The sequence below is a fragment of the Bemisia tabaci genome, chromosome 10 (assembly GCF_918797505.1).
Source record: "Bemisia tabaci chromosome 10, PGI_BMITA_v3".
NCBI classification, from domain to species: domain Eukaryota; kingdom Metazoa; phylum Arthropoda; class Insecta; order Hemiptera; family Aleyrodidae; genus Bemisia; species Bemisia tabaci.
In genome coordinates, this window is record NC_092802.1 from 13,764,320 (window position 1) to 13,908,498 (window position 144,179).

The 144,179-nt window shown below is 38.8% G+C and overlaps 5 protein-coding genes and 3 non-coding genes across 10 annotated transcripts in view; 3 read left to right on the forward strand and 5 right to left on the reverse strand.

Moving 5' to 3' along the window:
- LOC109044658 (uncharacterized) overlaps positions 1–11,219 on the reverse strand; it is a 33,011-nt gene extending 21,792 nt beyond the window's left edge. Inside the window, exon 1 of one of the 2 annotated variants that reach the window (XM_072305182.1) lies at positions 10,694–11,219. Coding sequence is in view for 1 of the 2 variants with exons in the window: in XM_072305181.1 (XP_072161282.1) it covers positions 890–947 (58 nt within the window). In the remaining variant the exon portion in view is untranslated. Of the gene's footprint in view, positions 1–889; positions 1,118–10,693 lie in introns of those variants that run through there. The other variant, XM_072305181.1, reaches the window with a different exon arrangement.
- A 10,567-nt stretch (positions 11,220–21,786) lies between these two features.
- On the reverse strand, positions 21,787–28,507 carry LOC109044703 (uncharacterized). Its single transcript, XM_019062536.2, has 4 exons — positions 28,169–28,507; positions 25,566–25,721; positions 24,776–24,934; positions 21,787–23,458 (listed from the first exon to the last, which is right to left on the reverse strand). The coding sequence occupies exons 1-4, from the start codon at positions 28,392–28,394 to the stop codon at positions 22,842–22,844; spliced, it is 1,158 nt and encodes a 385-aa protein (XP_018918081.2). The 5' UTR covers positions 28,395–28,507; the 3' UTR covers positions 21,787–22,841.
- A 9,962-nt stretch (positions 28,508–38,469) lies between these two features.
- On the reverse strand, positions 38,470–38,541 carry TRNAD-GUC (transfer RNA aspartic acid (anticodon GUC)). Its single transcript has one exon. It is a non-coding gene; the product is annotated as a tRNA-Asp (tRNA).
- Positions 38,542–39,167: 626 nt separating this feature from the next.
- Positions 39,168–74,981, forward strand: LOC109044701 (nose resistant to fluoxetine protein 6). The gene is made up of 13 exons (XM_019062533.2): positions 39,168–39,900; positions 42,701–42,933; positions 44,310–44,527; positions 47,140–47,231; positions 48,655–48,851; positions 57,596–57,750; positions 58,553–58,724; positions 64,470–64,678; positions 67,846–67,987; positions 69,907–70,096; positions 71,305–71,450; positions 73,113–73,234; positions 73,572–74,981. Exons 1-13 carry the CDS (start codon positions 39,576–39,578, stop codon positions 73,618–73,620), a joined length of 2,250 nt encoding a protein of 749 aa, XP_018918078.2. The 5' UTR covers positions 39,168–39,575; the 3' UTR covers positions 73,621–74,981.
- On the forward strand, positions 45,011–45,082 carry TRNAD-GUC (transfer RNA aspartic acid (anticodon GUC)). Its single transcript has one exon. It is a non-coding gene; the product is annotated as a tRNA-Asp (tRNA).
- Positions 48,170–48,241, forward strand: TRNAD-GUC (transfer RNA aspartic acid (anticodon GUC)). The gene has a single exon. It is a non-coding gene; the product is annotated as a tRNA-Asp (tRNA).
- Positions 74,982–76,380: 1,399 nt separating the features above from the next.
- On the reverse strand, positions 76,381–88,002 carry LOC109044702 (coiled-coil domain-containing protein 102A). Of its 2 annotated transcripts, none has more exons than XM_019062534.2 (10): positions 87,472–88,001; positions 86,524–86,780; positions 85,541–85,715; positions 83,854–84,093; positions 83,301–83,526; positions 81,881–82,106; positions 80,566–80,772; positions 79,753–79,949; positions 79,160–79,237; positions 76,381–77,432 (listed from the first exon to the last, which is right to left on the reverse strand). In XM_019062534.2, exons 2-10 carry the CDS (start codon positions 86,746–86,748, stop codon positions 77,336–77,338), a joined length of 1,671 nt encoding a protein of 556 aa, XP_018918079.1. In that variant the 5' UTR covers positions 86,749–86,780; positions 87,472–88,001; the 3' UTR covers positions 76,381–77,335. The 2 variants fall into 2 exon arrangements, with proteins under 2 accessions (XP_018918079.1, XP_018918080.1); XM_019062535.2 differs by lacking the exon at positions 76,381–77,432 and adding an exon at positions 77,472–78,035 and having other exon boundaries at positions 87,472–88,002.
- Positions 88,003–94,888: 6,886 nt separating this feature from the next.
- On the reverse strand, positions 94,889–102,878 carry LOC140225643 (uncharacterized). The gene is given in 3 exon segments (XM_072305215.1): positions 94,889–96,880; positions 96,882–100,317; positions 101,697–102,878. Coding segments are annotated over 3 exon segments (5,730 nt in total). The 5' UTR covers positions 102,055–102,878; the 3' UTR covers positions 94,889–94,944.
- Positions 102,879–144,179: the final 41,301 nt, after the last annotated feature.

A 144,179-nucleotide genomic window follows, 5' to 3' on the forward strand; every position in this document is an offset into this window, starting at 1 on the left:
GCTTTTTCTATGTAAAAAAATAGATTTTTTAAAAATTTGGTGGGCCTATTTTAGAAAACACCTCAATTTTCTCTATCGTGCACAGATTTTCCGAAAAATTGACTTTTCTGCTGTGAAAGCTTGAATATTTCTTAGAGACTTTAGATTTTTCTACGGGAAATCGAGCTGACGCAAAAAATACTGAGATCATTTCATTTCCGCGATCAGGGCTAAAAATTTGCCCAGTATCAGTCGACACATTTAAGGAATATCTTAAGAACTAAAACTTTATTGACCAGTGTAATTTCATGCACACTGCGTTAAAGTACTTTGAGATTCGCAAGATGAATTATCGAAAAATCGAGGGTCTAATTGCACTAATCGTATGACTGGGGCCGATATTTTTCTCTAAATTGTGAAATCATGAAAGTAACAGTTGACGAGTAACGCTGGAGACGCGAAGCACCTCGGGGGTTGGACTGCAAAGCGGTCAGGGAACGCATATTCAAATAGTATGAGGGAAAATATTCGATTCGTCAACTTAAATGTTAAATGATTTTAATATTTCAAAAATAGCTAATATGACGGAATCGTTTTCACTTATTCTATGTATTCAAAATCCCGGTTCTAAATATAATGTAAGTGAAATAAATAAATTGGCGGACTCTCATTTCTGTTTCATTATGAGTTCCTCTTCTACGACTTTCAATCCTCCAAAATGGTGATGTTCAGAGCACGAGGTTTTGTGAACTTTAAAATGTTTTTACCCTCCATCTTAAATTTGAAAACGATTTACAACAAATGGAATCTCCTCTCGTGTGAAGAAGTCATCCCACTTTGAACTTACACAAATTAATGAATCAATAAATCACAGATCAGAGGGACTGAACGTTTGAAAATACCCACCAACCTGTGAAATGATGAGACAGAATTTCGAGCAGGAGAAGGAAAATCTGTAAAAACTTCATAGCGTTACTCGAGACTGAAACATACTGAGGTTTGTGCGTCAAATTTCGAGCAAGAGAAGGAAAATCTGTAAAAACTTCATAGCGTTACTCGAGACTGAAACATACTGAGGTTTGCGCGTCAAATTTCGAATGAATTTCGAAACAGTCTGGGTTCAGGGTGTAAACCAGCCTACCGGTGTCATTAATTTGACATTGTTTGAAAATGCGTGCCTGAGAAATTTCTCTGAGCACGCACAAGACTGAGAAAATATGAGACATGGCATCATAGTCCCGATGCTATCATTCTTACTGCGCAACTCCTCTCTTTACAAACTTTTGCGGGGCTGGTTCATGTTGTTGTTTTTTTATGATCATTCGTTATATTTCTCAAATTTACTTTGGCAAACATTCCGTGTCAGTATAATTTGGCGCTGAGCGCTCCAAGCAGTACCATACCGGTGGCAGTCACGTATTCTGCCATGCCAAGGAAAAACGCCGTATGAGCCTCCAGACTATGCAGAATTTTCTTCGAGAAAAACTGAATTTCCTGGGAAAATTGTAAATCTATTCCCCCAAAATTTCCAGACAATTTTGTACGCAATTTAATCTAAAATATCTGAAAATTTCAAGGGAAAAAATGCTCAATTTGCGTCAAAAATACACGTTTCATCAAGGGAAATTCGGCAACTCTCGAATGTTCATACGGCGTTCTTCCTTAGCACGGCAGTATTGTCATTAGGTATGAATGTACTACACGCGCTTCAACTTGCGTTACTAGCGTACTTTCTATCATCACGCATTGATCCATCACCAAAAATTGACCGTGACACTTTTATCACGAAGCAAAAAATGCAAATCATTTCCCCTACAATTTTTCCTCTCGCGATTCGTTTTCCCACTCAATGATGCCAGCTGATGAATTGAAAATAGGAACGGAATTCGGTCCTTATTCTAGGTATTGATATGAAAGCGAGGACAGTGTAACGGTTTTCATCTTGGCACTGACCGCGAAAAGATGCTGTCCATCCTTATCTTGAGGGATGGTTGTCTTACGGTGGGTTTTTGGTTTCTACGGCTCTCGTGTGTTGGTCACCTGCACCGTTTGTGCCACTTCGAACGCTTTCTCCGGAGACCACTCAACTCCATAACGATCGATTCACGGTTGTCGATCGAATCGGTGTCGATCGAATCACGTCGATCGACTCACGTTTTCATTTTTCGATCGATTCATATCGATCGAAGCGACACCGATTTTTACAATAATTTGTCGATCGATTCGTGTCGATCGATTCTCGTTTTCATTTTTCGATCGATTCTTGTCGATCGGTTCTCGTTTTCATTTTTCGACACCGGTCTTTTAATAATTTGTCGATCGAATCGGTGTCGATCGATTCGCGTTTTCATTTTTCGATCGATTCATGTCGATCGAATCCATTCCCTCCAAAACCAGCCAGCTGTTGCTGAAACAGGAGCGCCCAATGTAATTCCGAATAAGACTCCCGTTTAATTTCTTCACAAGCACAATTTGGTTCATACTGGACGTGCCGGTAGAGAACCCATGCTCGTAATTGAACTACACTTCATCGTGCGGTTTTCCAACCGCAAACAATGAAAACATCGAATCACAAAAATGCCTTCAAGTGTCCTTGATACCTCACGCACATCCGCGGAGTTAAAATATTTGTATCAACCGGAAATTGGCACATGGGGCCAGATACACCTGCCAGCTAGCCGCGCTTCTCGACCCGGAAAGTAGGATCCGATTCAGTGGCGTGGCGTGAATTGCGATGTATCGAATGTTATGCCATTTAAACCTGTGGTAAAGAATCGATTATCAAGGTGTTCGCTGCGAACATCCTGTTTATTGATCCTTTTCTATGGGTTTAAATGGTATAAAAATCGATATGTAGCAAAGCACGCCACGCCGCTGATCCGATTCTATTTCGAGCGAGTTACGGGCGGCGAGCTGCAACCTGATTGGCTACGAGGATAGCCGAACACGGCCGAGGACCTTCTCGCCGCTCAAGAAGCGCGTCTAGCTCGCTGGTGTACTGCCTTTTTAAAGTAGCAAGAGCTGCATGCGACCAGAGACAAGAGACCCTCCACTGGCCTCCCAGCGACAGGTGGAAGCTTTTACTTTCGGGGTTTCAACAATTCCTTATGGACAATGGACCACTAGACAAGGTACGAGTTAAAGGATTCTGATACATGTTTCTAAACCAGAATTTCACGTAGAACACGATTCGAGCAGCAAAATTTACCGAAATCAACTCCTAACAAAGATATTAACGTTTTTATTTCACATTGGTTACGAGGAATTTGAACTGCCCGCTCACAAGAAACTCAAAGCTCTACGTGAGTCAAATCGTGCACTACAACGGTTTCAGCAAGCTCCTCAATCGAGCAATGTTCATTTCCCACCATGTGCTGTTCAAACTATAAAAAACTTGCTATAGCTGAGCCAAAGCGTCAAGATTGAGGTTGCTAGATTTTTATATCGCAGAGACTGTCATGATAAACGTTTAGCGCGCGATGTGAATCACGCAGAGCATTGAGTTTTCATGAGCGGGTGGTTTAAATTCACGCATCAAGAATCATTAAATATCTGCGTAAGGAGTTGATTTCGGTAATTTTCGTTGTGCGTATCGTGTTCTACGTAAAATTTTGGTCAGGAAACATGTATCAGAATGCTGAAATTCGTACCTTGTCTAGTGGTCCATTATTAGGGAGCAACAGTCATCACGCTAGTTTCGGCTGTTTCGGCTGTTGACATACCTACATGGTCGATGATGAGCTTCGGATGACGTCATGAGCCAAACAACTTTCCCAAACGTCGGCCATTTTCGGCTTGTTTGCAAAACGAAACTGCCAACACGTTGTTGAACATCAACCATGTAGGTAAGTCAACAGTAGAATGCTGAAGTCCCGAAAGTAAAAGCTTCCACCATGGCCAAGATACTAGTGGAGGGTCTCTTGTCTCTGCATGTGACTCTCCAATCGGGAACGGTGAAAACAACGAATCACAAAAATGCCTTCGAAAGTCGTGATACTTCACGCACATCCGCAGAGTTAGAATATTTGCATCACCCGAAGGATTGGACATATTTCTACCAAACAGAACTACATGCAGGTGGGAAAAATAAGAATGTGCTCGTTAGTCGATTACCTTAAGAATGAATGGGAATCATACAACGCCAGTGACGTCAGCGGTGACGACCGAGCCGAAGGCATTAAATCCTAAGCTCTGTCCGCTCTAGACATATATGCCCACGGCTCATGAGTCCCGCAGACAGTTGGAAGTATTTCTGTGAAATGGAACTAAGCGCCAATGGAGGAGGAAGGTAGCGAGGGGGCTGGGATTGGCGGCGGAATCGGGCGTCGGGCTCGTTCCGTCCGATACTCGCAATGCTTTTCCATGGCGCTTGGTTCCGTTTGACAGAACGCGCTATCCGGCATTCTAAATTCCTCAAAAGATACTCAAATGGACCACTAGACAAGGTACGAATTCAAGCATTCTGATACATGTTTCTTAACCAGAATTTCACGTAGAGCACGATTTGCGCAACGAAAACTAATGAAACAAACTCCAAACGAAAATATTAACGTTTTTATGTCACATTGGTTACGAGGGATTTGAACTGCCCGCTCACAAGAAACTCAAAGCTCTACGTGAGTCAAATCGCGCACTACAACGGTTTCAACAAGCTTCTCAATCGAGTAATGTTCATTTCCCATCATGTGTTGTTCAAACTATAAGCAATTTGCTACAGCTGAACCAAAGCGTCAATATTGAAGTTGCCAGATTTTTATATCGCAAAGACTGTCATGATAACGTTTAGTGCGCGATGTGAATCACGCAGAACATTGAGTTTTCATGAGCGGGTGGTTTGAATTCACGCATCAGTAATCATTAAATATCTTAATTAGGAGTTGATTTCGGTAATTTTCGTTATGCGCGTCGTATTCTACGTGAAATTTTGGTTAAGCATCATGTATCAGAATGCTGAAATTCGTACCTTGTCTAGTGGTCCATTGGCGCATAGTTCCATTTGACAGAAATACGTCCGGTTTACACATAGTCCCGTTTTCTGAATTGGAAAAGCGGGATTTAACACCCTGCGAAACGGACCCTGGCATCCTGCCAACTGTATGTGGGGCTCATGAACCGTAGGCATGTGTCCAGGGCGTTGTAGACGGGGCTCATGAGTTATTGCCTGGGATCGTCGACCATCGGCTCGGTCGTCTCCGCTGACGTCACTGGCGCTTTATAATTCTCTTTCATTCTTAGGGCCCTCGACCAACGAGCCCACCCCATGTCTCCCACTTGCACATAGTTCTGTTTGGTAAAAATCCGTCTAATTGAAATAGCTTATAGTAGCAAGAGGCGCATTTGGCGCTGCGACCGAAACAAAATAAAAACATCGAATCACAAAAATGCCCTCAAAAGGTACTTTACAGAAATCCGCGGAGTTGAAATATGTGTATGACCCGGAGAATTGATATACACTGGAAAAAAAAAAACACATTGTATCTAGAGTCCAGACTCTTGAAAACATTGACAAGAAAAAATACTCTTAATTCAATCAGATTTTTGCTTAAATCCGCTCAAATTAAGAGGCTTGGTTCTTGATTTAAGCAAAAATCCGATTGAATCAAGAGTATTTTTTCTTGTCGATGTTTTTAAAGAGTCTGGACTCTAGATCCAATATGTTTTTTTCCAGTGTTGCTGCAAGTATTAAGAACTCTAATTATTTCACGACGATTTCTTTTCCTGTGAAAGTAAACCTTGAAAGTGCCCTCAAGAACACGAGATACTCCAGGTAAAAGGTAATAAGGTACCTTCGGCGTTCCTTTCGTTCCACCACTTAAACCTGAATTTTCCCGTCCAAAAAAAGAGATAATGGACCACTAGACAAGGTACGAATTTTAGCATTTTGATATATGTTTCTTAACCAAAATTTCACGTAAAACACGATGCGCAAAACAAAAATTACCAAAATCAACTCCTCACAACGAAATTTAATGATTCTTGGTGCGTGAATTCAAACCATCCGCTCATTAGAGCTCAATGCTCTACGTGATTCACATCGCGCGCTAAACGTTATCATGACAGTATTTGCGATTTAAAAATCTGGCAACCTCAATCTTGACGCTTTGACTCAGCTGTAGCAAATTGCTTATAGTTTGAACAACACATGGTGGAAAATGAACCTTGCTCGATTAAGAACCATGCTGAGACCGTTGTAGTGCGCGATTTGACTCACGTAGAGCTTTGAGTTTCTTGTGAGTGGGCGGTTCAAATTCCTCGTAACCAATGTGAAATAAAAACGTTAATATCTTCGTTAGGAGTTGGTTTCAGTAATTTTCGTTTTAATAATCGTGTTCTACGTGGAATTCTGGTTAAGAAACATGTATCAGAATGCTTAAATTCGTATTTTGTCTACACGGAAAAAATTAAATTGCTAACTTAACAATTCAATTGCTAAAAACAGTGACTGCAATGTTTCAATGTAGATGTTACAGCAAAAAAAATGCTACTTTAACCACCCCCGTGTTTAAATTAGCTTAGAATAGTGGTTAAAGTAGCATTTTTTCGTTGTAAAATCTACATTGAAACATTGCGATCACTTTTTTTAGCAATTGAATGTTGAAATCAGCAATTTAATTTTTTCCATGTAGTGATCCGTTATTTGAGGTGAAAAAAATTTAGAATTTACTGAGTTTGTCTTAATTGAGTTCATTATTGTAAAAATTAATTTTAAAAACAATGATCAGAGATCCAATTTAAAATTGTACAAATATCCCATCATCCAAATCGTCACCCAAGTGTGGCCTTTTTACCAAGGTCGAATGCCGACCCATTGGACGCAACGGTGGGCTGCTTCCAGGGGTTTTCCGTGGGCTACCCTCCGGGCTCTTCCATGGGCTACCCTCCGGGCTCTTCCGTGGGCTACGTCCTGGGCTCTCCTCTTCTTTTGCACCTTTGGAAGTGTCACGTTTGGTTTTTTGGTATGCTCTCGCCGTCTTTATTCTCTCTTCTTCTTTCATATCCTCATCGAATACCACGCCATGCTTTGCAAAACTCTTCGCCACCAAGGAATGCATATCGCCAGTCCCAAACCGTGTCACACGTTTCTTATGGAGGAGGTTAAAGACTTCTTTCGTTTAGAGTTTCCTACTCCGCTCCTGATAGTCTTCGGGATTCAAACCCCAAAACCTGATCGATTCGGTAAGCTCTCCCGACAACTTGCACAAGCACTCTCGACTGAGGGGGAGTCTCTTTTTTATTGGCTCGCCATCCGCGATCGCATAGCTATTAAGTGTCCTCTTATCTTCGAAGTAACCATAACGATCCTCACAATATCGCCGACAGCTCCACGTTTTCGTTTCGACTCTCCCTTTGGAAAATTTGAAATTATTAGCCAGGAATTACAAATATCTTTATCATTTTTAACAAGGAAAACGACAGATTCCTGAAATCATCGTTCTTCGGACAAAGCACGAATCAAAACACCTTACGAAACGTCATTTCCCGTAAATTGCACGTACAGGGTGAATAGACAAGAGGAAAATATGAAAACCAACTGTCAAATGAAATACTGACGTACATTGATTGATTGCCTTGCAGATATTATTTGTTTAACCAAAACGTAAAGTTAATATTCAACAAATTAGGCAATAAAATGCGGGCATTGGCAAGAAATTTTCTTATCTTCTTTATTAATTTTGGAAAATACTCATACTTCTACAATGACACTAGGAAGCATATCAATGAACACGCTATAATGCTTTACATCCTGCATCACTACTAGTCCCTGGTAAAAATTGGCAGTAGAATCTGTGTTCCAAAATACCACAGACCTACGGCCGGCTGTAAGATTTTCGATAGCTTCTATAGCCGGCTACACAATTTCTTATAGCCTTTTATAGCCGATGGCGATTAAACAAGTCACAGGCAGGCGATAAAGTGTATGCTAAACGTCACCAATTACGGATGCTAGGACTTGGTGAGTTTTTGGACCACTGCTTTCTTTTTGTGCCATAGTATCTTGATTTATTTTGCGAGGAAAGCTCCGTACTTTTGATGGATGCCTGCCATTCCTAATATATTAGAGCGCCTTCGGTTTCGTATGATACTGTGCAATACCTCTGGTGTGAAATAGTTGCTTCAATCGCCGTGGTACGCTGCGGTGCGGCAGGCGGGCAGCCAGCGCGGAACGCGCATTGGCGCCTACAAACCCAACAGGGATACTTCACGCGTTGCGCAATGCGTGAAGTATCCCTGTTAGGTTTGTAGGCGCCAGTGCGTCGCCGCTCCGCCTTGTGTTAGGCTCTAATATTTAATCTGGCGGAGTCAGCCTTATTCAACTCATGATTTTGAAATGTTTGCACATCCTGTATGGATTATTCTCGTTATAATTGATGAAAAAAAATATGTATTAAAGGAAAATATAACGTGTATTTTGTAAATATTAAGGTGATTCCGTGCAAACTGAAAGATTTACAAAGCACACGAATTTCTACACAATTTCTTATAGCCTTTTATAATCGATGGCGAAAAAGCAACAGCCAGGCGATAAAGTGTAAAGCCCGGCGATAGGAACTATAGCCCAGCTGCAAGATTTTTCATCGCTTCGTATAGCCCGGCCGTATGATTTTCTCCGCATTCTACAGCCAGCTATATGATTTTCTGTAGCATCTTTAGCTGGCTACAAGAATTCCTAGGGCATTTTGAAACGCAGCTCTTATCGCCAAATTTTACCAGGGTCCCGCTTGTGTTTTTTTTTTTTTCGGTGCCAAAAAACGCTTGTTTTCGGAACATTATTGAGCATCGGAAAAACATAGAATATTTCCGGTTTCAGCAGCAACATGTAAGTGATTGTAACCCCATCGAAAACTGCGTTGTTTTAAAAATTGTCGGGTCCGTCCAAAATACGCTGGGCGAATCAGTTTTAAGTGTTGATATGTGGCTAGATCACGCTATTACTTGACCGCAAATAACCTTGAACAGTATCAAGAACAGTATTACTTGCGCTATATATGGATTACATTTTACATTAAGGAACCACTAACTCTGGCTCTTCCATAAAAGCATGTATTTGCACAGGGAAACCAGTGGCATACATGTTGTTTCTTAAATGAGCCAGAAATAGTGGTTCCTTATTGCAAAATATAATCCATATGTAATCCTACATAAGTTCAATTTCCCCGTCTTAAATTAAAGTGGCCTCGACTTTCTCTACCAAGCACCAATTTTTGGAGCATTGATGGGTCTAGGAGAAAAAAAAGAAAAGTCGATTCGGACTTAGGAGAACTGATCGAATGTTCATTGTTAGGCTGAGCGATAATCCTCTCTTCTCTCGCTTACCTCCACTTTTTCATTTTCTTTTTGTGCTCTTTTAATAAAATTATAACATCTATGAATTGAAGATTTGGCCACGGACCGTCTTCTAATAGTTTCCTTTATTTGTGCATTTACATAAAAGGACTCTCGCCGGGCTTTTGTCCATTAAGGTTCAAAGAAGGCGCACGGAGGCCGAACAATATCTACATCATACACATAGAATACCATAGAGTAGCAATAGACTGGAGCGCCGATGCCGTCAATCCATGGACGAGCCATTCCGAGCCCCATGTTCGCCGAAAGTGTGAACCAATTGTGAACTAAACGGCATTTTTTAACACAGCGGCTTGTGGAAGAATCGCGGGTTGCGAGTGGTTTTCGGGATTTATTAATTAAAATCGGTAATTATTTTCGCAGATTTTTGCAAATTATGCTGAAGAAAGTCCTAAAAAAGTGAAAAATGTACGAAACTCTCGGTTTTTATGAAATAAATTTTACACGTGTATTTTTTGACGGAAGCCCGGAGCTGGGACTCCGCGCACAGAGCATCGTCAATCGCCGCACCCTAGTCTCAGGAGTAATATAAACCAAACAACCCGAAAAAAAAGACATTATTGGCGCGCGGCGCTCTGTACATACATTGGTGCATAGCGATTCTATTGTGCTCTATGGTCACGAATGGCAATATGGAGGGAAACAAATATATACAAATATTTAGATGAATGCCTCATAAGTTGAGTACATCACGATTGGAAAACTTTAAATATTCATAGAGAACACTTCATGCACAATTATCACAAATTTGAAAAATACCTTTCGAATAAAGGCAATGTTTTTGCGACATAATATGAGTCAAAATAACCTATAATTCTTTTTTTTTAATTTTTATTTTTGCAGTTTATTCGGATTCTATTCTAGTTTAGGAATCGTCAGCCATCTATAGACAAAAGTTTAACGTAGAGATTTTTACTTTTTTAATTGTCAGTAGACATCAGGGGGATCTTGGCACATCCATACTCCGGCTTTCAAATTTTCAGGGAATAGGGTCAAGTAGAATCTGTTTCTACAGATTCACTCGTCAGTTTCGTGAAAATTTGTCACCACCACTGGGATTCAAGCCCGGGACCTATTAGTGTAGAGTCCGACGCACTGACCGCTAGGCCAACCTAACCGGCAACCTATAAATCATGAAAATTAAATTTTTGGCGCTAACTATTCCCCGTCTCGGAACAAACGAGGAATTTTGTCGATAAACCACTTCGAGGAACGAACCTCTTTTCTGCGCAAATCGGCACCCTATCGCCAAACAATATGCCAAATCCTTGCGGCGCCGTCTGAAGTTGTATTTTGATCAGTTGAAGAGCCTACACAAATTATTGTAGTTTGTCTAGAATAATACAAATTACTAATCACGGTTACTTACAAACTTCCTGATCTTCCTTTTCTTTTTCAGCCGCTTCTTTTTTTCTCTTTTTTTCCTTGATAAGGGCATCGAATTCACCTGTTGTCATTCTTTGGAGGGAGCCCTGTCTCAGGCCTGCATTCTTCATAGCCTTGGTCAAAAACGTGAGGGACCTGCTTAACGTCGATTTTTTTCGAGGAACTGTGGAGAAAAGGCAAATAAAAAACATCCCTAAAAAGCCAAACTCAGCCAATGAGGGAAGCTATATTTTGACAAAATTTGTAATAAAAAACTAATATTTCTACCTCATCATTAAATCACCTATCTGCTCGCGGTATTGAACGGCACATAATCTGTTTCTGAAATTAGACAGAAATAGTAGCTCATGGCCGCAAAATGTATCGTCCACTTGGATGACCGAAAAAACTTCAGAGACAGAATATGTGTCATTGGTTTCCCCGTGCAGATGTAATTTTGTAAATTTTTAAGTGTGGCTCCATATCACTAACTGCACTTTTGTTTTAATACGCCACATTCTGGAACGATACAATATGAGTTATTTTCAATTTTTGCGTTTTGCATTTAAAAAAAAAAAAAGAAATCCTACCAGAAATGGGCACATTTACTGCCGGAAGGAGGTGCGTTCATTTGCCAAGCGAGAAGGCTTCAAAAAGTTGAATATCTAGTGATTTGGGGGTATATTTTCTCGAATACCTTAAAATTTTGATCGGAAAGCTTAAAGACATACTCATTGTATCCCTTGATTTGATGTACGGTTGACTCAAGTTTGGTCCAGTTTTCTCATAAAATTTCTGCATTTTCTTCCCGGCAAATATGGCAAAGTTGGGCATTACTGCCTGATGTGTAGTCAAATTCTCGGAGGCCACTCTTATTTTGATTAAATTGAGTGGCATTAACAGGAACAACTGATGTTCTGCAGAAATATCCTCAAATCGTTAAGTTCTCCTAAATTGGCGGTGTAACTCCTTGGAAACTCGAAAATGATGATAAAGGCTGTAGTATGAGGTTTTTTTTTTTTTTAATTTGGGAGGTGCTTTCAAGATTTTTTAATAACTTCATCGTTCTTATCGTACAATTTGCCATCGGGATCAGTTATCCAATTGCAAATTCCCGCACTTTGTAACAAGCCCATTCTTCGGCCTCTACGGAGTTGCGATTTGTTTTACCCCTGAAAAATGTTTTTTTCTAGAGCTGGTTTGGTTTTGGAATCTTGGATCCACCGGTTCATTTACCCTGTGGCGGCCTCTCAGCGTCATCAACAAGCGAGCCTTCAGATATGTGTGATGCTCCATGAAAGGTGGCTGGGGATTTTTTTGTACGGAAGGAGAAGCCCGAAAATAATATATCTTTTCCTCTAGAAATAGAGCCTGATAAACTAGCAGCCTCTGGAATGTAAAATGGAAACGTCGATGCGAAAATTAATGATAAGAGAGTTGACAGTGAGACAGGGAAAGACTGCCGTGTTAAGGAAGAACGCCGTATGAACATTCGAGAGTTGCCAAATTTCCTTTGATAAAATTTTTATTTTTGAGGAAAGTTATGAATATTTTTCCTCGAAATTGTCAGGAAATTTGGGAGAAATTGCGAACAAAATAATCTGAACAATTGGAAGGAAAATATTCATAAGGTTACCAGGAAATGTGTGTATTGTCAAAAGAAATTTGGCAACGCCTGAGGGTTCATGCGGCGTTTTGCCTTACCACGGCAGAAGAGCTCACCCTAGTTCTAAAAAAGTAGGTAAAACTGACCCTCGGCATGGTAAAATGGTGTGCCATTTTTGTTCTATGGAACATGGGTCATTGGATTCTAGATTCATAAGGCAAAAACCTAAAAATAAGGAACTAAGAATGAAAATAAAATAAATAAACCATTTTTCAATACTAAAATTTGCGTCCGCATTTGAAGCTACCGAAACGGGTCAAAATGGCCCGCGTTGAAACAACATCGGTTTCCAAGAAATTGGACTTTTACGAAAAAATTTACTCATACAAAGAAATCCTGGAGGAAAAACTGAAAAATGCAACCCTCTTTCTAAAGAGCAAACAATGTTATTTTAATGCGATTTGGTTGTTTACGTAGACAAAATTAGTTTGGTAAGATTGGATTGGGAGCAAACCTTGAGAAATGCTTCCTCGTCAAAATTTCAATCAAAATACAGATCGAGAATTTCCAAAATCAACGCATATTACACTCATGTTGGTCGACTCTTAGTTCAACTTTCCTCTTGAAAACGAGGAGAGAAGCAGATGCGTGGTGGTATAAATTGAATTCCTATTTATTTATTTATTTATTTATTTACTTATCTATTTAGCTATTTATTTATTTATATACTTGTCAATTTAATCAGTCCAACCACATATACGAATAAATGCACTAAAACGGGGTACATGCTTTGAATAAAAACAATAATTTGACAGGACGTTACGGGATTAACATGCCTTTTCTCAACCGCCGATAAAATAAAACAAAAAAATAAAAACCACACATGTATGAGCGACCGCTTAAAAGTGATGCAAGACTACTTTAATTATTTAAATATATATTTAGAAAGTTACACAAACAAGTCAGTTTTAAAAATTTCAAGACACACATAAAGTATTCAGTACCAAAGATATCGTGATTATGAAATGGTATCCATTCTTCAAGTTTTGCCAAAGGCGTTTTCTTTTTTTGATCCCATTGCCCTTGTAAAGACACCGGTAAGATATTCCCCCTCCCTTTTGAAACACGTAAGACTAGTCTGACCGTCCCCAGTCCATTATTCAGAAAATAACGTAGAACGTCTAAAACGGTACAAAACATTATCTTTCAAAATTTGAGGGTACGTAATAGCTGGGTTCGACCTTCCACCCCTCCTTTCAAGTAGCGTAAGTAATACTTGAACAACCCCTAAAGGAAGGACTTGGCACCCTGCGCTAAGAAAACGTACCTCAGCCTGGAGAAAATTTAGACTTTCCCTCCAAAGTTCTCATAGAGACAAAATTGTTCGTTTTCATTTTTTTGCGGATTTTTCAGTGTCTATATTGGATCAACTAATCTTTTTGGATTCTGAAAATAAATACTATCTATTTGACATTTTTTAAGAATATGCAAAACAATATAAATCTTAGAATATTTGACGATAAGTGTCGAAATGACTAAAACAGTTAACTAAAAGTTGACTAAAAGTTGTTAACTTGAGTTTTAAACAGTAACCTTTGAAGTTAAATGAATTAATTAATTTTAGTAAGTTCATAACTTAAAGATTTAGTTAAAATACCGCAATAATATTAATTTGTCACATTAAAGTTAGACCATAAAAAATCTAATCTTTGAAGAAGAATAGACAAATAACTCAAATAATTCTCAAATTACGCTTTAATTGCAGAGAGACAGGCGAAAAGAGATCATAAATGAGAAAATCTTAAACCAACCTGCGAGATCATGAGATATAATTTTGAACAGCAGGAGGGAGTAAAATCCTACTAAACTTTGCGAGAACTTCATAGCACTAAGTATCCAAAAGTGAGCACTGGGTAGGTTTGAAGGTTGAGCCTCGAAAAGCGGGAGAACAAATTTGAGTTTAAAACGTATGTCGAGCCTCCCTTTCTGCACGAAATGTCGTCAAGGATTAAAAGTGAATCGTTAAGGAGGAATGGCATGCGCTTTAACGCTTCATTACATCACGGAAAGTTTAAAAACCAGAGTCCGTAAGAGCAAAAAAATGAAAAAAAAAACGTAGCTGAATGGAAATAATTACATCGGCACAGAGCAGTTCGCGCACGATCAAGTTTCCAATCTCTCATCCGAGGGATTTTATTTTTCCTTGTGCATGGGGGTGACGGTTTCGTCATGAGCGATTTGAACAAAAATCGTTCTGAAAAACTTTCTGAATATCTTTCCCTGAGAATTCCATCGCGGTATAGATCGATTTCTCTGAAAGTTCAGAGGAGGGAAAGTTCCTATAGGTGCTCCAAAATCCAGAATTTATCCGCAGATAAATTCGATAAAATCCGACCATTTCACAGAACGCGTCTCATGAAGACGGGGACTATAAACTGTCCGATTTTTTGTGATTAAATACGTTTCATATTTGAAATCGAGTTTGCGGGGCAAAGTGCTGATTTTTGGCACGGAAATGTTTGTCTGTATATTGCTTCAACCTTATAATGACACTTTAAAACACGTTCGTTCAACATTATTGTTTAAGTTAGTAAGTTGATTTTTATTTATGATGCCGACGTAGCGTTGTCTTGGAGAAGTAACTTTTTTTAGCATTACCGTGTAATGCGATTACAATCGTTTTGCCGAAATGTTTTGCCTTGCCAGATTTCGTGTTGACAAACCCGGTTATTTTTCATGTCGAGTTGACTTTTTGTACTCAATTTGACAACCAACCCTGAGAGTCTCGTTTCCTCCATCGAAAAACGCTGGCATTTTGTTTTTGCATTTTAATTCGGCGAATTTATTTTTTCGTTGAAAAATAGTACCGTTGCGCGTTTTTTTGTGCGCGTAAAAAAATATACTCTTCGCATTTTTAAGAGAGATAATTCGTAGAGATTCCCTAAAAAGATACTCTGACTTACAATAAAAACTCTGTAAAAGAAAAGTAATCTGGTTGATGCACGCGCCTCATCAACAGATTGTGTTGGAGTTCACTGCTTGTTATCATAGTCAAACCTACATTTCTTAATCGCAGATCCATTGAGTGGAACCAAATCGTTTGGTCGGTAAGACCTAGTTTGATCCAGGCACGAATCCAGAAATTTGTAATGTAATTAGACGCATTTCGAGGTTTCAGTGACGCAGATTTTCCATCAATGTCTGCAGAAAAATTACGTTTCCTTTTTGAACTTTCAGCAAAAAATGCATATGTGCATTCAAAAAGATCCTGAAAATTATTGAAATTTTAACTCTATTTGGACGCATTTCGAGGCTTCCGTGACGCAGGTTTTCCATCAATGTCTGCAGAAAAATTACGTTTCTTTTTTGAACTTTCAGAAAAAAATGCATATATGCATTCAAAAAGATCCTGAAAATTATTGCAATTTTAACTCTATTTGGACGCATTTTGAAGCTTCCGTGACGCAGATTTTCCATCAGTTTCTGCATAAAATTTACCCTTTTTTTACACAAAAGTCTTTCGAATTGTTACATTCAACAAAGTTGGAAAATCTCAGAAATCTCAACTCTATTTGGACGCATTTTGAGGCTTTTCTGACGAAAATTTTAGGAATAAGAACATGGTGTTTTCATTTGAGACTCTCCATTAAAACAGATAAATATCTTCGACGGTCTCAAACTTCTTCTTTTCTCGCACTTTCTCATCTTCTGTCTCCTCTTTCCTTCTCTCTTTTCCCCCTTTTTTGGCTTTCGCCCCCCCTCCCTGGATACTTGCCTGGTTTGATCGTGCGAACTTGAAAAAATCCTGTTCCATATTGCCCAACCCCATTTTGCAACATTCCTCCGTCAAATTCTGTCTGTCAGAGCCGTCAAGCGGTCGTGCAGTCAATATTTTTCATCACGATTAGATGTCATATTGCAAGCCCTGCGTGAGTATTTGATGGTGACATTATCTACGTCACTGAAATGTTGAACCTGAGTGCCGCATATTAACATTTAAATTTTGCCTAATGTCCTCCGATAAAGTATTTGTTTTGGGGGAAAGTTACGGGTATTTTCACTTAAACCTCTCCGCAACGCTGGGTTGTCATTAATGAAATTCTCAACAACAAAAAAACCAAAGAAAAAATTACGGGGTCTCCTTTCGAAATAATGTTTTTCTATCAGAGGATGTGGCAACTTCCATTCGGCATATACCTAGGCCCATATGACATGACAGATGACGTCTGAACGCTTTTAAGTGACCCGCCAACAAGAACCCCCAGCATTTCTGAGAATAAAATTTCAAAAAAAAATTCAACAGAGAATGAATTAGAGACCTTGAAAAAGTTCCATTAGACGTCAGAAATATGAACAGAGTTACAAGTTTGTGTTCCTCAAGCTCAAATCTCTATAACTAGAAGACCTAACAAAGGATCTAAGTAATAGTGGAGGTTTGACATAATGTGGAATCTTTAAAAACTTGAAGTTAGCAATAGACGTGCAATTTTCAACATTTGTTTCGTTAGTTTTCTCGTAAAATTTACGATGAGAAGTATCGTTTAAAATGTATAAATAAACATCAAAACTTGCAATTTTAATATCGGTCTGCATCTCTTGGCGGCTTATTCAACTGCGCGCCGGCCGAGGACTCGGGGGTGACTCTTGCAGGTAAATTACATAGAGTTTCTAATTAAATGCACGTGGAGCGATGCCATCACTATGAGCTCTCTTTCCTCTGACATTTAATTTTTTGTCACAGTTCCTTATATCGTTTTGCTGAGCCATTTCACTGATTTTTACAGCTATCTGAAAGTCATAGTCCCTCGATGAGCTCGCTTTATTCTCATTTTGGAAAAATGGCGCAGGTTTTTTACACAAAGCGATAAAGATGCGTACTCTACTATCGAATAAATATTGATGGCTATAGTGCAAAACCGCACTTATCGCATTGTTTCAGAGTTTTTGGTTCTTCTTCATTTATTTATTTAATTATTTATTTATTTACTTATTTATTTATTTGTTTGTTTATATATTTATTCTATTTACTTATTTATTTATTTGTTTATTTCTTCATTTTTTTAAAAAAAATTTCAGGAGAGACAAGCCCGCCAATTTAAAGCTTGAAATTTAAACAGAATATTCTGCTCATAAAGAAGGAATATCAAGGAGGTTTCTCAGAAATTATGTAAAAACATAACAAAAACAATTATAAAAAAACATAAAACATGTTAGGAGATCTGCTTCGTCACAATCGGAGATATGTGCGCTTTCGCTTTGTGGCCGTCAAAATGTTCATTTTATTCACAGTTCTCTCTAAAGATCTACCGGGCCAATTTTAATGATGCAGCTGTCGATAAGAGATAGTTCTTTAAGGGCCGTGCATAAATTACGACACACACATAAAGGAGAGGAGGGGTGGTCTATATAGCGGTGGGTGACGGGCCCTGGTCAAAATTGGCGATAGGAGTTGCGTTTCAAAATACCATGGGAGTTCTTATAACCGACTGAAGAAGGCGATAGAAAATCATATAGCTGGCTGTAGAAAGTGGAAAAAATCATACGGCCGGGCTACACGAAGCGATAAAAAATTATACAGCCGGGCTATAGTTCCAATCGCCGGGCTTTACACTTTATCGCCTAGCTGTTGCTTTTTCGCCATCGGCTATAAAAGGCTTTAAGAAATTGTATAGAAATTCGTATTCTTTGTAAATCCTTAAGTTTGTAGGGAATCACCTTAATATTTACAAAACGCACATTATATTTTCCTTTACTACATATTTGTTTTCATCAATTAAAATGATAATAATCCATTCAGAGTGTGCAAACATTTCAAAGTCATGAGTTGAAACACACGCTGACTCCACGAGATTAAATATTAGAGCCTAACACAAAGCGGAGCGGCGGCGCAATGGTGCCTACAAACCTAACAGGGATACTTCACGCATTGCGCAATGCGTGAAGTATCCCTGTTAGGTTTGAAGGCGCCAATGCGCGTTTCGCGCTGGCTGCCCGCCCGCCGCGCCGCGCCGCAGCGTCGTTTAATTTTTCAACTAAAAGTGTATCGTGGCCTCAATTCTGTTCCCTTTTAAAAGGACACAACATATATTTACTACTCGATAAAATAAATTAATTATGTTCTTAATGCTGCAGACTATGTCTAAAGATATTTTGCAATTTGCTCCTAAAAAGGGGGGGGGGGCTTACGCTAAGGATGGCGCAATTTTTTGGGAGGGGTCTTGCAGTCGATTACGGTTGGATACGGTGAGGAGGGGAGAGTCAAAAAATTAAAAAAAAATGGGTGACGTATAATTTATGAACTGCCCCGCAATATGCTCGCTCTATTTATAAATTGGACGTATTTCTGTCAAACAGAATTATGTGCATTAAGAAATGAGCCCTGAGCCCCATAAGAGTATATGCATAGCAGGGCTCACGTCATAATGCACATAGTTCCGTTTGGCAGAAATACGTCCAATTAACTCACAGCAGCCCGCAAAGCCGCCTCTTGGAGGTTGGGCTGCGTAATGGAGGGGGGATTCCCCCTAGAATATTCATGAAAGTAGACAGTTTCGACTATTCATGACGGGAAAACAAGAGGGAAAAAGTTTACCAACTCGCAAAAATTACTTTTGACGACGAAAGCTTGGCAACCCTGCTCTATACTCGTTCGCCATCATAGCCATCTCCTATGTTTTCTAGGTACCCGTGCGGAATGTTAATGCAGATCGTGCGTCACAGACTCAAAAATAGACCTCATTGTTTTTGAACTTAGTGATGATTGTGTGATCACCAAAACAACCACCGAGTACTTTTTTGAACGCAGGCCACGCGCTACGTTTTTAAATAACGGAAATAGAAGGAAATGATCTCAAGCAACCGTGTAACTTGTCAAAGAAACATTCGAATCAATTACTCACAACTGAAAAACTTTAGTTTCATCTCCAACCCTTTTTTGGGACCTAATTTAGCCGGAAATATGTCCCCAGAGGAGCATGAGTTTTATGCAATTCAAAACGAAAATTTATGTTTTGGAATTTTTCTCATTGCTGAATTGAGATTTTGTGTTCAGGTCTTGAAGTATCTGGTGAGAAAAATCGGACGATGCTATTAAGTTTTTGAACTTTAATGAATAATATTCTTTCATTCGCCAGCAGACATTTGCTTAAATAAAGTGAATTTATGTTTAATCGTTATAACTCGTAAAAATGGCCTCTTCGTCGTTAAATTGGCTTTTATTAAGAATTTCATTAGGTTGCAGATATTAAGAGAGTAATCGTAGTCTTTGAAGAAGGGCGTAAAAATATCTTTCAAACTTCTGTCAAATTTCAAAACACATATGAAATATATTTATTGAATCTTTTATCCCACAAGTGAAAAGAACACACGCACGTTTTTTTAGACCTGGGAATTTTTTTTTAACTGAGGATCTGAAAATTAAAGGTGATTACAAAATAAGATTGACCCTATTGAAAGCCTATCACTAAAGCTCATATTTGTAGATTGCGAGCTGCATGATTAAGAGGAATAAATTGGATCAGATGATTTCGAATGTAATTTCAATTTATTGAAATCTGTACCGCTTTGGGTTGGCAGGTAAAAAACGAAAATCATAACTGAACATACAAACGTTAGGTAATAACTGGAAGTAACACTATTAAAACGCTGTATCTATGAAAAACCCAACAGTAAGGCCAAAAGGCTGCGAGCAACTATTACAGCTCCGAAGTTGCATACATTGCCTATCGAAAAATTGAAGGCGAACTGATCGGAACGGGTGAAACCGCTACGGTTATGAATATGAGCGTGGCCGATATGTTGCAAGCAACTATTACTGCTTCCAAGTCCCTCACATTGCCTATCGAGATATTGAAGGCAACTAGTCGTATAATGTGATAAAGAATGTGAGGGGAATTAACCCAATAATACCCCGAATGATGCATAGGGCTCGCTAACTTGAAAGGATCCCTGACGATTTACAATTGGACGTATTTCTACCAAACGAAACTATGTGCATTGAGACATGAGCCCTGAGACCCATAAGAATGTAAGCATAACAAGGGTCACGTCATGATGTACATAGTTCTGTTTGGCATAAATACGCCCAATTAAAACATTCAGTTGTACAGCTATTAAAGGGGCCCAAAAGGCGGGGTCCTAAAACTCGCTGGTTAAACTAGGTTGTCGTTAGGCAATGTTCAAAATATTAATGCCAAATGTTTTGGCCTAAAACGCGATGTTGCCGAATTGGTCTCCTGCTTGCCGGTCATTTACTGTTCCTGCCGCTGACGTCCGTTTGAGGCCCGGAAAATGTTCGGGAAATAACTCATGCGTCAAAACGATAAAAACAAGTTTGCACTTAAGCTTTTAATGACATGTTACTGAAAAAAGTTGACAAGAGTGCTTCTCTCGATAATCGCCTATCTTTTAAAATGATGAACTCTCCGATTACCGCTCAAAGTCCTAGCAAATGGAAATAAAACTTGCTACGACGACTTTGCAATTTAGCATAGCGACTCTTTATAGTTCCGAGCTGGCGCTTGTAGATGAAAGAAACATCAGGTAAAAATTATAAGAATCTAGTAATAAACTGTGTAATTCTTGGCCTCTTCTTCGTGGCCAGCAAGACGCACTTCGTAACTATATCTCTGTTAATACAATTACATTATATAAATTACTTTTTTCACATCAATTTATGTATTTATCAATCTTGGTCGTTGGGTATGTAGCCAAAGTGCTAAAAAATGTGCAAGCAATAACTTACATAAAAACTATTTTATTCAATTATAATTTTTGGTCGAAGCTTTTCGGCACAATTTTCATCGTCAGGACCTTTAAAGTCAAAAAACTATATTCAAATACACTTTTCAATTAATAAATAAAAGACTGACCTATCACGGTGCCGAGTTGGATCCCCCCCCCCCCATTATTTTCCGATATTAGCCATACGCGCACGTGCACCTATTTTGCAAAAATTGCCAAAGTTAGGTGAGATTGTCAGAGTTCATTTTTGAGTGAATGCGATACCAAGAATATCTCCCACACAAATTTCTTCTCGGGAATTTGTGCACAATTGTGATGAAAAAAAATTTCCCCTTTTCCTCCCTGGAAGTTACCTAAGTTCGGCGATTTCCAGACGATGGAACGTAACAGCATTCCAACTTGAAAAAATTCCACTCGTAAATCATATTTTCACTGGGAAACTTACGGGACTGCAAAATCTCAACAATCTTGTGATCCCAGGATTGCAAGCTCGTGAGCGCTGTTCGGAAATGGTGTACACCAAGACTGGGGTAGGTTCGACAAAATACAACTTACCTGCGACTTGAGCGCGCACTGTGGTATACGTGTAATGTATGAGGTATCCTGCAGACTTGTAAGGCGCTACTCGGCGTCGCGCCAGCACCGTGCTTTACGCGCAATGCATGAAGTATCCTGCGGTCTTGTAAGGCGCCAATATGCTTTCCGCGCCGTGCGCGCTAGCCCCGCGCCGGTTGCACTGTGTTGACGGGATTATTCAAACATGTAGCGTCACCGATATTCAACTTATGGTTTTGTTGTTTTTGTACAGTTTATTATTTTATTTTCATTTCAAATGATAAAACATTACATAGAACCCAACTAATTTCCTTCTCTTTATTTACATATTTTCACAATATAATTTTAAATAGAAGCATGCAAGTGAAACTACTTTTCCGTGTATGCTCCCTCGTTGCTCAGTGATGTATTGGTGATCATTTGGACTACATTTTGCTATTTGGAACCACAATTTCTGGCTCATCTGCAAAAAGACTTGTGTGCATAAGAATACTAATCGGTACATGCGTTGTTCCTAAATAAAGCCAGAAATTGTGGTTCTTAATTGCAAAATGGAGTTAATTTAACTTTGGTACGCACTTTGTTGACTGGGTTTTGATTTAATAATGGATAAGATGTTTTTTAAGGATTAATCACAGCGTTCTGCACATCTTTTATATAACTTGGTTCGTTGCCAAATTTATTTCTGTTTGCGTTCATTCAATAGTTTTTAACAGGTTCATAGGTTTAAATTGTGTTTTTCAAAATATAATAGGATAATCTTGTATGATTAATATTAGCTGAATTATTCATATATTAAGAAGTAGGCAAAACAAATTATTTTTTTAGCTTTATTTATATACTTTGGTGGTTAATTAGCTTATGTAATAAATAAATACATTAAAAACAAAAAAAATATAAATGTATTATACATTCATATAAATAAATTATAATTGGACTAAATTTTACAATTCGGAACTATTAATTCCGGCTCGGTTTAAAAAAAAGAAACGTATGTGCCATCAGTTCCTATATGCACATAAGTGTTTTTTCAGATGAGCCAGAATTTATAGCTCCAAATTGCAAAATGCAGTCCAATTCTTTTTGAATGCCGTGACGATTTGAACTGCATTTTGCAATTTCGAACTATAAATTCTGGTTCATCTGAAAAAACACGTATGTGCACACGGAAACTAATGGCATATACGTTGTTTTAAAACCGGGCTATAATTTATAGTTCCAAATTGCAAAATGCAGTCCATTTACATGTCTATGCGTTACTATACGGCTCCGTTGCCAGGGAAACGCCATGTAAATCCAGTGGACGCTGCCGTGCTCTCACCTCTGGACTTCTCCGAGGACTACTTCCCGAGCTTATCCGTGGGCTGCCTACTTCTAGCTCCCTCTCTGTTTCCTTCTCCTCTTCTTCGAATGCAAGTCTTTGTGAACTTTCACGTTTCGACTGGGTGTTCTGGGCTACTGTCCTCTTCTGCCGTGCTCTCCACGACCTCTTTTCCGCCTCAACTTTACTTTCTTCGTCGTATGCCACGCCAAGCTTATGAAAACTATCAAACGCCAATTTCCTCAGGTCCTCGCGACCGTAAACCTGCACTCCTTCCACCTTAAGTAACTCAAAGACTTCCTTCCTCTTGAGCTTCATGTTCATCTCCCGAAAATCTCCGAGCTGTAATCTCCAAAACGAGAACAGGTCGGAAAGCGGCTGCGACAACTTGCACACACATTTTAGGTTCGTGAATATGCATTGATTCTCTATTATTAGCTCCTCCTCCGCAATCGTGTGGCTTACTAGTGTCCTAGGATCAACGAAGTAGCCGTAGCTATCCCTGCAGTGATGCCAGCATTCCCTCCATTTTTTTTCATTGCGATCTAAGCAAAAAAATAATGCCATCAGGCAGAATTACGGTAATCTCAACCGTTTTAGAAAGAAGAAAGACAACGAATTCCTGGAACAATTATTCCTCATAATTATAGCGCAATAGTTAGTCTACGACTGGTAACATATGTCAGATACAAACGTATACCAAAATATGCACTGATTTAACCGAAATTAGTTCAAATAATTGCATGTTGCCTGAAATCCACTTAAGGCTCCTTAAAAGGCAGAAGAAGTTATTGGTTTTTTTTTTTTTTTTTTTTTTTTTTTTTTTTTTTTTTTTTTTTTAAATTCTCATATAGATATAGAAATCATCTACGTAATGTACGTACTCGGAGCAGCACTACGCAAAACGTATCTATCTACATATTAGAATATTTTACTAGCAACCAAAATGAATCAACTGGCAAATATCACCCTTTGACTAAATTCAATGTTTCTAATCAATGAAATGAGTCAGATACATCGTTCAAATCCAAATCGTTCTCCATCTTGGAATAAACGAACATTTTGCATAATATATCTTTTCGAAGAGCTTATTTCGTCTCTTCCTAGAAATTTGATTCCATTTTGCCAAACACTGTCCAGTTTGTACTCCGTCTAAAGGTGAATGGGTCACTAAACCATGAACGAATTTTGACTTGCGAGTATAGTTTTCTGAAGGAAAATGACGCGTAGAACACGATGCGCACATTAAAATCGAGAACAAGTAACTCAATAACCGAGAAATGCGCAGTTCAAATCGCTCAACTTATACGTAAATTTAAAACGCCCCGGTTTCGCGCCGCGCCGAATGATGTCATCCGGCACCAATCAGAAGCGGGCACGGGTTTCCACGACTTCCGTCAAATGCCTATCTACTCTTCGTATATGAAAACAATACTAAAGTCAAAATTATATATTTTGAATTCAAGACTTGAATCTCATTCATATGTTAGCTGTAATAAACGAGCAACAATTCCATATTGAAACACGTTTTATTTTAACAAACATCAGAGGCAAATGAGAGAAGATTGTGTGAGGAAGACAGTGTATGACTACCGCAGTGCGTCAACACTGTCAGTTTCCCGCCATTCGGGTGCGTTTGAAATGTCTTGCAGTTTTTAGATTTTTCAAAAGCGGGTTTCTCCGCGATTCCGGCTCCATAAAAATGCGGAAAAATCACCACGTTATCTGCTCACATCGTACTTTCAGAATATTCAATAAAATAAACTAAGTTTAGTGACCCATTTTGATCAGTTCGAAACCCTGCACATGATCTTAACTTTCTCTTGAATCACAAAAACTTAAAAAGACACAATATTACTCACAACTTGTTCTAGACTCGTATGCTCGCCGAAAGTCTTCAGCATCGCGTTTCTTTTGTAGTTCCTCCTTTTCCTCTTTGCTAAGATGACTATATTTTTTGGAAAAGACCGACTTGAGTCTACTTGAGATGGATTTATTTAGCATCAGCCCTGACGCAGCACCTGAGAAGAAAAGGCAAATATGAGGTTTACTTAAATTCCATTCAAAACCCTTATACTTGTTGAGGGCAAATTGGACTGCATTTTGCAATTTGGAACTATAGATTCTGGCCCGGTAATAAAACAACGTATGTGCCATTAGTTTCCCTATGCGCATAAGTGTTTTTCCAGAAGAGCCAGAATTTATAGTTCCAAATTGCAAAACGCAGTCCAATTGTCAAATCAGGCATTTTGTCAAATGCCTAGGCAAACAGTCAAATATTCTAAAGACAGAAAATTCAAGAATGTTACAAATTGAAACAAGTTACTTTTTTCCAGCTCCTGATGAGGAGGTCCTACTTTTAAGACTAATAAGGTTTCAAGGTGGAGAAATGGTGTGGACCAAGCACTATTTTTCCACCTTGTTACATACAGTATTCGGGTCATTTCTTAGTGATTTTTTTCCTCACTAATAAGGTTCCTTTTCTCTAATTTCTAACACACGGATCACTCAACAGTTCAATGTGGTGCCCTTTGGCTCAAAACAATTACATATTTTGATTTAACTGTTAGCATCAGAGTTTGGATTTGTTTTCCCCCTGTAAAATTTGGATTCCCAGATTTGACTCCTCTTCGGAGCAAACGATTTATTTACCCTGTCGCGGCGTCTCGGTGTCATCAACAGTCGAGCCTTCAGTCCTGAATGATGATGATCCACCAATGGAAGCTGAAGATTGTCTCGTACGGGAGGAGAGGTTTGAAAGTAAAAACGTTTTTCCTCTAGAGAGAGAGTGCGAAAATTTCATAGCCTCTAGAAGGAAAAACAGATACGTTCAGTAGAAAAATAATGATTAGCGAGTAGATAACTAGGGATCGTTCAAAAATTACGTAACGCACTTTTCCGGGATTTAGCACCCCCCCCCCCCCCCCCGTGTATATCGTTTCGTAACGCAACCCAGTTCCCCTTAATAATCATGTAACAATTGAGTTTAAAGAATAAACATTTTAAATAAGTTCTGCTCAGTGACAAAATTAAATAGGTGCAGTAAATTAACTGTACTGAGGTAGCATAATTAATTGCTTTGTAATTTAAAGCTTGGATGACGGAAAGAATGAAGAACTAATTTTTTGGGGTTAAAATAGTACCGGGATTTAGCACCCCCCCCCCCCCCGTGTATATCGTTTCGTAACGCAACCCAGTCCCCTTAATAATCATGTAACAATTGAGTTTAAAGAATAAACATTTTAAATAAGTTCTGCTCAGTGACAAAATTAAATAGGTGCAGTAAATTAACTGTACTGAGGTACCATAATTAATTGCTTTGTAATTTAAAGCTTGGATGACGGAAAGAATGAAGAACTAATTTTTTGGGTTAAAATAGTACAAATCTTAATATTTAATTTGAAAAATAGAATGAAATTGTGAATCAACCACTGTACTAATTGCGAGGGGCGTTGGTTCATTTGAAAGGTGTTGTTCTCAATGCTTCGGGAAAACTATAAATTATTTTCTGGGGTTCGTCCCCGATTTTTAAATCCCTAAAAACTCATAAATTGGATGAGGGGAAGTGGGGGTTTTTTGTTTTTTGTTTTTCGGAAAATTTTTGTTGCTACGCATCTTACTTTACTGTTTGCTATCTTTTTATCAGCTGTTTTCATTCAACAATCATCATTAAGTGAGGTTACTTCCAACACTCAACTGCCATCAACTTACATTTTTCTTTTCCCGCGTTTTTTTTACGCTTTGTCATATTATCTTCCCGCGTTTTTTCTTTTCCAATTTTACCCCCAAAAATTGGCTCCATCTTTTTCCTATTTCCAATTTTTCCTCATCAAGTCAATAACCTCCAATTTTTTTTCTCATAACATTCATGTGAAACAGTAAGATGAAGAAACTGAAAAAAGAAAAAAACTTCTGAAACAGAAAATACGGAGAACGGAAAGAAGAAGGAACAGGAACAAGAAGAAGAAGAAGAAGAAAAAGCGGAAGAATTGGATAAAGATAAAGAGGGAGCAGAAAATGAAGAAGAAAAAGAAGAACAAAAGAAGAAAAGAAAAAAGGAGGAACGAAAAAGGGAAGAGTTGAAGGAAAAATTGGAAAAAAGCAGGGCAGAAATCGAAAAAGAAGAAGCAACAATTAAAAGGAAAACAGAGTAAAGTATTTAGAAGATAAAAAAACCGATACCTACTTAAAACTTAGTTTAAAAACAAAGATAAAAGCTTAAAAAGAAGTTTGTATGAAGGTTTAAAAAAAAAATTAATTTAAAGTTTACAAAATAAACTTACAATTTTTGAAAAAAATTGTTATATTTATTACTTCAAAGAAAAAATTAGAACCAATTCAAAGACAAACCAGAAAATTAAATGAAAATAAATGAATAAAAAAAAAAAAGACATGTGAAAGGGAAAGGTGTGCATGAAAAATAAGGGGCTGCGAAGCAGCCCCATAAGCCCCTAGTTAATATTTAAGTGAAAAATTGTTATCCCTTAAAATCCTAAAAATCGTCGGAAACCGCTGTTGAATATACACGGGAAAAAGTGTTAGGAGTATTGTCCCCTAAAATTGCAGTACTACCCAATTTTATTGGATGATATGGGCATTTCCAATTGATTTTGGTAGTACCGCAACTCAGGTTGAGGTAAGTACCACAATATTTCAGTTAGTAACCTAATTTATTCGGGTACTACCACAATTAATTGAAAATGTCCAAGTTGGGACTTAACACTTATCGCTTTTTTCCCCTAAGTAAAGGTGGATAAAATTTGGGGAATTTTAAAGATGGTATGTCGAATAACATCGGAGCAATGAGGATGATACATATTTTTATTTTTTGTGTTTTTTACCAATAGAGAGGGCAGAGAGGGCTAATTGCCAAACCATATCGTACTTCCAGCTCATGAAAACAGGTAATTTTTTCCCGTTCTATTTAGTTTTAAAACTAATTCCAACAAACGAAAAAGGTTGGCCAATATTACCTTTTTCTCCCACTTTTTTTTTTTGCCAATAATAAAGTTTGTCTAATATTTTCGTTATTCAGTGCTTCCTGAATAGTGATCCGTCACATCAACAGACTTTTTTGAATTCTAAAAACATTTACTCTCTATTTGATCGTATTTATTGTGGATTTGCAGAATAAGACTTTGCCCCACATTTAACGATATGCGTAGCATGACGAAGCTATTACCATGTGGAAATTACAAATTAATTGAAAAGAGGCAGGACTGATGGAATCATTGATTGGAATTTTTTTTACCAACCTGTGAGATGATGAGATAGAATTTTTAGGATAATGATGTAGTAAAAGAGGGCAAAAATGTGCAAAAACTTCATGGCTTCATTCAACAGCGGGCATTCAGCAGGGTTGAACGTCAAACTTCGAAATAGTAAGCGAAATCTCCAGGTCCAAAAGGTGTGTCGAACCCCTCTTGCTGCACTTAATATTTCGATGATCTTTAACAATGGTCGGTTAAAAGTAAAAGACATGTACTTTCAACAACACGGTAAAAATTGAAAATCAGTGTATGTGGAAGCGGAATAGGAACTAGTGCTCTCTTTTCAGGTGACGATGAGGCAAAACAAGTGGCTTTAAGTCAAATTGCGCATGATCCACTTTTCAATTTCCACTTATCAATGATTTTAAAATTCCAGTTCGTCATCGCTTCTCTGGCGTAAGGGCGTAGTTCAATTTCAGCATGAGCATGAGCCCTAGAAAGCATGCATTTATATGTAAAACAGAGCTCAGATGGATATTGAGATACGCTCTTACACGTCAGAGGGATCCAAATTTTTCTCCGGAGGAATATTACCCATTTGTTCGTAAAAGTTAACACGCTATCTCGTCATAAGTGGCTCGAACAAAAAATAATTTTGAAAAAACGTTTCAAATCTCTCGCTAAAACACTTCCATTGCGTTTGCAAATGCATTGAAAATTTAGAGCTGTTGGAAGAGCCGCGCAACATCAATGTTCCTCATTTTTACAATTTTACGTCATGGAAATTTTTTATGTTACGGAAATTGGTTTCAGACAGCACGGCTATACCGTCCCTAAAAGCAAACGCTGAATGGACGTTTGAATTTTGTCTCATGACGCCCGGATAAGTAAATTATTTGATTTGGAGGAAAATATCTTATGTGACGAATACTTTTACCAGAATTTTCCAGAAATTCCGAGTTGCATGGATGGATTTAAACGGAATCAGCCAGACTACATTCCACAGTGCCTAACTTTCTTTTCATATATTATCTTTTTAACAGACCATTAAACTACCCGACGCATGTGAACTTTCCCTGAATGTAACCTAGATTACGAATAATGGACTCAGAAATTTGCATGTTTCAATGTTGCTTCGTTTTCTGATCCAAAATAAAACAAGCAGTGAACTCCAACACAATGTGTTGATAAGGCGCGTCATTAACTCGAACATATCAAACCCCTTTAGTTTTCATTAACAGAGATTTCAAAAAAGGCAAGCAGCACAACAAGAGAATTCACGATCCAACACTGCAAGGTCAACGACGCACCTTGACCGTGTATTGTGAATCTAGAAAGCTATTCGAACAAATTTAAGTTTTTTGATCTGCCTCAAGCAAAATCTTATCAGATTCTTGAAGAAAAGTGCTACGGAAAAATTTAAGCGAAGAAAGGAAAAATTCTGTCGAACTCCTAGAAGATAAAGTCGATTTAAGGGTATTTTGGGGCTAAAATACCCAAATCACCGGTATTATAAATCCCGTTATATTATTGAAAAGAAATTGACTCGATATAAATGCAATTGTATTAAATATGTCTTGATTTTGTTATTTTAAACGTCTTTTCATGCACACTCAAAAAAAAAACTACGGCCCTGTGACCCGGTTGCTCTGGACACTGGTGATCCCGGCGTTAACGCGCTGTGCGCCAGCTAGTACTGGACCCAGCGGCCGGTGTCCCGTGGACCCCGCGCGGCCTTCATGGCCGTAAGACCGGTTAGGAGCCGAGCGTAAGTTACGGGTTTCAGGATCGGAGCCAACCGCTTCCACGGCCGTTGGCAGTGAGGTGAGATTCAGTTTTCGGAAAATGGCGTCACCATCAGATTAAAATTGAGACGGCTACGTGTATATTCGCAGAAAATTATAATATTTTACGTCAATGTTATTCAGTGCGTGAATTTAAAGTTGCCGCCAGCCTTGAACATTTTCGGGAGCGATCGCAGCCACCACTCAGCGTTGTTTATTGAGGTTAGAATCTAGTAAATTGCTTGTCATTGTTGGTCATTGCTCATTACGTGTGTTCGTTTTTCGTTTAATTTTGGAGGTTTTCGATATATTTTCTTGATTCTGTGCGGTGCACGATTGATTCTAAAGTTCTGTGTGATAACGCTTGTCAAATACTTTCGGAAATGCGACGAGAGTGAAGTGAAAATTGTCAGTTTTACCTACACACTGAGCTCATATCCTCTCCTCCTGTAAGTTCGTTTGCAATTCACTTATTTTCCCCCTACTAAGGGAAAGAACTTAAATCCAAGAAAAGCAATCAATTACCTGCCACGCATCTTCCCACAGAGTAAATTACCGCCACACTAAAATACTGATAATGTAGACACAAGAATGTCTATTTACCGATTGCAACTTCATTGTGCCACCTTTGCTTGCTCATAAGATTGGGTTGATTTTTTATTCCATTTCAATCTAATCTCTGGCTTATACTTAAATGTTTTCAATTGAGAGTAGGTAGTATTTCACTCTCCGACATCCAACACCTCCCTTCTCTGTTGCCAAAATAGCTGTCCGCCAGCGGAAGCTATAAGCCAATCTTGCCTGCGTTGATTATCCGATAAGAGCCAGTGCAAACATTGTTGCTGTGAATATCTCTCTGATTCCATATCCCAATTCTAGGGAGCTCAGTGTACTGTAATAGTGGTAAAATTTTGTGTGAATCGCGCTTCAGTTTGCTGAAGGGAAGATCTACAATTTTAACAAGTGTGACAATTTTCGGTGGTATATTTCTTCGCTAATATTTTGTGGAAATTGTATCCGGTAGTTATTGCGGAGAGTTATATCTTGAAGTTTTGTCAACTTTTACTACTGAATTTACACTTTGAAATATTCTCAACCTCATTTTCAAGATTCTGAAGCTTTTCTAGTCGTAAGGAGTAAAAATCTGTAAGTACCTAGACCTACGCCTGTGCTTTTCCTTTGTTAATCATTTGGGTGATTTCCTACTTTGCATTCGTATTTTTTATTGAGGGATGAACCAGGTTTTGTTTTTGACAAATGCTGAATTCTCATTGAGTGAAAGTAATTACATTTATTGAGAACGGGCTGCCAAGTGATAAAAATGATTTTTCAATTTACATTTTTCGCTGCAATGAGTTTTAGCAATTTATCATACCTTGGACAGTCTGTTCTACATTTAAAATAGGTAGCATGAATTTTTGATCTATCTACATTTGTTCCTTCCAGTGCTTCCCCAGTGCTTTATTTATTTCTACGAAGGCTTGCAACATTAAAGTTAGGTTTTTGAAAATTTCTCTTGATATCTCTACACGATGAATAAGCTAACATTCATATGCTGATTTTCTTTCTCAATAAGCATCATCTCTTCTCTAAGATTCATCTCTTTTCTCAAATTGACTTGCTGAACTATCAGCCAAGGAGTTCAAATCTCTCTTGATATCTGAAACATGATCAACAAGCTAACGTTCATATGCTCTTTTTCTTTCTTAGACATTGAATTATCCATCACTTTCCTGAAACTAAATTGTTATGAACTATCAACAAAGAAATATATACCTATTTTAAAAAGAAGGAAAGAAAAAAAATCTTGTTCAGAAATTGACACAAGATAATTCATTCAATGTTTAAAACTTTGCTGGAAAGTTTTTCTTTTCTAAGTATGTACTTTAATGGTGAATTTTCAGCTGTAGTTCCGAAAAAATCCACCACGTCGCGGACAGCGGCGGCGCGCAGAGCTCCGGCCGTCCAGCCCGTAAGTAGCGCCTAGAGCGCAAGCTGCCTATGCCGCTCGAGGCCGCGACTTACGGTTTTCATGTCCGTAGGACTCCGCATCGTCCCCGCACGTAGCAATCCGGCCGTCAGGCGCGTAGGCGAACGGTAGTGCCATATAGCCCATCCAGTCCGTGCTCCAGGTCCGCTGCTTATGGCCTCCACGGCCGGAGCTTTTTTTGAGTGCAAAGAAGCTCAACCATGTCCATGCTTTATTCATTCATGAATTGAAAGTAAGCAATCCACATCCCGAAAAACTACCGATTTGCCGTAAAAAATCGCAGAAACTTGATATACCAGGTCGATGTACCCACTCTTTGAATTTACCCATCAATTTAGTGAGTGCACGTATGTGAAAGTCAAAATGCTATAGCCATTTTGGGTGCATTCATTTTTCATGAAACAATTGTAAGTAATTTCAATCCCGAAAAACCATAAATTTTCCGTATAAAATCGAAAAAATCAAAATATGTCGACTCCCTGACGTGAAAATTAAATTCTACGTGTGAAAATACTTAAGTATCGATATGCTGAACAGGATGCCCGCCTCTCCTCGTAATTTACAAACCGTTCCTATACTCATCTCAAAATTTTTCTCAGAGCTTTGTGTTATTATCAGCTTCCATTTAAACCCCGGTTTGATGGCCAAATTGGCTGCCCAAAAAGCAAGCCATTTTGAAAGGGCTCTATGAGAAATTCGTGATATTATCAGCTCTCAGGAAATCACCCCATGGGTAAAATTGCTGGTATAAATTTTCGAGTGCTTAAAATAATCGTATTCAAGAAACTAAGGCATTAAACTATGGAGTCAATTTCGTTTTAATAATATAACGGGATTTACTTGTCTTCAGGTCAAAACTCATACAAGGATTAAGCCCCTTGCAAGAGGCTAATTTTTTGTAATTTCACTCAATTTTTTCTCCTTTTTATAATTGAATTGCTTGTCACATTCTGAGGTCAATCATATTAAATTGTAATTTATACATTTCTTTTTTTCCCCCTTCATTTTATTTTTTGTTTGGAGAAGTTTCGTTGATTTCTTCGGATTTCGAATACTGTAACTTCTCTTCTATTTGGCCGATTTTTATGAATGAGACCTCTTTTAATTCGTGTTTTAACGGAGAGTAAGGAAAAAATTGCTAAAAACTCGCGAAACATTTTTTTTTTTTGAAAATTGGACGAATCCTAGCGTGACGGTGAAATGGTTAATGAAGCGTAAGTAATTGGGCGAGGGGCTGAGGATCCCGGCCTCGCTTGGCGACCGTCATTAGCTATTGTTCGTCGAGACGCCGACGCAGTGATCAGGAGCGTGGGGAAGACAGGGGTAAGTGGATTCCTGTATGAGCCACGTTTAGCTAATGGTCTAATGAGTCTCGAGGCTCATCACAGATTGCACTTACACAGATTGCACTATCAGAGCACGGGTATCAACTTTTGAAAAGTATAACCGAGGTTACAGATCTGTCAAAGCAACGTTTTGAACAAAAGGGAGGAGTTAAATTCTCATTCCGAGAGTGCCGACCTGCTCAGCCATCCTCGAATCAGTTCGCTTGATTCTGCTTATATATGCATATTTTAAATCAGCGCGTCGCATTCTTAGGCTTTTTTTAAAAAAACCAAGTAACGTAGACTCTTGGTATTCACTGCACATAAACTAGAGACCCCCAGAATGAGAAACAACTTTAAATCATAATTATTGATGGATAAATAAACTTTTTACACGCTTTGGAAAATCTCAGAAGTTCGCGGTAGTCACTTTTCGGTAAGGAACTAAGGGACTCGGTTATTGTATCGAGCAGGGTTCGAAACGATCGCAAAGGCGGTATACTACGTATACGCGCCAACATCGGAGATAATCAGGCGACGTCAGACATATTGAGGCTGATTTCGGGAATATCAATCCAAAAAGGTAATCAAATTCTTTAAAAAATTCAAATAAAAGTTTAATCATGGGGTTTTTTGATCATTTTTATTTCATCAAAAGATATTTTGCAACTCCCATTGGACGTCACTGGTTGATAGAACAATGTTTCTCAGCACGGCAGACGGCAGATGACGTCTGAACTTTAATTAACAAGAAGCCACAGAAATTTTTGGCTTTATTTTTTCCCGCTAACTTAAATTAAAAATCGGTTGATGGAAAAAAATAGAAAATTGAAAATGAAATTAAATCAATTTCAACAAGAGAAAAACTGGGAACCTTGAACCAGTCAGATTAATCGTCATTCAGATAAGCAGAGATTTCTACGGAGAGTTGTGTTCTATAAGTTTTTATCTTGAATATTAGAATGCCGTGAGTGAGCGAGGCAATGGGAAAAGGCTTTGTTCATGACGTGGAGACTTTAAAAGCTTTTATCTTCGTTAATGCAAAACACACGTGTTTGAAAGTGGCTTTGTTGATTTTCTCGAAACATTTCCTTTGAAAGTAACCCAGTAGAAAATGTCCTGCCTTTCATGTAGAAATCCGATGCTTCCAATGCCTCATCCCACTTGATCATTCGTATTGCACCGAATACAGTGGACGAGTCAACAGAAGAGGTCGGACAAAATTTGGAAACTTTAAAAGCTCATAACTCTGTTTATATACAATTTTGGGGTTCTAAAAGTGGTTCCATTCGTTTCCTCGTGAAATTTTCTTCTGGATTTACCCCTTAGAAGTTCAAATGTGACGAAATAAACATCAGAATTTGCAGTTTCAGTCAGAAGTGTAATGTCCGACCTCTTTGTTTGATTCGATCCATTGTGTGCCGGCAAGGAGTGTGGGAAACTTAGGGACACAGCGAAAAATTTCCATTTAAATGCATGTAGAATAGTATACTTATTTAGGCATACTATCTCGACTGAGTGTGACTATTTATAATCGATTGAAATACACAAATCACAGTAAACCAGATCAAAAGAATTGCTATTGAAAACGAAAGTCTCGGCAACTATACCAACATTTTACCTTGTTTCGGCATGAAAAACCATCTGACGATAAAATCAGATCTCTTGCATTGCGTGTTAAACGCTTTCTCTGCTAAAATTGATGCACTTTAAATATTTCTGGGAAATTTGGAAATAATCATCCAGCGTTCCTGAAAATACGCACGTGTGTGCTTATTTTTAGTAATTTTAGGAAAGGTTGGTGTGTGATTGCATTTCAGGGAAGGTGCTCTAATTACAGAAAAAATTTCAATCTTGCTCATCACGCGCACATGACTATGTTCATTTTATCATCGATTAAGCATTGGAGCTACCGAAAAAATGTAAAAAAAGAGTTTCTACTAGAAGAGATCTAAGTTGGCTCCCTTCTGAGATGCTCGAACACCTGAATGTAAATCATCCATGGAGATGTTGCATGTGTGAGGAATTTGCAATTTGACAGTTGATTCTTATGTAAAAGTTCGCGAGAAACACGATGGTGCCACTGTTTTCTCTGAAATTAACTCCCAAGCTCAAAAAAAGCTCTCAAGTTGAGGCCAAAATGGAGGGGATATATATCCCACGCTATCCTGAGAGTCCACCTACATCAAGACAAACTCTCCATGCAAAGATAGGGAGCAAATATATTGACAGGGCTGCCACTTTATTTTGGGACTCTAAAACTGAAAACACGGCATCACTGCCGATGTATTTGCTCCCTATCTTTGCATGGAGAGTTCGTCTCGATGTAGAGGTGGACTTTCAGGATATCGTGGGATATCCCCTCCATTTTGGCCTCAACTTAAGAGCTTTTTTTGAGCTTGGGAGATGATTTCAGAGAAAACCAGTGGCACCACCGTGGTTCTTGCGAACCTTTACATAAGAATCAACAGTCAAATCGCAAATTCCTTACACATGCAACATCTCCATTGAGGCACTAGATGCAAAAAGGGCACTTCTTGGTTGCAGTGTTTCAGAGTCTCCTCTAATATTTCATTGATTGTAAGAACTGTTGACTGTTGCGTCCATTTCACTAAAAATTTCACTGAATATTCCTTATGATTCTCCAATTTTCCATGGAAAGAATTCTGGCAAAATCACCCATTGAATTCTCGTCCAAGGGATTAATTAGCAACAGAGATTCTGAAACACTGCAATCAAGATGTGCCCTTTTCGCATCCAGTGCCTCAATTTAAATTCAAAATTCTTGATTGAATAAATTGTTTTTGAAGAAAATGTGTTGCATACATTAAACGTTAAAGGGAATGGCAGTGTTTATTCAGATCTACTAACTCTACTCCTCTAAACCTCTTCTCAACTATTACCTCCATTCCCTCAAAAATTGCGTTAGTTTCCTTCTGATAAAAAATGCGGTCCAAAGTTCGCACGCGGGAACATGTGTCTTTCATGGATATGATAATCCGTCAGAAATAGTGGCTTTCTCTTGCAAAATGTAGCTCATCCGCTATTAAATCGCTATATACCGGGCGTGCGTCACCTAACAGATGAGAGGAAACAGGAAACACCGTAGAATCCATGTTTCCGCATGCACAGCACCGACACATAACATTTCCTACCGCATCTGATCAGCTAATAATCTCCACATTGAAAATATACACTGCCGTGCTGAGGAAGAACGCCGTATGAACATTCGAGAGTTGCCAAATTTCCTTCGATAAAATGTTTATTTTTGCGGAAGGTTATGAATATTTTCCTTGAAATTTTCAGGAACATCAGGTAAAATTGCGAACAAAATTATCTGACAATTTGGAAGGACAATATTCACAAGTTTACCAGGAAATTCGTGTTTTATCAAAGGAAATTCGGCAACACCCGAAGGTTCATACGGCGTTCTTCCTTAGCACGGCAGTACAGCTATTATTACTTTAGACATTTCGGCTTTAAAGCTGTTTCATGAAAAGGGTTGACCTTTTAAACCACGAAACAAGAAAAAATAAGCGGAATTACCCATCAAACCCAATTTTCACAAAAATCGGACGCCTCAGAAAAGTGCTAAAGACGAAAGTCGGAAAGTCTTTAAGGCTTTAACGGGCTTTGCCTCCCCCCCCCCAAAAAAAAACAGAAGAAGTTTCAGAGAAACTTTTACTCCCGTACGGTGCCGCAGCTGATGATCAGGGTTGCGACGTCGTGCGATAAAAAGTGGATAATTTACTTTAGTATAAATGGGAAAAGTGCTGATTTTTCAGCAGTATCTGCAGCAGGTATGGTGACGATACATCCTTCCAGGATAATTTCGGCAGGATCAGTGTATACATGCAAACATGAGGTTTGGTTTAATGTAGTCAGCTTAAATCTGGCCCCAGTTTAACCTGCTGAGCAACCATCACGGACGAAATCCACTTCCTCCTGTACTTTCACTGATTCTGCTTTTTGTCTTCGATCTCACATTGTAATCTCTCTTGCTGCTAATAAATCAATAGAAACGTGATACCGCGAAACGAGTGGAAGCCGTAGGTAGGTTAAATTGTCATATTCCCAAAGGAGTTCGCTATTTTTCCTTTCGATTACCCAAAAAAAAAGAAAAAAAAATAAAAAATAAAAGAAAACCTCCATGCAAGGAAACGAAATGTCCTATTTTGGACCCAAAAATCGATCGTCAAAATGTTGCGCATTCAAGTTCGGAGGCGCAGTATTTTAGAACTTAATTTTGTACCCTCTTGAATGGACTACACTTTTCAATTGGAAACTGTGATTCCTGATCTTTCAATTTTCAGAATATTGTGTTCGCAATTCCATCTATAACATCTGAAAATTTCAAGGAAAAATATGCATGCATTTCTTCGAAATTTTTACTTTCTCGCTCCCCTAGTTTTTTTTTTTTTTTTTTTTTTTTTTTTTTTTTTTTTTTTTTTTTAATTTCAGGGAACATGTGGCATCATGCGAATGTTCATCCGGCGTTTTTCCTTAACACGGCAGAATACCCGTGGCGGGCCCCCTCCGAAACTTTCGGTCAAGAGTTCAGCGGACTGAAATATCTGTATGCGTGTTGATAAGGAAAAACTATTGCGAATTTCTCTCGATAGAACAAAAATGGGTGACGGGAACGAATCGCTTTGTTGACCTAAACAGGCTATTTATTCGCTTAGATTGTTACCTTCTCTTCTCTTGGCCATTCGTTGGACTTTAGTAAAACCGTTATCATTTTCCGGCGCATGTCACCTGACTCGGGCGTGAGGCAGACATCAACGCTGCCAGTCTTCATGTATGCAAGGGAAACTGCCCCTCTGACAATTAGCGTGGCGTAATTTGCGATATATCGATTGATATGTCATTTAAAAATATGGAAAAGGATTGATGAACATGGTGTTCACTACGAACACCTTCATAATCGATTCTTCACCATAGCTTCAAATGGGGAAATATCGATAATAGATCATTGAACGACCCGTGAGGGGCTCTATTTGCTCTCGGGGGTTTCGTATTTCTTCTTATACTGCAGTGCTGAGGAAAAACGTCGTAAAGGTATTCGAGAGTTGCCAAGTTTCCTGAAATAAAATGTTTATTTTTGAGGAGTGTTATGAATGTTTTCTCCTGAAATTTTTAGATAATTTAGATCTAACTACGAAGAAAATCTTCTGAAAAATTGAACATGAGGTGAGGCATAGCACTAACATTCCCCAGAACGTACATTTTACCATAAAAACTATCCTCCCCGGCGGGGAATCGAACCCCGGTCTCCCGCGTGACAGGCGGGGATACTGACCACTATACTACCGAGGACTGATATGTGGCGTGAGTAAAATTTAATTTGCTGTCGTAGGGGCACTTGACACTTATCACTCAGTAGTTTCCACTTAAACATGAAATTCATCAAATTTCAGACACCTGCAAATTCTCTTATTGAACTTTGTCGATTTGCTTCGATTGAAGATTCGGCTTCTTAAAATTTACGATTGTCTCGCAAGTATTTTTAGTGCTATCAGGGAAGAATCAAACTTTCTCCCTCGAAAATGTCATTACTGTATAAGTGTTTGATGTATTTACTAACTATATGTTTCAGTTATCTATTCTGTATCTTTTTTGATTGAAATTTCAAATTTTGATATTGATTTCGTCACAAATTCAATTTTAAGGGGCATTACGGAGAGAAAATTTCACGTAAAAACCAATGAAACCACACTGAAACTTATATATTTCGTATTCCCAAAATGCAAAATTTCCAGATTTTGTCCGATTTTTCCCACTGACCTGGTCCGGTGTATGCCGTCTGCGAAAGACCGGTGATTATTTTCAGAAACATAAAGTATCCATTTATGATAATGAATCATCAAAAGTTTAGCTCAAAGATCTCTGCAATTCGACAGCGTTGCATTTAGCATCGTTTATCTCTCAGTCTGCGATCAGTTTATCATTTACATTTTAACCTCAGTTTAAGCACGGGAACTGTGCGGGTGATTTGAATTTTGGAGTTCGAGAATCTCGACTAGTTTAAAATCCACTAATAATTAGTGCTACTCTCTATTTTATATCTTCATTGCAAGACAAATTAGGTAATCGTGTTGAGAAGTAAAATAACAGTTTTGAATAATGGTGCTTGCATATGTGTAATTTGTGTCGTGCATTGTGAGTGGATTTTCATTCCGCGAGTTATAAATCCCGATGGAATTCAGCGTTTGATATACTTAGTGGTATCGTTTTTTGTTGTAATACGATGGTCGATCAAGCATGAATTTAGTCAAAATATCTACGCAAACGCAAGTGTTTCCTTTTTATTTTTATGATATTAAAAGAGTAATCTGAACATCCATTTCACGATGCTAGGATCAAATCTATGGTCGAAGCGACCTAAGCTATGGTTTGTCGCAGTGCTAACAATTTTTTTAGTAGTTTTGTTTACTCATGTTGCCGGCAAGAAAACATCGTCATCCCTGGCCTCGTCATCAGTGCATAATCACGCCGCGACTCGGAACAGCGAACAAAACGCTAACCAAAGCGGCCGAAAGTTGTCGTGGATATCGCATGTGCTTTCGGAAAAGTTGTCGAATTTTCGACCCAGATCGCGCACAAACCACCTGTGCAATCAACAAAGTGACCTATACGAGGAGAGCTTGCGGAACTTTACGCTATGGGCTGTGCAAAGTGAGTATTCAGATGTCCTTAAGAAAATTGGATCCTGCGATTTAAAAACTACTTGTGAATCGTACAGAGTGATCCAGAGTTCAACAGCCCCAGAAAAAAACTTAATACAACAATAAAGTATTATTTTGACCCATAGAACACGCTACTGCAGTATGGTCGTTCAACCCCGGATCACACAAGAAGTAAAAGAAGTCTACAAAGAAGTAAATTTTTAAGAGAGCATGCTTTCCTCAAGAAATCAGGAAAGGAGGAGTCAAGCGATTCAGAAATCGAGAGGGGGCAGCAAAGCTCTCGGATGTTAATGTATCCGTCGTGATTTTATAATAATCGCTGATTTTAAAGTCAGATTTTAGCACCAAGGATGGTGGATAATCCTTCTTCAAAACATTACCACTGAAAATGTATCCTGAGTGTGAAATGATCGATATGTTGCACCTTTAGTCAGAGCAAAAACAATAAATCAGTCGGAGTCATCGCTGTGAACGTATAAACAAAATCTAACATTTACTCTTTACATCTCGTGCAATTTACATTAGAAATCGGCCCTCTTTTGAGTTCCTCGATTAAAAAAGTATACCACGACCAAAAAGTAATTTGATCCACATTAATACCCCCCGGCGCTACAACTCCACGAGAAACTAAAATCAATTACTGTCATGTGATGCAATCTCTCGCTTAAAAATGAAGAACATAATACATACGCCTCTCTTCCTGCATCTTTCCTTTTCTGCCTTCGAAGTTGCGTTTAATGAGAAGTGCTTTTGCGGTATGCTTTCATTTAAAGGGGCTGCTTCACATGAGCAGCTGATTGGAGTTTTGCACGTGGAGTTGTGAGTCCAGGGCGACCTATCCGCGTCAAATTACGTCATCACCGTATTATACTTTTTTAAGCAGGAGGCTCAAAATGCGCAAATTTTCTAAACGGATTATGAGGTAAGAAGCGGGTTTTTCATATTCCCGATACGCTCATGGTGATCTGTTTAGCCATTTTCACGGGGAAAAGAGGTAGTAATTAAGTCCCAACTTGGACATTTCCAATTAATTGTAGTAGTATACCCCAATATGTTGCGATAATACCCTATCTTGAGTTGCGGTATTATCACAATTCATTTGAAATGCCCATATCAGCCAGGGTGGTGCCACAATTTCAGGCGATAACCCCTCGCCTTATTTTTGTCCCTGTGAATCCTTCGATCAACTCACGATTTTCCCCAGGTTGAATTTACCATCAACGTATTAGTTTTCTGATTTTTTGTTGCTTCTGCAGTATATCAGTCAGTTTTTTTCTCAAATCCATAGGTATATCGTTTTGGGATTTCTGAATAAAACCAAGCGAAAAAGGGTGGAAATGTTTGTTAAATATGATTAAAATAGTGCGTTGGATAACCATGGTCGGATTCTAACTTAGGCTCCTCAATATTCAAAAAGAAAAGGGGTATTTGACTGTTCAGCGATAATTATAGTTAAAATCTGCGTAATTTTTAAAGCCGATCTTAGAGCGATTCGTCACGGTTTGCGGCTTGATCGAACTGGCGCGGCGTGCGATATATCGCATCGATGAAGTCAAATATAATGGCAGATTTTGAATTTGTAGCCAATAAAAGAACGATAGCCCTTATGCGGAAGAGTCTAAATAATCATTTCAAACCAAAAAATTGGAAAAATTCAGCGAAATGATATCAGGATCCTGTTTGGAAAAAAATATCGCACTCAACAGTTATCCATACTGTACGCATACTGTATACTGATACTGCAAACGTGCACAGTTATCGATTTCCTCATCGAATGCGGGGTTTTTCCCAGACAGGATCCAGCATTCATTTCCATGAATTTTGCGAATTTTTTAGTTTAAAATGATTTTTTAGGATCATGCCTGCAATGCGTGCAATGATCATTACTATCGTCATTATATGGGGCTAAAAAACCGAAATTTGCCGAATTTTTTTACGTAACCGATACGATGTATCGCACACCAGTTCGACCACGCAAAATACCTTGACGAATCACCTTAATAGTGTACAAAATAGACGTCTACTCTATAAATAGCTCCGTCCAAAAATGCGCCTAAAAGTTTCAAGGGCAGCTCGATAGCAAATAGCCCTCACCTCTTTGATCCGACGCATTTTTTTTATCGCGATTAACCTAACTTAATAGACTAGGCGGAAATTTTAACTAATATGACATAAAAAATTGATAATCGTTCCGTAATGCTTCTTTCACCCCTTGATTGACCCACAATCAAGCACTGATTACCTTTATCAGTAATCTCTTGTTTCACGTGCCGTCAAAATATTACGGGGAGCCGGTTTCCTCTTTTAGGAGCTGAAACTGAGTTATTACGTATGGAATTTCCATAACTTCGAATAACTGAACCCTGATAAATTCATCATCTGTTCGATAAACGTGACTGCAAATATTTTATCCTCATGACATCACTACGCGCGCGTTCTTGGAGCCTGTTTCCAACACATTTTGATGCCGCTCAATCTCTCCGAGAGGTAAATTCCCAGGCTCCGTGAGTGTTAATGAAAGATTAAATTTTCACCAACTGCAAAGATTAGAAACTGGAATGGACCGGGAAATTTGGGGTACGGCAGGGAACCAATGGAATGAGAGAGGGAACGGAGATAGGAATTCGGGAATGGGTTGATCAAAGATTACAAAAAACTCCGATTTGTGTAATCATTATTCCCGTTTGTGAAATGCATAAGCCGCGTTGTCTCAACTCTCTCTAAAAGGACTCTACGCGTCCGTATTTTAAAAATCCTTCTAACGAAAAACCGTCATGTTCATTTCACAGTGAAAGAAGCGTCTACCTCTGCGGAGTCCTTGCCGGGAATGCTGGTGGGACAGCGTTTCCACATAGGCCACTACGATGAATGTATCGCCATCCGTACCTCAGCAGTGGCAGGTCGCTTTTGCCTGGCAAACATCAAGTTTTGGCCCACTCAAGAGGCCTACCCCGAATTCTACACCAATCCCCTGGAATCGCTAGAGGCATCTCCAGACAGTAACGCTTGGGATAATTTCAAGGTATCTCATTTAAGTCATGGGTACAAAGCCTATTAGGTTAAAGTGATTCGTCAAGGTTCCTGACGTGGTCAAAGTGGCATGCGATACATAGCATCGGTTATCCATAAATAAAAAATCTCGGCCAATTTTAAATTTTTAGCCCATAAAATAAAATGAAAGTCTTTGCGCATGAGCCTTATGAATCATTTTACATGAGACAATTGGCAAAATTTAGAAAAATAAAAGCAGGATCCTTTTTGAAAAAAAAAACCTCGCATTCAATTTAGTTATTGATTTCTATATCTATGCGAAATTTTTTCCCAAGTAGCATTCTGCTTTCATTTCTCTGAATTTTGCCAATTTTTTGGTTGCCATCCCAAAAAATGACGGTATGTTCCTATCAATCAATTGATGGTTTCTCAAACATAAATAAAATGTCATCTTTGCCCACATAAACAATACACATCAATGAATCATATGGATCAGAATCAGCCTAAGGGAATGGAAGTTTGAAAGGGAAGGAGTTCGAAAGTGACTTCTGTTTCTAGCTCTGCGTTAAAGTCTCCTTGGAAATCCCTTTCATTCTGCCCATGTTCATTTCAGGATTCGTTTAAAGATTCAAAATACAGTAAACCGATGGGAGCAACTTAATTAACTTCGGTGTAAGGATGGGTTGCATCGGGAGTTTTGAAGGCGACCTGGCGGAGGTTTTGTTTCCAAGCGATGCGGTGCCCAAACAGTTTCGCTGTAAATTGCACCATCACCCTCATCTCGTGATGAAGGAGGATTTGTAGCATGAGGGTAAGAAATATGCTTCTGTGCCATGGAAAAACGCCGCATGAACTTTCAATTGTTGCCAAATTTACATCGGAAATACATCGATTTTAAAGGGAAATTTGGAATATTTTTATTCCAAATTTCAAAATAAGTTTGTTCGAAATTCAATTAAAAACGTCTAAAACTTTCAACGAAAAATATTCGTAGCTTTCTTCAACAATTAATACTGCTGTGCTAAGCAAGAACGCCGTAAATTCATCTAGATTTTCCCTCGTTTTTTGACACTTTATGAAATTAAAACTATTTTACCGATATACCTAACATTTTCAGGATAAGTTCTTGATAGTATTTTCAAAAGAAATCTGTAAAAACATTATCCCAAGGTACGCAATTTTTTCTGCTACGATACATCGTTTTAAAAACATGTAAAATGGCGTTGTATACGGTAGAATATTGCTTTTTCGAGGAACATTTGGCAACATTGGCATGGGTTTTTCCTTAGCACTAAAGTGCGTGTCACGTCAGAAAAGGCCATGGTCACGTTGAAAGGGGCGACTAAAGCCGCCTCAAGACAGAATATTTTTTGTCCCGAAATTTCAACGAAACAATGCTATTTTCAGGTGAGCAAAAAATGGTTCCGACTGGATCGAAACGACTTGATATGGTCTCTCTGCGTCCCGGCGTCCTGTTCACGCCAGGACGTCGAGGAATCTCTGAACGTGACGTTTGCTGACGTCGAGACGAAGCACGGAATCATCGTGAAAATTCAAATGCACGACAACGTCTGTACGTCTAGTATTGACGAAGCGCCTCTTCCAACTGAAACCAAAGCTCTCCTGTAAGTATGAATTCGAGGTATACTAAACAAGACCAGTGGCGTGACGTGAATTGCGATATATCGATTGTTATGCCATTTAAACCTTTGGTACAGAATCGATTATCGAGGTGTCCGCTGCTAACACCCTGTTTATCGATCCTTTTCCATAGGTTTAAATGGCATGGCAATCGATATATCGCAAAGCTCGCCACGCCACTGAACAAGACGTCCCAACGCAATTGCGTTGAAGGGCGCTTCTCTCAGTGATGGGAGGAAGTAAGTACTGCTGTGCTGGGGTAGAACGTTGTATGAGCCTTCAGACGTTGCCAAGTTTCCTCCGATAACAACCAAAATTACCGGGAAAATGGTGATTATTATTTTCCAAAATTTTCAGAATTTTTCTAAAATATCTGAAAATTGCAAGGGAACAGATAGAAAAGTGTCTTCAAAAATACAGTAGGCTTCTATGACAGCAAATTAAATTTGACATAACATTTCCATCAGTCCTCGGTAGTATAGTGGTCAGTATCCCCGCCTGTCACGCGGGAGACCGGGGTTCGATTCCCCGCCGGGGAGGATAGATTTTAATCGTAAAGTGTACGTGCAGGGGAGAGTTAGCACAATGCATTTTCTCATGTTCAATTTTTTTTTTCCAGAAAATTTCTTCCTAATTAGATCTACATTATCTAAAAATTTAAGGAGAAAATATTCATAACACTCCTTAAAAATAAACATTTTATTGCGGGAAATTTTGCAACTCTCGAATGTCCATACGGCGTTCTTCCTCAGCACGACAGTATAGCTGTCCATTCTTTTCCAGTCAAATAAAACATAAAAGAGAACCATAAAAATATTTTCCTCGCGAGGAATCGTACCCCGACCTCCGCGGTTCCGGGAAGCCGGGCGCGGAGGCACTCGGACACGTGATAGCAAAGAGAATAGTAAGTGGCAAATTTTGGAAATCATGCTTCCTTCAAAATTTCTTCCAGTCTCTTTCGGATGTAATCACTGAAATAGTTAAGACACCAAAGTGCATTGAAATTGTATGAAAACGAGACATAAGAGAAAGCAGTAATGGCGGGGGAAAAAAATGAAATATATGTACCCATGAAATCACACATGAAATAGCTATAGCAGCAAAATTCATCTTAAATGTTTAAAAACAAGACATATGAGAAAGCCGCGAGTGAACAAAAAGCCAAGACAGCAGTAAGTGACATAATTCCTCCAGAGAGCCAATGAAAACTGTGCTTCCAATTGAAGTGCCGCCCTCTGCTTCTGCCCATTTCTAACCTGAAAATTTGTTTGATGTGTGTCCAAAATGCAACCACGAAAGCATGCGGCAGATAGCACTTGCAGCTGTCTTGCCTTAGCCTCACATGAAAATAAAAAGTACCCTTTTCATGAAGTTGAAATAATTTCGGTCGATTTTTAATCTTTTAAACGATTTTTAGGAGTCTTCCGGACGATTAGTGGCAATTTGACAAAGAACGGAGGCTTCTTTCAATAAAATTTCCCGGTCGGAAGCTTCTGAGCCCGTTTTCTCAAAACTCCATTTTTGCACTTACTGCTCTCTTCGCTATCACGGCAGCGCTGGACAGCAAGCCCATGAGAATTCACACTATTTAAACCGACGGTTAGACACTTCTTTCGGAGAATCGCGAGAAACTGCGCACGCTCATTGGCCACATGAGTCAGCTGTGACTTGGCCAAATGGATTGGACTTGACGCAAATTAATATTTGGATTCTCGTAAATTAAATCAATCAATCGTTCAATATAAACGTCTGATTTTGGCATTTATGGACGTAATGGGTCTGAAAAACGTTTCCTACCTGCAAGATTCCCTTCGCTACATTATACATTAAACATACATATATTTATTTTTTTATTGTTTTATTTTAAAGACACTTAATCATAATAATGTAAATAATTATTGAGAATGCACAATCCCTAGGGATATACAAGACTTCCCTAGTACCAATGATTCTTAAAAAAATTCTACAAGAAGTTGTCGAAACAATGTTAAAAACTTCTACACTTTCACTAAAAAAATCTTAAAATAGGTACCCATTTTAGAAAACTTTTTGGGGAATTCTTTTAAATAAAAAAATTGTGTAATTTAATTAAAAGAAAACGTAAAATTTACGCAAAAAAACAAACGATATCCTCAATTTTTATGGGCTGCAACTTTTCCTTTTATACTTTTCTGTTCACCACTTTTTACCCCTCGTTTTTTCCCGCGGAAAGTTCATAAAAAATACGTAAATTTTACTTAAAATTTAGTTTTTTGGTTTTTTTTACGTGATTTTCAAGTGGTTTTGAAGTAAATTTTAAGTTCTCTTAAAATTCACGAGTTTTTTTTTACAACTTTTCTCAACAGCTACTGCTACTAGGGTTGAGTGATATTATTCCCGCTAGGATTAAATAATAACTGCACTTTAAATAAAATAATGTCTTCATCTCCTTCAGATCGTGTATACCTTCTGAGGGCTTGTGATGAGTAGCTAATATATAGTCACCTCATCATTTTTGGTGTTGGTGCTATGACACTTGGAGGATCTTCAAAATAAATATGTATCGGCATTGAAAACTGATTAATTCATTATTCGATTACGTTTCTTTTTTAACTAGATACGTTCTCATCTTTCTGAGCATATTTTGCTTTATGGCGACCCTGTATCATCTTGCATCATGGAACATCATCCATATTCTCGACGACAAAGGTTGGGAATTTTCTGTCATTTGCACCGCGTATGTGAGTTATATTCCGAATTATTAAGTATGGGCCCACGTGAAGAGATCTAATTTTCATCGCATTTGAATAGTTTCTAGAAATCATCAACGACAAAATAATACACGCATATATAAAAGTCGCTTTCATAGCGCGGCTCTCTGGCGCTCTGCGACGCTCAATTGCCACATAACTCACTTGTCAGTCCTCCCACAACCTGTCAGGGAGTATGAAAAAATGAGGGAGTTTAACTGAAATGAGGAAGCACCAACTCCCTGATTCCATCCACGACAAAATAATAGCATGAGAAAACTGAGTCTGAAGTATTTCAGCACAATCTAGACCTTGGGACAAATTTTTCACATTTTGCCCGGTTAGACTTTATAAATAATTAAAGATTCCCAACTCTGTACTAGCCTTCTTTGACTTTTCTTCTTTTTAATTTTCTGTTTTTTTAAAAGTAAGGCCTCTCTACATTTTTTCTGAAATACAAGAGTAAAACAGCCGTGCTAAGGAAAAACGCCGTATGAACCTTCAGGCGTTGCCAAATTTTCTTTGGCGAATCATGAATTCTCGGGAAAATGTGTCAATGTTTTTCTTCGAATTACTTGTTTTATAATGTTGTTCGTAAGTTCACCTAAAGTTTTTGGAAATTTCAAGGAAAAATATTCATAGCATTCCACAAATATGAACGTTTTGTCGAAGGAAATTTGGCAACACTCGAAAGTCCATACGTCGTTTTTCCTTAGCACGGCAGAGTAGCTCCTTCAATATATTTCTCTACTTTATGCTTTATTAAATTGACGACTCAATTTCAAATTTTTGCGTGAGTTCATTTTTTCTTTAAAAAGTTTCTTCAAAAATACATTAGGCCCAAGAGTCAAGTGCCCCTATGACAGCAAATGAAATTTGACAAATCTTGCTTAACAGTCCTCGGCAGTATAGTGGTCAGTATCCCCGCCTGTCACGCGGGAGACCGGGGTTCGATTCCCCGCCGGGGAGGATAGTTTTTAATCGTAAAATGTACTTTCAGGGGAGTGTTATACAATTTACTCATGTTCAATTTTTCAGAACATTTTCATCGTAATTAGATCTAAAATATCTAAAATTTTCAGGAGAAAATATTTATGCATAACACTCCTCAAAAATAAACATTTTATTGCAGGAAATTTGGCAACACTCGAACGATCATACGTCGTTTTTCCTTAGGACGTCAGAGTAGCTCCTTCAATATATTTCTCTACTTTAAGCTTTATTATTGGCGACTCAGTTTCAAATTTTTGCATGAGTTCATTTTTACGAAAAAAGCCACTTTTTTCAAACGATTCTTCCCCATTAATAAGTATTCTTAAAAATTGTCATCAGTTTGGGATTTTTTTTGTATAAATTTTAGATTATTTTGGATTTGTATGCAGGTTTCTTATTACATAAAATATTGATGGGTTTCTCCATGACCAAGAACTTCGATAGCCTAACTGGTGCAGCTAACAAGGACAAAAACATGAACATCTTGGATTCGCTGAAGTTTTATTCCGCGGTTCAAGTTATGGTCAAGCATCGCATGGTTACTCTCCTCGTCGTTTTACTTTATAATCCTTCTTTTCATGAATCTGTAAGTACCCCTCCCTCCTCAAAATTTATTTTAATTTCACAGAGTCCAGAGGGTAACAGATAATAGATTGGTCGGTGCTAATTACTTTGTTCAAAAAAAAAAAAAAAAAAAAAAAGAATCAGAAGAAGTCATCTCCGGCCCTCGGGTTGCGGATAAGGAAGCAATTCAATGTTCTCTCGAATAGTTTATATATTAAATTCAATCGACCGGAGGCGAGTTAAAATACCCTGGTAAAAATTGGCGATAAGAGCTGCGTTTCAAAATACCATAGGAATTCTTATAAGGAATTCTTATAAGGCTACAGAAGATCATATAGCTTTCTGAAGAATGTGGAGAAAATCATACGGCCGGGCTATACGAAGCGATAAAAAATTATGCAGCCGGGCTATAGTTCCTATCGTCGTGCTTTACACTTTATCGCCTGGCTGTTGCTTTTTCGCCATCGATCATAAAAGGCTATAAGAAATTGTGTAGAAATTCGTGCGCTTTGGAAATCATTAAGTTTGATACGGAACCACCTTAATATTTACAAAACGCACGTTATATTTTCCTTTAATACATATTTTTTTTTTTCATCAAATAAAACGAGAATAATCCATACAGGATGTGCAAACATTTCAGAATCATGAGTTGAATAACGCTGACTCCGCCAGATTAAATATTAGAGCCTAACACAAAGCGGAGCAGCGACGCACTGGCGCCTACAAACCTGACAGGGATACATCACGCATTGCGCAACGCGTGCAGTATCCCTGTTAGGTTTGTAGCCGCCAATGCGGTTTCGCTGCCCGCCTGCCGCACCGCAGCGTACCACGGCGCTTGAAGCAACTATTTCACACCAAAGGTATTGCACAGTTTCATACGAAACTGAAGGCGCTCTAATATATTAGGAATGGCAGGCATTCATCAAAAGTACGGAGCTCTTCTCGCAAAATAAATCAAGATGCTACGGCCCAAAAAGAGAGCAGTGGTCCAAAAACTCACTAAGTCCTAGCATCCGTAATTAGTGACGTTTTGCACACACTTAATCGCCTGGCTGTAAGTTGCTTAATCGCCATCGGCTATAAAAGGCTATAAGAAATTGTGCAGCCGGCTATAGAAGCTATTGGAAATCTTACAGCCGGCCGTTAGGTCTATGGTATTTTGGAACATAGATTCTACTGCCAATTTTTACCAGGGTATGGCAATGCCGTGAGAGCAAAAATTAATACGTTTTAAATCAGGTGAGCTCTTTTTAGATTTTTCATAACCTCACAATCGAGTAATCGATTGATCGACGTATGAAACTTTGAACGCGTATAAAAACTGTTTCTTCATTAATAATCACCCAAAAGTTAAATGAGATTCGCTTGAAATGAGCTCGGAATTTGGAAAATTGCTCATTGCAACTGTTCGTTCGTCCAGAGGTATTTTAACAGAAACGGACCATTTGAAGTATGCTATGGATCGCGATATTTTTGCTTCGATCAAACGGGTGGACCAAGGACCATAGATCTTTAGAGTAGTGAATTGATCGGAAGAAGCGATCGTATTTACGCATTAAATCGCTTAAAAGTTGAAAAAAATGTCTATCGGGCGAGATAAGCTGATCTTGATGTATTTTTAGGTGCATAACCCGAAAATTAACTCCGATTTTTCCACCACCCTCCAGTTTTCGGGAAAGCCGATTTTACTCAGACAAATGGCCATTTTTGCGCATTGTTGGAGTTTTTCCGAATGTAGGTGAAAGTTCCCAGACTTTTCCAATGTATTTTGAGCCACCGAGTCCGAAAATGACCTTCATTTATCCCGATAACATTTGGTAATTATCGAGATCAAAAGGGACACAAGTAACGAGGGTTTGACACAATTTATAAGTAAACTAGGGGCTTATGGGGCTGCTTTGCAGCCCCTTATTTTTCCTCTACACTTTTCACTTTCACATGTCTTTTTTTTTATTTATTTTCATTTAATTTTCTGTTTTGTCTTGAATCTATTAAAAAGAATTTTAAGTGTTATTATTTTCTCTGAACTGTTTAAATGTTTAAAAACAAAACGTAATAGACAAAGTCCAAATAGTAACTAACAGAGGAGGAAAGATTTAAATGCAGTATCCGGAATGCAGCTGTATTCCGGATGCGTTAAGGGGTGGGAAGGAGGGAGGGACGGACCGAGAAACTGAAAAAAGTACGTTAAGTAACGGTAAATATTAAAATAAACTTACCTATATATGGATCCTTGAACTTTAAAGCAATAAGGTCCATCACCCGGAATATGAATTCGATTTGCAGAGAAAGAGGGAAAAGCAACAGCACTATTATAATTTCTGATATGCTTTATGAAATTCGGAGAATATAAAAATAATGATTTCAAATCGGTATTTGTCCGAATACTCGGTAAAGAAATTAAGCCATTTTGGCAGCAGTTATTAAAATGACCATTTGACATTTCACCCTGAAAACGGCGAGCATCACAATGATGACAAATTATATTCATTGATCCGACTGAAAATTGGGTAACAAAATTTTCATCAAAGTTCTGATCATCAATTTTATACTTCCGAAATGAAGAAATGAAACTTTGATTTTCTATACTAATGATAGAGTTAAGTTCTTGCTTCACTAAACGAAGATGCGAAGAATTCTGGAAAACGCGACCACGTTTTGGAGGACGACCGCCTCGGTTATTGAAAATTTCACTCATAACAACTGTTAAATTTAAAATTAAAATTATACGTTTAAAAATTATTATTCTCTTAAAAAAATCACAACTGAAAAGTTCAATTACTAAATTAAAAAATTACACATTGAAAAGAAAATAACGAATAGCGTAAAACAATATACATATTAATGCACATTGCAAAGGAAATAACTAACAGCGTGAAACGTTCTGATCGGAAATGAGAATGAAAACTTGGAGGTTATTGACTTAATGAGGAAAAATTGGAAATAGGAAAAAGATGGAGCCAATCATGAAAAAGCGTAAAAAAAAAACGCGGGAAAAGAAAAATGTAAGTTGATGGCAGTTGAGTGTTGGAAGTAACCTCACTTAATGATGATTGTTGAATGAAAACAGCTGATAAAAAGACAGCAAACAGTAAAGTAAGATGCGTAGCAACAAAACTTTTCCGAAAAACAACAAACAAAAAACCCCCACTTCCCCTCATCCAATTTATGAGTTTTTAGGGATTTAAAAATCGGGGACGAACCCCAGAAAATAATTTATAGTTTTCCCGAAGCATTGAGAACAACACCTTTCAAATGAACCAACGCCCCTCGCAATTAGTACAGTGGTTGATTCACAATTTCATTCTATTTTTCAAATTAGATATTAAGAAGATAAACTCGATATTATGCCTTGAGGAAGTTTCATCAGAACTCATGAGAAATGGAGATGTTGCATGTGTGAGGCATTTGCGATTTGTCTGTTGATTCCTATGTAAAAGTTCGCGAGAAATACTATGGTGCCACTGTTTTTTTCTGAAATCAACTCCCAAGCTCAAAAAAAGCTCTCAAGTTGAGACCAAAATGGAGGGGATATCTCACGCTATCATGAGAGTCCACCTCCACATCAAGACAAACTCTCCATGCAAAGATAGGGAGCAAATACATTGGCAGAGCTGCCACCTTATTTGGGGACTCTTAAACTGAAATCACGGCAACCCTGTCAATGTATTTTCAACATATCTTTGCATGGAGAGTTTATCCCCTCCATTTTGGCCTCAACTTGAGAGCTTTTTTTTTTGAGCTGGGGGGCTGATTTCAGAGAAAACCAGTGGCACCGTCGCGTCGTGCTTCTTGCGAACTTTTACACAAGAATTAATAGTCAAATCTCTAATTCATCCTCACATATGCAACATCTCCATTGACTATTACTCAATGAAAAGACACGCGCTCAATGTTGCCAGTGATTTTCTTTAAAGATACCAAGTCCATTCTATCACTAATCATTCTTCAGAGTTTAAGTTTAAATATTTTTCACGTCAATCAGATTGAATATTATTTAGCTGGCATTGCATTAAAGGAGCCGTTCATGAAATACGCGAAGAAAAATTGTATTGTTTACACATCATCGGGGGGTTGAACTTTTATTCTCAACAACGGCATCAAGTCATTAGTAGGGAGAGAGTAGAAAATAAAACTTAGCAAGAACCAGAGGCCACTAACGATCATCGGTCCAAAATAGTGTTGGCCCAATAATGTTAATTGCGAGAATTTGAACAAACGCCATTTTGAAATGGTGATGGACCCGTGTGAATGGGACAAAAATCACGCAGTTTTTAGGTTTTCCACGAGATGAACCACAAGTGGCGCGGCACTATTTGAAAAATCTGAGGGCCGGTGCCCTCTCTAAGATAACAGCCTAAAAACTTTGAGGAGAACTGAATGTAGTTTCCATCAAGGTTCGCTCCCCTTTCAAGTCCCTGAGTCAATTTGTTCAAATATTACACGAGTGAATTTTGCGAGTCTTTTTGATCACGTCGTAAAAAAACAGCGTTTTAAGAGCTTGCCTCCGGAATAGCATTTTTGATTATGAATTTTTTATGATTTTTCATCTTGAAGCCGACTCATTGGATTAAATGCATGACGATATCCTCTTAGAGAGATGACGTTCCTGGACTTTTTTTGGATTTGGTCGTTTCCGAGCACGCTTTGAAAAACCTATTCCCGAGGGCTTTCGGAAAAAATGTCGACAAAAAAAAATGTCGCCCCTTTTAGCGGACGTCCTTCACTTGCTTCATTATTATATTAGATTCTATTGTGAGATTCTCGCCGGTAAAGTGGATATTTCGAGCCTCGGCGCTCATTAAACCCATCGCAGATTTTTTATCTGCATAGTGAAGCCTGTGTTTTTAGACGCGCGCTGCATGCCTAGAGAATCAAGTCGATCAGAGGGGTCGGACATTAAATTTTAGACTAAAACTGCAAACTTTGACGTTTACTTCGACACATTTTAAATTTTAAGGGGGGCCTCCAGAAGGAAGTTTCACGAGGATATCAACGGAACCTCTTTTTTAGAGCCTCAAAATTGTGTATGAAATCCACAGTGCGCTGTTCGTCAGTAACTTCAGACTTTCAAGGACGAGTCCGTTGGAAAAAGTCAATGAGCCACACAATTTTAAGGAAAAGTTGAGGAAAATTCCGAACAGAGTTTAACTCGACTTCACAATGGACCACTAGACAAGGTACGAATTTAAGCAATCTGATACATGTTTCTTAACCAGAATTTCACGTAAAACACGATTCGCGCAACGAAAATTACTGAAACTAACTCCTAACGAAGATATTATCGTTTTTATTTCACATTGGTTACGAGGAATTTGAACTGCCCGCTCTCAAGAAACTCAAAGCTCTACGTGAGTCAAATCGCTCACTACAACGGTTTCAGAAAGCTTCTCAATCGAGCAATGTTCATTTTCCACCATGTGTTGTTCAAACTATAGGTAAGCAATTTGCTATAGCTGAGCCAAAGCGTCAAGATTGAGGTTGCCAGATTTTTATACAGCAGAGACTGTCATAATAACATTCAGCGCGCGATGTGAATCACGTAGAGAATTGAGTTTTCATGAGCGGGTGGTTTGAATTCACGTATCAAGAATCGTTAAATATCTTTGGAAGGAGTTGAATTCGGTAATTTTCGTTGTGCGCGTCGTATTCTACGTGAAATTTTAGTTACGAATCATGTATCAGAATGCTGAAATTCGTACCTTGTCTAGTGGTCCATTCAACGTCCGCGTCTCGACCGAGTGAAAATTCCAAAAAAACACGGAGACAGATGGACTGAGTTTTGAAAGCAGAAACCGTGCTTTGTCAAGTTGAAAACAAGAGGGAAAATTCGAAGATTTACTTTTCCATAAAATTTTATAAAAAAGAGAATTTGGACCTTTTTCTACTTTTAGGGACGTTTTCTGCTGTGCTAAGGTAGAACATTCGAGAGTTGCCAATTTGCCCTTTTATGAAACGTTTATTTTTGACGCAATTTAATCATATTTTTCCTTGAAATTTTCAGATATTTTAGATTAAAGTGCGTATAAAGTTGCCTGGAAATTTTAGGGGGAAATGTTTACAATTTTCCTAGTAGATTCGGTTTTTATCGAAGGAAATTCGGCAACATCTAAAGGCTCATACGGCGTTTTTCCTTAGCACGGCAATATTCATAGTTGTTCCTCAAACAGCTCTTTCCTTCATGATAACCCTATGTGTTTTACACAGTTATTAACGAAAGCCTAGGGAGGCATTACCATTGAATCATAGTAAGAACAATTTGACCAAATCTGGAGTAAAATCCTAGGACATAACTGGGGAAATAGATCCCCATAGAATAGGGAATAGATAGACTAAAGTAATCGACTAAACTTTGCAAAATCCGTGTTTTGCTTCCACTGTAGTTTTTAATTTATGTAGTGACGAATTATTTTTATCCCTCCGTAAGATTTCCGCTTAAAATTATCAAACTCTTCAATTTTACTCATGGTTCAAAAATATCGGCCGTTGTATGATACCATGTTAAAGGGTTCCTCAAGTCTCACGTCATCACGATGAAAACCATATACGGACTCTATAAAGAAAGGAGCTGTTTAAGGGGCGACCATGAATAAGGTCTTAAAGATTTTTTTCTGAATTGAGGCCTTTATGCTGAAATAACCACCTATCAGCATACAGGGTGATCCAAAAGTCCCTTCCACCCCCTCTAACTTTTTACCTAATTGAGGTAAAGATTTGAAACTTGGGGATATTCCTAGGTCAAAGGGAGCTACTTTTTGGCCCCCCTAAAATTTTCCGGGGGGCCCCCCTTGGGGGGGCAACGGCCCCCAACTTTTAATTTTCAAATGGGAAGACCCCCTTTGTGATAGCTCGTTCGAAAGAGCATAAAAAAAGAAAACTTTTCGCGCAAACCCGAAGTCAATATCTCAAACCGTTTCAAAATGGCGGCCGGTTAAAGTTCAAAATGGCCGAAAATTCACTCCGGTTATTTGTCGATGGATTTGCGCGGAAATCGGTATGTAGGGGTATTTTGACACGAGAAAAACGAATTTGACGTTAGATTTTCTAAAAAACCAAAATTTCCAAAGTGGCCGCCGGTTAAAGTTTAAAATGGCCGAAAATTTTCACCTCGGTTTTTTCCTAATAGATTTGCCTACAACTTGGAATGTGAGAGTATTTTGGCATAAGATAAACAAATTTGATTTTAGATTTCTAAGAAAATCAATTTTTGGTCATTTTGAACTTCAACCGGCGACCATTTTCGAAATTTTGGTTTTTTTGAAAATTTAACGTCAAATTCGTTTTTCTCGTGTCAAAATACCCCTACATACCGATTTCCGCGCAAATCCATCGACAAATAACCGGTGTGAATTTTGGGCCATTTTGAACTTTAACCGGCCGCCATTTTGAAACGGTTTGAGATATTGACTTCGGGTTTGCGCAAAAAGTTTTCTTTTTTTATGCTCTTTCGAACGAGCTATCACAAAGGGGGTCTTCCGATTTGAAAATTAAAAGTTGGGGGCCGTTGCCCCCCCCCCCCCAAGGGGGGCCCCCCGGAAAATTTTAGGGAGGCCAAAAAGTAGCTCCCTTTGACCTAGGAATATCCCCCAAGTTTCAAATCTGTACCTCAATTAGGTAAAAAGTTAGAGGGAGTGGAAGGGACTTTTGGATCACCCTGTACCTATAACGGTATCTATAAATGGGAGAGCTGGCGCGGCGCCATGGTCTGCTCGACGAGTTCCGAGCCCGGTGTGTGCCGAGCTTCGGTCACTTTTTCGATACATGTTCGATCTAAAATGGCGGTGTGGAATACGTGGTAATTCCTGTCTTCTTTGTTTACATCGGATGGTCGAGTACCCGTGTATCGAAAACAATCGACCGTGTATCGAAACAGTGACCCGGCGTCACCCAGGAGTCTCGTAATTCGGGACCTGGAAAATGCTTAAAAGTGGCGCCAGCTCCCCCACTTGCATTACAACTTTATGTACTCTATAGTTTCTCCCCCCTCCTCCATCCGTCGTCGAAATCATAGTAGCTTTAATTGTCGCTGAAAGTGATAGAAAGTCAATCTATAAAGTTCAATCTATGAAGTTCAATGCTATAAAGTCAATCGGAATAAATGGAACAACCTCCCATTTGTGTAACAGTGTTTTTTTTTCCGCTCATTGACGCATTTGCGTATTGTACCAGCGTCATGGCCCGGTACATAGTGCTACAGGACATTGTGTGACAGTTCCTTGGTAAAAAAATTAAAATATGTTTGCGTAGCTCTTCAGTGATCACCATTGGTAACTAATGACATTTGGGTTTTTTTTAGATACCATTTGTTTTTCACAACTTGTCCATAGCCACTTGTCCTCAAAATCTGTCGGTCTCCTATGCTGCCGTGCTAAGGAAGAACGTCGTATGAACATTCGAGAGTTGTCAAATTGCCTTCGATAAAACGTTTATTTTGGGGGAAAGTTATTAATATTTTTCCTTAAAATTTTCAGGAACTTTCGGTAGAATTACAAACAAAATTGCCCAAAAAGTTTAATGGTCTCAAACAATGGTTGCCTGGGACTGGTTTTTCAGTAGGGACGGAGGGGGGACGGGACTAAAGCTCAGGATTAACCCCAGTAAGATAGTTGAAGTAGTTAAATAAAAAGAAGGAGAAGAAGAAGAGGAAAAAAGAAATGGCGTGGACCCAGCATCATTTCACCACCTTGTTGTTTTTAAACTAAGCCAGAAATAGAAGTCGCAGTTTGAAAAATGAAGGTCAATTTCTTCTCTTGATTTCAGATGATGAAAACCGACGAACTGATTTTCGTACCGACCCTAATTGTCGACACCTTCTTCGTCGTTTCAGGTTTCCTTACGTTCGTCATCTGCTACGAACCGCTGAAAAAATACGGACTGAAAATATTTCCACTCATGGTGTTCGACAGATGGCTTAGGTAAATATTTTCATGTTCTTGCATGAAAACTGCAAAGCAATAATGATCTATCTATTTATACAGGGCTTTTTGAAGAAAAAATAAATAAACACATGTTAGTTGATGCCCTACTGGGCAAAATTTCAACAGAGATTTAACCGAAATTTGATTAAAATTTTACAAGAGTGTGAGAAAAATTTCGAAAAATTGGATGAAATTGGATTTTTTCTGTAAAAAAAGAAGGAAAGAGAGAAAAAGAGAGAAAACTATTAGTTTGGTATAATACCAAGCACACTATATCGTTCGAAGATGATTGAGTTTTGCGAGAGCACATCATACTTTTTTTTCAATTCAGTAATTATTTTCTCACCTCACTAAAGTCCTTCAATATTGATACCTCTATATTCGGGAAAGAAGTAATTGAAATTTTGAAGGGAAAAATTTTACACCTGTTTGGCCCGATTGGATTTTTTTTTAAAAAGAAACTTTGATAAACTGAGTTTAAAAATATCCTAAAAAACATCGACTTTTTAGATACGGTACAGCATATTTTTTTGAGTATAGTAATTTATTTTCTCGCCTCACTGAAGTCCCTCAATGTTGATAGGTCCATGTTAGAAGATATTGAATCGAAATTTTGAAGGAAAAAGGAGAAATATACCCTTATTTGGCCCGAATGGGATACGTTTTTTTAAAAAAAAACTTTGATAACCTGAGTTCAAAGACATCCTAAAAACCATCGACTTTTTAGATATAGTACAGCTTATTTTTTTTCAATTTACTAATCCGTCTCTGATGTCAAAACCTTTCATTTTCCCTGAAGGTTGATGCCGGCGTATGTGACATTCATCGCTATGACGATATTCATATTCCCGTACATGAGTAGCGGACCGGCATGGAAATTTATCACCGAGCCAATAGCCGATAGTTGTCGGAGAGAATGGTGGATCAATCTCTTGGGGGTCAATAATCAAGTCACGCCGGTGGAGCCATTTGTAAGCAAAGAAACTCTTACAGCACTATTTGTTAGCATATGAGGACATACATATATGTAACAATAGCGGTCGCCATTTTTAGAGCGATCGCTTTTTTCGAAATCTAAAGCCTCCAAGAATGCCTGTGAGTTTCAGACTTCCAGTGCAATTTTTCGGCGAGATATGAACTGAAAACCATGTTATTTGTAAAAACAGCGGATGTGAAAATCCACTGTTTTCCCCGGCCGGCGCGGCAGGACACATAGTCCAGGCAATAGAGCTCAAAATAGGAGGTTTGAGGGAAAGTTTAGTCGAACTAGCAATTTTGGGCTAACTTTATGTTTTTTAGGACGTAGAATCCGAATTTCGACTTGCCTGACAGATCCGACCCTCCCCCCGGCCGCCATTTTGAAAAAAACGACTAAAATTTACGGTTTTCCCCCATTTTTCGCTCATAACTTTTTTTCTGTTCAAAATATCAAAAATCCCGCCACTTCTGTCGAAAGACGATTAAATTTGCAAGAGATTGGTATATACATATGTACACTTAACGTGAAAATCGCGAGAATGGGAGCGCGAAGAAGGCACCGGGAGATATCGATCTTGCGCCATTAGATACTTAACACCCTGCATCCCTGCAACCCTTTACGTGTAAGTCATATTAAACAAGCAGTTATTTCAATGTATTATTTTATTCATCCCATTACATAAATGACTGATTACGGATTTAGACAAAATCAAAAATATTTTCAAAATGTGGACATGTTTGATAAGTAAGTGAGTTAGTCCAATCGTGGGCGTTTGGCAGCTCGGTGCATCGAAGCTCCAACTTTTGGAGACGGACATGTGGATGACCCTGGTTCCCGTCCATAGACATCACGGCCGGCGTTGATCTCCGACTCTAACAGAGTATCCAGAATATGAAGCTAGAAGTCAGACGAAAAAAAAGAAAAAGAAAGGAAAGGAAAGAAAAGAAAAAAGAAGGAAAGAAAAGGGGGGAAAAAAGGAACCTAAATTGAAGGAAGATTAAAATTTTTGCATTACTAATCCCAAATAGAAAAAACATTCTGGTTTACTGTATCAAGCAGTCTGGTGTTCATATATGGTGTGTATTTCTGATAATCCTGCAAGTGCAAAACGAGTTGTCCAGGGGCGTGCGGTTGCAGGAAAGGTGGGCTTAAATGCTCAGCATCGTGCATCAAGTGCAGTGATACATGCGAAAACATGCCTGAAATTGCTTTAGCGGACTCTGAGGAAGAGGATGATGTTGAAGCTTATGACTTTTTCGACGAGCCAAGTAAAGAAGAAGATTTTGAAGCTGTCATGACTGAAGTTCAAGACCTTCCAGAAAGCCCACACCCAGAAATAAACAATGAACCTAAAGGTTTGTTATTTCTTTTACACTGCTCGCTTGTTATCAAAAACTTCTTGCATAGAAAAAATACCATGACAAGCTTTATTAAACAATCAGGTGTTCGTTAGTGACATGTATTCCTGATAATCATTACCAGAAATTTCGGTAAGGATTATCAAAAATACACACCATATATGAACACCAGACTGCTATAGATACAGGAAACCAGAATGCTTTTTCTATTTGGGATTAGTGATGCAAAAATTTTAATCTTCCATCAGTTTAGGTTCCTTTTTTCCCCTTTTCTTTCCTTTCCTTTTCTTTTTTTTTTTCATCTGAATTCTAGCTTCATATTCTGGATACTGTGTTAGACTCGGAGATCAACGCCGGCCGTGATGTCTATGGAGGAGAACCAGGCCCATCCACCTGTCCGTCACCAAAAGTTAGAACTTCGTTGCACCGAGCTACCGAACGCCCACGATTGGACTAACTACCAATCAAACATATCCACATTTTGAAAATATTTTTGATTTTGTCTGAATCCGTAACCAGTCATGTATGTAATGGGATTAATAAATTAATATATTGAAATAACTGCTTGTTTAATATGACTTACACGTAAAGGGTTGCAGGGATGCAGGGTGTTAAGTATCTAATGGCGCAAGATCGATATCTCCCGGTGCCTTCTTCGCGCTCCCATTCTCGCGATTTTCACGTTAAGTGTACATATGTATATACCGATCTCTTGCAAATTTAATCGTCTTTCGACAGAAGTGGCGGGATTTTTGATATTTTGAACAGAAAAAAAGTTATGAGTGAAAAATGGGGAAAAACCGTAAATTTTAGTCGTTTTTTTCAAAATGGCGGCCGGGGGGAGGGTCGGATCTGTCAGGCAAGTCGAAATTCGGATTCTACGACCTAAAAAACATAAAGTTAGCCCAAAATTGCTAGTTCGACTAAACTTTCCTTCAAACCTCCTATTTTGAGCTCTATTGCCTGGACTAGAAGGAATTAATGGAACAGCGAGACATTTTCCGGATGCAAGATTACTAGCTTGTGAAAATATTGCAATATTTAATGAGGGAAACAAAACCAGTCATGTATGTAATGGGATTAATAAATTAATATATTGAAATAACTGCTTGTTTAATATGACTTACACGTAAAGGGTTGCAGGGATAAAGGGTGTAACGTACGAGGGTCATCCAAACTGTAAGGTTCCCTACCTTGTATCTTCCGAGCGAAACGAGACAAATCAAATCGGTAAAACAGCACATATTAGGCATACTCTGAGCTTTAAAACAAGCTCAAGTGTTTGAAAATCGGTCAAAGGATTCGCGAGTAAACTTAATTTTACAGAGACAACCTCCTATCGCCGCGTGCCCATACCTCCGGGGTCAGGATGCGCGGAGAGTCGATTATTGAAGACTCGGGTTATCGCCTCTATACATCACATCAAAAAGGAATTTTAAAGTTTTCATTATGAGTAGGCCTTACCTTACTTTTTGACGTAGTCTCCACATCTTTTTTTGACATTTCTGGTATTATTACAGCATCTTCTTGATGCCCTCCGCGTATAGGAGCTTTCGCCTTGACTCTGAAACCAGTCATTGACAGCTATCTGTACCTCTGAATCAGTTGAAAATCGCTTCCATTGTGGAAGTTTTTCCGCTCGGGAACAAATGAAAGTCACATGAGGCTAAAGAAAGAGAGTTTGAAGGATTGGGGGAAAATTTCCCTACGCAAAGCAACTGATTTGGAAGTGCGGATCGCTGTCAATGACTGGTTTTGGAGTCAAGGCGAAAGCTTCTACGCGGAAGGCATCAAGAAGCTGCTGTAATGATACCAGAAATGTCAAAAAAGATGTGGAGACTACGTCAAAAAGTAAGGTAAGGCCTACTAAATGAAAACTTTAAAATTCCTTGTTGATGTGATGTATAGAGGCGATAACCCGAGTCTTCAATAATCGACTCTCCGCGCATCTTGACCCCGGAGGTGGGCACGCGGCGATAGGAGGTTGTCTCTGTAAAATTAAGTTTACTCGCGAATCCTTTGACCGATTTTCAAACACTTGAGCTTGTTTTAAAGCTCAGAGTATGCCTAATATGTGCTGTTTTACCGATTTGATTTATCTCTTTCCGCTCGGAAGATACAAGGTAGGAAACCTTACTTTTTGGATGACCCTCGTATCTAATGGCGCAAGATCGATATCTCCCGCTGCCTTCGTCGCGCTCCCATTCTCGCGATTTTCACGTTAAGTGTACATATGTATATACCAATCTCTTGCAAATTTAATCGTCTTTCGACAGAAGTGGCGGGATTTTCGATATTTTGAACAGAAAAAAAGTTATGAGCGAAAAATGGGGGAAAAACCGTAAATTTTAGTCGTTTTTTTCAAAATGGCGGCCGGGGGGAGGGTCGGATCTGTCAGGCAAGTCGAAATTCGGATTCTACGACCCAAAAAACATAAAGTTAGCCCATAATTGCTAGTTCGACTAAACTTTCCCTCAAAAATCCTCTATTGCCTGGACTAACAGTGGAGATTCAAACCCACTTTCGATAACTGCCCTCCCACCGGCCATGGGCTGAAGCTGACACTCAAATTATACGTGTCGGGACCGTCTCGCCAGAATTGTTAAATTTTTAACTGATTTTAGAATTTGTTCCTTGTTTTTGTTGTAAAAGTTACAAACGGTTTAGTTTCTTAATCAATTTTGTTAAATGACTCAGCATTGACTTACTTTTAGGTCATTTCAATCGTTTCACCAGCCTTACCCCCCCCCCCCCCCCCTGAAGACTTTGTTTCATGCATAAAAAGTGTTTGCAGTAAAAATAGCGGATGCCACATTTTTTTCAAATCGCCGTTACTCCTTCAATTTTTCACTTACGTAGATCGTAAAACGTGTGTTTTTTACCGGAAGAGTTGCTCTTCATGAAAATCTTTATAGAATCCTCTCGGTTCTACGGGCGGAAAAGTGCAAAGCTTCAAAAACTTCAAACTTCAAAACTTCTCACAATGTGAAAACTCGACATCCGCTATTGTTACAGATAAGTCCTCATATAGGGATCACTTTGGACACTCTTACGTCTCGAATTCTCATTTTCGATTGTAATATCTAAAGATCCACCACAAGTTGATGTTGTTGAAAGCTCTCTACGTGTAATCGTCTGTAAATGAACCTCTTTTTAAGATACCACAAATGATGCCTCAACATCAAAATGTGCAAAAGTTGGAATGCATTCAAAAGTTGACTATCTGCGTAGATACTTAAAAAAAACTGCTTTCACCTTATTCGACGGTTAATGAGTGCGTACTTTGGAGGAAAACTGTCACAGGGAATTATTCCAGAAATATTTTGCTGCGTCGTTCGAAAATTTCCCTTTGATCCTGCAGAGCCAGTTTCTTTTAGAACTTCGATTTTTTATAAGTCTGGGAACTGCCATTACGTTGTAGCTTCGTGTTCACGTATTTCCCGATGTACTTTCATCACTTTCATTCATTTACGTAGGTACGCTAAAATTGTGATTCGTTACTCTGATTTCCATGTCAGCTAACGTGCGAGTGGCTGAAGGCCAGTGCGCTGATGAACTTAATGATAATGGTGTGACAACCATAACCATACCTCGAGTAAGTTGGGGACAAAGGCATGGAAATTACATTTCCATGACGACAGAGTAGAAAAGCTGCAGCTTTTCTGTCTGGATTTTTTTCCACCGATTGTGATCGGCCAGTCGAGTATTGAACGAGTAAAAACTAAAATTTCAACGCACTAAACCTTTTCAATCTATCTTTAGTTGTTTTTCATTGGCTCTTAAAAATCTTGAAAAAAAAAATTACAATTTTGCCCCCTCTCTGCGAACCTGAAAATTCTATCGACGAATTGCAGAAATGAAACCTTAGGATAACAAAAGACTTACGTCTTATACTTAAATGTAACACTTAGATAGTATTATATTGAATATTAATAAATGTAAAGTAACCGAGAAAAATAATAAAATTAAGCAAATAGTAAGGTATCTATGATTTATAAAAAAATTAAACTTACTGAAAAAATTAGTATTTATAAAACAAGTATTACAACAAATAAGAAACTATTAATTTGAGTTCAAGACTGGTTTTGAAGCTTAAAGATTGAGATTTTTTTATATTCACCTTCGGAATGGAGTTCTAAACAAACTTTGATGGATATTTTTGTCGAAAATTACACTCTGTAATTTATTATCAAAATCATTAAAGAATTTTTCTCAATCGGTTTTATTCACATTTGGTAACAAGAGCCCCGCAGGAAGCCTAGATTTGATGAACCAATCAGAGAGCAGCATAGACATGGCAAAACTCTTCCTACATATAGGTACTCGAGAACCCCTAGCAATCAATCAATTATAATGATCTAATCTGTTTTTCCTGACAGGATTTCGTCCCACCCTGTGGTCCGCATACATGGTACCTCGCGTGTGACCTTCAGCTCTTTCCTGTTGGTCTTCTCATTGTATACATGTTCACCAGGAATCATTCATCTGGTCTCAAATTCGGCCTGGCGGCCCTTGCGATGACTGTTGCCATCCCTTTTTACGTCATCTACAAAAACCGCTACGATGCCGTTGGAATCGCTGATCCAAGGTATGGTATACCTCTGGTAATATATCCAACATACAGTATGTTTCAGGGTAAAAGGGGAGCTTTCTGTTGGATAAAGAAGAGTCCCTTTGTAGAGAGAGTTGAGACAACGCGGTTTGTAGATGTCACAAACGGGAACAAAGGTTACACACATCGGACGATTGCTGTAATCTCTGATCAACCCATTCCCGAATTCTTGTCTCGTTCCTGCTCTCATTTCATTTGTTCCTTGCCGTACTTCCTATTCCCCGGTCCATTCCGGTTTATAATCATTGTAGTTGGTGAAAATGTAATCTCTATTCCCGTTTGTGACACTGTGAAGGCCATAAATACGGGAATCAATCAGAAATGGATTCCCATTGTTTTTACTCTCAGTATAAAGGGGCTCTGGGTTAAAGCAGTAAAGTAATAGTTTCATTGTTTTCCAAAGAAGTCCCCAGTTTACCTAAGCAGCGCCCCCTCACCGGTCCAAGAAATATTTGGTTTCTCCTGGATTTTTGTGACATTTATGGGCCAAAGATCATAAAAATGGTTGAACTAATCAGACATGGCCTCAAAAATGTAGGTACCTAATATCTCCAGTTAAAAAGGGATATTTCGGGGTCTTGGATCATTCAGGGTAAACAACTCAGTTCCCCCCTCATTGGACTCACTGGAATCCCTGTTATTTTTAAATTTTGATATTCATAATGCGGCCATAGATTAAATCAAAGCCGAATAATATGGTAAGATGCCAGTTTTCATGCATTTTGACGAGTGTTAACATTCATGCCGCTTGCAAGTTGTCCGCAATTGCTAATTGGCGATGACGGATAATATACAGCTAGCGTCATTAAAGCTAGCTGAGGGCATGCGTGCTGTGCGATATATCGATTGTTATGCAATTTAAACCTATGAGAAAGGATCGATGAACAGGGTGTTCGCAGCGAACACCTTAATAATCGATTCTGTACCATAGATTTAAATAGCAGAAAAATCGATACATCGCAATTCACGCCACGCCACTGAAAGCCAAGTAGTATATCTGATAAAAGTAGCACATATTGACGATTTATTATTTATTTATTTTTGACATGCCTTGATTTCCCCTTACACTAGTTGTTTTGTTAACAACCGAAAACCATGGAGTCTTTTTTAGAATTCGTTAATTTTGCTTGCATGCGTCATGAAGGGAAACTGAATAAATTTCTTGCAAGCCCAGGTGAAGTATCTCACTCTCATTTTTGGTTTAGATTTTCTAAGCGAGGGAACAGCGAAATTTGTCATATTCCGGCCAAAGTATCATGAGCTCCATGCGATGTTCCAAAATTCCCGCCGCCATTTTATTTATTTTTTTACAGAGATATTGTTCAACGAAGCTGTCAGAAAATTTCACTGAATTTTCTTAGTGCTGCCGATAAAATTTCGTGACATTTTCAAACAGATTCAACCAAAAATTTCTCTGTAAAAAAATAAAATGGCGGCGGACGATTTGAAACGTCGCGTGCTGCTTGTGATACTTTGGCCGGAAGGTGAAGAATCATTTTCTTGACGTGTATCAGCAACGATATAAAATATTGAGTCTAAAAATCGAAACGGGAAACAATAATGTATCTTTCTCACACCTTGACGAGTGTTTTTATGCATAAACCTGGGCAAGTTCTGTTTTGAGTTTTAGCGACTTGTGAATTCCATCGAAGTGATTTATGGTATAATGCGATAAATTGAACTAGCTATTCTATAAGGAACTAGAGACGGGTGGGAAAGATGGGATGTGCTCGTAAAAGGTGCAAAAGAAACAATGTAAAAACGGGCGTGATTCTTTTCGGCAAAATGTAGGAATTCACATTAAATTAAGAGGAATTAAGCGTCAAAGCACGCTAACTCATGATCCGTGGGCATGTGGAAAGAGCGTTGTGGACAGCGCTCATAAGTCCCGCCATCGATCTCCTAGACCTCGCCGCACAGCAGATCGAGTCAATCAGAGAGGTTGAACTTACGATTCCTAACTTAAAATGCAAATTTTGATGTTTAAATCGTCACATTTTAAAGTTTAAGGAATGCGTGTGGAAGAAGATTTCGCGAGGAAACCGATGAAATTGCTTTTGAAATCTCAAAGTTTTATATAAACGGAGTTATGAGCTTTTAAAGTTTCCAAATTTTGTTTGAATTCCCCTAATGAGTCGATCCATTGTGCGTCGTCAACCTTGACGTCACTGATGATCTAAAGTTTACTCTTACGGCCGTCAACTAACAAGCACGCTCCGCCTTTTTCACCCGTCTCTGGTTTCCATTAGCATAAATACGTCCAATTAGACGTATTTGTATCAAACGGAACCATGTGCATTAAGACATGAGCCCTGAGACCCATAAGAACAGGGCCGGATTTACCTACATGCCGCCCATGGGCCTCCTTTATTTTGCCCCCCCCCCCCCCTCATTCGTTTTGAAACATCAATAAAAACCATCAAGTGAACGTGCCGGAAGGGGAGGCGTGCATAAGACGCGTTTACCTACTCGTGTTGGAACATTTTTTTGCGAAAGCCCTGTCAACACTACTAGCAAAATTTCACGGAACTTGATGCGAAAGTTAAGTTCCGTAAACCTGCCTCTGTGTGGACAAGATCCTCCATTCATAAGAATTGAACCAAAAAATTATGAAAGAACAAACATAAATGTGGTTTCACGCCATGCGCTCCTGACCGCGTGACTGCACTGTTTGGCGCAATGGGTGAAGTATCCATGCAGTCTTGTAGGCGCTAGTAGGTGTTTCATGCCAACCGCCGCGCCGGGGGCTTGTCCTTTTCATCTCAAGTCCTTGTCATCATTTCTCTCTGCGCTGAGCTACAGGCAAAATTGCGTGTTAGATCATCTCTTAACTTGACTAGTTAAAGATGCTGTCTCTTGTATCACCGAAAAACGACAAAATTAGAAATTACTAACTCTCAGGAAAAAGAGGTTTTATTTCCTTTTCTTATTGATAATTTTTTTTTTCTGAATCCGATTTTTTTTATACCTACATTTAAAAAAATGCAAAATTTGCCGCCATGGGCCGCGGCCCATGTGACCATCCCCTTAATCCGGCCTTGCATACGAATACATGCGTAACAGGGCTCACGTCATAATGCACATAGTTCCGTTTGATAGAAATACGTTCAATCGTGTGTAAGATTTGATGTCGTTTATTTCAGACGGTACGTAGAAGGGTTCAACATAACCCATTTTTTCTGGGTGTACGTCAAGGCTTACATGAGAGCTGGGCCCTACGTTCTTAGTATTCTCTCTGCCTTTTTACTCATGAAAATCCGTGAAAATCGATGGACATTGTCAGTAGTAAGTACACCTCTAAAATTCACTTTAATTTTTTGCTCACCTCATTTTATCTCAAGGGCGTCAGCAGGCAGCTCTCAGTATTGTTAAAATGTCGAGGAAGGAAATCTTGCGACACCTCTGGAAGGGGGGGGGGGGCTGTTGCCTCCTGGAGGGATTGAGACCCGGTTTGCATTATTCGAATTTTTTCACCGTGCAAGGCAACAGTAAAGTGAAAAAAAAAGTATTTGGTTTGCATTTTGCAAAAAAAGGACCAGGAGCATTCCAATGTTACTACTAGGGTCGTGCAACTTACATCTTTTGCATAAAATTACCGAAACAGTGCAAAAAGTCAAATTTATACAGGTAATTTCCGAATTAAATTTGTAGTTTACATGGAGTAAATATGGAACTTGTTCAGATGATCAGTTTATTTTTACAAGGTAAAAAAAAATTGCACAATCTCAGCAACATCGGAATACTCTTGGTTCCTTTTTGCAAAATAAAACTCATTTATTCATGTAGAGGAATGAAGCAACAAAAGTACGAATCTTGATTGCGGTGTTTCAAAATTTCCACTCCTTCTTTGTTCTTTTTTAAGAATATTATACCGGAAATTTTCGCATCGGGTATGTTCAATTTTAGAAAATATTTTTAAAGGAGCGAAAGAAAAATCACTTAAAATCTTGTCTAATGAAATTATGATCAGGCACTACCTCACAAAAAAACTATCATGATACTTATAAGAGAACCAGGAAGTTGAGGTCTGAAATACGCTCTTTGGCAGGTTTAATATAGTCGACCTTTGATATCTTATGACAAAGGTCTGAAATCATCTACATTTGAGGTGTGTCGTGAGATGTATTTCGCAACACAGCAAAACAAATTAAATCAATATTGCTCAATCATGGGTGTTCGCAGAAATTGGACTTCCTCATAACCATAACGTACCAAATAAATGAAATAAATAAAAAAACGTACCAACGTAAATGTTGCAACTTTTGTATTAAAAAGAATGACCACTTTTCTCTCCCTGGAATTTAGCTAAGTTCGGCGTTTTTCGGACGATGGAACGTAACAGCATTCCAACTTGAAGCAATTCCCACTGATATATTATATTTTGACAGGGAAACATACATGATTGCAAAATCCTACAATCATGTGATCCTAGGATTGCAAGCTCGTGGTTTGCACTGTTCAGAAATGGTGAACACCGCGGTAGGTTCGACACCAAGAAAATACGATTTTTCAACGATCTGAGCGCGCACCATAATAATGTGGTATACGCGCAATGCATGAAGTATCCTGCGGTCTTGTAAGGCGCTACTATGCGTTGCGCGCACCTAGAGTCCCGCAACCCGGCCTTCACAGTGTCGCAAACGGGGAAAAAGATTACGTTTTCACCAATTGCAAAGATAATAAACTGGAATGGACCGGAGAATAGGGAGTAGGGCAAGAAACAAATGGAATGAGAGAGAGGACGGAGTCTGGAAGTCGGGAATGCGTTGATCAAAGATTACAGAAAACGTCCAATTTGAGTAATCTTTATTTCCGTTTATGACATCCATTAAGTCACGTTGTCTCAATTCTTAATAATGGGATCTGAATGATCCAGGCGTGTCCGTTCCCCTGTGCCCTACTTTTTCCACATTTATTCTTGCTCTTAAATTTAAATTTCTCATTTCTTGAAATTTTCTCGATGTCACCTAAACTCAGTTCTTCCAACGATTGTAGTTTTATTATTATCCTCTTTGTATCTGTAATCTTTGATTTAATAAAAAAAGTCACAAAGAAAGAAACTTCTGGGCTAGAAATAATTTGAAGAATTTCCTCATGCGCGCATCGTGACTTCACTCTATTGCCTCTAATAAATAATTCTTCTTTTCACTCTCAAACGATTATAGGCCCTCTTTCCCGTTTAATACTGATTCTGATATTGGCAGGCTTGGAGGTGGGTAATCTTGCTGGCGGCGATTGTCATCGGTCAAGGCTCTCAGTATTACGGTGCAGTATTCTACGATAAAACCAGACAGTATGACGTCATTGAAAATGCTCTGTTCGGAGCCCTGCATCGGACGCTATGGAGTCTAATAATCTGCAGTCTTATCGTTATTCAGCAAGCCTGGGGATTTGGTAAGTGCTCAGAGCCCCGCCAGTGGCATGGCATGCTTTGTGATACATCGATTGATCTGCCATTTAAACCTATGGAAAAAGATCGATAAACAGGGTGTTCGTTGCGAACACTTTAATAATCGATTCTTTACCATGGCTTCAAATGGTAATAAATCGATAATCGATCATTCACGCCTCGCTACTGAGCCCCGCATGAAAATTGAAAATTTTAATAAAGTAACTTGAAGCTTATTTACAAAAAAAAAAAAAAAAAAAAAAAAAAAAAAATTATAAAAACTTGAAAAAAGTTTGAAAATACAGCGAGGTTGCTGTTATGTTATTTTTGATAATATTTAAATTGAATCGCTTTTTGAGAAAAAGCGATAACTATACGAGGAAAAAATAATCCATGCCGTGGCATGCTTTTTGATATATCGATTTATCTGCTATTTAAACCTATGGGAAAGGATCGATAGATACAGTGTTCGCACCAGACACCATAATAATCGATTCTTTACCATAGCTTCAAAAAAAATGTCGCAGCTGCAAATGTAGCAGATGTCAAAATCGGTCATTCACGCCTCGCCACTGAAATGACAAATCCGGATGGAAAAGGGGAAACAACTGAATTTTGCTGGGGGAAAAAAAAACTGGAAATCAAAAATTTCCGGTGAATGGAAAATATTTCAAGCGTATGTTACCAGGTTACTCAAAGTTCCGCGGAAACAAAAATCTTAAATAAAAATAGTTTTATTGTTGTGTAGAGTGCAAGTTTTTTTAACGTTAGTGTTGGGTACCGTTCGGAACGACGGAATGCAAGCTTATCTTTCCATTTTAAATGAAGAGGAAAAAGAAGAAATGAGGGGCTTGGAGGACACGGCGCATTCGTGAAGCTATTGCTATTTTAAAATACGTGTTTGAAGTTTCGAAACATAGATCTTCATGGCGGAAAGGAAGTTCAAACCGACTTTTTGATGCTTAAAAATTGAAATTTGGGAGCGAATTTTTCACGAAATGTGCATTGAAACAAGGTTTAGGTACCTTAAATCATTAATAACTCCATTTTTTCAAAAACTGCACCTATGCGCCTTGTCCTCCAACCTCCTCAAATCAAATAACCACGTATAATAAATAAACAAATATTATACGTTAATTAATCTCATTAATATCTTTCAACTACACGACGCTTTATATCGTTTGCTTGATGTTCTAAATTACCCAAATTATAGGCGGGAAAATCGATGAGTTGTTGACGCATCAAATATACGTTCCTCTGGGTAGATTGACCTATCTGGTCTACCTATTTCATCCCGTTTGGCAAGTGACGACGATGGCTTCTGGTCGGACAATCCTCTTCTTGTCTGTTTGGCAACTTGTGAGTCATAAACCCTATTTAACACACTTTTTTTTCGGTGCTACATATTTCAGAAAAAAAGAAGTCTAGCCCGGGACAAACCTCAGTTCTCGATTTGAATTTTTTTTTCAATTTTAAAAATTATCATCTACGATTTTCAGAAATTTTTTTTATCCTCTCATAACATTCCATGAAAAAGTTTTCGGTACACGATCACAGAACTCCGTCACGCGAGCGATGGTCTGATTACTTCTCACAGATTGCAGATTGACATCACGCTAATAATAATAATAAAAAAATTCGTGAGCGTGTTAGAAATAAAAAAAAAAAAAAAAAAAAAAAAAAAAAAAAACTAAGTACTTACTGGCGGAGTTTTTTCTGAGTATTGCATTTCGCCGCGACGTCGCACAGTGGAGGCAATCAAGGAGGTCGGACATAAAAATGTTTGACTAAAACTGCAGATTATAATGTTTATTTCGTCACATTTAAATTTCAAGGGGTGCTCACAGAAGAAAATTTCACGAGGAAACCAATTTCAGAACCTCAAAATTGTGTATAAACGGAGTTAAATGCTTTTAAAGTTTCCAAACTTTGTCTAACTTCTGTGCGCCTTGGCCTTGAGGTCGCACGCGTACAACTGGACTATATCTTGCAATTAGGAACCACAATTTCTTGCTCATCCGTAGAAAAAACTTACGGGTACAGGGAGACAATGGCGCATAGGTAATTGTTTCCATAACCTGAGCCAGAAAGTGTAGTTCCTATAATTGCAAAATGTAGTCCACAGTAATGTGTGTGGTTCCTCGTGACAATTTCTTCTCTGGACACCCCTTGAAATTTAAAATTTGAAGGAATAAACATCAAAATTTGCAGTTTTCGTCAAAAATTTCATGTCCGACCTCTCAAATTGACTCGATCCAATGTGCTTTAAAAATTTCCACTTATTTTTCGAAGAGAAACAAACCAACTTTACAGCTTGAAATTTAAGCAGAATATTCTGCTTACCTACAGAGAAGAAAATCAAGTTTTGAAAAATTAAAATGACTACTTTTTCTAAAGAAATAATAAAGTAAGACAAGAAGTCTGCAACTTTCCTCACAAAAATGCGTGGTTCCGTACTTTGGCCATGGATATATCTTATTTTCAGCGAAAATAAATATCTTATAAGAGGAAATGTGAACACTTCCGAATGTGCATGGAGCGTTCTCTCTTAGCACAGTTGCATGAAGGGTATTATCGAGCGACTAACAGCTAGCGCTAGGCAGAAATTGAAAAAATGCAGGAGCGCCTTCATTTACGGAAAATGCACCGCAAGTGACGACCGAGCAAGTTTAGTTGCATCCAGGCGTTTTGAAGGATGTCGCGCCTTTTACGTGTTGAGGCGCTGCGCTACCTGGCTTAGGATGCTCATTATCTGAGTTTTATCTGAAGAATGACAACACTATCATCGAGTTTCTGCTACTTGTCAGTCAGTTTGACGTCAATACCCTACATCGTTCAGCTTTTACAAATGTATTCTTTGCGTTGTGGCCATTTTACACAATAGACATGCTGAAGCTATGGAAAATATCATGTGGTCCTTGAGATAAGATAGAAAAATTAAGATAGTTATATTCACAGACTTCTCTGCTCTTTGCAGCAAAACACCTAACACCTAACACCAATTATTATCTTCCTTTTCAGATTTGGCTGCTGGCAGGTGATACTATGGTTGTTTTCATGGGGTCGTTGTGGTTATATTTCATCATCGAGGCCCCTGCAAACAAGTTCAGGGCAGCTATGATGTCAAAACTCACCGGCAAAGGGTTTGTATTCTTACATTATTAGCTGTACATGTTGGCAGTATTATCAGTATTAACTGTAAATATTTAGAGCTGTAATCGAATCTCGGCTCAATTAGATTCATAGATTTGAATTTAAATCTACAAGGGTTGTAAAATTGGAGGTACGGATTTGGGGCACTTGGTTCTATGCTCTTTACATACTTTAAGATTTAAACAGGAAGAGAGGGGAAATAGCTCATAGATTACAGGGCAGCGTAATTGCCTAAATTACTGCCTTTTCCCTGAAATTCACTCCGGAACAACATGCTATTTTCTGTTATTTATTGTTTACATTAAATTGATCTACTTCTGTTCACAGACAACCTGCCGTAAAAGAGGAGCAACAGGCTACAAAGAAATTGGATTGAACTGCTCTTTCATTTTCTTTTAATCAAAAATAAGAGTCATCGCTCAGAAAAATAATTAATTGAAGGATAAAGAAATACAACAAAATATTGATCAGATACACAGCTCTTGGTTTTAATTGCTAGAGAAAAAAAAAAATTGAATAATTGCACGCTGAGCTACTAATATAGATACCTATTGTACAGTGCTTCCGATACAATCAGTACAGTCAATCCTCTGAAAAATAATTAATGCTTAGTTTGTTACAAGAAAAAATGGACTCAATAATGCAACCATAAATGTAACCTTCAGGTCCATAAAACTTAAGGATGAGCTCTGTGTACTTCCGATGGGTTAATTGTTGAGAGAGTATGTTTCATAGTGTAACATGAAAACTGATTTATTAGTGTATTAACTTTCTATAGAAATAATACTTCTCTCAGTGATGTAAATTCTTTGCCTTATATTAAAAGAACATTTGTTCCTATACGAGATTTGTCATGAAAAGACTTTTACTTTGAAAAATTACTTTTTTCTTACTTTGAAAAATTGAAAATCTAACTGATTTGAGTGGTAGGAAGACTCCCTGTTTTAAGGACCTTTCCATTTGCGGATAAAACCAATGAGTATTTTAATGCTGTAGGTACATAAAATCAGGTACTTTACAGAAATAAAAAAAAATATAATAATAAATAAAAAAGTATTAACTACAGGGATGAGGGCAGTTAAATTATTGATACACACTTCATTGACAAATGAAAGGTTGGCAAGGAACAATGTCATGGAATTGATCATTAATATTTGTTCTACAATTTATACATTTTGATTATCCCATTTGAGTTTTCGATATTGTAATTCTTAAATACATTTAAGTAATTGTAAAATTAATTTTGTAAATCAATTGTAATCAAATTGTAATTGTAAATCAAGAACAAAGAGACAGATGAAAAAAAATAAGGAACAGTTTTTTATGCAAAGGGCAAGAGTTAGAAAGGAGAAAAGGGGAACTTGAGCAAATCCTAAGTAGAATCATTTGATTACCCTACATTAACAGTAAAAATGTAACATTTCATACTACACATTTCTGTGAAGTAAAGATTGTTTAAGAAAACTGCAAAAATGCGCATCTTGGTTTGCGACTTCCAGTTGTGACATATTTTCTAAATGGAAAAATATTTCATGTACTCCCAAAAATGTTCAGACTTGTATTTTTCATTCGGAAGAATGATCTGTAAAAACTTAAAGCAATAATGCTGATTCGATCTTCTTTGATACAGTAAAATGTAAGCGAAGATTGCAGATTCACGTTTTTGCAGTTTCACCATCGACATGTGACATAAGCACAAATTGAAAGAGCACTTCTAAAATAAAGGAAATTTCAGTATTTGTTCTTTGTTCAAATAATTTAAAAAACATCTAGCATTACCACAATTTTCACGGAGGTGAAAAAATTACCAGCTATCTAAAACTTTGTCATTCAAAAACTCTTAAGGCTTTCACCATGCATTCATGTTCAAATTTTCCATTACACATGATAGTTGAGTTGACCTTCGAATAAATTACAACATGCTTTCAATTCTTCTCACATTCTCAAATTTTTGGCAATAAAGGCAGGATTAAGAGGATTACCATCAGGGCAGATTTTGAACATAATACATACAGGGTGAGCGAAAAGTCCCCGACCCCCCCTCTAACTTTTAAACAAATTGACCTAGGGAAATGAAACTTTGGGAATGTTCCTACCTCAAAGGGGACCATCTTTTGGGGGGGTCAAAATTTTGGTCCCCCCCTCAGGGGAGACGGGGGCCCCCCAACTTTTTTTTTTCAAATAGCAACCCCTATCTTGTGATACCTCATTCGAAAGAGCATAAAAAACTAAGAATTTTGGCGCAAACCGCAGATCAATATCTTAATTTTTGACCAAGTTATGATAGGTCAAAGGTCAAATTTGACCTATTTTCAAAAAATCATAACTCCGGTTCAAATTATCGTAAAGAAAAAAATAAAACGGGAAAATTTACCAAATTGTGTCCGCTTTTAAGTAAAAATTGCAAAAATTACTTCGATATAATTTTAAGGGGGGGCTCGGACCCCCAAATACGTCAATTCAAAGGTCATTCAATTTTCCCGCGAAATAAGCCAATTTCCCCTTGATTTGCCTCCACATTATCTCAGTAAGGTCAAAATCAGTTCAACATTACGTTGGCAAGTCCCCAAATTTCGGGAAAAGTTAAAAAAAAATGATATTTAAACGGTCAAATTTAATTACCTTAAATTTCGTTTTTTTAACTTTTCCCGAAATTTGGGGACTTGCCAACGTAATGTTGAACTGATTTTGACCTTACTGAGATAATGTGGAGGCAAATCAAGGGGAAATTGGCTTATTTCGCGGGAAAATTGAATGACCTTTGAATTGACGTATTTGGGGGTCCGAGCCCCCCCTTAAAATTATATCGAAGTAATTTTTGCAATTTTTACTTAAAAGCGGACACAATTTGGTAAATTTTCCCGTTTTATTTTTTTCTTTACGATAATTTGAACCGGAGTTATGATTTTTTGAAAATAGGTCAAATTTGACCTTTGACCTATCATAACTTGGTCAAAAATTAAGATATTGATCTGCGGTTTGCGCCAAAATTCTTAGTTTTTTATGCTCTTTCGAATGAGGTATCACAAGATAGGGGTTGCTATTTGAAAAAAAAAAAGTTGGGGGGCCCCCGTCTCCCCTGAGGGGGGGACCAAAATTTTGACCCCCCCCAAAAGATGGTCCCCTTTGAGGTAGGAACATTCCCAAAGTTTCATTTCCCTAGGTCAATTCGTTCAAAAGTTAGAGGGGGGGTCGGGGACTTTTCGCTCACCCTGTATAACTGATTTACAACAAAAAGACTCAAAAATGAATTGGTTGAAAAATGACTCAAAAATGAATTGAAAAGTTACATTGTTTATAGTGAGTAGAAACTCAGCAGTTTTACTGCTGGAAGTAACAAAGAATTTCATAACAGTTAACTTTTATTTAATAGTGAAACTAGAAAAACATCAGCCTTAATATGCAGATTTTCTATCACATTTTGGTGACACTCAAGTATGTATAGCGCAATGAACATACTGAGATACTTTTGCAATTTAATACAGTATGCTTGCAATTTTTCACCATAAAAGTGCAATATTTTTCCATGATTTGGTCAATAAATGCCGATTTTAAGGTATCATTCAAATGACTATCATGTGCAAAAAAGGTGGGTACTTTGCCTTGCAAAAAAAATGGCAACTTGATTAAATTTTATTGCGACAAATTTCAATAAGAGGAGCCCCTTAAATTAAAGAATAGACAAAATATGAGACACTCTAATACATTGGCAATAATTTTACCAGGTGATTGCAATATAATGCAACTTGCGCTACTTGGGCATAAAAAAGCTGAAAACCATTTTTTTCCATACTTCCACTAATTTAGATTATTTGGCATTACAATCAAGGTGCATTTGTTTTTCTAGTTGCACCATTGTATTGCAACTGCAAATCTCTTACTGCTAATACCTCTACAGACAAATACATTACCCACAAAAATTCCTTATTGATAGACTACTTAGGCACACGTATACTTGAACTTGTGAAAAATTAAATAAAAACACGCATTAATACCTACAGCTTTAGAAATGAAAGACATTCTACGATGCAATGAGATTATTATAATGTTTTGGAATGTGATGAAGATAGAAAAAAAAAGTATAAATGCCGTTAGAATCCACTATCATCATCACTTGGTTCATCCAAAGGTGATGTTGGCGATCGGTGTGAAATTAAAGAGCTGGAGTTCGCTGGCCTGTTTCGTAACCTGATTTAAAAACGAGAAAAAACAACATAATTTAAGAATGAACATCAGTTATTACACAACTGAAAGATAGGAATGCAATTTAAGGAGAGAAATCACCTCTCCCAAATTTAAAAATTGGGCTTTCCTTTTAAAAGGGTGCTCAATTTTCAATGGATTATAGAAATTGTATCTAACTGAGATGATTTCTGATTGCTTTGATATTCAATTAAAATAATGCCCCAGCAAACTAGCTATCAAGTATTGTTTAATGCTCTTCACTTGCTTGTTTCTTTTTACTTTTAGCTTTGGATAAATGCAAAATCTAATATTTATCCTTTAGGTACATAGTTCTTTGCTCCTTCCTAGAGTTTCTCTCTAAAATGACTCATATATTTTTCCTCAGGGTGCTTGGTATTTTTGCAATCCAAAGAACACGGATTTTCATTGATTAATATTGATAACTCCCTGGTTATTTTCATAAAAAAAAACCCAAAAAACTAACAAATAAAAAAAATTGGGAGAAATAGAAAAAGACAAAATTGCGATAACAAGTGAGTAAAATATTGCACTTAATAAAAAACTAATCATTCAAGTTCAGGGGCAGAATCTTCATGAGCACTAGTGCTAAACAATAAGAAAAATACATACAAACCAAAATCATTCCAAGGATAGCATGAAAAATTAAAAAAAAATTAGATGAGGTTGGGATAAAGTAAAAAAAAAACAAACAAGGACCAGGGTTTTCAAAATGTCTTGATTTTCCAATTCCTGACTTTTCAACTCCAAAATTTTTGAATTTCCTTACTTCCCTGACCTTCGAACAAAACTTCCACTTCTGTCGTTTCCTTTTAATTATGCTGACTTTTCTTAAATGTTGCTTACGAAATTCTCCGACTTTTCTGGGTCAGTGTAAATTCCCTGACTTTCCTGTTCAACCATCATGAAACGACTATTAAAGTTCCATGAGGGGCCATTCACAAAATAAGTAAGGCTGTGGGGGGAAGAGGGTCGATGAGAGCAATTTCGCTTGTGCGTTCTAAAGGACAAGACTCTACATCACATGTTACACACAGAAAGAAGGAATCAAAAAATCTAAAATTTAAAGTTCGGTATTTTGTGAAAGGCCCTTACCAGAAGAAGATTTTTCCTTCTACTGAGTTGCCACAGAATTTAGAAAATGAGTTCCTTGACATTTCCTTGATTTCTCTTAGAGTCCCTTTAAAGACAATGCGAATCCATTCCTGATTGGTTCCCGTATTTTAGGCCTTTACTATGTAACAATTGGGAATAAAGATTACAGTTCCCCAAAGTGCAAAGATTATAAACTGGAATGGACCGGGGAAGACAGGAATGGGTTGATCAAAGATTACGGCAAACGTCCGATTCGTGTAGTCTTTATTTCCGTTTGTGACATCCATAAGCCGCGTTGTCTCAACTCTCTCTATAAAAGGACTCTAATTTTTCTGACACATTTTGGTGATACACCCTGGCAATTGAGGATATGCCAGATGGTTAAAAAGAATAGATAGAAATATGTAGTTTTCAGGCAAATTTGTCGTTCAAAACGTCAATACAAATACTCAGAAGCAAATAAAGGTGATTTGATAATTTTTCCCTGACATTTTCATCGTTTTCCCTCACATTACCCGTTTTTCCATAACTTTTTAAAATTCTCTGATATTTCCTGATTTGCCCTGGCTGTGGCAACCTTGTCTATATTTGGAACAAGCAAAATGGCATATAGTTACCTAGTGTTTAAATGTTGTAATTGCACTTGTAGACTCTCGACTTGCTCTTGAAGCTCATCATTTGATCTTTGTAATTTCCTGATAAAAGAAAACAAACACATAGTAATGAGAAAAGATGAGAAAAGATCTTGTGGACTTTGTGAACTTTTTTGTGGGTGTTCGAAAATTTCATCAATATCACCTTAGTCTTCCTCTTTAAAATTTTGAATTATTTTATTGTTTCAAAGATTTATTACTCATTGACTGAAACGTCATAATTTCAAATTTTATTACAAATTACTATACATTCGTGAATCCTTCAGTTTCAACTCATGCTTTCATTGGTAAGTATTAGATACAATATTTTACAATTTTGCTATTTTGCAGGTTGTTTGGAATTTGAGAAATGCATACAAAATTAAAATTTAATAGTGCTTTTGTACAGATTTTTTCAACATCTGAAATTGGAGAATATACAAAAAGAGGAAGAAAAAAAGATGACTTCAATTTCTGCCAATAGCAGACAAAGTCTTAAAATTAAAATGCACTGGTGCAGTCTTAATCACGTTCAAGTGTACACATTAGAGAATAAGACATCAAGGGTATGGATTTACCTAATATTGTTTGAGGCAGAATCCACCTCATCTTCCGCAACAGCTAGTTCGCGCTTCAATTCCTCCACGCGACTCCTTAATTTTTTCACTTCTCCTTCATACTGCTCAGCTCGCCTGAAGGCATGACCTAGCTCTGTTGTTTTGTCGGCAAGGATTTTTTTCAATTTATTGTGAGTATGTTTCAATTCTGTCAGTTCCTGAGATGAAACCAAACATTAAATTTTGAAAAACAGATAAAAAATAAAGAAAACAGGACAAAAAGAAGCATGATACACAGTGTCAAAAACATGCTATAGACTGTGTAAGATTTGTTAAACGTTAACAATTTACAATTACGTACAAAAGTAAAAAATAATTTAAGCAAATTCATCGCCAAAAATTGCAATGAGGAACTAATTTTTCTGGCCCATGCATGAATGCACCTTTTTACATAGGGAAACAACTGGTGTATAGTTTGTTCATAAACTGAGCCAGAAATAGTAGTTCCTGATTGCAAAATATAGTGAAATTGCTTCACATTACGACAATAAGCCTTTAGCTGGCACAAACAATTTTAAACGCACAGCTTTTTCTCAAAACTATTGATTTCACAGCTCTGGATCATTTGTCAACATTTTAAGACATTTTTTGTGTTCCTTCAATTTCAAATACCCCCCTCTCCAAAATGATCGTGTTAGTATCTTAATTTTTGGTTTTTAGGCACTGAGATTCCTTTTTTTCATTAGATGGTGACAAATTTTTCAATTTCAAATGCAATGATAGGTACTGCTCATACACCACATTAAACATAGGATGTGGACAAAAAATACCTACTTTACTTTTGTCGCACAGTTCTTGCTGCAAAGTGCGGAGTTCATTGTCAGCGGTTGGTTGTGGCCGCCCCTTTCGCTCTAAGCGTTCAATAACATCATTCAACTCTGCCCGGAGTTTTTTGTTCTCTCTTTCAATGCTGAGTTTCTCTGTCTCCAATCTCTCTCGCTTGCCCCATTCGGATGCATTTTCAGCTTGCAGCCGCTCCAGCTGAAAGTTAAAAGAAGCCAAACACAGGACGTTCGCATGAATATTCAAGGCAAAGAGTCAAAGTTCAAAAAATTGATGGAGCTAATGTTTGGAAGAATTTGAATGATTTTCCAAATTAGTGCGAGATTTTAGAAATAGAGGGAAAAAAATCTTGCTGTATAAGAAAATTTAATCTCTAAGCAGATTCTTAGGTAGCTCGAATTTAGCAGCATGGCGCTTGCGGACAAAAAAAACCGGACCGGCCAATCCTGCCTGGCAGGAGCTCAATGTACCGAGTTCTTTTCCCCTTACTTTCATAGTTCTTCTCTCTCATCAAAATTTCGGCTTTCTGTCAATTTTAAATTATTCTTTTGTTTTCTTAATTTCTGATCAATGTATACGTCGTCTAGTAGATATTCATAATTCTGCTGATGGAAAGCCGTACTGTCTTGCTGGATTGTGATGTTACTTTTTGTACAAAGAGGAGATACAAAATGTGTTATTTTACACTGTTGCTAACTGGTAAACAACATCTGATATTACAAGAGGGCCAAAATTCCTCCTTGAAAGCTGAGCCCTCCTAATTGACTAGTTTTGAGAAAATTGCTCTTGATAATCAGTTAAGGTGATTGGAGGAATGAGAAGTAATACTGCTAAAAGAAACATGAGAATGGGTCTGTTGGACAGATCACAGAATAGTGTTTTGATGCTTCATTCTTGCAGGTTAGCTAAAATAATAGGATCCGTTCAAACAGCAACTTTCTACGTTCAATATTCATCAAGATATTACTTTTTGAAAAATTCGGTATATAACTTCATCCACCGCAGTAGTAACACCCTTGGTTTCTTCCACCTTGCTTTCATGAATCAGTGAGACACACATTTGCACTGGTTACTCAACATAAAACTTGGATGCGAGCAAGGTAGAAGAAACCAAGGGTGTCACTATCATGGTGGGTGACATAAACCGAATTTTTCAAAGCGCAATATCTCAGTTAATATTGAACGTAGAAAGATGCTGTTTGGACGATCATATTATTCTTAGCGAATCTACAAGAATCAAGCATCAGAGTACAATTCTGTGTCCAGCGCAACTGACCCTTTATTGACTGTTGGAGAAGAGATATACCTGTGCTCTTAGGTCGGCTAGTCTTCGGTCCATGCCTTCCCTAGAAGTCGCTTCGTCCAGTAAATCAGCCCTGATGAGAGCGACTGTGTCTTGGTGAGTATCTTGAAGTCTCAGCAGCTCACGCATGGCCTCTTGTTTTGATGTCTTCAAATCCTCACACTTTTCTTTCATCTCGGAGAGTTCCATCTCAATTTTTTCCAAAGTTTTGTGCAAACTTTGCTTTTCCCTGAAAAATCAAAGTGAAGCTACAATACACGCATATTTTACTGGCAGCTAATACCACTATTCTACTCCAACTTTAGACAAGACATGAATGATCTTCCTGTTCAGGTGATCAAAATAATAGAATTCAAAATGTGAAGTTAATTTATGACACTAAGAGACTTTGTATACTCTTTATTTGTTTCAAATTTCCTGATACTTTTTATTTTAATGATGAAGGAGAACCAACAGTTTTTGACTCGGAAGATTTCAAGTCATCTTGCTTCGCAACACGGAAACATTCTCTAGAACTTGCAAAAACGGTAATTAGTTTTCTTTCAAGGAACTATAAAAAAATTGCATACCTTTAGGGCTACTGTTTCAGTTCATCAAGGGAAGCTCTCACATCCACATCTTTCATGGAAAATCTGGATGTTTTCCCTACTTATTTAGTGACCTTCCAAAATCCATTCTTTTAGAGTATATCGTTTGTTTGCGGTGAACTAACTACTTAAATGCTGACATTTTGTTGCCAAATTTGGCTGGCTACACTGTATAGGACATATTGATTGATTGACAAGTCGAGCTACAAGCCAAAAAGAAACAAGTATTATTTCAAACTACATGTAGATGAGAATTTAGTGAAACCTTGCCTGTCTATAATTTAGTTCCACTCTGCTTTCTTTGTTCGTTTTTGGTTATATTATTTACCTACTACCTTATCACTGTTATCACTCATCTTTCTTCATTAATTTTACCTTATTTTATATTATTCTAAGATGTAGTCGCGCAAAAAATTGTGTATTTTCACACAGTTTGCAAAGAGTTTTGTAGCTTTTATATCTTGTGAAGTGTTTCCATCGGTTGTTTGTAATGCACTGAAAAAGTTCGCAGTTTGTAGGCAGTCAAAACGTTTTCTTTGTTCTTTGTAAGTTTTATATTTTTCTCATCTACATATAGTTCGAAATATTTCTTGTTTATTTTTGGCTTAGGGCTCAATTTTTTTAATCTATCACTGTGTTAAATGCTGACCATACATGCTCCTTTACTGTCTTGGAATAAGACATGCATTTTTCAAGTTTTTATGATTAATGAGTGTCAATCCAGCTGAAAATAATTTTTTTTTTGCTTCATAAAAAAATACAATGAGGTGTGAAAATTACAATTTGAGGGATTAAAAACAATGACAGAAAATGGAGAAAGTCTAAACGGAACTTACTCTCTTTCTACAACAAGAGTTTTGGATGTTTCGTCCAACCTCAGCTGAAGCATGGACAGTTTCTGTCGCAGTACTTCCTCACTATCACAGTCCATATTATTACAGCTGCTACGAATACTGTTGCACTCCAATTCATTTATTGAGTTTAGATCAATATTGGCATCACTGTCAGTTTCTGAGCGCTCCCCCAACCGACTGTCTGAGTCCAGAGCATTCTCCTTCCCACCTGCGGAAAAATGACTGTCAATAGTAGAAAACAAAACTAGAACACAGAACATTGTCTGGTTCTCTTTAGGTTAAAAGTAAAAACTCAAATGTATGCCTTTCATGGACAAGAAAAAAACACTAAAAATCTAATAATTTAGGTCTTTTATTGTTTCTTTTTGTTATATATCAACAACATTGTTCAAGGATCTGCTCAAAACCGAAATAATCTTGAGAAAGCATCCCTTCGAGGACTTCGATATCCCCCTCCCCAATTTTAAAAATTTCAATTTTTATTGCTCCAAGTCTCTGTTTATGGTTGCCAATAACGAATATCTTCTGTAGGTACCTGTAGCAAAAATTTCTCCGCTAGCCGTGTCTTTCTGGCAAGCAGTGTTACCAAACAGTTCCACAGCATGTTTTGGGACAGCTCCTTGCAGAACGTATTCTTCAATTCCTCCTGGAATCAATTCCTCTTGCGACAAACTGCTGGCCAGACCAGAGTCTGCGGTGACTAGTGATGGTAGGACAATGTCTTTTTCTGGATCGGCACTTTCTAGAGCTTCTAGCAGCTGGTGATCCCATTGACCTAATCGAGGTGAAAAGACTTTTTAGTTTTGGAACATCATTTTAAAAACAGAAAAATCGAGGAAAATGTCAAACTCAATATTAGGCAATTTGAAAATTTCTATTGTATGATAATAAGTCAAATACTTGGACATTTTGGAAGAATTTTGTAAATTTAATGGTCATTTATTTTAGCTTGGCTTCCTCATTAACATTGGGTTATTTGCATACTAAAAAATGGCCAAGGATCTCTTCATTGGGGTTTTGTGGCTGAAAATTAACATCATAAAACTAACACCTTCGCCTACAAGAATCAGTCCAAGTGCCGATTTTTGAGAAATTAACAAACCAAGCTGAAATAAACATTGTGGAGGGATTATGTCTCAGCAAGGTCAAATTTTACAGAAACAGACTTTTACCAGGAAGACTCTTTATGGAGTCACACCTGAACTGTCCTTTACCAAGACTTGAAATTGTTGGCGATAAGTATAGCTAAAACATTCAGCTGCAATATTGCTCAGTATTTATTGGAATATTTGAATTGCAAACAGCTAAATGGAATGCTTTTTGAGAGAACAAGTTTCTTCCAGAAAAACTCTCATCCTATAAGTTGACACTACTGTCATCTAACAACAGTTGAGTACTGACCGAGGGTGAAACTTTTACCATGCATAGATAATTAAAATAGCCGATTGAGCATGGGAATCAGAAAAACCTGAAAAACTGTACCAACAATGGGCCTGTTGCAAACTTTTGCTAGAGCAAAAATAAGAGTTGTTTCTTGTAGATAATGCCTCAAAAATCACGATGAGCGCATCGGCAAAGTCTGAAATGCACTCATAACTTCACAATCTGCGTAAGAAATTTGCGTTTTTTTAAGCTTCCCGCTTCAAAAACGATACTACGCCACAGGTGAACATTTTGTTAGAGGAGTCGCTCCATCGTCGGCGATATTCATCATGGCCGACGCTTGCGCGCAGTTCCGCGCGTAATTCGAGGAGAGTTCAAGGTCAATCAATTCGGGCGTGGAAAATATGAACGTTAACACACCGATTGTTATCTGGTCTAATCCAGTTCAGGTGTTATCTCGTCCCATCAAACGTGTTTTGGCGGATTGGCGTCGGCCATGATGATTATTGCCGACGATGGAACGACTCCTCTTACAAAATGTTCACCTGTGCCGTAGTATCGTTTTTGAGGCGGGAAGCTCAAAAAACCGCAAATTTCTTACGCAGACTGTGAAGTTATGAGTGCATTTCAGACTTTGCCAATACGCTCATCGTGATTTTTGAGGCATTATCTATAAGAAACAACTCTTATTTTTGCTCTAGCAAAAGTTTGCAACAGGCCCATACTCTAAAAAAAAACTGGTAGCGTAGCTCATGGAAGTTCTCAGTAAGTATTTTCCAACATTTTTAAGACGTTCAAAGTTTTATTTTTAAAGCCTTTTTAAAATGATTAAAGCTTACCTGCATGTTTTAGAAGAAGCAGATGTATTTTTTCTAACTCTTTCCTCATTTGTTCATTTTGGACTTGTAGATCTTGCTTTTCTCGATGACAGGCATTGTTCTCTTGCATTACTGAATCTAATTTTGATCGAAGTATTTTCACCTCATCACGAGCTTTGTTCCTTTCTGTTCGCACCTGGGTTAAAAAATAAAAACAATTAAAAGCAAATCTGCTATAGTTCTATTCTTCTAGTTGCGCTAACTGAAAGAAAGTGGGCAGAACAAGGACCTTCAAGTACGACTAAAATTGTAAATTTCGCTGTCTGATCTGTGCCAGGAATAAAAATTTCATTCAACTTGCTTGATAATGTCTTCCACTCAATTCTGGCATTTCTTTCTATTTCTGGCAAAAAAGAATTTTCGGTAAAGCAAAGTCTTGAAAAAAGCAGGGGCGCAGAATGTTTTCGATTGGGCGATAATAATCGAAAGACCTCTTGCGTTAGAACCGGAGAATGCTTTAAAAATTGGGGAGGGTTATTTTCTTAGCAATTTATATCAATTTTGGGAAGAAAAATGTGAAGTCCATTGTTTCCTGGGCTGAATGCCTTTCAAGTGCACTGCGTTTAAGAAAGAAACTGTCAAGCGCTCTGTTTTATGTGCCACAAGTGTTTTAAGCATGCTACTTTTCGGGAAGGAAACTGTTGAGCAAGTTGTTTCAGGTAAAGACACAATTATGGCAAAACATCAAATTTAGGGGAAGGCAAATTAAAAATTGGGGAAGGCTAAGAGCTTTCTGCACCCCTGGAAAAAAGCACTGAAGTGTCTGAGAAGACACCGCATGCTTGATCTATTTGATTTTTAAATTTGATTGTAAAATTTGCCAAGCAATTTTTGTTACTAGAGTTATTGGCTGGAAAATGGGCAGCCACTATAGGACGGTATTTCAGAGTCTTGAGTCAACAATTGGTCATAAATCTGGTATGCATGATCTTAGTTTGACCAACCTTGCTCCATTTTTCGCGCCAGTTGGCTGTGCAGTCAGACCACCAGCGCATAGTTTTCTCCATCTGAGCAGCTCTTGCACGCGCCTCTTCCAACTCTCGTTGTCGAAGAGCCTCTTTGGCTTCCCATTCCGCTGCATCGCCGAAACAACGACTTGCTGCATTGCTACTGCTTGGATCGTGCCGTCGCCCAGTCCCGTGGGTGCTCGACATTTTGGTGCTGGACATCCTAGCATTCACTTTAAGAAGCTAACATTCTCCTGTTGGACAGACAAATGCGTATAAAAGGATTTGTTAAAGATTTTGAAAATGGACACACAGCTCTGCTCTGCGTTAAATTAAGGATGGAAATGTTCATCAAACCATGCAAGAAATATTGAGAAGAAAATGCTTGTATGCAGATGGTTTAGTGGAATCATTATAGCAGGATGCTTGAAGTATAATTTAACATTTTCTTCAGGTAAGTTGGAAATAGTCAACTTTCCGTACATCCGTGGAATATAGATCTTCTATGCAGTTTATCATAACCTCAGAGTTTCTCATGGTGTGGGCTGTGTAATCGAAGGTTCAAGGGACTGCACAGATCCTAACCTTCAAAGTTTTCGAGTCAGACAGGCACACACAGTGAAATCTGTTTGCTGCAGTCTCACTTTTCATGAAAATTTTCACAGCGCATACCAGATTACTCTTCCTCTTTCGCTGTTTGCGTAGAAAAGGGAATGCCAAATCCTGTGCATACAGTGAAAGAGGAAAAGTAATCTGAGACGGGCTCTAGATCTTTCTGTAGAATTTGAGCTATAATTTATTCACTGATAAAGACTTTTAACTAGATATGTTGGAAACATTTCAAAGCAAAGCTACAGAACTGTGTACGTATTTAACATTCCCTCGATTGAATGTCTAGCCAAAAGGATGTAGTGGATGTAGTGATAAAGTAAAAGGGACACTTACTGATAAAACTCCATGAGAGCCAAACTGGAGTTATACAAACATAAGATTTAGTTGTAAACAGCTACTAATCTCAATAGAACTAAGAGCTTGTGCCGAGGTTAAGGGTGCAACGACACATCGTTACATTAAAACGGAGTTCACTGACAATGGGTCACGCAGTGCTGATTGAAGTCACAGGAAACTGATCTTTGTTTGCAGGACTTGAGCGGCTCACAGTATAAAGATTCCAGCTTCGGAGGAAAAAATCCACTTTTCGCCACGATAAGTCTAGTAGTAAGTACTTGGTCATGAAGTATTTTCATGGAACTGAGGGATGTAAACAATCTGACACATTTGTTTAGCACAATACACTGATTAGATGCGTGATTTTCACGTGATTCTAAAAGTCTTACGTGAGGTTCATAGGCGGTAGATGAAAAACATTGAAAGATTTAAAAAAGAAGAGAAACGAAAGGAAAATTTTAAAGTTTCATTCAAAACTGTGGATGTGGATGTGGTGTTTTTATTTTTTTCCTCCCGTAGCAAAACACCTCCGGACGGCCAACGCTCATTGGCCGTTGAGCGGTGCATGCAGTGATGCAGAAAAAGAAGTGCTAGTTATTTTTGCTCAGCGTTTCCTTATCAGTTTTGATAATAAATAAAAATATTACTTTCTCTGCCATCTTAGTTACTGTTTATTACAGAAAATCTGCCTAAGCAAAGAGTTATTTAGAAAAATATGCTAAAATCTGTCAAATCAACGGAAATTGTGGGTGTTACTTTTAATCATCAATCACTATTCGTTGGTTTGCGTTGGCCCTCCCTATTTCTGAAACTAGTTCAAAATTATTTGAAATTATTCCCGCTAAAACTTTGTCCGCAACTTCGCAGCACACACGCTGATCAAGCCATATCCACGTTAATTTACATTGATTGATGAATTGAATACACGCGGAAAACAGTAAAACAACACCATTTGTCTATCGCTTCGTCTGACAACTTCAATAATCGGCCAGCAGGCGGCGTCTTATGAATTGATCCTATGTTTATCCCCATTTTCACACACCTATATCAACCTTTGTTTGAACTTTTGCAGAATATTGTTCCTGCGAATACGTAAAGTAAGAATTTACGATGAAACGACTTAACTTGAAAAGCTAATTTTTCCCTTACACGTGGTGCTCTTTCTTTGAAGGGCAGCACGGTTTGGTGCCTCTCACAAATGCGTATATTTTTTTTATCCCTTTAAGGACGACGAGGGGCCTGATCATCGTATATCGATGGTGAAACTGCAGAAATGCGTAACTCGGTTTGCGGCGTTGCAGACTCCCTGTCAAATTTAATTTTCTACATGGCAAACTGCGGAACGTCATTTTTTTCCCCCAAATTTTCAGTGATTTGATTATTTTTTTAAAGAATATTCCGTGAAAATTTCAAGCTATGATGTTGGTTCAGTCTCCTTTTAAAAAATTAAACAGGAGCAGATATTGCGGTACACCGAAACTGAGTTACGCATTTTCACCGTAAAAATGTGGAATTTGAACGCTGCGCAGCGAGAATGGAAATGTTGCATGTGTGAGGAATTTGCGATTTGACTGTTGTTTCTTATGTAAAAGTTTGCGAGAAACACGATGGTGCCACTGGTTTTCTCTGAAATCAACTCCCAAGCTCAAAAAAAGCTCTCAAGTTGAGGCCAAAATGGAGGAAATGTCCCACGCTATCCTGAGAGTCCAACTCTACATCAAGACCAACTCTCCATGCAAAGATCCCTATCTTACAGGAGCAAATACATTGATAGGGCTGCCACTTTATTTGGGGACTTTAAAACTGAGAACACGGCAACCCTGCTAATGTATTTGCTCCCTATCTTTGCATGGAGAGTTTGTCTTGATGTAGAGGTGGACTCTCAGGATAGCGTGGATAGCTTTTTTTGAGCTTGGGAGTTGATTTCAGAGGAAACCAGTGGCAACATCGTGTTTCTCGCGAACTTTTACATAAAAGTCAACAGTCAAATCGCAAATTCCTCACACATGCAACACCGCCATTCCTGTGGGTAATGCAAATTACTCCTGAAAAAAATTCTTGCGGAAAGAACGATAGTGGCCTTAAAAAATTCCGTCAATGCTCCAAAAAAGCTTCAGAAAGTTTTCGAGCTTCTGATCGGCTCTGCTGAATATGACGTCAGTGGGCGGTACTCCGAATGTCAAGATGGCAATCAACCTTAAGGTCATCAATGTGTCGCGAAGAAAAAAGTGTATACTTGCGTGTGAAGGTCATACGCCGTCACCATGTTCGAAATGTTTTTTGGTAATCAAGTGAGTACGTGCGACATGGAACATAATTTTTTACTTTGAAAATGTGTAAATCCTCTGGCAGGCATAAAGAATCAAATTGGTGGGGTAGGACGACCGACGACGCACAATTTTAGTCACCCGTGTGTTTCAGCCGTGAAATTTAGTTTTCGTGAATCGTTTTATAACTCTACAAACAGCTTTAATTTCGAAAACTTGGTCGGAAATCGTCTTTTCATATTATCAATAAGAGACCGAGAATGGCTCAGTTTTAAGCCGAAAAGTCTCTGTGTTTGATTGTGTATTTTTTAGTCTTGTTTCCAGTTTCCCCCTTGTCTTATCGTTTGATCAATAAGTGATACTGATATTCAAGGTGATATTTAAGTACATCCAAGATGTTGCTTTCAATTTATTTCCCACTGATGTAAACATCAGTATCGGATTATTTTGCACTAAAAATAATTTGATCTAGAGCAACTGTTTCATAAAGATTCCTCTTTTTATGATTATTTAGTTTTTTTTTTTTTATTTATTTATTTTTTATTTTTTTTTGTAAATCATAAGATCAGTACTTACGGAGTGTTTTAAATGTCGAGACAGTGTTTTCCTGATTCCAATAGGAAGATACAGACTTTTCTGAAACTGGTGAGAACGTCTTGTGCTGTCCTAGTCGCGGGAGCCAATTTATGTGCCTCTTTAAAAATTAGAATTTTACCAGGACAGTGGTTGATTACTCTTCAACCATCAAAGATGTGAGGACTCAGAGAAGAAAGGTGAGTTTAAAGCGAAAAAAGCTGACTCAATTTGAGTTTGTTCATTTTAACGATATAATTTTTAGACTATCTTTCATATTTGTTACGTCAAACAGGATCCTGGGCGTGCTCATAAACGAACAAGTGTTTTTTTAAATATTTTATTGAGAGGGAAGAAAAATCGAATACATTCAATGAACCATTCAAAAGTTGTAAGTATAGTTCGAGGTTTTGCTGTTAACCAGGGAGCTTAAGGAGGGGATTACACCAAAAAGTCCGCCGTATTCGGGCATCTTATGAGCACATGGTATGTCGACGGCGTAAGTCCGCAATCACATATCTCGTTTGCAGTGTCTGAAAATCTCCGCCACTATGTTATTTTTTTAAAGGATAACAAATTGACATCGTTCCTCGAAGTTTATGCAGAATTTTCTTCGCACAGAGAAGAAAAATCACGGCAGTTTTAAAGAATTACCGTTGAGTAGTTTTCCGTTTAAAAATAAAGTATGACATGGAGTTTTCCACGTCGCAAACCGTGTCATGTCGTGATTGCCGACTTACGCCGTCGATAAACTGCATACTATCTCAGAAAAGTGGGATCATATCTTACGAGGAATGTACATGCTTGGCATTTACAATTTTTACTGGCTACTGCGGAAGCTACTTGATTCGCTTGAAAGTCATGGTTTACAAATTCCTGGAAAAGAGAAAATTATATGAAAACAGATTATGCTCTACGTGGGTGAAATGATCTCGATCTCGCCGAAACAGTGTAAAATTATACGATTTTGACTTCCATATCTATAGAAATTTTAGTGAAAAGAAGACTTGGAGAGCAAGACACACATCAGACGTCAGAAGTCACTTACAGATGCTAATAAATTGTTTCTGCAAATTTTTAATAGTCATTATTGTAATAATTAGGAACGAAGTAGGAATCCGGGTTAACTTATTGTCAGCTCAAATTGACACGGTTTCGATTTGCAGCTTCGCTGCGCGGGGGAAGAATCGAGTCCCGCTTGCTGACGTCACTATTCTCTACATACACCTCCCCCCCAAACAAAAAACCAGTCTGTATCTCTTCATCATATTACAGGGTTGATTAGCGCGTGCCCTCTAAATTATTACACATTTCGCACAAGATAAATATGTTTATTTACCAAAATGATTTTACGAACACATAATATGATGCTTTATACATTTTGGACCGATTTAATACTAGTGGGTTTTCATCTTTAGAGTATAAAATGTTCATTTAGTTCGAATTTTGCAAAGAAAGGCTACTACAAGCCTAAAAATAAATAGTTATACCTAAAAATAATCTAAGTACGACGAAAAACAAACGAAAAAACAAATGCAATCGGCAGTTACAATTCAATCAACTCTGATACTTACAGCTAAGTAAAAAAGTACAAAAAACGGTTAATTTTAGCATAGTACTAATAGGTGCTCATGATCAATATTCTCTTGAATTTTCCATTTACAATTAATTTTTTGTGTCATTTTTTTACGTATAACGTGTGAGGTAAAAATGCCTTATAAATCGTTTTCTTAGGGTACTTGGTCTCCTCATTGCGAATAAAACATTATAAGTGATATGAATGTGACAATGATAATTAAAAAATGCAGTTTGGAGACATCACTGAAAAAAAATTGAAGTTAATTTAACATTCTGGATGTAAAAAAAGTGTGCGAGAACTTACTCAATGCTGATTTAACTGCTACAGCAGTTACTTTAGCAATGTCAAGATGTAAAACTAACTGCCGTAGCGGATAATTTAGCATTTAGTGAGTTCTCGCACACTTTACTTACATCCAGAATGTTGGATCAACTTCACTTTTTTTTTCGGTGATGCCATCTTGTTTTTACCCATCACATTATAGTATCTCATTTTTTTTCAAATCCTGAGGGAGGCAGGTGATTATAATTTTTTAGTCTTGAAAAATGAGGTCAAGGAAAAGGATTTTGGAATAAAGGACTTGGTGCGTTTTCAGACTAAAGTTACTGCAAAATAATTGAATTACCAATGCTAAGCCTTTTCTGCCACTCTATAAATAGTCTATACTATCTACATAGAAACATGACTTATGGACTTTTAATATTTCCTAAGAAAGTCTCAGTATACAATGTTTCAAAAATGTTCACCACTGCTGGCGTTGTAAAAACATCGAAACAAACGCTCATGCATATTGTCTTAAAAGAAAATATAACTTAAGAACAATACTATTGTGGCAATTTGCGTTTAGCGGAATTTTTTGACGATAATTATCAATTATCAGGCAGTGACCTGGTGTGACGTTTGCATTAGCGGTTTTTGGAACGTCCGCCGACGAAAATATTATCGTCTCATATTCTTACCAGGAAACCCCCCCCCCCCCCTCTACTACCAGCAGCAAAATTCATTAATTATGGGTATTAAGGTCGAAAAATATATGTAATTTTAGAAAAAAAAACTGCCACACCTAAGAAATTATCCGTAGAACTTTTGGGTAAAATTCCAAAAGCGCGAATATAGATTTGACGTGAATATATTTTCTCTGTACAAGCTGTGGATCCTACCTCACGAGGTTCTGACTGATCTTAGATTTATGCATATTTCTGAAAAAAAATTTTAATGCTCTTTCGCAAAAACAAATAAGTTAGGATACGCGCTTAAACATTTGTTCTCGAAGTGTTCCTAGGTCAGGCAGCCCACACTTAAGACGGGCAACGTAAAGGTGTGGAATAAACTAGCAAAGCAACGCGCACCAGGCTAATTTCATTACAACGCCGAGCTCCACGGATGCGGATGTCCGTGTTGCATAAGCATCCTGAATGACGGAGCCCCTTCAATTCTTCGTTTATACTCAAAAGATATCCGCTGCACACGAATAGATGCAAGCATGCGTACGGACGTGAGTAGGTTTGTGTTTCAGTTCCGATAGTGATGTGCTGAGCATGATTTGTAGAGCAACTATTCGTGCTTAAGAGGTATAAATTTGTAGCATAAATGAAGAATTGAAGGCCCCTGTTATTTTGGATACTTGCAGCGCAGCTTTGCTCAGTGGCTAAGGCGGTGAGTGTCTGTAGAGCTAAAACGCCTTCACTTCAGTGCGTATGCAAGGAGGACATCAGTGGAGCCCGAAGATTTGTATCCAGCAGCCTGATGGTTGAAATTTTGTGTTTGTCGGGTCGACATAGATGACGTAGGTTATAATGGGGAGCGTGATTGGTCGGCTATGTCTTATCGCTGCTTTGTCGTGCCTATGACAGGTTGAACTCACGACAAGCTAACGGCCCTTACGTTTTCGACAGTATGTCGTCCATTCCATCTGGCAAAGGCACGATAAAGCAGCGATAAGACGTATCCGACCAATGCTCCGCCTTTTAACCTATGTCATCTATGTCGACCAGACAAACAAAAAATTTCAACAAACAGGCTGCAGGAGTTATAATGAAATTCGTTAAGTGTTCATCGCATGCAATACTTACTGAGAGTGCTAACGCTGTCTCTCATACACCTCTGCTTAATTTCAGTGTCGCATAATTGTACCGATGAAATAAACTATGAGTTACTTACATGTGCGCCACTTCACTGGTTTCAAGAGACTTGAAATGAGAAAATCGGTATTTAATGTACAGTCGTGCTCTTCTATGAGTTGCATTTCTATTTGAGGAGTAGACATGCAATCGACTGAGATTTCCACACCGATTGTCATATCACTAAGCGTCTAAAATATGGTCGGTGCGCATTTTTCAATTTATTCGCAGAGGGTACGTCACTCATTTTACCCATAGTTAAAAATGTAGTCGCTGTTCTCACGAAAACATGGGTTTCAGATTCCATCCGTTAAAATCTACATACTATAATACGCAAAAAACTTTAAGATGTCCTGGAAGTAAAAACCAATAATTCATTAAACTTCAGTCAAGATTTTTAGGTGCATTTCATATCGACCATGTTTAAAGGGAAATTTGTAGTAAAAAATATATTTAATTTATTTCTGAAAAATTAGCGTCAGCTTTTAGCAAAATAATGTCAAGATTGATGAGAAAGGTTACCGCTATGCTTGTTTAATGCACTACAACAAATTCTGGTCCCAAATAATTGGAAGAGAGAAACAAAAAAGAGAAAGATTGAGCAGGAAAAGGGTTGCAAGACCCCTTCATCGACTTAAACCTACTCCTTGATCATTTTTAAGCCGTCAACAAAAAAGGAGAAATCTTGCTAATAGGTCATATATACCTAAAATATATCAGTAATCACTTTCAGGACATTTGGTGAAGCCACATATTTTAAGGAGCGATAAAGAACAAAACGACCAAACTGGGTAGTTATCCTTACCTTGATACGCACATGGTGCAAACTGTACGAAGAGGACTTGGCATTTACGGCTAAAATATAGCCACTCCGAAGCACTATCTTATGTCACGTTCATGCTTAGGTTATTTACAATTAAGTGAAATGCGATTATTTACAAGGAGGTCCATCATTATTGATAACATGGTTGGGCTTGCAGATCTTTGTCCGGCCGTTCGACCCGTTGATGATGGAACACGTGAAAGTGAAGTACCCGCAGGTCGAGGACTTGGTGTAGTAAGTATGAGCATATTTATTCGCAGCATCACTTTCCGCCGTCTTGCCTTTCAACTGCCCCGTTTCGCTTTTCGTGACCGTCACGAAAGTATCTCCCCTTAAGTCGTTAGGGCTGGATTTCTGATCGTCCTTACCCGCTGTAGAGTACCGACTGAAGTACCGCGGCTGAACATAGCTACTTCTGTCGTACACCTTTTTTACGCCACTCTTATCAACGACGGTCACATTTCCATTCGTTCCCCTGGACACAACTACAGTCTGGGATTGTGCTTGGCTGCCAGGCGAGGCTGTAGCTAAAGTCTTGGTGCCCGCTGCAGAGGCGACTTTGTTCCCGTAGCCTTGAGCAACATCATTAGGTCTCGGAAAGGGTGCTTGAGACCTTTCATTCTTCCCATCGTCGGATGCCCTTATGATATGTGTATCATGATTTCCGTTCAATGTAAGCACGACGTTTTGTGACTGAGTCTGAGTTTGGGTGGAATTCGGACGAGATGTAGGACCAGGCAGCGACGAGCTCCTGTTTTTAAACTCTTCGCTCTTGGTCGCACCTTTCAGTAGACGGAAATCGGCCTCATCCCCCAAGTCATTATCGATATCATCAATTTCTTCGTCATATACGTCCTCTTTTTCTTCAGAGTATTCATCGTCAGCCTCTTTGCCCAGGGGTATTTTGGACGGAGGGATAAATAATTTAGTTTTAGTGGATTTAGATGAAGCCTCCGTTGTAGGTTGCGAAGGTTTTAGGGTGACAGGTTTTAAGGGCTGCACGGAAGAGCGGGTTGAACTTTCAACCGGTTCTAGCTGGTTGACGTCAATTTCCGTCACGTTCGGTTTTACAATCGTTTGGAATTTATCGTGACTTGACTCTTGAGCGTTCGAATCGATGGGTGGACTCGAGATGCTCTGAGGTGTTGGCGTCGCTGAGATTTCAGGCACTACGTAGCTTGCGTTGAACGGAATAGGTTTCAAGTTATTAGCTGAAGGCCCTGTGCCTGCTTGAGCTGCACCGGTATAGGAAATTCCAAACTTGAACGAGCCTTGAATTTGGGTTTGAGATTGCCCCGAGTGTTTATTCGTTTGAGAGGACGCTGCACCACCTCCTTTGAATGGCGATGTTTGATTGTTGGTCGCCGAGCTATTTTGATAGGGTGAGAATCCGATTTGAGCCTGACTAGACGTGCTGCCTTGTCCTTTAGCCTGAGCATCAGCCATCCCACCTCGAATACCTGCTTGAACTTGAGTATTTGTACCATAGTTGAAACCGCTGCTCTGAGTCTCAGCCAAAGTGGCACCCGTTTCACCGTTGACGGTAACTTGGGATTGAGTTTGCCCCTTCCCGGCTGTGCCTTGTGCTAAGCTCGTAGTTCCATTCGCTCCACCGGTAATTTGGCTATTGGCTCGTTTCAAATCGTCGCCGGTTTGAGCTTGTGCCGAAAAAGCTCCGGTCCCGGCGTATGATCCGGATACTTGAGCCTGAGCCACTTCATTCCCTACCTTCCCTTGAGACGAAGCTAAAGCTTTGGTATTGTTACCTTCGACGAAAACGCTTGTCTCAGCCTGAGCATCTCCCGTGACATTCTCGTGCCGATAATCAATCCTGTCTTCGGAGGTACCTACGTTCGTACCAGGACCATGAATGACAGTTCCATTTGGATAAACAACTGTCCCATTCTGAAGGATCGCGGGACCTGTAGATGTAGTTCCAGGTATGCTTGCAGACTCCGACCCCCCGGTAACTGCAGGTGGAGCGCTGCCTCCAGGAATACCAGGAATGGCTGGTTGTCCCGGAGAATATCCTGGTTGGGCCGGTCTAAGGGGACCTCCCGACAGATAACCTCCCTGATTTGAAGAGACGTCCGACGATCCGACCTGTCCGGTGGATATGGTCCCTTGACTTGGCAGCCCTGGTTGTCCTGGAGGAAACACCTGAAGACGTGACTTGACCCGGAAGAAACGAAGTCTGACCCGGTGGGTATCCTGGCTGGCCTGGAGCTTGGACAGGAGTGTAGCCACCACTTCCTGTAGGGCCCACAGCTGGTATCGAGCCTGGTTGACCTAAAGCATAGACGGATTTACCTGGCACAGAACCATCGTATCCACCTTGTCCGGGTGAGAGACTTGACTGACCTGGATGAAAAACAGTCTGTCCTGGATACGCCCCTTCTTGTCGTGGTGTGAAACCTGTTTGGCCTGGGATGAATATTGGCTGTCCTGGAGAAGATCCACCTTGTGGAGGTGTGTAACTTGTTTGCCCAGGTATGAAACCACTTTGTCCAGGAGGACCAACACCTGGTGCGTAACCTTGTCCAGGGATAACGCTCGTCTGGCCTGGAATGGAACCGGTTTGAGTCGGTGAGTATCCTGGAATAACACCTCCGGGCTGCGCAGGGCCACCAACTTGCACGGGAGTGTAGCCAGTCTGTCCAGGATGAAGTCCAGCTTGTCCTGGATACTGGCCTGCTTGACCTAGGACACTAGATTGCCCTGTTGTTGAAACTGTTGAGCTAGCCTGTCCAGGAGCAAAACCTGGAATAGCACCTCCAGAACCACTTGATCCTGGTATGAAGCTACCTTGCCCTGTCGGTGAAATATTTTGTCCTGGCTGATAACCTGCAACTCCCGAGGTCACGCCTGTGCTTCCAACCGTTCCAATTTGTCCACCTCCGTAACCTTGCTGGCTTGGAACATAGCCGGTTTGTCCTGGTAGGATACCCGTTTGTCCTGGTAGGATACCCGTTTGTCCTGGTAGAATACCTGTTTGTCCTGGTAGGATACCTGTTTGTCCTGGTAGGACACCTGTTTGTCCTGGTAAGATTCCTCCTTGTCCTGATGGAAAACCTGTTTGTCCTGATGGATAACCTGTTTGTCCTGATGGGAAACCTGTTTGTCCTGATGGGAAACCTGATAGTCCCGGAGCGAGTCCACCTGAGCTTGGTGTAACCACCAGTCCGGGTACGCTGCCTATTTGTCCGGGTTGGTATCCTCCTTGGCCTGGGAAAGAATCAATTCTTCCCGGAGCATATCCCGTCGGACTTGGTAGTAAGCCTTGGCCTGAAGTAGCACGCGTTTGTCCTGGCACTTGCCCATCCAGTCCTGGAAACAGTGAAGTCTGTCCAGGGCGTGAGGGTCCAGTCGGTCCTATTCCTGTGGTATCATATCCTCCCTGTCCTGGTCTAAAACCTGGCAGTGGCGCTGAGATACCAGAATCTTGGCCGGGAATAATTTGATGCGGGTACTGAGGAGGGCCCGATCCCCCTTGACTAATCCAGGTTTGTTGAGAAGGATTGAATTGATTCACTATTCCTATTTGTTGTCCTGGATATCCGACCGGCCCACTGCCTGTTGAAGTATATCCTGGATACGCACCAAATTGGGGACCTGAAAGCTGACTTGGATAGCCTGCTTGACCGCTTGGATAACCCACTTGGCCGTGGAGATCTCTCCCAGCTCCTGGCAAAATTTGTCCTGTTGCACCCGAAGGGATACCTGGGAGCCCTGCTTGGCCGGGCACTCTCACTAAAGATCCTGGGTAGCCTGTCTGTACTTGTGTACCAGTCTGGCTAGGAGGATAACCTCCAGGCACGGTACCTACACCTGCATATTCTGGAAAACCTCTTTGGCTTGAGGGATATCCGATCGAAGGGAAAGTTCCACCTCCTGGATACGAGGACTGACCGGGAGTATGTAAACCTCCCAGTGATGTGCCTTGCCCAGTTGTGTACCCTCTTTGTCCATCGTCGGGGTAAGAAACTCCTTGGCCACTCGGGTATCCGACCACTCCCGGAACACGTCCCTTTCCATCGGGTTGCAGAGATTGTGACTGGATCCCGGGAAAGCCACCTTGGCTGGAAGGATAGCTACCTCCAACCTGCCCGCCAGTATAGCCAGTTTGACCCTGGGAATAAATATTTTGATCTGGCGTTCTCACTGAACCACTGGGATATTGGGTTTGACCCGGGCCTTGTGCCCCTCCACCAGGATAGCCTATTTGCCCTGGAATAGAGGGTCCCCCGGTGAAAGTTCCAGGCTGAATAGATGTCGTTCCTTGACTAAAACCTGGGACAAAACTCGGAACACCGGGATATCTGGTTCCTCCTCCAGGAATTCCAACTTGTCCGGGTTGTGAAAATTGACCTCCAGGGTATCCAGTAATCTGGGGAGTCGTCCCAACGCCACTTGGAACTCCGACTTGTCCCGGAAGTAATATTTGACCACCAGATGCTCCAGTTGAACCACTTGGGTATCCAGGAATTTGCGGAGACGTCCCAACAGTACCTGGAATTACACCTTGCCCGGGAAGTATTGTTTGACCACCAGGAGTGCCAACCGGACCACCAGGATACCCAGTAATCTGCGGAGACGTTCCAACACTCCCTGGAACTGCACCTTGCCCGGGAAGTATTGTTTGACCACCCGGAGTGCCAGCTGGACCACCAGGGTACCTAGTAATTTGCGGAGACGTCCCAATACTCCCTGGAATTGCACCTTGCCCGGGAAGCATCGTTTGACCACCAGGATACCCAGTAATCTGTGGAGACGTCCCAACACTCCCTGGAATTGCACCTTGCCCGGGAAGCATCGTTTGACCACCGGGATACACAGTAATCTGTGGAGACGTCCCGACACTCCCTGGGATTGCACCTTGCCCGGGTAGTATCGTTTGACCACCGGGATACCCAGTAATCTGTGGAGACGTCCCAACACTCCCTGGAATTGCACCTTGCCCGGGAAGTATCGTTTGACCACCGGGATACCCAGTAATCTGTGGAGACGTCCCAATACTCCCTGGAACTGTTACTTGTCCTGGAAACGATGTTTGACGACCAGGAGCTTCACCCGGACCACCAGGATATCCAGTCTGAGGAGGGGCCCCAACACTTCCTACAACTCCACTTTGTCCTGGAATTGTAGCCGAACCACCGGGGTATCCAGAGCCACCAGGACCGCCGGGTAGACCACCTGGATATCCTGGAGTCTGATAAGGCGTTCCAACACTTCCTGGAGATGTAATTTGTCCCGGTCGTGCAGTCTGAGCTCCAGGATAATCAGCTGTTTGGTCTGGTATTCCATGATGTACACCAGGAGTTCCAGATTGCTTACCAGCATCAGATACCCCAGCTCGACCATCGTTCAGATTTGTGCCTGGTTTGACGCCTCCCCCTCTCTGATCTGTGGGTGAATTGCAATAATCACAGTCATCGCCTGAAGCAGATTGACTTTGCGCCTGACCCATACCTTGAGTGCCGCCTAAAACGCAAAAAAAAGCATCTACTACTTGGAAGTTGAATTCAGGCAGTTTAAATTGTTTACATTCACTTTGCCATCGCGTTGCACCAGCAGGATTTTTCATCAGGTGACTCCTTATGAAGCAGGATTAGGTTAACTGCATTTGGACTACATTTTGCAATTTGAAGCTATAAATTTTAGCCCGGATTAAAAACAACGTATGTGCCATTAGTTTCCCTATGCACATAAGTGTTTCTACAGTTGAGCCAGAAATTTTAGTTCCTAAATGCAACATGCAGTCCATTTAATCTCGCACTGTTGCCTTTCAGATATTATTTGTTAACCAAAATGTAAAGTTAATATTCAACAAATTAGGCAATAAAATGCGGGCAGTGGCAAGAAATGTTCTTATCTTCTTTATTAATTTTGGAAAATACTCATGTTTCTACAATGACACTAGGAACCATCTCAATGAACGCGCTATAATGCTTTACATCCTGCATCACTACAAGTCCCTGGTAAAAATTTGCAGTAGAATCTGTGTTCCTAAATACGATAGACTTACAGGCGGCTGTAAGATTTCCAATAGATTTTATAGCCGGCTACACAGTTTCTTATAGCCTTTAATAGCCAACGGCGATTAAGCAACAGCCAGGCGATAAAGTGTACGCTAAACGTTACTAATTACGGATGCTAGGACTTAGTGAGTTTTTGGACTACTGCTCTCTTTTTGGGCCGTAGTATCTTTGATTTATTTTTCGAGGAAAGCTCCGTACTTTTCATGGATGCCTGCCATTCCTAATATGTTAGAGCGCCTTCAGTTTCGTATGATACTATGCAATACCTCTGGTGTGAAATAGTTGCTTCAAGCGCCGTGGCACGCTGCGGTGCGGCAGGCGGGCAGCCAGTGCGAAACGCGCATTGGCGCCTACAAACCTAACAGGGATACTTCACGCGTTGCGCAATGCGTGAAGTATCCCTGTTAGGTTTATAGGCGCCATGCGCCAGTGCGTCGCCGCTCCGCTTTGCGTTAGGCTCTAATATTCAATCTGGCGGAGTCAGCGTTATTCAACTCATGATTTTGAAATGTTTGCACATTCTGTGTGGATTATTCTCATTTTAATTGATGAAAAAAAAAATATGTATTAAAGGAAAATATAATGTGTGTTTTTTTAATATGAAGGTGGTTCCGTGTCAAACTTAATGATTTCTAAGGCACACGAATTTCTCCACAATTTCTTTTAGCCTTTTGTAATTGATGGCGAAAAAGCAAGCCTTGAGGCAATCCGGCAGACATGAGTAAATCTCCAGAATTTTTCTTAGCACCTTTTACTTGTGCCACGTCTGTTAGTTTCTCAAATTTTACCAAAATTGAAAATTAAAATAAGCCAGACACTTACTGACAGTAGCTCTTGACATATCTGGCTGAGCGATCGCTTCAGCAGTTCCGCTGTTTGTGCCATCTTTGCCCCCGCCAAAAGCTATGAACTGGGTCTGTACTTGGCCTCTGTACCGCGACTTCCGGTCCGTTTCCCGTTTAGTCCTCCGTTTGATACGGCTCTTCGTCTCAGAATGGACCGAGGCAGCGTCCACACTATCCTCGTTGAGAATCAGAACCTCGCTGGAGCTGGTTAGAGAACGCTGCTTCCGTAATATTGGAGCGTCGGGTTGAATCTTCGACTGATGGCTGGAAGATAGAACGTGATGGCTCGGTGAATTGGGCACTGGCGGTCTGGAGTGGAGAAGCTTGATTTGCATCCCGTTGCAAAATTCAACAATTTTGGGGCCCCATAGCTGTCTCGCCTGGAACCGGAAATGAGAGAGAAAAATTATCTAAGTATAATTCTAATTGAAACTAGGATCAGAAAGACGCCTGGAACCATTTTTTTCAACTTCAAGAGAAATTTAAAACAAGTTGGTTTTTGCAATCGCTAGCGATAGCAATATTCGTCATGGGAACTTTTGCTTCTGGGATATGAAAATGTTATACAGTTCGTTTGCAATATCTTCAGAATTGAAGGGGCTATGTAATTTTGTGTCGACATCTCTTTTTTAACATTTTTAATTTTTTTTCTTTGCATACAAGAAAACTGTTATTTACCAATTATTTATTTTCGTTGGATTATGTATGGTTTTCGGAAGTTAACGCATTTAACTTTCAGTTTCGTTTTTTCGGCGTAAAGTATGATATTTTTACTCTACGCATATGCCCGAATACGCATCATAAGTGACCTATGTGCTTCCTAAGTTGCCATTTTTTCATTCAAATAGATGTAACTGAAATGTTAGATGTGTACTACCTATACTACTTTCATGTCATTGCTTTATTTATTTATTTATTTATTTATTTACTTTTTGCGTAGGTATAAATTGTTATTTTTTGCTGAATTTTGGAGAAAATATTGCTTTAAGAACGTGGAATGTAAATTAATTTTATTGAAAAAAGAAAATACCATCATTAATTTGGGCGAACAGAGAAAATATACATCAATATTTGGGTCAACATCTCCCTGATTATATAAAGGATGAATATATTAGTATTTCTGTATCAAAAAATTTAGCTTTTGTCTTCAGAGATACAATGATTCTAGTCCCAGCCAATTTGTTTTATTGAAAAAACAAAAAAACAAAAAAAAAATAAAAAAAAAACAACTGAAATGTTAGACATACCATTTTCATGTCTTTCTATTTGTATCAATAGGTACTTTTTGCTTAACTTACGAACGTTGAATGCAAATTAACTTTATTGAAAAAAGAAAATAACGTCATTAATTTGGGGGAACATGTGGCTGATTATATGAAGGAGGTATATTCCAGTATTTTTGTTTAACATATTAACTCACGAGAAAATGTTCGCACCGTTATCATCTACTATTAATTATTTTTTGATGATTAGTCTAAAACAATCAATACAACCATTAAAAAGTAGTTCCCATCGTCGGGTATCGAACTCCCGATCGCCGGGTGCCCGCACCTAATCAAAAATACGAGGCGGTTTAGTCAACTAGGCTATAACGGATCCACGTGGTCGAGAGTAAAAATAGCATTTAAAAGACTCGGGCAATGGGCGGGACTTATCACAAGAGACCTTGACTGCTTTTGAAGCGCATTGCTGTAGGAGCCATGGTTCGCACTGTTTTCATGTCTCTCAAGGTTCATCTCAGCATGCATTTGCCATCGCGGCAGTTAGCTGAGGCGATATTTGTGTATCCATGAATTAAATCAATCAATCGAGCTCTGATTTTGACTTCTTTGTCCGTAACGAGTCCTCCAGAACAATTTTCCACCTTGTACGATGGTTATTATTTCTTTACTTCTATTTTTCAAATTTGAGGTGGGATAATGGCGGCTTCTCAAGAGCACCGAGGTAGGCGATCTTTTGCACCAACGAACAGAAAACTGATGGCGAAAAATAACCAATCAGAACCTCCCAAAATAAAGAATTGCCCAAAATCGGAACTTCGTGGTTCTGCGCAGATTTACCAGTCAGACACGACATCTCAAAGGTGGAAAAAAACTCGCTGAAAGCGAATTTTAGAAATCAACACAACTTGACGTAGAGACATGATTGGCTAAAAAATACAACGGTTTTTGATTCATCGGAAAATCAACCAAAAATCGAAGACTGGGCGAAACGCTCAAGGTCGCAGAGGTATAGGGAATCCCATAGCGATAGCAACGGAACGATTGTAATATCATGGGGAACTCCGTTCCCATGACAAAAAAGAAGAAGAAAAAAGGAACCAGCCCGCAAAAGTTTGTAAAGAGGAGAGTTGCGCAGTAAGAATGATAGCATCGGGACTATGATGTCATGTCTCATATTTTCTCAGTCTTGTGCGTGCTCAGAGAAATTTCTCAGGCACGCATTTTCAAACAATGTCAAATTAATGACACCGGTAGGCTGGTTTACACCCTGAACCCAGACTGTTTCGAAATTCATTCGAAATTTGACGCGCAAACCTCAGTATGTTTCAGTCTCGAGTAACGCTATGAAGTTTTTACAGATTTTCCTTCTCTTGCTCGAAATTTGACGCACAAACCTCAGTATGTTTCAGTCTCGATTGGTCTAAAACATTCAATACAACCATTAAAAATTAACTCCCATCGCCGGGTATCGAACTCCCGATCACCTATTGCCCGCACCTAATCAAAAAAATGGGGCGCCTCAGTCAACTAGGCTATCACGGATCCGCGGTATCTCGAGAAAAAATAGCATGTAAAAGACTCGGACGATGGGCGGGACTTATCACAAGAGTTGTCCTTGAGCGATTCGCGTCTTCGTAGCCTTCTGAGATATGAGAGAAATGAGCTAAGCGCCTTCCTCTGTGAGACATTGTTTGCCTATGCTATCATGTGTCTCAAGGTTCATCTCAGCATGCATTTGCGTATCGCGGCAGTAAGCTGAGGCAATATTTCTGTATTCATGGAATAAATCAATCAATCGAGTTCCAATTTTGGCTCATATATCCGTAACGGGTCCTCCAGAGCAGTTTTCCACCTTGCACAATAGTTATAATTTCTTTATTTCTATTTGTAAAATTTGAGGTGGGATAATGGCGGCTTCTCAAGAGCAACGAGGTAGGCGATCTTTTGCACCAACGAACAGAAAACTGATGGCGAAAAATAACCAATCAGAACCTCCCAAAAAAAAGAATTTGCCCAAAATCGGAACTTCGTGGTTCTGCGCAGATTTACCAGTCAGACACGACATCTCAAGGTGGAAAAAAACTCGCTGAAAGCGAATTTTAGAAATCAACACAACTTGACGTAGAGACATGATTGGCTAAAAAATACAACGGTTTTTGATACATCGGAAAATCAACCAAAAATCGAAGACTGGGCGAAACGCTCAAGGTCGCAGAGGCATAGGGAATCCCATAGCGATAGCAACGGAACGATTGTAATATCATAGGGAACTCCGTTCCCATGACAAAAAACTGTTCTTGCATAATGCATTTTATCGAGCTAAAGTTCAAATTTTAGCTGAGGGCCTACGTGATTAGACAGTTTTAAAAGTCAAAGCCGAAATAATGGAGACTTTATGCAAAAAAAAAAAAAAAAATCGCTTCATTTGAGTTTGTTTAGTGAGATAAGTGTGCAATATCTTCTATGACTTTTTTCTGACATCTTGAAAAATTTTAAAAAGATACAGTTCAAAATTGAAATAAAATTGAATTTAAAAAGGATAAAAAATTGAATTAAAAAGTTCCCGATGAACTGGTGCAAGAGACGAACAGAGGTTATTATTTAATTCAGAAGTCCAAAATACACAGGAAAATATAAGTGCCAGCTTGTGACATCATCAGGGGACACTTATCATGTAAACACTTATCGACGGTGTAAGTCGGCCATCACATAACTCGGTTTGCGACGTCGTAGACTTCCTGTCATACTTCATTTTTTAAACGGAAAACTACTCAACGGAAATTCTTTAAAACTGCTGTGATTTTTTTTCTCTGTGCGAAGAAAATTCTGCAAAAAATGTGAAGGAATAATGTCAATTTGTTCTCCTTTAAAAAAATAACATAGAGGCGGAGATTTCCAAACACCGCAAACGAGATATGTGATTGCCGACTTACACCGTCGATATATTTTAGCAGACTACGTGAATCATCATGTCATTTATCCTTCTTGCCGCTGAGACCGTCAGCAACGTAGGTTTTTTTCTCTCCAAATAAAAACGATTCTTCCAGAGATGCTTACTTTTAACCCTTGCAATATTTTTTTTTTTTGAAAAATTGCTTTTTCAAAAACTTGGTGGCTTGTGAAAAAAAAACTAAGGGTATTTTTTGCTTTAACAGCAAAATGTGAGTGGGTCCGCCGTTACATATCTGAATTAAATAATGTTCCCATTCTTTCATGATGAGATACAAACAAGTCAATTTTTCATTGGGTTACGGTTACAAGGGAAGGGCGAATTATTCCATTTGACCGGAAAAATCTCGTTTAAAAAAAGCTGCAGCTACTTTTTGCTTTAACAGCAAAATGTAAGAGGATCCGCCATTACACATCTGAATTAAATAATTTTCCCATTTTTTCATGATGAAATACAAACCAGCCAATTTTCCATCGGGTTACAAGGGCGGATTATGCCATTCGACCGGAAAAATCTCGTTACCGGACACAGTGATGAGAATTTTTTAGGTGTATGGCATCCATTTCTGTGTATCCTAGGCTGTTGAGTCAGAGAATGACCTTGGTTTTCCTTACCAATTTCCCACAACATTGAATTGTTTTTGGGAACATCCGGTTTTTTCCAGAAAAATCTCGATTTGCCGAAAAATTGGTGATGAAAGGATAAAATCGAGGCCTTTTTTTGACTCAACTCTAATTATTGCGCTCACGGCAATCAAGGCATAAAACAAAATTCGACGGTGTAGGTCGGCAATCATATAACTCGGTTTGCGACGTCGCAGACTTCCTGTGATATTTTATTTTTTAAACGGAAAACTACTCAACGACAATTCTTTAAAACTGCCGTAATTTTTCTCCTCTGTGTGAAGAAAATTCAGCATAAACTTCAAGGAATGATGTCAATTCGTTTTCCTTTAAAAAAATAACACAGAGGCGGAGATTTTCAGACACCGTAAACGAGATATTTGATTGCGGACCTACGCCGTCGAGTTGCCTTTTGCTGAGCCTGAGTTGTTTCCATTGAAAACACGAAATTCATAAAATTTCAGACGTATGCATATTCTAAATTACGCAGCTTTCCTAGAAGGGAAGTTTTCAGACAGAAAAAAAATGAAAAATATGGCATTTTTGATTTGGACTGTTTTCAGTATTCACAATCAAAATAACATCATGCTTTTTTGGCCTAACATTATTTGTATTACTTCAGACCTTTTTTGGAGGACAGATATTATTGTCGAAGGAGGAAAATTATAAACTTTTTTTTAAAAATCTTTAAAAACATTTTATTTTTTAGTCTCAGTTATTTTTTCTATCACTTCAAAATTTCGGCAGTCTTTCGTCAAACTTTAAAACGTACTTTGTCAATTTATTTTCACTTCTGTGAATGTTTGTTAGACATCACTATTTATCGAATCTACGGTTTTAGTTTCGTCGCAAAAATGCCTGATAGGCTTTAATTAAGACTAAGTCCTCGGGAAAGGGGCCTTATAGTCCACTCCCCCCCCCCCATTGAGTCATTATCGTCACAGCATGAAGGAATAAAGGAGTTATTCACTAATATTTTGAAGCAAACGACTTCCTACATCGTATTTAACTAAACCAGAGTTGTGGTGGATTTTTGGGTGGAACTTTCCGGTTCAAGCAAAATCATTTCGCATGGAAAAACATTTTAAGATTCCATTTTTCCAGGATAGATTCTGGCTTGAGCCACGAAATTTTCAGATTAAAATACAAATTTGCGCCCTCAGTTGGCACAAAAATGAGGTGACGTGCTTAAAACATGTTTTTTTAACTGCTACAGAATGTTTTTGGTTGTAATATCAAAATCCAATCTTCGTAACAAACACGACGAAAAGTGGTCTACGCGAGATTTTGCCTCCGTGTTGTGAAGGCCCTGCGTAAATGAACGATCATATTTAAAGGTAAAACGGTGAGTGGCAAAAAACAAAAGCAAATGATAATCGAACAATTTTAATTGAGTTCATTTTTTATTAAATGGGATGGTGCGCGGAGCAATATCATATAAAACTTACTGCGTCACGCAAGTAAAACGCAATTTGCGTGCAGTAGACGCAAAAACCAAATTAATCTGCTCAAAAGTTCAAGTGACACCAGTTGCTGCTTTAAAGCAGCTTACGTTGCCAGCTCATGGTATTGAAAGCAAGTTGGTCAGAATGAAGACAACACGCTAATTATCGAATTACTTTACATATCGATGGGCAAAGGGCGAAACCACACATCTCCATTTCAGTATTTCAAAATATCCGCTTCTGTTTTATTTATTTATTTATTATTTTTTTTTTGAGGAGAAATGAGCCAACATTATAGTTCAATATTTTTAAAGAATATTCTTCCTAGGGAGAAGAAAAATCCAGGATGTTTACAATGAATAACGTTGAATAGTTTTTAAAAAAAACTATGAAGTATGACAAGAAGTCTAGGACGTCGGAAATCAGGGTCGGATTTACCTACTTTCCGCCCATGGGCCGCTAGTATTTTGCCGCCTCCTTTTCATTCATTTTGAAACATCAATGAAAACCATCAAATGAACGTGCAAGATGGGGAGGGGTGCATAAGACGCGTTTACTGGTGTTGAACACATTTTTTTGCGAAAGCCCTGTCAACACTAGTAGCAAAAGTTCACGGAACTTTGCGCGAAAGTTAAGTTTCGTAAACCTATCTCTGTGTGTACAAGGCCTTCCATTTATAAGAAATGAACGAAAAAATTAGAAAAGATGTCAGTCGGAGGTGCTCAGCAAAGCATAGTCCTGGAGGATGGTCAACATATAGAAAGTTGCGAACAATACAAGTACCTGGGGGTGAACCTGACTTCGGATGGGAAGCTGGATCAGGCCATTCGGGACCGTAATCTTCTAGGAAGGAAAGCCATCGCCATGCTTAATGGGATCCTTTGGGACCAAAGGATTTCCAAAGACAACAAGAAGAGGATTTATAACTCGGTTGTCAAGCCTATTATCACCTATGGCAGTGAAGTGCGGCAGTTGAAGAAGCGGACCCAAGAAATGCTCAAGGCGACCGAGATGGATTTCTGGCGAAGATCGGCTGGAATCTCGAGGAGAGAACGTGTCAGGAATGAACGTGTCCGAGAGATAATGGGCGTTGAGGGGACGATTGTGCACGATATCATGACCAAGCAATTGGTATGGTATGGGCATGTGCAGAGAATGGCTGATGCCAGGTTGCCGAAGAAGGTGTTGGAGTGGGTCCCCCCAGGTAGGCGACGGAGAGGGCGTCCAGCCAAACGGTGGGTAGAGGGCATCCATGAAGAGATGGAGAGATGCCACCTTCCGGAGGATCTCTACCATGACAGATTCCTGTGGAGAATAGGCGTCGCAGAGCGCCCTAGCGCGCCGTAAAAGCGGCTCATACATACATACGAAAAAATTATGAAAGAACAACTATAAATGTGCATTAATGATTTTAACTTCCGCCGCCGCGCCTCGCAGACCGCACTGTGTTTGACGCAATGTGTGAAGTATTCACGCAGTCTTGTAGGCACTATGCGTCTCACGCTGATCGCACTGTGTTTGCTGCAATGCGTGAGGTATTCATGCATTCTGGTAGGCGCTATCCATTTCACGCTTTCCGCAATGACCGCACTGTGTTTGATGCAATGCGTGAGGTATTCATGCATTCTGGTAGGCGCTATCCATTTCACGCTTTCCGCAATGACCGCACTGTGTTTGATGCAATGAGTGAAGTATTCGTGCAGTCTTGTAGGCGCTAATATGTGTTACACGCCGATCGCCGCGCCGAGGGCTTCTCCTTTTCATCTCAAGTCCTCGTCATCATTTCTCTCTAGGTAAGTCGCGCCGTGCCAGGCCTAATTACGTGTTTGGTCTCTCTCTTAACTCGACTAATTAAAGGTGCTGTCTCTTGTATCACTAAAAGACGACAAAAGTAGAAATTACTATACTCTCAGAAAATTAGAGATTTTGTCGCCTTTTCTCGTTTGTATTTTTTTTTTCTAAATCCGATTTTTTTATATCTACATTTAAAAAATTGCAAAATTTTCCACCCCCTATAGATTTACCGCCATGGGCAGTGGCCCATGTGGCCACCCCCTTAACCCGGCCCTGTCGGAAATGGAGATACGTGGTTTTGAACTTTTGCCATAGACATGTATCACGTGCATTACGATGGCGTAACTGCAGGAATGCGTATCTCGGCGTGTGACATTGCATACCTCCTGTTTAACATCATTTTTTACTCAAAGTCACCTCTTGGAAGCTTTCTTACTTATTTTCCACCGTGTTTGAAGAATATTACGTAAAAATTTTAAACAAAAGCGTTGGTTTGTACTTCTTTGATAAAATAAAATGGGTGCTGAGATTTTGAATATTAGCAAAATCGGACGCGAGTCTTTGCAATTACAAATTCCATAAGCCCACCGATAACTTGCTTCACGAAAGTTTTTGCTGGGTCAACAAAAATTCCTATTCATTATTTCCGGATGAGGATTCTAGTTGGTTCAACACGAAACTCCTTGTTTCAAGTGGTGTTTCTTCTCTTTCAACAATACGTCCTGTCACTTTAAAGAGATTTATGGGTGGAATCGACGAAAATGGGCCCGTTGCACCGATTTTTTTTATTGCTTAAATCGAAAGAGCTAAGGCTCCTGATATCACAGGAATTTTCCTGGAGTTTTTTGATCACCGGAAACCCCCAAAAAATCAACTTAAAAACGCCTCAGAATTTGGATTTTCAAAACGGTCGTTTCGGGTCCGCCATACTTGTGACGTGAAATGATATGACAGACCTGGTTTCTTCATCACTTACAATGTATTTTCCCGTAAGGAAATGGCAGCCGCTTTTCAAATGCAAATATCGAGTCAATCGATAATTTTTTGATCAAAATGGAAAGCAGGAATGGATTCCTCGTACGTTTAAATGGTTCAAACCTTCATTAGATAAATAAGAACCGACGGGATAAACCCTATTTTGAAGGAAGACTGTAGTCAATGGGCGATTGTTTACATCTGCTTAGTGATAACAGACATGGACATTAGCTCAATATTTGGCCATTTTCATGAGTTTTTACTTTTTCGTCACTATTTGAAGGTAAGTTTATTTTGTAAATCAATTGTTTAGTGCCTTAGGATCATGTTAAAAGCTGTAAAGGTATACTTTGTTACTTATTAATTCAGATCACACTCCGGCAGTCCAGCGCTCAAACCATGGATGTTCTCTTAATGCGTGTAAATCATTCTTAACTCTTCAACAAACATCTCAATAACATTCAGAACGTTCCCACGTTTTATTAACTTATGTTATTTTAAAATCCTGTGTGTTTTAAATGTAACACTATACAGAAAAATTTATCGATAAAGTCTGGTAACCGAAGAAGGATCCTACGTCTACTTTCCTTGCCTCCAGCTTAAACATACCGGTCTCCTCATCTCATCAGTATTGTCAAAGGTAAGTTTTTTTAATCATCAATGATTGATACTATCATTTTGGTGTCTTCAGTGAAGCATTAAAGGGTGAAATAGTAAGCAGTAACAACTGACTTGCTACATCCAGGTTTGAGCGTTGGACTGCCGGAGTGTGATCTGAATTAATAAGTAACAAAGTATACCTTTACAGCTTTTAACATGATCCTAAGGCACTAAACAATTGATTTACAAAATAAACTTACCTTCAAATAGTGACGAAAAAGTAAAAACTCATGAAAATGGCCAAATATTGAGCTAGTGTCCATGTCTGTTATCACTAAGCAGATGTAAACAATCGCCCATTGACTACAGTCTTCCTTCAAAATAGGGTTTATCCCGTCGGTTCTTATTTATCTAATGAAGGTTTTAACCATTTAAACGTACGAGGAATCCATTCCTGCTTTCCATTTTGATCAAAAAATTATCGATTGACTCGATATTTGCATTTGAAAAGCGGCTGCCATTTCCTTACGGGAAAATACATTGTAAGTGATGAAGAAACCAGGTCTGTCATATCATTTCACGTCACAAGCACAGAATACATATGGCTCCACCAATCACAAGTGTGGCGGTTGAAAAACAACCGTTTTGAATGGGTCGGTTCCAAAAACAGCTTTTTTTGAGTTTGAGAGGTCATTTCAAGGTTTTTTAGTAGCGCCATCGTTCTTTTCGTAAAATTTGCCATAAGAATCAGCCATCAATTTGCAAATCCCCGCACCTTGCAACAGGCCCATTCTCATAAGGGAATTCAGCCGTGCCAAGGAAGAACGCCGTATGAACATTCGAGAGTTGCCAAATTTCCTCCGATAAAATGTTCATTTTTAAAGAAAGTTATCAACATTTTTCCGTGAAATTTTTACACTATTTGGATCCAATTACGAAAGAAATTCTTTCATTACATATACATTTCTCTGATGTTTCTGTTTTATTCTCTCCGATTGCATAAGTAGTTATGTCCTCATTTCATTTCCTTCCCCTTTCATTCTTTCTTCTTTGGTAGCATCTGTATCCATTTACAATTATTATTTTAAAATAGTTTTCCCTTGCATACATTTGAAGCTTCAAACGGAACCTATTTGTTTTAATGATATTTCCCGCTAAATCATGGCTTTTCCCATGAAGGCAGCCTTTCGTCCTTCCCAGACTTTACCTTTGCCAGATAAGTTCCTTTTTCACGACTTTTTCCAGTTTAAATCCAAGAAAAATATTCCCAGTAATAGCACAATCAGGCAACCCCACGAGTGAAATTGAAAAAGGAGGAATCGCTAAAAAGTGAGATCCTTCGAAGTTTATATTAATGAGATTAATGAGATGATGTTGCCTCATATTTTTCTCGACGTTGCCATATACTACAGAAAATTATTTGTACGGCAACGATAGTCGGAAAAACTACCACAAATCGACGGTGAAACAACCAAACCACGTATCTCGGTTTGCGACGTCGCAGACTTCGCCTGTCATACTTTTTTTTTTTTTAAATGAAAAACTACTTAACATCCAGTCTTGACAATTTCTGTAATTTTTCCTCTTTGTGCGGAGAAAATTCCGTGAAAATTTCAAGGAATGATATTTATTTGGTCTACCTCAAAAAAATAAAATGTGAGCGTAGATTTTTAAACACCGCAAACGAGATACGTGGTTTGGTAGTTTCGCCGTCGAAATGTACTTTGTGCGGAAAAGGTAGTCAACCGAGCCAGGAATCGCAGCTTCTAATTGCAAAACGAGGTTCTTGTGAAAGTGGCTTTTTTACTATTGTGCCCCGTATGATTTGGCAACAGCTGATTTTCCTCGGTTACTTTCAAGAATTACAGCTCATTTATTGGATAGAGAACCATAGCCGGAGAAACCGCCAGACGTAAGGTCGAGAGACTGACAAAAGGATTAGAGGCCAAATAAAAATTTCAAAAAAAAAAAAGGTCGGGAGACGACACGAATTTTCAGAAAAAAGATGTCAACTGCCAACGGGACGGTAGGAAGCTAAAAATAAAATGCGTTTTTCTCCGAGTCTCCAACCGCAATTTGTTTCATTCGTCATGAAATCTCGGTGCTCGTTCCATTGCGCGACGCTACGCTTGAGCAATTTTTCCAAAAAGCCAAAATACGTCAAAGTAGAAAGCTATATGTAGTGCTTCATGTGCGCGCCCTTATGTGGTGGTTTAGTTTTCAGATAGAGACCAAGTTGCGTTGTGCTCAGCAGTGTTTCCCCGAACCATCTTGTTTTTCTGACATTTTTTGTTTGCCAGTACCTGATGTTGTTGAACTATCGTAAAACTTGTCCTTTTTTATCCAGCACTCTTTATTTGATAAACCTGCGACTCTTGCCGGAAGTGTTATCTTAATCTAAATATATGATGTACGCATTATATTATAAGGCTCCACAATCATATATATTGTAACATTTGATGAATAAACTATCTTAATTTTATTGGTGCTATTGACACTCAGTCATTTGGAATTTATAAGAAACCGAATATATGAATCCATTTTTTACCCTCCTGGAACTTTACCCGTACAATAAATATAGAAAAAGGTTCTAGAAACTACGAAAAATAAATTTTTGTCCATTTCAGTTTTGTGTACCATGAAGTGTCCGACTGTTACAAAAGTTTTCATATTTTTTCTGGAAATCACTTCTTATCAACGCACGGGTTCGTATTATCTCTTACTTCTTTTCTACCTTTGTATGATAAACAAGTCAAATTTTTACAGTTGTGCCCACCCTAATAAATCCATAAAACGAGACTCGTTGAATTTTAAAGGACTCAGAGGAATCATTACACAAAAAAGGGAGAAACATTTACTTAAATTTAATCGCTGAAAGTCTCTAATACATTCAATGTGAGTGCAAGGAAGTTTTCTGTCATTGTGTTGCTGAATGTATAAAATGACAGTAACCGTAAAAATGCCGAGAAAATTTTTTTTGGGACTTTAAATCGAGGACGTCCCGTAAAGGGATGGTGGCAGGGCGTTGACGAGGGGATGCTGCAGTGTCAGTTGCACGATAATCTCTGGGAATGATGGACATAATATGTGACGCTTTTGTGTCTCAGAACGCCAGAGTGCGTTGTAGGAGTGACTTCATACAATACATTAATTGAAGCGATCCCTTTGAATCGGGATAATATGGACTGCATTTTGCAATTTGGAACTATAAATTCTGGCTCCTCTGTAAAAACACTTATGTGCGTAGGGAAACTAATGACGCATACGTTGTTTTTAAACCGGGCGAGAATTTGTAGTTATGAATTGCAAAATGTAGTCCATATGATAAAAGAACAACTTAATTTGGGGAAAAGGCTGCAAATAAAGAAAAAGGAATAAACAAAACCCGGGACGTTTCAAAATAATAACAATTTCATTATCAACCGGAAAATAAATTAAAAACAAAAACGAGCCGTCGCTCCGCTGTAATTGCGAGACCGAGACTGATTACCAGGTAAACAGACTCGGCACAGTGCAGCAAAATCAAAGCACACAAGACAAAGATTACAAAAAAGGATGGAAATTTAATCACCAGCTCCCTCTGGGAGGAAAAACTGGTGATAAGAGGCACAGAGACCATCAACATCAGCGCGGTAATTACAAAGTTTGTTCCTGCGCTTCAAGATATTCATCATTTCGAGGAGAAGACGCGGAAAATAACGCTTTTCGGAGGCTAAAATTTTAGCCCCCCCGAAGTCAAAGCGATGCACCTCTGCATCTTGGTGGTGCTGCAAGGCAGTCTTCTCCCCTTTCCCATATCGATGTTGAGAAAGCCTCTTTTTTAGTACCTGGGATGTCTGTCCTACGTACCCGACTTCACAATCCTGACACTGTACGTAGTAAACGACGCCAGCCACCAAGTCATTAGTTCTTTTTGATTTCAAATTGGACATTAAAAAACCGAGATCGTTATATTTGGTATGCACAACAGAAAATCCATACTTTTTTAAAACATTTGCTAAGCTTTCCGACAAAAGGGGCACATATGGCAAAGAAATCAGTTTGTCAAATTTTATTTGACCCTTTTTACAACCATAATTTTGGTGTTTTCCACTTCCTTTTTCCCTCAACACTTTTGAGAATTCCCGATCAACAAGAGTGCTAGGGTAACAATTTTCGAGCAACAATCTCTTCCCTATCTTTATAGTTTCTGAGAGAAACTGATGGTCGGTAAGACGCACAATTCGCTGCGCTAAATTGGTGACAACATTTTTCTTGTAAATTTCAGGCTGCACAGAAAGGTAATTTAAATAACGCCCTGATGAAGTTGGCTTCTGGTACCATTGGCAAACAGCTAAATTACCCTCACGATGGACCGACAGATCAAGAAAATTAATTTTGCCATCAATTTCCTCTTCCAGAGAAAATTGAATGGCAGGATTTCTAGAATTGCAAAATTCAAGAATAAGTCCCGTATGCTGTTTGCAAACCATAGAAAAACTGTCATCAACATATCTTTTATAATTCAAAATAGGGAAAGGTATGTTAGCGTGCAAATCATCATCAAAAAATTCCATAACAATTTCAGCCAACACCGAAGAGACACTGCCACCCATAGCAAGGCCACTAACTTGTTGGTAAAAGGTGGAATCAAATTGAAAAACAGTTGAATTTATGCACACTTTTAAACCATATAGAAACTGCTCTTTTGGAATGGAGCAATGCTCTTGAATTTCATTCCACCGGCGCTCAACACATTCAAGGGCTAGATCAGAAGAAATATTGGTGTACATAGATTCAACATCTAAAGAAATAAAAATGTAGCCATCGGGCACTTCCATCCTGTTGATGAAGTTGTAAAATTCAAAAGAATTGGCAATGTGAAAATTTGATTTACCCACGATATTGACCAAAATTGACGAGTACATTTTTGAAAGAGTGTAAAAAGGGCATCCAACGGAGCTAACAATGGGGCGCATTGGATTATTTGGCTTATGCAGTTTTATCAAACCGTATATCCGTGACACCATGGCACCTGAGACTTTAAGTGAATTAGCTAGATGTTCAGAGATGTAACCTGCCGCATACCAGGATTTTGCCAAATAATTATTTTTGGCGGACTGCGAGGGCACTAGTGAAGTGTTGATTTGTTTATACGTTGTACGATCGTCCAACAACGTTTGCATCTTAGTATTGTAGTCAACACTATTCATGATAACGGTTTTATTGGTTTTGTCAGCTAAAATAATTTTAATTTGAGGATTGTCTTTGATGAACCAAAAAGTGTGAATGATGTCACTTTTCAGGGAGCGCATATAAAAACATTCCTTAAAACGCCTGTTGGAACTAACATTGATATTTTCATGGCCTGAAACTCTCTTCGCCAAATAGATGTAATTTCTAATGACATGACAAACTTTACCTCTGATGATGTCAATAAACGGAGGATGAAATCTTAGCGTATTTTCGATGTTAGCAATGATGCGATCTAAAGGCACAGGTCGAAAAATAGATTTTTCACTCGGAAATTTGAAAAACGGAATGCAAAATTTAGGCCCAAGACATAGAACCCTCATTGCAAAATCCGGTATTTGAGTATCAGACAGATTCTCCACCCACGCGTCCTTTTTGTTGAAGAAAGGCTGGAAAGTTTGATGATACTTTTTTAAAGAATTACCTTTTAATACATTAAATTTCTTAGCAAGATTTTTATTGACTCTTCTCCACAGCTTTTGGTTTCTGAGAGTTAAATTATGTAAGAAATCAACAATAACAACCTCGGGCAGTGTTGTTTTTAGAAAATAAATAATTTGATTAAGATGCCTTGATATGTTACTAATCAAAGCATGGACATCGTCTATACACAGTTGTAAAAAATCATGCTTGAATTTTTCTACCAACATGCATGCCTTGTTTTTCCGAGCAGTTAGTAAATCGGTCATATGTTCATGTTTAACCTGAATGAAGGAGGGTACAAGCTGAAATTTTCTACAGGAAAGCAGAAAAATCTTCCTGCAATTTGCCAAAACCAACTTTTTACTTGCATTATTCAGTTCCTTCAAGGCACGGACTGTTTTTTGCCCATGGCACCTTAAAACAAATTGATAAAACATTACGGCCTAGAGAAACAAATTTACAACCTAGAAACAGGAAAATCTGTCAAAATTTAAGCATTTGAATTGAAATCCGATTTTTAAAAAAATATTGAATAGAAGTCTAATTAAAGTAAAAGGTGCGACAGTCAAGATATAAAATCAGCAATTAAAAATTATATGAGAGACATGGAGAATAAAATGATGCAAAAGGTTACGAACCGACAACGTCAGATAATACATACGTATTGAAAAGTGCAAAATCAAACTGATCGAAACAACCTGATAACAAATGACGCGATATCCACGTATGCAACGCGACGACATAGAGACATAGAGGAAACAAAGAAATGAAGTAAACGACCCAACTATACAGAATGAGAAACAACTTAATCAGCCAAAATACACGTAATAAAAGAACAACTTAATTTGGGGAAAAGGCTGCAAATAAAGAAAAAGGAATAAACAAAACCCGGGACGTTTCAAAATAATAACAATTTCATTATCAACCGGAAAATAAATTAAAAACAAAAACGAGCCGTCGCTCCGCTGTAATTGCGAGACCGAGACTGATTACCAGGTAAACAGACTCGGCACAGTGCAACAAAATCAAAGCACACAAGACAAAGAGTACAAGTAGTTGTTACCCTAGCACTCTTGTTGATCGGGAATTCTCAAAAGTGTTGAGGGAAAAAGGAAGTGGAAAACACCAAAATTATGGTTGTAAAAAGGGTCAAATAAAATTTGACAAACTGATTTCTTTGCCATATGTGCCCCTTTTGTCGGAAAGCTTAGCAAATGTTTTAAAAAAGTATGGATTTTCTGTTGTGCATACCAAATATAACGATCTCGGTTTCTTAATGTCCAATTTGAAATCAAACAAGTTGGTTTTTGCAATCGCTAGCGATAGCAATATTCGTCATGGGAACTTTTGCTTCTGGGATATGAAAATTTTAAGGTACAGTTCGTTTGTAGTATCTTCAGAATTGAAGGGGCTATGTAATTTTGTGTCGACATCTCTTTTTTAACATTTTTAATTTTTTTTCTTTGCATACAAGAAAGCTGTTATTTACCAATTATTTATTTTCGTTGGATTATGTATGGTTTTTGGAAGTTAACGCATTTAACTTTCAGTTTCGTTTTTTCGGCGTAAAGTATGATATTTTTACTCTACGCATATGCCCGAATACGCATCATAACGACGGTGAAACTACCAAACCACGTATCTCGTTTGCGGTGTTTAAAAATCTCCGCTCACATTTTATTTTTTTGAAGTAGACCAAATCAATATCATTCCTTGAAATTTTCTCAGAATTTTCTCCGCACGAAGAGGAAAAATCACGGAAATTTTCAAGACTGGACGTTAAGTAGCTTTTCATTTAAAAAATAAAGTATGACAGAAAGTCTGCGACGTCGCAAACCGAGATACGTGGTTTGGTAGTTTCACCGTCGATAAGTGACCTATGTGCTTCCTAAGTTGCCATTTTTTTCATTCAAATAGATGTAACCGAAATGTTAGATGTGTACTACCTATACTACTTTCATGTCATTGCTTTATTTATTTATTTACTTTTTGCGTAGGTATAAATTGTTATTTTTTGCTGAATTTTGGAGAAAATATTGCTTTAAGAACGAGGAATGTAAATTAATTTTATTGAAAAAAGATAATACCATCATTAATTTGGGCGAACAGAGAAAATATACATCAATATTTGGGTCAACATCTCCCTGATTATATAAAGGATGAATATATTAGTATTTCTGTATCAAAAAACTTAGCTTTTGTCTTCAGAGATACGATGATTCTAGTCCCAGTCAATTTGTTTTATTGAAAAAACAAAAAAAACAAAAAATAAATAAAAAAAAAAAAAAAAACTGAAATGTTAGACATACTATTTTCATGTCTTTCTATTTGTATCAATAGGTACTTTTTGCTTAACTTACGAACGTTGAATGCAAATTTGATTATATGAAGGAGGTATATTCCAGTACTTTTGTTTAACATATTAACTCACGAGAAAATGTTCGTACATTTATCATCTACTATTAATTATTTTTTGATGATTAGTCTAAAACATTCAATACAACCATTAAACAAGCAGGAAGCTCCAACGCATTGGCGTCGGAGAGCGGCTCTGGGGGCAGTAGTTGTAGTCAAGAATGAGGGCCTAGACACATTTTGTCATTGATGTACAATCCGACAACTGTCGATTCATGTTTTGTAACTTAGCAGATTTACGTAGCCGGTGTATAAATGTGTATTGGGCTTTGATATGGCGAATACATGGCATTATCACTTGTTGTATACTTTTAATTTTGAAAGCTCTTTGGAGGTCCGCTTCCTAAAAAATCTCTGGTTGATAAGTCGTTTAGCGAGGCTGCAAAAAATTTGCATTTTTATATCTGAAAGTGTAGGTATTGGTTGCAAAAAATCAAAACAATATCGAATTGCGATATATTACACAGTTAAGATAGGGCTATGTCCTGTCGTAAGCGGCGACATACAGTCGATATCATTTCAATAATCGCCCCAATGGCCACGATAGTTGTTAGACGTTTACGGTTTCCCTGGTAACCTTTGTTTGCTATCAGCTGATATCGAGTAAATGACTAGGAAGCTCCAACCCAGTGGTTAAAGCTTCCTTAACCGCGAAAACTTTAAAATTCAAATTTTCAAATTTTGAACGTAAAGTACATTTTTTCCATCACGAGATAAAAGCACAAACAAGTTTTGAATTGTTGACTGTATCACCATGATTCCAAAAATACAATACAAAACATAGCATTGACTAACAATAAAACAGTATGCAATAAAATAAAGTCATGACAAGGAACATAGCCGAAAATGGCGCCGATTCCCATCAACCAACGCGCGGTCTCTACAATGTAACATGCTGCATTGATACTCCCCAGCTGGGACCGTCCGGAATAGCAGCTCTAGTGCAAGCACCAGAGCCGCTAAAAGTAGTACCTAACGACGGGTATCGAACTCACGAGCGCCGGGTGCCCGCACCTGATCACAAATACGAGGCGGATTAGTCAACTAGGCTATGACGGATTCACGTGAGCGTCTTTTAAATGCTATTTTTAAAAATAGCATTTAAAAGACTCGGGCAATGGGCGGGACTTATCACAAGAGACCTCGACGCTTTGTTGCTGAGAAAGCGCATTGCTGTAGGAGCCATGGTTCGCACTCTTTTAATGCGTCTCGAGGTCCATCCCAGCACGCATTCCGATCGCGGCAGTTGAGCTAAGGCAATATTTGCGTATCCATGAATTAAATCAATCAATCGAGCTCTGATTTTGACTTCTTTATCCGTAACGAGTCCTCCAGAACAATTTTCCACCTTGTACGATGGTTATTATTTCTTTACTTCTATTTTTCAAATTTGAGGTGGGATAATGGCGGCTTCTCAAGAACACCGAGGTAGGCGATCTTTTGCACCAACGAACAGAAAACTGATGGCGAAAAATAACCAATCAGAACCTCCCAAAAAAAAGAATTTGCCTAAAAACGGAACTTCGTGGTTCTGCGCAGATTTACCAGTCAGACACGACATCTCAATGTGGAAAAAAACTCGCTGAAAGCGAATTTTAGCAATCAACACAACTTGACGTAGAGACATGATTGGCTAAAAAATACAACGGTTTTTGATACATCGGAAAATCAACCAAAAATCGGAGACTGGGCGAAACGCTCAAGGTCGCAGAGGTATAGGGAATCCCATAGCGAAAGCAACGGAACGATTCTAATATCATGGGGAACTCCGTTCCCATGACAAAAGAACTAATGACTTGGTGGCTGGCGTCGTTTACTACGTACAGTGTCAGGATTGTGAAGTCGGGTACGTATACTAGGGCCCACGAACGATGATCCCTGAGCCGCGGGTATTTCTTGCAAACACTGGCAACAGCGACACCCCGGCCCGAACCGAGTCTCGAGTTCGGGGACAATGCCGAGCCGAGCCACAATCGAACCCTAATTACTTACGCGTAATTTACAATTTCACCCTCCCGCTAGAAAAAACCAAAATTTGTTGAAAGTTGTGTAACATTTTTTTAGCAAGTGTTTCGTTACTCTCCTTTAAAACACGAGTAAAAAGAGGCCTCGTTTATAAAAATCGGTCAAATAGCAGCAAAGTTACAGTTCGAGATACGATGTTATAAATAAAAATTGGACTTCGCTTCAAAAAGGAAAAAGAAGGAAAAAATAAAAATTGTATATAACAATTATATATGATTTAGCTCAGAATTTTACGAGCAATCCAACCATGTAATGGACGAAGAGATTGGGGCAAAATTACAAGAAATTGATCTTTTACGAAAGGGCTTCCTATGAAGAATTTTGACCTGAAGATAGGGGTAGAATAGCAGCAGTTTGCATACAATAGCTTTTCGCGTTCACAATACCCGGTCTCGTCGATGTGCGTGCTCGACCCTGCAGCGTTGTCATTTACATGGTCCGTGCGTTTATTCGCCCGATTTTTCAGGGATCATCGTTCGTGGGCCCTAGTATAGGTCAGACATCCCAGGTACTAAAAAAGAGGCTTTCTCAACATCGATATGGGAAAGGGGAGAAAACTGCCTTGCAGCACTACCAAGATGCAGAGGTGCATCGCTTTGACTTCGGGGGGGCTAAAATTTTAGCCTCCGAAAAGCGTTATTTTCCGCGTCTTCTCCTCGAAATGATGAATATCTTGAAGCGCAGGAACAAACTTTGTAATTACCGCGCTGATGTTGATGGTCTCTGTGCCTCTTATCACCAGTTTTTCCTCCCAGAGGGAGCTGGTGATTAAATTTCCATCCTTTTTTGTAATCTTTGTCTTGTGTGCTTTGATTTTGCTGCACTGTGCCGAGTCTGTTTACCTGGTAATCAGTCTCGGTCTCGCAATTACAGCGGAGCGACGGCTCGTTTTTGTTTTTAATTTATTTTCCGGTTGATAATGAAATTGTTATTATTTTGAAACGTTCCGGGTTTTGTTTATTCCTTTTTCTTTATTTGCAGCCTTTTCCCCAAATTAAGTTGTTCTTTTATTATGTGTATTTTGGCTGATTAAGTTGTTTCTCATTCTGTGTAGTCCATATGTACTTCTGCGCTTTTCAATCAGATAAAGTAAAGTAGCAATCTTTTTGAAACCAACGGGTTTGCGAGCGATTTCTTTTGTTAGTTTTTAAAACGACGAAATCCCAAATATCCGCATGATTACTGCATTTTGAGCGCGATTCTGGGGTCGAACCGTGGTAAACTTTTTGTATTTATTCAGGAACTACGGCGGATCAAGAGACGTTACTTGGGTCATTAAAGAGAATATAAAGGAGTGGAAGAGAGTAAGCACAATGAGAGGACTTATCGATTAATTTTTCTGTACCTATAGTGTTACATTGAAAACACACAGGAATTTGAAGTAACATAAGTTTATAAAACGTGGGAACGTTCTGAATGATATTGAGATGTTTGTTGAAGAGTTAAGAATGATTTACACGCATTGAAAGAACATTCATGGTTTGAGCGTTGGACTGCCGGAGTGTGTTCTGAATTAATAAGTAACAAAGTATACCTTTACAGCTTTTAACATGATCCTAAGGCACTAAACAATTGATTTACAAAAGAAACTAACCCTCAAATAGTCATGACAAAAAAGTAAAAACTCATGAAAATGGCTAAATATTGAGCTAAATGTCCATGTCTGTTATCACTAAGCAGATGTAAATAATCGCCCATTGACTACAGTCTTCCCTAAAAATAGGGTTTATCCTGTCGGTTCTTATTTATCTAATGAAGGTTTTAACCACCCATTTAAACGTACGAGGAATCCATTTCTGAATTCCACTTTGTTCAAAAAATCATAGATCGACTCGATATTTGCATTTGAAAAGGGGCTGCCAATTACTTACGGGAAAATAAATTAGGTTTTGAAAATCCAAAATTTGAGGCGTTTTTAAGTTGATTTTTTGGGGGTTTCCGGTGATCAAAAAACTTCGAGAAAATTCCTGTGACATCAGGAGCCTTACCTCTTTCGATTAAAGTAATAGTGCAACAGGCCCATTGTTTGGCAACACTGGAAATTAATGTGGAGAAAGTTAATATACACTCACCGGTAGAAGTATCGCTGCTGATGGAATGTGCGATCAGAAGCGATCATTGGAATTGGAAAAGATTGTGCCCCACGTCCCGCGACACTCGTGTAAATAACAGTGGCGTGGCGTGAACTGCGATATATCGATTGTCATGCCATTCAAACTGATGGAAAAGGATCGATTAACAGGGTGTTCGCAGCGAACACCTTCATAATCGATTCTTTATCATAGGTTTCAATAGCGTAACAATCGATACATCGCAATTCACGCCACGCCACTGGTAAAAAAGTTTTAAAAAATTCGAATACTTAAATTGACAAAAGGATTTCGGGGTGTAAAGTGCCCCCCGTCACGCGACACTCGAGTAAAAAAAAAGTTCGGAACTCTTCATGTATAGGTTTTTTCTTTTCTTTTTTTTTTTTTTTTAAATTCGAAGAAAAGTCTAGCAAAACACCGACACTTAAATTTTTTTGCCTTGAAATCTGTAGCCCACGTTTTTTATGTACCATAAACAATTTTCTCTGGTTTTTGGCATGCACGTGTATGAATTCCGCAAGCTTTCCGCCTCGGCGTTTTGGTCTCGGATTTCTTTGCGAGGATAATTGACCCGATTTTTAATAAATGTGATTTTGATGAAGGTCTCTGTTTGGGTCTCTTTCAGTGCTTGCGCCACTGAAAGCGAAGAGGGATGCGCTTGATAGAACTCGGCGTTGTTCGACCTGTGAGACCTTTCTGCCCCGTTCGTTGCTCTCGGTTGATCGAAGGGAGGTCGAGCCTACCAGTCGGGGGGAAACATTGGTAGGACGATGTATGTTTCCGTAACGTAGGTCGAAAAACTGGTGGGGCCTCAGGTGATTTTATAGACATTAGGTCGAGGTACCCATTTATAGCTTCACAAGGTGGAAGGTACGCTAAGCCAAAAAAATAATTTAAACCATTTACCAATTTTTGAAGCTGGGTCCAAGTACTCACGCAACAAACATTTATCACCCTGAATATGCCTGAATCAGCTTTGTGCGAAATGAAAGCTGCAACAAATTATCAAAAAATCGAAAATCGCTTTCGCAGCCTCGTGTGCTACCGATTCAAAATCTCTACACCTTGTTGCTACATTCCCTCGAAAATACAAAATTTTCAATTTCTGGCGCAGTACAGGTCGCGCGATTTTTGGCCAGTTTGCGATCTTACCCTACCTGACTTTACCTAATCAAACGGACATGTCCTGACGTGAACTGACCTAATCTAACTGTACGTGACCCTACACGAAATTATCTAATTTTACTCGTAAGGAAGATATTTTTCTGTTTGTTGACACCATGATCGTAGACACCATTCTCAGGGCCCTTTTTTGCGTTTTGCTGCCTGAGCACGACGTCAGCAATCGTTGACTCCATGATCAGATTTTGGGTTTGTTGACACTATGCAACGTCACCATTTTTCTATTCAAAGATACGAGTACCCACATAGTTAAATTCGTCACGTTTTCCCCTGAAGTTAGTTTTAAGCCTCTAATGCATGGACCAAAACCAAATATGGGGGAAGAGAAACAAACCTACCACAGTAATTGAAATTAAGTACAACGTGTGCGTCAATCAGCGCAAAATCTGCATTAGTGCCGTTGATATATGTCGCTTTACACAGCTCTCGACCAAAAAGAAAAAAAAAATATCGGGAAAGCTCTTATACGTGGCTGTTAAAAGTGCTCAGCGGTCGGCACAATTTTAATGAGTTACAGCTTTAATTTACTTTCTATTACCTGCGTATGTTTAACTTTGCAATAGTAAAATTAAGTATAGTTTTCAACATTATACACGGAGAAAAAAACTTCGTGTGTGGGACCCGAAGTTGGGGTCATATGGATCTCTGAAGTTCTCGGATCACGTATCTAAAAACTAGAGGTCCAGCTGCCGAAGTTCGGGTCAGACATCTGAAGGACTTCGATGTATACCGAAGGGCTCGGGCTACACATCATCTGAAGTACTCCGGTACACACCGAGGTGCTTCGATGTCTGACCTGAACTTTGGCAGCTCGACCTCAAGTTTTCGGATGCGTGATCAGAAAACTTCAGAGATCCATATGACCTCAACTTCGGGTCCCATGCACGAAGTTTTTTTCTCCGTGGAAATATAACAGGAAGTTATAACGTCGCAAACCGAGATATGTGGTCTGGTAGTTCCACCGTCATCATGCAAGTGCAAGTGTTAATTGGACGTATTTCTGTCAAACGGAACTATATGCATTAAGGCGTGAGCCCTGTTATGAATATATTCTTATGGGTCTCATGTCAAAATGCACGTAGTTCCGTTTGGCAGAAATACGTCCAATTAGGGAATTACGTTTTCCGAAAGAGCCCGTATTCTATATAATGAAGAATGTTACTTTGATGGATTCACTGTGGTTTTATTACTTTTTATGGCTTCCCAACGCCTATTCTTAAAAAGCTTACCATGATGCTCGCCTCCGCGTGGATTGTGGATAAAATAATATTGCTGCTGATGTATTGTTACCCAGTCAATAATTTTAAGATCAATCGTGAATAAATTGGAGTCAAGGAGAGATTCGTCTCTAACAATTTTTTTTAAGAGTGCCAGTAGGGCTCGCTTTTTGAAATCATTCGGATGTACCATAGTGCATAACACACTGATAAACCAATGATATTCAACGGGCCGTCCAAATATTTTTTTCCTCGGACCCGTTTCCTGTCTTTGAACCATTATACTGCCAAGCCCTGATAGTCTTTTACCAAAAAACCGAATGAGCTGCTAACTGGAAACCCTTGAGAACATTTTCCTGTCAAAACCGTATTATCTCATTTGACAGAAACCTCATAAAAGCTTTTCTACGCTCGGAGGACCCAACTTTAGATGCTTTTTTCGCGCCAAAACTTTTAGCCAATGAGCGTCTTCCGCTGTAAGCGCAATCTGTGATGAGCCTCGTGACTCATTATACCATGTGCTAACCGTGGCCCACTGCTGTTATCTCCCGATATAGCTTTGAGTGTCCGGTTTCGAGCAAGGGAAATTTATCTTTCACGCCCGATTAACCATTCACCTTGACGCCAGGATCCACCAAATTTTCTCAAAAATTGTTTTCCGTCTATTTAGCGAGTGCTTCTTTACTCTCCGTTAAAATACAAATTTAAAGAGACCTCATTTGTAAAAATCGGCTGAATAGGAGAGAAGTTACAGTTCGAAATCCAAAGAGATTAACTTGACGCGATTTCGATGCACGGCAGTTCGGCGAAATTGCGGTAGTGCGTAAATGCCGCATATCAGCTTAAAATCAAGATAATTGGACGGAATCTTTAAAATTAATTTACATTTAACGTTCATGAATCCATATTTTCTCCCTAATTTAGCAAAAAGTACCAATTAATACAAATAGCAAAGACGTGAAAATAGTTTTCAACATATTCATGTTGGATTTTTCTCCTTCAAAATTTCGAATAATCAAAGCCCCTCCAAGGTATTTGAAAATGATAAATAGCAGCAATAAAATTCGATTAAAATAATTTCTAATGGACAAAATCAAGCATACACGTAAAGAGTTCGGTCAAATTTACCAGAAATATAATTTATCCAAAAATTGCAACGATATCGTAATTTAGTGATCCAAAAGTGAGAGATGATGTGCCATCAAATCTTGATCTTCATGTTATGAGAACATTTCCTATTTGATCCAGAAATTTGACAGTTGTTTTAAAGTCATAAGTAAAGCCCAGAAGAATTACTTTGTTTATTTTTTGATGATAATACTCGTGTCATTTAAACTATTCATTTTGAGATATATATATAGTGGACTTTAATGAGGGAAAGTTTGGCAGTCTTTCTCGAAGGGAGCCAAGTGACATTACCTGTTGGCAAATTTCAGTGGGAAATTTATTTTTTATGAAGGAACGATGTTCCTCTTTTCTCTTGGACATTTCAAGATAGTTACTGTGCGACATAGAGAAAATCTCCTGACATTTTCGCAAGCACTGGTACAACAGTCCAGTAACCTCTACGAGGGTCTGTGACAGCATGAAAAATTAGAAAAAAAAAATCACTCATTATCGCTGGGGAAAAGCTAAAACTAAAAAAGAAACATGAAATATTTCCATCTCTAGGGTTCCGCCTTCAATCTTTTTGAAGCATAAATGCCAAAACGTCAGCTACAAGGTTGAGCATTTTAGCAACACATTCACATTTACTTGAAAAGCAATACATGCGTCAATATAAAAAGGAGAAAATGGATGCCATGCGCAATCCCCTTTTATTTCCAGTTTCAGAGCAGACACCAAGAGGTGTTGTGCTCAGTAATATCACTCTACTTTTATTTGTTACCCAAATGTTTTATGCTTACATCGGTCTTTTAATTCTTCTCCTATTTTCACAGTTTCGTATAACACCTATTCCCGAGTAAAAAAAGTGAAACGCATTTGTGAATCTTCTTTTTGAGGTTGACCAATTATTTTGATGTTGTTGCGACTTGTGGCATTTTATTTCCTTTTGCGTGCAAAAATCCTGTAAAATTCAAAAAAATTATATCCATTTCTAGTTCTTTGTGCCATGACGCATCCTATTCTTACGATTACTATCATAGTTTTTCTGGAAAGTACCTCTTGTCAAGTGATGGGTTCGTACTATCATTTCTTTCTTTTTACTCTTTTTTCAAAGGGATGTACCTTACGTGCAATATTAGTCTAGTAATTCTCATAAACGAGACATTCCATTCTTAGAAGGAGCATATATATCAGCCGATCCAAGCAGAAGAGGAAGAACAATTATGGAAATTCGAACAGGGACACTGATAAGGAATCATCCTTGGTAACGAAAAACTGCGAATAGTGACCATATGTCAGGGAAAATAGATACTATTGTTTTACGATTTTGCTTTCTTCTTTTATGAACAAAAATGGTTTCTTTTATGGTTCAACTTCTTTTATGGTTTTTTTTTATATCGCGTGGTAAAGTTACGTATTCTCCCATTAAAACAATGTATTTTTTTATTATTGGCCACAGTTCGTTTGAGCTTTCTCCTAGGCCGATTTTCATGATTTTTGCGGCTATTATCAGGTGACAGTTCTTAGATGAGCCCGCTGTACAGGGCCGGATTTACCTACTTGCCGCCCATGGGCCGCCTGTATTTTGCCCCTTCTCATTCGTTTTGAAACATCAATAAAAACCATCAAGTGAACGTGCCGCAGGGGGAGGGGTACATAAGACGCGTTTACCTACTCGTGTTTGATACATTTTTTGCGAAAGCTCTGTCAACATTACTAGCAAAATTTCACGCATCTTTGCGCAAAAGTTAAGTTCCGTAAACCTGTCTCTGCGTGGACAAGGTCCTCCATTAATAAGAAATGAACCAAAAAATTATGAAAGAACAAACATACATGTGGTTTAATAATTATTTTAACTTCTGCCGCGCCGCGCTTCGCACTATGTTTGGCGCAATGCGTGAAGCATTCTTGCAGTCTTGTAGGCGCTAATATGTGTTTTATGCCGACCGCCGCGCCAAGGGCTTGCCCTTTTCATCTCAAGTCCTCGTCATCATTCCTCTCTGCGCTGAGCTCCAGGCCAAATTGCGTGATTAGTTCGTCTCTTGACTCGACTAATTAAAGACGCTGTCTCTTGTAGCACCAAAAAACTACAAAATTAGAAATTACTATACTCTCAGGAAAGGGAGATTTTTCCCCCTTTTCTCGTTGATATTTTTTGGCGCGTATACGTAGTATACCGCCTTTGCGATCGTTTCGACCCCCCCCTCGATACAATAACCGAGTCCCCTAGTTCCTTACCGAAAAGTGACTACCGCGAACTTCTGAGATTTTCCAAAGCGTGTAAAAAGTTTACTAATCCGTCAATAATAATGATTAAAATTTGTTTCTCATTCTGGGGCTCGCTAGTTTATGTGTAATGAATACCAAGAGTCTACGTTTCTTGGTTTTTTTTAAAAAAACCTTAGAATGGGGCGCGCTGATTTAAAATATGCATATATAAGCGGAAGCAAGCGAACTGATTCGAGGATGGCTGACCAGTTCGGCACTCCTTGAATGAGAATTTCACTCACTCCGTTTTGTTCACAACGTTGCTTTGACATATCTCCACAACACTGTTATCCTTTTCAAAAGTTGGTACTCCTTGCTCTGATAGCCGGGGCCACCAGGATAGTGGTAAGTGCAATCTGTGATGAGCCTCGAGACTCATTAGACCATTTGCTAAACGTGGCTCATACAGGAGTCCACTAAGCCCTCTCGTCCCCACGCTCCTGATCACTGCGTCGGCGTCACGAAGAACAATGGGCCTTGGGTCCCAACGCGGCCGATACCCGTACCCCAATTACTCACGCTTCATTAACCATTTCACCGTCACGCTAGGATTCATCCAATTTTCAAAAAAAATTGTTTCGCATGTATTTAGCAATTTTTTCCTTACTCTCCGTTAAAACACAAATAAAAAGAGACCTCATTCATAAAAATCGGCCGAATAGAAGAGAAGTTACAGTAATCGAAATCCGAAGAAATCAACAAAACCTCGACTCCTCGATACGAAAAATAAAATGAAGGGGAAAAAAAGAAAGTATAAATTACAATTAAATATAATTGACCTCAAAATTTGACAAACAATTCATTTATATACCTAACGCTGAAAAAACTGGGAGAAATTACAAAAAATTTGCCTCTTGCAAGGGGCTTCTCTGTAAGAATTTTGACCTGAAGACAACGGTCGAATAACAGCAGTACTCCATACAATACACGGTGTGCCTGAACGAGTTAAACATTTTCATACGTCCAAATCGAAAAATCTTTATATTTTTAACTACAATGTTTCTTGAATCGTTTAAGCAAAAAAAAAAAAAAAAAAAAATTCCGTCGAGATTCTGGAACGCAAAGGCGCTTTAAAAGTATTCTGGGGCTATAATAGCTAAATCACCGGTAGTAAATTCGTTATATTATTAAAAAGAAATTGACTCCATAGTTTAATTCCTTAGTTTCTTGAATACGATTATTTTAAGCACTTAAACATTTATACCACCAATTTTAGCCATGGGGTGATTTCCTGAGAGCCGATAATATCACGAATTTCTCATAGAACCCCTCAACAGTGGCTTGCTTTTTTGGCAGCCGATTCGGCCATCGAACCGGAGTTTAAATGGAAGCTGATAATAACCCAAAGCTCTGAGAAAAATTTTGAGATGAGTATAAGAACGGTTTGTTGTAAGTAGCGAGGAGAGGCGGGCAAAGCGGCTAAAATCCTATCTAATTTTTACAGTTTTTCTGTTGAATTAATGTTGCCGCGGGCTTCTGACTGTCCACACATAGTTCTGTTCAGCATATCGATACATAAGTATTTACATTTTACATACGTAGAATCTAATTTTCACGTCGGGGAGTTGACATATTTTGATTTTTTCGATTTTATACGGAAAATTGATGGTTTTTCGGGATTGAAATTATTATTGTTTCATGAAAAATAAATGCACCCAAAATGACTATAGCATATTGATTCTTACACATTTGCACTCACAAAATTGGTTGGTAAATTCAACGAGTGGGTGCATCGACCTGGTATATCAAGTTTCTGCAATTTTTTACGGCAAATCAGTAGATTTTCGGGATGTAGATTGCTTACTTTCAATTCATGAATGAATAAAGCAACGACATGGTTGAACTTCTTTGCATGGAAAGACGTTTAAAATAACAAAATCAAGACGTATTTAATGCAATTGCATTTATATCGAGTCAATTTCTTTTCAATAATATAACGGGATTTTTACTACCGGTGATTTGGGTATTTTAGCCCCAAAATACCTTTAAATCGACTTTATCTTCTAGGAGTTCGACAGAATTTTTCCTTTCTTCGCTTAAATTATTCCGTAGCACTTTTCTTCAAGAATCTGATAAGATTTTGCTTAAGGCAGATCAAAAAACTTAAATTCGATCGAATAGCTTTCTACTTTCACAATACACGGTCTCGTCAAGGTGCGTCTTTGACCTCGCAGTGTTGGATCGTGAATTCTCTTTTTATGCTGTTTGCCTATTTTGAAATCTCTGTAAATGAAAACTAAAGGGGTTGATATGTGCGAGTTAATGACGCGCCTTATCAACACATTGTGTTGGAGTTCACTGCTTGTTTTTTTTTTTTTTTGAGTTCGATTTTTTTCTACTTACATTTAAAATAAATGCAAAATTTGCCGCCCCCTACATTTGCCGCCATGCGGCCCATGTGGCCACCCCCTTAATCCAGACCTGCCACTGTAATCAGATTTTGGAAACAGGAACTAGGTTTTTTTTATGTAAGAGTTGACCAGGGAGCTTTGAAAGGGGGGAAGAATTTAGCGGAAATGTTGAATCTTGGTCTGTAAGTAGGGTAAGGTAAGTGATTGAAGGTATGTTTCCTTACTACAGACCGTTCAAAAGCGACGAAACGCTGTGTGCCGTTCGTTTCGTTCCGTTTTAGTTTTCACGGGAAGTTTAAAATTAATCCCGATTTTTCTGATTCTTATTAGTCCAAACCCTTCCGGCCAGAAGAAGATTTAATAATTGAGAGTCGGATCAGAAAATCTTGTAATTTTTTTTTTTTGTCGTTCTTTTGTCGAAGTGGGCCTAAGAGAGCGCGAAGCGCCAACTGGAGGTTGGGCTGCGTAGCGGCCAGGGGGCATACCCCCTGATAATATTTTAAACAGGTAGATTCTTACTTCACTTCAAGAATTTTCCTAACGTCACGGAAGCAATACCTTGAAACTTTCAAAAAAATCTACTCATCTGATCTGTAAAGAAATAAATTGTCCAATAAAATTTGAAAACGGCGAATATGACTTGGTCCCTCTCTGCTTAATGCGATCCGATGATTGCGTGAGAAATATAGATGATCGAGATGAGAATGGGCCTGTTGCATGCAAGAGATACAGCCGCGCGAATAGACTTTTTAGAGGTTAAATGAAACGAAAATTACGATGGTCACATTAAAAAAGTCTGAAATACACTCCTTACTGCGCAATTTGCGTTGTTAGGAACGTGCTTTTTCAAATTTCCCGCGTCTAGGGGCAGTTTTCTAATCACCGGAAACGAGCAAACGGCGGGCTTCGGTGATTTCCGGAAGATGCCGAGTCGTTGTTGTTGTTGTTGTTATTTTTTCCTTCAGTTTGTTTCCAACCCAACGTGATCTCTCATAGTGGTCCATATACGCGTTATGTGGTAACCAAATCGATCAACTTTTAAATATCCAACGCAATCCTTTACATTTCATTTCACGATTTCACGAGCTCCGATTTTTAGGTTATGTTGTCAGTTTTAGTTGACCGGAAATAGCCTTGAGTTACCGTTAATTGTTTCCGTTAGAAAACTGCCCCCAGACGCGGGAAATTTGAAAAAGCGCGTTCCAAACAATGCAAATTGCGCAGTAAGGAGTCTATTTCAGACTTTTTTGATGTGACCATCGTAATTTTCGTGTCATTAGACCTCTAAAAAGTCTATTCGCACGGCTGTATCTCTTGCATGCAACAGGCATTGTGAACTGCGAGTTTACCATCCGCGGTAGAACCTAGAGCCCACCGCATCTTAAATTTCACCTATGAAAATCATCTCCCAAACAAGATTTAGCAGCTTACAATAAAATTATCATTCGACAGATAGTAAAAGTACACATGACATCATTTGTTTTCTCCGTATTTTATTTAATTTGTGTTAAAAGAATGGTAATTATTTTTTTCAGGAGTTGATTTTCTGAGCTTCCCGTTTTGTGAATCGCTTTCTACACGTAAAATTTTGAAGAGAAAATTTGTGACGGGTTCGTCTACTTCATAAGCCTTGTCTAGTGGCTCATTGCAAAATTCGGTCCACTACTGTGTTGTACCTTACCAATTTGTTTCAATCTTCTTTTCTCTTTTCGCAGGGCAAGTCAAGAAACAACGGCCAGGTTGGTGCTCAATAGCGTGCTTCCGTCCGCAAGAGTATCCCGTATACTCGCCCCCATCTTACCATTCGCCCCCCAACACGCAAGTAGGGAGGTTTGGGGGAAATGGAAATGGGAATGGGAATGGAAATGGAAATGGATCTCAAGGTATTTCTTTGTTAGCGTTTCAGTAAGACTTTGTAACTTTTAAAAAGGAGATGTTGCATGTGTGAGGAATTTGCGATTTGACTGCAAATTCTTAGGTAAAAGTTTGCGAGAAACACGATGGTGCCACTGGTTTTCTCTGAAATCAACTCCCAAACTCAAAAAAAGCTCTCAAGATGAGGCCAAAATGGAAGGGATATCCCAGGCTATCCTGAGAGTCTACATCTACATCAAAACAAACTCTCCATGCAAAGATACGGAGCAAATACATTAGCAGGGTTGGCGTGTTTTCAGTTTTAGAGTCCCCAAATAAAATGGCAGCCCTGTCAATGTATTTGCTCCCTATCTTTGCATGGAGAGTTTGTCTTGATGTAGAGGTGGACTCTCAGGATAGCGTGGGATATCCCCTCCATTTTTGCCTCAACTTGAGTACTTTTTTGACCCTGGGAGTTGATTTCAGAGAAAAACAGTGACACCATCGTGTTTCTCGCGAACTTTTACACAAGAATCACCAGTCAAATCGCAAATTCCTCACACATGCAACATCTCCATTTCCTAAATGGGTCTATTGCAAGCAAGAGATACAGCCAACTAAATACACTTTATAGGGGGAAATTCGCTTGAATACACGTTAGGCCCAACAAAAACGTCTGAAATCTGCTCCTTAGCGCGCAATCTGCTTAGTTTGTGCAGCGCTTTTTCAAATTTACCGCGTATGCGGGCACTTCTTCTTGGTAGCCGGTAGTCAGGTTTGCCCAAAGAAACCTAACCTAAATACAGAAACAATCTTGCGAACTGTTATAAACTCTTCTTGCGGAAGATTTCAATCGATTCAAAGCTTTCGTTTCAGCAAAATAAAGAAAGGAAAAGGAAACAAATGCTTCAAAACAAATGAAATTATAGAAAAGAAAAGTTAGTAAATCGTTTGTTGACTTTGGGTAGTTCTTCCATACTCCTCTGCAGGGCCGGATTTACCTATATGCTGCCCGTGGGCCGCCTGTATTTCTCCGCCCCCTGCTCATTTGTTTTGAAACATCAATAGATCGTATTTGACAGTGGTTCGATGTATCGTTTGGTTCAAAACAATAGAACATAACCTCAAACGAAAATTTTAGGATTTAATTTGGAAAAGCTGGAAATGAGAAAATTACTGACAATTTCACTTCTCATTGCCATTTGGTGCTCGAGAGAATAAAAATTCGATCACATGAGACCCGTTACCTCAGATTTCTAAATTGACTTTTGAGGCTTTGGTTACACTTTGAACCAATCGATATCAATATAATCTCACCTGAGTGATCTGTCGAATACGATCTAAAAAAACCATCAAGTGAACGTGCCGGTTGGGGAGGGGTGCATAAGACGCGTTTACTCGTGTTGGGCACATGTTTTTTAAAAGCCGTGTCAACACTAACAAAATTTCAGTTCCGTAAACCCATTCCTGTTTGGACAAGGCCTTTCATTTATAAAAAAGAACGAAAAAATTATGAAAGAACAAACATAAATGTGGTTAAAAATTTTAACTTCCACCGCCGCGCCGACCGCACTATATGTTGGCGCAATGCGTGAGGTATTCATGCAGTCTTGCAGGCGCTATGCGTTTCACGCCTACCGATGCTGACCTCACTGTTTTAACGCAAAGCGCGAAGTATTCATGTAGTCTTGTAGGCGCTATGCGTTTCAAGCTGACTGCTGCTGACCGCAGTGTGTTTGACGCAATGCGTGAAGTATCCATGCAGTCTTGTAGGCGCTATATGTTTCATGCCGACCGCCGCGCGCACCAATCCGTTCCAGGTCTAATCGGGTGTTTGGTTTCTCTCTTAACTCGACTTTTTAAAGGTTTTGTCTCTTGTATCACCCGCAGAAGCGGGAAACTGAAGTAAAACGTGTTACAAACTACGCAGAATGCGCACTAATGAATAAATTTCAGACTTTTTTGACGTGCCCACGTGATTTTCTTGCGATTTAACCTGTGCGTACAGTGAATATTCATTTTCGTATGTTTTGCGTGTACTAGATCCATTGTACTAAAAAAGCGCAAAGGCCTCATTTTGAAAGCTTCCGAGACGTTTCAAATCTCCTACTTCAAATGAACCACTAGACAAGGTACGGATTTCAGCATTCTGATACATGTTTGTTCCAATTAACCAAAATTAATTAACCAAAAATTTCACGTACAACACGATGCGCACAACGAAAATTACCGATATCAACTCCTTACGAAGATATTTAATGATTCTTGTTGCGTAAATGAAAACCACCCGCTCATGAAAACTCAATGCTGTGTACGTGATTCACAGCGCGCGCTAAACGTTAACATGATAGTGTCTGCGATTTAAAAATCTGGCAACCTCAATTTTGACGCTTTGGCTCAGCTATAGCAAATTGCTTATAGTGTGAACAATACATGGTGGGAAATGAACATTGCTCAATTGAGAAGCTTGCTACCGTTGCGGTACCGTAACGGTTTGAAACCTTCGTAGTGACCACAATTTGACTTACGTAGAGCAATGAGTTTCTTGTGAGCGGGCAGTTCAAATTTCTCGTAACCAATGTGAAATAAAATACGTTAATATCTTCGTTAGGAGTTAGTTTCAGTAATATTTGTTGCGCTAATCGTGTTTTACGTGAAATTCTGATTAAAACACATGTATCAGATTGCTTAAATTCGTACTTTGTCTAGTGGTCCATTATAAGGATATGTCTTGTAGGAGTCTCACTCTGATCATGTCTATAATGGTTTATTATCTTGTTTACCGCAGACTTGGAGACTAAACGCACCGAATAGAACTAGGGACAGAAAAGATCGGACAAATGCCACTTTAGTAAATGGCGCTATTTTAACAGAAATTTAAGTGTTAAACAAAAGGCTAACTGCTAATTGATGCATATTGGCTGATGTGACTTTTGTCAAATCTTTTCTTTCCTCAGTTCTAACAATTTCGGACAGCCGAGATGAAAAATTTGAGGAAAGTAGCATTTTCAACTTTCGGATCGGTAGATCGGTGAGTCCATCAGGGATGCGTAATTGCTCTGCTAAGGAAAAACACCGTTTAAACATTTGACAGTCGTCAAATTTCTTCCCATAAATGTCTATTTTTTGGGAAAAAACATTAATATTTTTTCTCAATATCTTCAGACACTTTCGGAGAGATTGGGAGCACAATTATTCGAAAAATTGCAGTTTCATTTAAAATATCTAAAACTTTCATGGACATATAAGCTTCCTTCCAAAATAAACATTTTAGCGAAGGAGATTTGGCAACTCTCGAATGTTCATATGGCGTTTTTCCTTCACGGAAAAAAAAATGCTGAAGTAACATACTGAATGTTAAAAATCTGCACGACACCTCTGAATATTATTATTAACACTCCGGCCGTTCATTTAACATCCTAGCAACATTGAATTCACAATCGTAGCGGTCGTATCATCATTCAAGATTTGTCGGTTTTCACGGAGATTTGTAACATCCAGAATGTTATAACATTTTGGATAGTCGGTTCATTCAACCGAGCTTCATCGTTAATTCTGTTCGATTTGAATACTCGTTCGCATGAACCGATGTTACGGCTCCCAGAACCGAGAGAGCGGTTACAAGAACCGAGCAATACGGCCGATATTGAACACCGAACATACGGTTCATACGACCGAAGTTTTTTTTCTCGGTCTTTTTTTCGGCCATTTTTTATTTTCTCCACGGCACGGCAGAGAGGAGCTGTCGACACGGCAGTCTCACCGTCGCACAGTGCGGCCCTCTGTGGACAAAAGTCCAAAATTCACAATTCGATATTTGAATATTTTTTTGGATGTTTGTCATCTTCATGATATTACTGACTCAAAATGATGGTTCCTCATCTAAGTTTTCGCTCAAAACTACTTAAAATTTGGCGAGAAAGTGGGCGGAAAAAGGGTCGAGAATCACTGGTCCATTGGAAATACACGGGAAAAAAACGCCAACTTCAAATGAAGATTTCTCGCTTGAAACGCAAAATGCTCCGGGTGGTTGACATTTTCTCAATCTTCGTATATCCAACTTCACTTCTACGAAAGAGATCTTGCGAATTTTTGCGACTATCAGAGATATTTGAAGTTAAAGTTTGGATGTTTTACGTTGCTTTTACATTGTTAACATACGGCTAATTCCAGGTTGTCAATTGAGAATGAGCTTTTCTCGAAAAATACGCTAAAAATCCTGAGATATGATATTTTCTTATTCCTCAAGTGTTTTACTTTGATAGTGCCAAAGGGTTTTCTATGTTGGTGCTACTCATAGAGTACATAGAGTCGTAATGTAAATGGGAGAGCTGGCGCCATGTTCTGCTCGACGAATTCCGAGCCGGTGTGCGCCGAGTTCGGGTCGCTTTTCGATACATTTCGATCCAAAATGGCGGTGTGGAATACGTGGTACTTCCTATCTCCTTTGTTGTTGTTGTTGTTGTTGTTGTTGTTGTTGTTGTTGTTGTTGTTGTTGTTGTTGTTGTTGTTGTTGTTGTCATCGGATGCCGGATACCCGTGTATCGCAAACAATCGATATGTATCGAAAAAGTGACCGGCGTCACACAGGAGTCTCGAATTCGGGACATGGAAAATGCTTAGAAGTGGCGCCAGCTCTCCCACTTACATTACGACTCTATGTACTCTATGTGTATCTTCATTATTTAAATTTACGTGTCTTTTATCGATTTTTGTCCGCATCGTCCATAAGGAGGCTGCACTGTGCGTCGGTAGAAGAGGGAGACTCCCCCTGGAATAATGTTTTAATTTCAATCAATTTTGTGGAAAATTTAGGAAGCAGCCCCCCGTCAATACCAGGATCAATTGTGTACTATACCCGCGGGCCGGATCTAGAGGAGTTCAAGCAAAAGTACCCACACAATGCTGCCGCAATTTCAATGCCTTATGGTGATCCAGGAGCCAGTTCGTCCTCAGGCCCGAAAGTTTCATCCCCAAGGCGCCCCAGACTCAGCCTCAGCGGTAGCTTTGGCAGCTTCTCCCCAAGAAGAAGCCCTGGCCGTGAGTATATAACACGGTTCTCAAACATTCTTTAACATTTTGAACATCCTTAACATTTCTTAAACATTCCGATCGTCTGAGGCAAAATGGCTAAATTTTATGAGATTTTAAACCGCGAGGTACTTCACAGACAAAAAAGAGATGGTGCTGACGACAGAACTTTCTGTTCACAGGGCTCCTGCAGTTTCTTTGTTACATTTACAGAATTTCTCTATTGTGAGAACAGAACTTCGGTCGTGGGAACAGAGTACTCTGTCCTCAAAACGAAAGCTTCTGTGACTGTTACAAAAGAAGTGCAGGAGCCCTGTGAACAGAAGTATTTTTTTAAATTAGTATATAGTATATAGTATATAGTATATTAGTATTAAGTATATTTCTGAAAATTACGAAATAGGATTTAAATATACAATTTGTTTGCGGTGGACGCACGGGCCGTGAGTATGTTGGAGTTTTTTTCGCCAACGTGCGTTAAAAATTCAGCATTAAGCTGAAATTCTCATTACATGAAGGGCCCCTTCATTGAAGAGGCCCCTTAAAGGGGCGAAACTAGTGTTGCTTCAAACAGCATATCTCTTTCAGGGAAATCAGTGCCCTGATGAGCTTTTCCCTCTGTAATGAGAATTTCAGCATAATGTGGAATTTTTAAGGCACGTGTTGGCGAAAAAAACTCCAACGTATGATTTAAATATGTTTCAAATTATCTGTATCAGCTAAATACTAAATAGTTATCACAACTCTGTCAATATTTTTTTAGCAACATTAGTTCGTCGTCTCCCGGACAGTGTGGGTTGGTTCCTCTCTGCAATGAGAAAAATAGTTCTGTTCATAGAGCTCCTGCTCTTTCTTCGTCACAGCTACAGAATTTTCCGTATCGAGGACAGAGCGCACTGTACTCACGACCGAAGCTCTGTTCTCACGACAAAAAAGTTCTGTAAGCATAACAAAGAAAGTGTAGAAGCCTTGCAGGGGGCTCTGTCATCAACACCGGCTGTTTTTTTTTTTTTTTTTTTTTTTTTTTGAGTGTGATAACTTGGATTGCATTTTGCAAAAAGGAACCACTAGCATTGCAATGTTGCTAAGATTGTGCAACTTCTTCTGTCTTGGAGGAAAAACCCGATTATCCATTAATAGTTTCTATTTTACTCGCTAAAAACTGTGAATTTAAGACAAAAATTACCATCTAAATTTCATAGTTTTTCACGATTTCCGCAATTTTATTGCAAAAGATGAAATTGCAAATCTTAGCATCATTGCAATACTAGTGGTTCCTTATTGCAAAATGCAATCCACTTGGTCCAAATGAAGCTTAAATTGGGTGGTTTTGCATATCTTGAATATGCCTAAGGTCTGATGAAAAATAGGTTTTGCCTCTAATGAATGTATCCTTTTTTTTATCATTCCTCAGCCGAATATGACAGGCAACTGTGGGATTGCTGGAACGATTGCATCTTGTACCATGGTTACTTCAGGAAGCACACTTTTTTAAACCAATCAGGCCAGACAATGAAGCGGATAGCGGATCCGAAATTGGTGCCGGCGTCAGCAGCTCTCTCTCGGAATCTGAGTTTTGGGACTCTCAAGATCACCTCTCCTTTTCAGGGTAGTGGCGAATTCCTCCCAAAAGCAGGGAGAGGGGGAGGGGGAGGGGAGGCACAACATCTAGGAGTGATTCTTCCAAAGAATCGTCCCCTCGGTTCCCAACCCCCAGGGCCGATCCCCAGAATAAAAGTAATTGGAAATGCTATTGCAAACTTTCCGAAGATTTGCTTGAAGTTCTGAAGGACTACAAAAAAGACGTCAGATCATTCGTGAAGAACAACAGACTCCTGGAGGAAGAGCTCAAACAATTCCTCGAGAAACATAAGTATGAGATCATCCCTTACTATCAACTCGGGCAAACAGCAGAGGAAAGTCTGCTTGGCAACAATGTGCAAACTATTTGAGGTGGCGAAGACTTTGAATTCAGTGGAAGTAGAGTACCTTTACAGGGAGAGTATGTACAACTCGAAAACTTGGAGGTTGCCGGCCAGGTTGGCCTAGTGGTCAGCGCGTCTGACTCTAGGCCAATAGGTCCCGGGTTCGAATCCCGGTGGTGGCGACAAATTTTCATGGAACTGACGAGTGGATCTGCAGAAACAGATTCCACTCGGCCTTAATCCCTGAAAATTTGAAAGCCTGGAGCATGGATGTGCCTAAATCCCATGATGTCTAAGGACAATAAAAACTGTCTATCGATGGCTGTAGGTTCCAACGGAATATAAGCCACTAAACCAGCAAAAAAAAAAAAAAAAAAAAAAAAAAAAAAAAAAAAAAAAAAAATTGGAGGTTAGTTTTGATCAGGTCATGTAGAGTCCCTTTACACTGAGAGCCAAGATGAAGGGAATTCATTTCTGATCGGTTCCCGTATTTCAAGCCTCCCACAGTGTCACAAACGGGAATAAAAATTACATTTTCACCGATTGCAAAGATTATAATGTAGTATGGACCGGGGAATAACGGGTTCGACAAGGAACAAACGGAATGAGAGAAGGAACGGAGAAAGGCATTTGAGAATGAGCCGATCAAAGATTACGAAAAACTGCCAATTTGTGTAATTATATGTATTATTCCCGAATGTGACTCCATCAAGGAGGTTTGTCTTGACTCTCAGTATAAATGGACTCTAAGGTGATGTAGCTCTTGGGGCCCCAAAGGGGAGCCAACGTATGAACTCGAATTATCCTGTGATACTAATTTTCATAATTCTTACTACCCGTCGTTTCGTAACTGATCAACAATTATAAAAGGACGTAAAAAACTTTGATTTCGTTTACATTTTCTTAGTTTCAAAGTTTTGATCCTTAAAGACGCTTGTTTGTTATGCGTTGTCGGTCATACTGAGTGATCTTCCAAATGCAAAGGTTGGCAGCGGCACTTTTCTAGGGATTTTCGTTTTCCACGTTGTCGCCCTTTTAGGCCCTAAGAGCTACATTGACCGAGCTGTCCAGACTCTCCCTATAAAGGCACTCTAAGTGGAAAGACACGAGTTAATTTTAATAAAGAAAAACACCCTAAGAAACTTGGCCCGAATTGTTTGTAACCAGATGGTAAAATAGTGCTAGATGGACCCGAACGTTATCCACAGATCTCTCGGCGTGACCTCAGCTTAATATTCCAATAGAATGTGATTTAGTGGCTACGTCATTCGATATAGTATCGAACCCTTGGTTCGAGTGTAAACAAACGCAGAACCTTGTTTCTGATTCGTGCCCGTTGCACCAGGGTTGTAAAAAGCGTCCAAGTGTTTCTTACAATCGAAAGTTCTCGTATTTGAATAGTCTTTGATTGATTTATGACCGATCAATGACTGAATTTTAGTAAATTAACATAATTAACTCATGAAGAATCCGCGCATAAGGTTATGTTACTTATTGTTTTGGTTTGAACCAAGAGCCCAAGAGAGGATATTATCGTAGTCACTAAATCAGTTTACTCATCTGCCTGAGCTGAACACTGTCCCCCCCCCCTTTTCCCTCTCAGTCTTGTACTGATACTCATTAGAGCTCAAAGTTGTTGACTCTAATTGAAGATTTTGAACTTTTTTGGCCTTGTTTTCCCCAAAAAATAGCGTGGGCACAGTACTATTTTACCACCGTGTTTATTTCAATCTTATGGTTCATAATGTATACAATTTTATGCGTAGAAAGAAGGCGAATAACCACCTTCAACTATCTCAATCGGAAAACCGTACACGGTGACATTTTGGTGCTTACTGATTGGCTCTCTTCAGAAAAAGCATGAAAGGTTGAAAATACCAACGTAGGGATCAGTATCAAAACCCGGTCGTCGCCAACCATAGGATTGCCAAAATGTTTAAACATTTGACAACTCCTGCCATAATCTTTTTTTAATGTCAAGTGTGCCGACACCTGTAGATCACTGAGCTAATCGGAACCAATTTGGCTGTATAATAAATCTTGTTTACCAATAACGTGATTTTTTGTTTTTATATCTTGGACTTGGACCAATTAAACAATGCTTATAAAAGCACACTACAAGCGTGGCATCTGTAAGCACAGTCGTATCTTGTTACAACGTTTCCCGAAACAACTTTGCTCGAAATAAAATTTTTCTCGGGGACAGTGTTCCTTTTATCAAGTCCAGGCCAGTTACTTCTCATTGGACCATTGGTCGAAATAATGTTTCTCTGGAAATAACGCTCTACTTTTGATGCCCCCTCAAAAACGTTATAAAGAGATACGACTGTATGAGTTTATACCCATTTCATAGCATGACAGCTATTAATTTCGGCAATATTACCATACTACAAATCCATAATTATTCCAGGGGAAGGAAATAAAAAATGAGTTATTTTGGTGCAAAGTTCAGGTTCCTATCCTTTTATTTAAAAATGGCAGCCGGTCAAAGTTCAAAATGACCAGAAACAGCATCTTCCCAACTTGCGAGCTGTACCTCAAACCTGATAGCCTGGGCGTTTTCGACGTTGAATACATTCCATGCTATTTTCTCAAAATACTCTGTCTTTTTTAAAATGACGAGAAAGAATGATTCGTTTTTGGTTATTTACTTTATGCTTGGTATCCGCAGATTTTCTCAAGACACCGAGCAGGAGTTTTCCGACTCTATTTTTTTCAAAAGTCAATCTCAGAGGTGATGGTTGCAATTTGGCATCGGGGTTTTTTCTTTATATAAATTTGTGTTGAAGTGGGGCACCCTGTCTCGCCTAGAATCGATATATTCAATGGATTCCAATTGAGTATCCAATCGGTGCCAACATGCTGAAATCGCCACTGCTCGACCCTTTCCAAAATAATGGTTCCAGATGGTACTTTGCGTGATGAACGTCACGTCATCATTAAGGATAAGTCCGCGGTTGCGTTAGGAAGGGGGAGGGGGGTCAAAATGCCGGAAAAAGGCGTTACGTAATTTACGGCGTTACGTTGTCTACAGTCAGAGAAAGAATATCCTGAGTACTAGAGAGAGGGTTTTCACTCCACAAAATGACGCTAAAATATCACTCAGGAAAGCACAGTATGCTCTGCAGTAGAAGATATTTTACGAAAGTTGGATTTTTTCCCCTCTTTTTTTAGAATATTTTTTTAGGTGATTCATCCTGTTTCGATATTGCAACTTAGAGGTAAAATTCTCGTGCGTAACGTCTGACGCTGAATAAAAAAAAAAAAACTGTTCCATTAAAAGGCTTCCAGTGTAAAGTTGCCAAATTATTCAGGAAAATACTTTCAGACCATTTCGGTGAAATTTGGCAACTTTGTCTCGTTCAATTTTCTATCTCTCCTGGAAATACACTCCGTGGATGCTCTGATGAAAACAATGTCTTTCTGTCAATTATTTTCCAGGAACCTAGACAATAGAGTCAGCTGCAAACTTCAGGTAGAGCGAAAACAAGATGTGTCACCTTGCGTTTTTTTTATTTTTTTTCTTTTTTAAAAAAAAGTTTTTTGAGGTTTATAATCCATTCGCGGATTCCGCAACCATGAATGAGCATCGGGTTTGGGTTAGTTCACATCCATGCATCAAAGCGTTCCAATTTTCAGGGTTTAAGGCCGAGTGGAATCTGTTTCTGCAGATCCATTCGTCAGTTCCATGAAAATTTGTCGCCACCACCGAGATTCTATTGACTTAGAG

What these genes read in the sequence shown, in the direction of transcription:
- LOC109044703 (XM_019062536.2), bottom strand. Translation starts at nt 28,394, where the DNA reads ATGTCTTTTACTTTTAACCGACCATTGTTAAAGATCATCGAAATATTA. An exon ending in TCTATCTCATCATCTCACAG is followed by an intron (nt 25,722 to 28,168) that starts GTTGGTAAAAAA and finishes TTTTCCTTCTAG; the next exon opens with AGGCTATGAAATTTTCGCAC. An exon ending in ATACGAGTCTAGAACAAGTT is followed by an intron (nt 23,459 to 24,775) that starts GTGAGTAATATT and finishes TTTTTTGCTTAG; the next exon opens with ATCGCAATGAAAAAAAATGG.
- LOC109044701 (XM_019062533.2), top strand. Translation starts at nt 39,576, where the DNA reads ATGCTAGGATCAAATCTATGGTCGAAGCGACCTAAGCTATGGTTTGTC. An exon ending in ATCGATGGACATTGTCAGTA is followed by an intron (nt 67,988 to 69,906) that starts GTAAGTACACCT and finishes TGATATTGGCAG; the next exon opens with GCTTGGAGGTGGGTAATCTT. An exon ending in TCAGCAAGCCTGGGGATTTG is followed by an intron (nt 70,097 to 71,304) that starts GTAAGTGCTCAG and finishes CCCAAATTATAG; the next exon opens with GCGGGAAAATCGATGAGTTG.
- LOC109044702 (XM_019062534.2), bottom strand. Translation starts at nt 86,748, where the DNA reads ATGTCCAGCACCAAAATGTCGAGCACCCACGGGACTGGGCGACGGCAC. An exon ending in AACTGTGCGACAAAAGTAAA is followed by an intron (nt 79,950 to 80,565) that starts GTAGGTATTTTT and finishes GTTTCATCTCAG; the next exon opens with GAACTGACAGAATTGAAACA. An exon ending in TCTGCCTCAAACAATATTAG is followed by an intron (nt 79,238 to 79,752) that starts GTAAATCCATAC and finishes TTCTTTTATCAG; the next exon opens with GAAATTACAAAGATCAAATG.